Genomic DNA, 108,490 nt, shown 5'->3' on the forward strand with positions numbered 1-108,490 from the left:
TGTTCTGATGAGGTGATTCAGGTGTGTTTGATTAGGGAGAGGTTGAAAATGTGTACTGTTGGTGTGCCTTCAGGAACAGGGTTGGGAAACACTGGTTTAAAAGACATTTAACAGGTGTCCAAACATAGACGTCTTGGCTAAAACACAGCTAAATTTGACTGAAAATATCATATATTTTTAACAACAGCCTAAAATTAGACTAGTCATTAACTCTTGTGTATTGTTCACATTTACCACCCTTTCGTTATGTTGGTGGCTGTTTTTGCCCCATTGACTTCCATTATAAAGACATTTTTTGCTTGCAAAGTCGTGAAAGTATATAATCAAGCATTCCTAATTGTTGGTGGTTTTATCTGCTGGGAACTTGTCATTTTTACTATGAATAATATGTCAGAATAATATTTGGCTTGACCATATGTTTAGTTTAATATCCAAAATGCATTATGATAGCTAAACCATGTGATTCCGCCACTAAATGTATAATAACTGAAGCACTCGCTCCTCTCACCAACGATCTCCAGGTCCACAGCCACCTGTGCCAGCAGATGAGGAAGGTAAACTGTGCAGATGTAAGTTCCTGAGTGTCTGACTTGAGATTCCTCCAGGATCAGAGAAACGTTGCCTGTTTGATAGAGGCCTGTGATGTCCATTTCAGCTCCGCTCTCTGACGTCTCTGCAAAGCGATCATTCTTGCCGTCGTAAGCGAGCACCAGCCGTCCTTCACCCCTGAACTGATAACGCCACTCGATGGAGAATCCAGAGCCGTGAAGAGGAGAAGACGGATCAACCCAGAACCCACAGTCCAGCAGAACCGGCTCTCCCAGTCTACAGCGAACCACTGGAGTTTTGCTGGACACACTGAGGATCACTTTGAGGAAGAGAGAGAAAAACAGAAGTGAGCATGGTGTTATTATGTACTGTTTAAGTAATACAGTATATTATTGACATGTAACATTATGCAAATACATATATTACTCTGTATCTGTATTATACAGACATATAACATCCACCGCCGGTCAAAAGTTTGTGTCAATAAGATATTTTACAGTTTAAAATGAAGCCAAATCTGCTCACAACAATGACAAATTATTAATATGTTACTATAAATGACTTATAATTTTTTAATGTTGATAACATTATTTCCTGCTTCATACATTACTTTTTTTAGGATTTTTAGATGAAAAGAAAATTAGAATGAAAAGAATTTATAATACATTTATATGTTTACTTTATAAATGTCTTAACATTTCCTTTTGAAAGATTTACTGGGGTACTTTAAATGGTGTTATATAACACTCTCCACAAAAATAATAATATTTATGTCTTGATCATCAAAGCATAATGAAGCTTTGATCCCACTTATTGATCCAAAACTTTTGACCATTGGTGCTCCTAATTAGTTTTTTTCCCCCCACAATATAAGAAACTGAACTGTTTACCTTTCGGGTCTTTAGAAGCTAAAGGCGCTCTCATAATATTGGACAGTGTCAGCTGTTCATCAAGGCCTTGTGCCGCCACTGAAAACCAATCAGCTTGCAGGTAGACTGGACTCTGGGCGGAGTCAGTGAGAGCAGAAGCCCATCTGACCATAGAGGCGTGAGGCATGAAGGGGTTAATCTCACATTTGGGTTTATTTACTGAGCCTTTAGGAGGATTCAGAGCAGCACTGCAGAATGTGCCTGCTGGATCTGGAGGAGGACAGAGCAGTAAAGTTTAGTTATCATCCAATATAGTATTTGTTGTTTTACATTTTAGCACATTGTCATTACACTTACACATGACATGACTGTAGTTTTGGATCTAGTTGGTGCAGAAAATGGATGAAATACAATTTTAAAATAGCTAGATAGCACAAACTATATAATACAAGCATCACAATCAGATTAAAAATAAAAAATATTTATTTAATTTAGGTACACCTTACTCAAATCTTCTTTTACTTAAGGGAGTACTTGGTGAATTATTATTATTAAACACTGAACAAGTCAACACACACGTCTTTAAATGGTCATGATCACTGACCAGTCACATAGTAGACTCTGGATGAGCTGATGTCTGCAGGAGGATGCAGTTCAGTCTTTATTTCTTCACTGAAGGCTTCAGTTCTGATGAACATAAGAGATTTCTCTTGACTCATTGGGGTTGATAAACCTCCTCCATGACCAGGCTTCTCTTGTACAAACCAGCACTCCAGAACCGGACATGCACCACAAACTGCAAGAGAAACAAATAGGGTCCGTGATCATACAAAGACTGAATGTATTAAATAGTTCAATCCGTGCAAAACTTACCACCAAAACACAATGTAAATACGATGATTGATATCTTGTATATGGTCGAAAATCCAGACATCGTTGCTCTGCAGGTTAAACTTATATCTATGTGTGACTGCGCTGTTTGGGGGTTTCCAAAACAGTAGAGCTTTCACAACGGTTTCACTTTCACAACGTGTCTATAAAACATACGCAGTATTTGGGGCGCATGCGCATTAACTGCTGCTTGTTTAGCGTTAAAAATCCAGATTCATTTTAAGTTTAGAAAATTGTCGTGTGACAGATTTTTCACGTAACATCATTTAAACATATAGTAACAAATAACACGGAATATATCTCATACTATATGTCTCCAATACATGTATGTTTTTCTAGTAGCTGTTTCCACTGGGTGGCGCTCAACAAAAGTCCAAATGCGTCTATGGATATGAAGCAGGATTTTTTTTGCCTTATGATCACGTTGTTTCAAGGAACAGAGTGCAGCTCAGGACACAGGTGAGCTAACCATGTTAAAAACAAATGGCAGATTTTTACAAAACAGTTACAAAGGGTAAAGTAAACAGACATAATTTAGCTTATTTTCAATGCTGTACTTGACTCAAGATCTCATCATATTTGCAGATAACATGTTTGATTAATTGATTGTTTACCAAGAATACGAATGAGAGAAAGAGTATAATTGTGTATAGTGTTGTAAGTGGTATAGCTCGGTGGTATACATCTGTTATAAGAAAATGGTGAACCCATATGCTTATTTTAATAAGTGGTTACTTCATATGGCTTCTGCAATTATACTGTTGCTTTCTATTCTAGCTTATTTGCTTTTTGAGACTAAGTCGCTTATAGTAGTCAGTGTTACTTTATGGTATATTTTACTGTATATATTAATCAGTTTTATCAACACATTCAGTTGTTGTATATTACTAATGTAGATAATTCTGTTGTTTGAATAAACATTTTTTTTTAGTTTTAATGCTCTCGACACAGAGGTGAAAACCGACAAGCTATTGACAATTTGTACAATGTAGGTATTTAAAAAAAAATAAAAATCTTACTAACCTAACTTGTGTATATATATATATATATATATATATATATATATATATATATATATATATATATATATATATATATATATATATATACACTTACATGTAAAAGCATCTCATGATGCATTTTATTAACTATTATGATATATATATATATATATATATATATATATATATATATATATATATATTTTATTTTTTTTTTTTTTTTTCATTAGTTCTCCATTGTGAATTTGTTAATAGAAGGCTGATAAAATGAAAAGTAGACTTAGTTTCTGAGGACCACACATCCTTATATTAATCCATTATTTTTACCTGTATTTTTCTCTTGTGTGGAATATCTATTTTTTCTAAAAACTTGTACAGTTCAAATAAAAAGCCCACACATACAATGTATATTGTGCACATATTCACACAAACACTAAGTAACTAAAATAGGCACACACACAATGGTTTTAATATAAGGCTGGATAGTGGGTTTACTTTTTGAGTAGTTTAACCAAGACTATTTAAACACATTGAAAAAACAAGGAAACGATTTTTTAAACTCAGTAATACAAGATGGCTGAAAAGACTGAAGACACAGGTCTGCATAATGTCTTTATGATCTTCATTCCTTTACTTTCTAAATCATCCTGGGTTTAGATTATTACCCAGGTGATTTCTGATGTAGCATCAACTCTGGATTTCTATTGGCCAGTATTTACCTGTCTGTTTCATTGAAGGCGGGGTTTCTCTATCTGCTCTGGAAAGAGGAAGTTTACTCTTCGGGATTTGTGAATGAAAGAAGATGGCTGACAGAATTACACAAATGCAAAAAATGGAGTACATACTGCTGCTGGTTGTCTGTCTACCTTATGTTGATGGTGGTGAGTTTGATTGTTTCTTTAAAAAGTAGATGTTTAAAATAAAGTATTCATCACTTTTATAAAAAAAAAAAATCCAATAACTTGGAGACAGATTAACCATTTCATGCACGGTGTCCAGTACAGACATATACTTTAAATGTTTTGAATCAATTACATTTATAACCCAGCCTCCAATGTGCCGAATTTTACAATTATTCATTTGTACAGTTCAGTTGTTGTCTGCAATTGTATGTTTCTCACTTTGTTGTTTTGAGATATTGCCTCATGCATTCAAAATGGCGGACGGAGAAAAGAATGCAAAAAGGGACCTTATGAGTACCTCATGCCACCAAGATTAACATTAGCCTATACTGTACCTATACATAGATTCTGCTTACTTTTTAGTTTTTTGTTTAAATTCTGATATTAATTAATGATTGAATGCTTTTTTGATCCATGCCTGTAGTTCAAACTGGCACCCATGTTTTTTGATAGACCATCTGCTGGTCTTATGGTTATTTGTATGAATGTTTGTATGTTTTCCTAATTGCTGGACGCTCTTGGTTCATCACCCTTAATCTGGCTTACAAATATCGCAGTCAAGTGAGCTGCCAAATGAGAACAACCAGTCAAAGTTAGGTGTAGACCTGTATTTTAATGTACTTCTGTTTGAGGAATTTTGTACAGAAGCAAGGGGCAGCCAAAAACATTTTCAAGCCAATTACATTTGACAAAAATTGTATAACAATTTCTTTTTCAGGATGACATTGACTGCCAAAATGCATCACTGATCATTATTTCATGTCAACTATGGCAGAATTTTTAAGCAATAGCAGTAGAAAAAAACAGATGTGTTTTGCAGACTTCATTTTTTTGCCTTGTAAATTGGCATAAATGTCATGTCTACATTTAAGAAATTATCAATATCAATGAAAAAAGCATGCATTTGATCAGTGTTATAAATTATTTCGGCAGACTTTTGCAAAACTCTGCAATAAAATATATTTCAGTGTTATATATTTTCATATTTATAAAAAAAATACATTTTTGATTTTAATTTATATTTAATTTATATTTAACTTAACCAATAACTGCTGAAATATATGTCTTTGTAAGGTTTTTGGCTGCCCCTTGCTTCTGTACGCAATTCCTTAAACAGAGGTGCATTAAAATACAGGAGGCAGCTACAGCTAGCTTGACTGGTTGTTCTCATATGGCGGCTCACTTAACTGCAGTTTATAAATAAGTTTCTTAAATAAGTATGATTTCTGCTTGCTTAGTCTTTTAAGTGTTTATACTCTGTCTGTTCATTAACATTTATCAACATTTTCCTAGCTCGTTTATTGGGAACCAAACATGGGTTAACTATTTATTTTGCACTTTAGTCAGTTGTGGCGGTTTTATATGAAAAGTGTATTTATTTGAAAATGCAATAAAAGGGTAAAAAAATAAAAAAGTTATTTTAAGAAGACAGTGCCAGGTTTATCAATGTATTATATATTCAAATGTTATGCATACACACACACACACACACAAACATATATAGTCTGTATTTTGTTCATCATGATAATTAAAAATAATTGTTTATTGTTTTAGCAACGCACACCTGGAATGCCTATTACACTGCAACAACTGGATTGAGTCAGTTTCCAGAGTTTGTGGCACAGAATCTCATTGATGGTCAGTTGATGGGGTACTTTGACAGCAAGACCAACTGCTTTAAGAGCCAATTTCAGTGGATGGAAGATAAACTTGGGACAGCATATGATGAGCAACAAACTAACATTCTACAGCGCCATACTGCAAAATTCAAGAACAACATTAAAGTTGCAATAGAGCGCTTCAATCAAACACAAGGTATAACTGTTTTAATCCTCTTAGTTCTTGTCTTTAAAAGTTTTCTAATTGTTGTAATATATAAAACAGTAGCAGTCATATTAAAATAATAAGTGTGTTGTAAATGCTAAGTTAGTTATACAGGATTTGTCTTTTTTTCTGGTCAAGACAAGTAGCTAATTTTACAACAAGTCAGATACATGTCCAGTATTAAAAGTTAGACAAACCACAATTTGCAAAATGTCCCCCCATGTGTAATAATAAAAGACAAGGATAAAGACAAAACACAAGAGGACATGAATTGAAAGGAAAATATTAAGAAAGAAAAGTTTTTTCAAGGACGTGTTTAAATCATGTATGTGTAATTTTGTCAGTCAGTGTTAAGTTAATTGTTTAGCTGTGCCTTTACTGAATGAGCACTGTGCTGTGGCCGACAAATTGCAATGTGACTGCGTAATTTCTTTTTTAAAATTATTTTAAAACCAGTTTGACACATTTTAATATGTTTATATGTTTTTATTGTTGTTGTTTTTATTTTCTTTTTTCATTTATTCTTGTTTATGTAGAGCGCTTTAAATTATTATTGTATATGAAATGTGGCGTATAAATAAACTCGCCTTGCCTTAATTTCTCAATTAACTATACAGTTGAGCAGCAGATCCCACTTCTCAGCTAAAAACTAATTTAACTTTAATTAACAAAATATTAATTTATATAACTTTTAGAAGAAATATTGATCAGATAATATGTTTAATTAATTGTAAATAATAAATCTAAATGATGTATGTTCAGTTAAATTGTCATTTTATTAAAGAAAGTATCACTATTGTTTTTCAGTATTTCTTTCTTCAGAAAGAAAGATAAAAACTTGTTTCTCTCTGGAGCTCCACAGCTAGTGGCTATTATTTTTTTTTCAGCTTTTACAGAAGACTCAAGGCAGCATAAGCATTTATGATGATCAACCTTGCCCTAAGATCAAATTGTTATCTTCTTAATGCATATCTTTTACGACCAGTCAGATTAATTTGTCAAATAGGCCTGCAGTTTTCTGATTTTTTTCAGGACTAAAAAGATTTTAACACAGATAAATTAGATCTGTCGCTGTTTTTTAGGTGTGCACACATTACAGGAAATTTACGGTTGTGAGTGGGATGATCAGACTGGAAATTTAAATGCATTCAGACAGTATGGATATAATGGAGAGGATTTCCTGACTCTGGATTTTATGGAGATGAGATGGATTACTCCAGTGCAGCAAGCAATGATCACCACACAGAAGTGGAACAATGACAGAGGCTTCATTGAAAGTGACATGAATTACTTCAGGTCTGAGTGCATTGAGTGGCTGCAGAAGTACTTGGAGTATGGAAAGAGCAGCCTGATGAAAACAGGTGCATCAAATTATATGCACAATTTCAATGTGCAGGTTTTCATATTCATGTAAGCCATTATTAAATTTTAGTTCTCTCTCCAGTCTCTCCTCAGGTGTCTGTGCTGCAGAAATATTATTTCTCTCCAGTTGTGTGTCATGCTACAGGCTTTTACCCCAGTGGAATAAAGATCTCCTGGCAGAAAAATGGACAAGATCATGATGAGGATGTGGAGCTTGGTGAACTTCTGCCCAATGCAGATGGAACCTTCCAGAAGCGCAGCACTCTCAATGTTAAACCTGAAGAGTGGAAGAACAGCAAGTTCAGCTGTGTGGTGGAGCATCAGGGGGAAAGAATTCTGACTGAAGACGAAATCAGAACTAACAATCGTAAGTAACGTGCAGTCTGACACAGAGGGATCCATTTGCAGTACATTTATTAAACAGTTTAATAACAGGCACACAATACACACTAGTGTGCAAACTCGCATCAAACCAAGTAATACTGGGTCGATAGGCTGGTGGCTGGCTGTCAAGGAGTGTGTTAGCAGGCATGGGTCAGAGGCAGGTGGCGTGGATCAAAGGCGAGGTACAAGGCAGGGTTCGAGGCAGGCGGCTTGGGTCACAGTCGAGGTACAAGGCAGGGTTCAGGGCAGGCAAGGCAAGGTTAATAAACAGTCCAGGTAATAACAGGGAGATCGGGCCAGGAGATGAACGCTCAGTAATGTCAGCAAGGCAGAACAAGACTTCGCACTGGAGTGAGTGTTTGGGCTGCTTATATGTGTGTGTGTGTGGATCATCAGTATGATGTGCTGCAGGTGTGTTGCAATCAGTGTTTGAGCATGACGTAATACTTAGAAGTCCGATGATGACCTCTGCTGGCCAGCGAGGGGGATGACTGGGCCCGAGTCGGTGACAGTTATATTGAGTGCCTATAGATCATGACACTACAAAATGTAAATATATACCATTTTATGTAAAGTTATGCTTAATATTTATCATGTATTATTATGTCAGAGACAACATTCTATAAGATTAGACAAATGGCATCACACTCAGAGTTTAGATTTTTAGTATTTGCTGAATTCTACAGGTTTCTATCATAGTCAAGCTCTTAGTAATCTGCGGTTTTTTTTCTAATCAGCTTCTGCTACCATTGGCATCATCATTGGCATTGTACTTTCTGCTGTCCTACTGCTGTTTATTGCTGTTGCTGGGTTCGTGGTGTATTGGAAAAAGAAAGGTGAGAAGAAATATTGTCATTGCTGTTGTGAATATATTGTGTTACACATGTGTGTGCTGCTACAATGTGTGAAGTTACTGAACTAAAAATTCACCTTTTTTTTTTTTGTTTAAAGGCTTTAAACCTGTTCCTGCAAATCGTAAGTTTTTTTTAACAATACCTTTTTAATATAAATGCATCAGTAACAGTAATGCATCTGCCCTCTGTCCCAATGTGGCTAATATTAGTACACTTATACAGTAAAGTTCCATTAGTTAATCCCATTAGTAAACATAAACAATTAAAACTCCCTAAAATATTTATTATTTTTAGTGAATGTTAATTTCATCATTTACTAATACAGGAATACAGTCAAAGGTACAAAATATAGTGTGAATACTGTATGTGAGCAAACACTGAACAGTTTTATTTTCATGAGCTGACCTTAAATAAGATGTAAACATGCACTGATAATTGTTAGTTAACGCTAACATAACTAGAGACAACTAATGGGATCTTATCGTAAAGAGTTATCAAACATTTATATATACAAATCTGTAAAAGAAATGTTTTGATCATGTTAAATAAAATAGAAAATCAAATTAGCTTTTATTTAAATATCCCCTTATAAAATATTAGTATGTGATATGTGGAGGACCAGCGGTGGCACTAAAAAAAATTGAATAAGTTACCAATTGAATAACTCAAACATTAATGTCTAGAATTCATAAATTAGTGACATAAAGGTTGACTTAAACAGTAAATTATAGACTTGCACTGCTCTAGGTGGAGCATCAGTATACTTTTGTCTGCTCTAAACATTTTTTTATTTTGCAGCTTCTGACTCAGTTGCTGAAAAAACCAAGAGTCAAACATGCAAGTTTCTTTTTTTTCCCTAAAATCTTCCAAAATTTCCTAAAAAATCTTGAGCAGTGTATTCTTAATTTTTTTTTGTAAAATGTCTATTTTCTATGCAGCTGTGAACTCTGACAATGACTCTGGCTGTGGCAGTGGATCAGACAGTGTTTCACACAAAAGCTCAGACAGTACATCAGACATCAGCTCTGTTTGCTCCGACAACAGCTCTGACAGCACCACAGCTTTATTACGTAAGTGTCTTATATTTATTTATTAAAATAAAAATTTAATTACTAAAAATTCACCTCTTTTTTGTTTAAAGGGTTTAAACTTGTTCCTGCAAAGTGTATGTTTCTTACAATACCTTTTTAAAATAAATGCATCAGCAAACAGGTCGGATCTGCCCTCTGTCTCAATGTGGCTAATATTAGTACACTTAAACAGTAAAGTTCCATTAGATAATCCCATTAGTGAACATTATCGTTCTCTAGTTATTATATATTTATATATTCAAATCTTTAAAAGAAATGTTTTGATCTTGTAAAATAAAATAGAAAATCAAATTATTCAAATAACCCCTTATAAAATATTAGTATGTGATGTGTGGAGGACTAGCGGTGGCACTAAAAAAAGATTGAATAAGTTACCAATTGAATAACTGAAACATTAATGACTAAAATTCATAAATTAGTGACATAAAGGTTGACTTAAACAGTAAATTATAGACTTGCACTACTTTAGGTGGAGTATAAGTGTACTTTTGTCTTGAGCAGTGTATTCTGGATTTTTTTTGTAATGTGTCCTTTTTCTATTCAGCTGAGAACTCTGACAAGAACTCTGGCTGTGATAGTGGATCAGACAGTGTTTCACACAAAAGCTCAGACAGTACATCAGACATCAGCTCTGTTTGCTCCGACAACAGCTCTGACAGCACCACAGCTTTATTTTGTAAGTGTCTTATATTTATTTATTTATATAACCAACTTCCTAGTCGCAAATGAATGAAGTCGCATAATGATGTATTTTTTTGTTCTTACAGGAAACAGACAAAAATATGACAAAGAAAACTGAACCTGATAATGTTCTGACACTTGCATGCAGGTTTTGATAAATTTGGACATAGTTTAAGGTAGGGGAGAGCGGGGCACAAAGTAACACTTTTTGGTTTTGGTCAAATAATGAACAAAGTAATGGGGTTAGATAAACTTTATTTTTTACCAACAACACACAAGCCTCTCCTACAAATAAGCACTGACATTTTGATCGCCGGACTTATGGTTTCTGTGCACAATTATCAAATGTGCCAGGAGTAAAAATGTTACTATTTACCCCACATGCGGGGCAAGTTGTAACAGACAGAGAGTTAGTTGTAACACATGCTTACGAAAGCAGATTTCACACAATTAATTAAATTTCTGTTTACTGTAAATTGTAGCTATATTTTCTCAGTAATTGGCTCATTTCTTTTTAATTTTAGCATAAGACAGTATGTTCATTTATGTATTTGTTTAGTGGAAACATATTTGAATCTATTTACATTAATTTCCATTAATTATTATTATATTATGCATTTATTTGCATTATTAGCTATAAAATATATTTTTTTCTATTAAAAAATAATTTTTATTTAAGAAGTTCTCAATATTCTAAAGATATTTAGCTTGTTTAATTGGTGTCCAACAGTGTGAGGCTTAAATAAAACACCCTGTTACAACTAACCCTGCTGCATCATGTTTTCCTTAAAACTGGCTAGCAGTCACTGTGCATTTTTTTTTTACATCTTTCAAAATGGTTTTATCTTTTAGCCTGGAAGACAATGATCACAACAATATAAGATTTTTCGTTCATACTTTCACACATTTTTAAAAAAAATATATATATTGTCTATAATTAAAAATACTTTTACGCTGCTGAAATGGTTTCTCCTGTGTTTCTCATCCAAATTTCGCCAAACTTTTTAATAATTGGCAGAAAGACGTCTGCTAACACTGTGGTGTAAACCTCGTAAGCATGCCATGGTTAACCCTGAGAAAATACCATAAAACTCCGTATTACATTTAACCCCTCGTTACTTTGTGCCCCATTCACAAGTGTAAGTTTTTCCGTTTATTTATGGTAGTGTATTGCATTATGGGACTTTGATCTCCACTCTGGCAACTTTTGTTGAAAATTTAACTCTACAGTTAAGCAAAGTGACTTTTATTGAGATTTTAGTAGTTTCAAATAATAAAATGTATGAGCAATAATATATAGGAAAATAAGTCTAAAATAGCAGAAGCTGTACTGGCAGCTTTTACTGTGTATGCTAAAAAATGCAGGGTTCCATACAATTCCTTCATGTTGTCCCAACGCAAATCTATTAAATTAAAATAATAATTTGTGGATTAAACATAAAAAATCAAGTTGCCCCCCAGAAAAACTTAAGAAATGTGTTTCAACAAATTTTAAATAAGTAGTTTGTTTTTAATGCGTAGTTTAAATAATTAGTATCACTTTATACTTTTAAAAATATTATCAACATTTTTTCGAACATTTTTTAAGGTTAAAAGTTGTTGGTGAAAAGACCAAGGTCCCATAATGCAATTCATACATTCATTTTCCTTTTGGCTTAGTCCCTTTATTAATCAGGGGTTACCACAACGGAATGAACTGCCAACTTATCCAGCATATATTTTACGCAGCGGATGCCCTTCCAGCTGCAACCTATCACTGGGAAACATCCATACACTCCCATTCACACACATACACAACGGCCAAATTAGCTTACCCAATTCACCTATTCTACATGTCTTTAGACTGTGGGGGAAACCCACGCAAACACAGGGAGAACATGCAAACTTCACAATTTCAAATTAACTATGAGAAAAAAATAATATGAATCACAAAATACAGAAAGCTGCTAATTTACCTTTACATTGTATATTGGCCTGTATTTAGCCAAGTGATTTCATGAGTAAAAAAAAACACAAAGTACTAAAAGGATGTCATGACTTAATCAATAATGTATCAGGTGGAGGGCATGAAAATGTCACTTATTTTCTGAGGTATTTTTAATCACTTTTTTCATGGTGTTGATTGTGCCTTTATTAAAGCTATTGTTTTTTACAGAAATGCAGTCAAATTTTGGCAAGTGTTCATACGAAGATACTTAATGTGTAAAGTGTAAAGATTCATAAACAAAACTGTCAAGTTTTGTTCTATATGTGGTTTATGAATGTGAGTGTGTGCGTGTCTGTTTGGTTTAAAGCTGACCTATTATGCACTTTTTTTTTTACAAGATGTAAATAAGTCTCTGATGTTCCTAGTGTGAATGTGAAGTTTCAGCTTAAAATACCCCACTAATAATGTTTTATAACACTGAATCTGCCGCTTTTAGGCATTGATTTAGAGCAGGGGTGGCCAATCCTGTTCCTGGAGATCTACCCTCCTGCAGATTTCAGTTGCAACCCTTATCAAACACACCTGTCTGTAATTATCAAGAGGATTTCAGTGTCACGGTCGGTGAGGGAAAAAAAAGGAGTGCAGACCCAATTGCAGAAAAATGAAGGAATATTTATTATAAACTACAAATAAAAATAAAAGGCAAAACAAAACTACCCCGAAGGGGAAAACATTAATAAAAAGGCAAAAACAAACTTGACAGGGCTGGCAGGACAAAACAGGACTGGAGACAACAAGACAGAGTAATATCGACGACGAACTGACAAAGGACTGAAAACATGAGGGGGATTATAAAGCAAAAAAGTAAATTGAAACACAGGTGAACACAATTAACTAAATATGGGTTAACAAGGAGGGTGGGACTAGACAATAGACGGGAGAGCGCATGACACAGAGAGACAATACAAGCCATGCGCTCACATAACACAACACTGAAGCACACGACAAAAGCACGTGACCAATGTAAACACCGAGCCATGTGCTTTGACAAAAGACGCAAGACACGAGCACACGATGAATGAAAACACTCACCATGCGCTCACATATGCAGCATGCATGCTTCATCCCAGCGCCGACCAAAACCGAAACCAACAAGACTGAGACGCTGGGAATGAAACACCATGCTGCTGACAGACGAAAACACAAACACGAGTACAAGAGCGCACGCGTCTGAGGGACGCAGAGCGCGCGCGCGGCCGCGTCAAGCAGGAGCGCGCACACTCTACGTACACCCACGACGGCGCGCGCTCACACAGAGACAGAAACAGGACCAGACATGAGAAGTGTCAGAGCTCTGCCACCAAAACAAGAATTTTCAAGACCAAAGTGGCAGAACCCTGACATTCAGGTCCTAATTAATTGGTTCAGGTGGGGTTTGATCAGGGTAGGAGCTAAACTGTACAGGAAGGTAGATCTCCAGGAACAGGATTGAGCACCCCTGATTTAGATTGTGCCCTTTTAGTGACTGTCGCTTTAAATTTAAATGAGATTGTGCTCTTTGGGCAAAGCTAAAAATGCTTATGTGTCAGCATAGCAGCAGATTTAAAACAGCTGCTTCTCACTCAGGACTTTTTTTATGCTTTTTATGGGAATCGCCACGAATGGGCGGGGGTTTCCCTCTTTGATAACATGTACAACGGGAAAATGTTAATTAAAGTGTTTCTGCACACTGCTTTTTAATCAAATGTGATTCTAAAAAATAGAATTAGTTAATTTTTACCATTAGAGGCTGAATATATTCACACACTGTTACCACACAACTGTGTTTAAACCGCTTACAAAAGAGTTTTTGCATAATAGTTCCCCTTTAATTAGTGTAAAAGCATAAGTTTGTGTCCTGAATGTACTTTTTTCAGTTTAATTAAAGGAGGGATTGTGTTATACTCGGAGTGCCTTGATATACTGCGGATTTAAGAATGTTAAATGTTTATGTTGCAAATTTCTGTTAATGAAGCAAGATGACTGTATATTACATAAGCTGTAAGTTTCTCTGGTGCAAATATATATTTATGTTTTAAACTCTTTCACTTGAAAATTTCCCCCTCTCTCTTATCCGTTCTCTACCTTCTAGATTGATGATGTATATGAGAATTGTTATTAGTGTGTTTGGACTCATATCTTAAGCTTTCAGTTATCTGGCCTCAGTAATGATTCCTGGGCTAGTCTTTTGTTGGTATGGAATTTGTATTTGTTTGTGGAATGCACTTACCTGTACTATATGTTAATAAAATAACCTCCATGTTTACCTGTGTGATGAAATTCACCTGCCTTGTGCCAAAGAAGGAAGCTACCTACATTACTTTCCTGTTCTTATGTTTACCTTCTCTAAGGCTTTTATTTTGTTACACACATTCTGTTTTGCCATGTATGTGCTCTTAAAAATAAGGCGGTATCACTTTACTTGAGAGGATGTTCATAAGACTGTCATGAACCCTTTATAATCATGACATGACACGAACGAGTGAGATTTTATGCATGCTTATGACAACTGTTAAGTGTCATTTGCTCAGTTATGACATTTTATATGCAAAGATGACATTGTTTGTTATGACAAATTGAAATTAAACTTATCATAAATCTGTCATTAACATGATTGCCATGAGGAATTATAATTAATTTTCTTTCGGCTTTATCTGTGATTTATTATGGATTGCCACAGCGAAATGGACCACCAGCATTATAATTGTCATGAATATTTTTCTGATTAAGATTTCAGTGGAACAAACTGTATTTGTCATTAAAAGTGTCATTACTCTGTCAAATGTTTAATAGCATAATTATTTAATGACATTTTAATGACAAATTTAGCTTGTATAGTGGAGATCAAAAAATATTAATGATGGTGTTAAAAAACTCAAGACGTATTTATAATGGCTTCATGAAAATCATGTTTATGACAGATTTATGACAAGTTTTGTTTTCGAAGTAATGTCAGGTTGTCATGACAAAGACAGGTTGTGATGTATTTGTTTATGCCAGGTTGTCATACCAAACAGTGTCATCTTTGCATTTAAAACGACTTAGCGAATGACACTTAATGACAGTGGTTATAAGCATGCATAAAATCCATAGACTGTGAAATAAAATCCCATTCACATTCATAACGTCATGTCATGATTATAAAAGTTTAATGGCAGTCTTATAAACACCTGTTTAAGTAAAGTGTTACCAATATATCTTCTTTATTGGCGTTAATGATTACACAAAGAGATTTTCATCTATTATCTATTTCATCTATTAGTGGGTGTCCTTCCAGCCCCAATCCATCACTGGGAAACACCCATACACTCTCATTCACACATACACATACACTACGAACAATTTAGCTTATACCAAATTCACTTATACTGTCTTTGGACTGTGGGGGTAACCGGAGCTCCCGGAGAAAACCCATGCCAACACAGGGAGAACATGCAAACTCAATACACCAACTGACTCAGCCGGGGCTCGAACCAGCGACCTTCTTGCTGTGAGGCGACAGCGATACCCACTGCGCCATCGTGTCGCCAATGTAAACTATTGTATATCTTAATTTTTTGAGAACAATTGTTTCTTTATAATGTGTTAATTTGCTATTAGATTGCTTAAAGTCAAGGGATTGTACATCTACAATCTGGTTCGTGATCAGAGCCAATTCACACATATCTGACCCATTTTCTACAGAATATTTGCTGGTTTTGTAAAAAAAAACCCTTATCAACCTTTTTATCTTGTAAAAGTCAGATGCATCATAGGGCAACTACAGTCATGGTCCAAAATTAAAAACTTCATCCCACCTTGTTAGAGTTGTAATATAGTGTTTTATCTGTATTTTCAGTTATCCAAACAAATAACAATTAAAATAATACTAATTCCTTAATATATTTTATTCTGTAAAAGCAATGTACTGTAAACTTATGAAATTAGAATAATACTTGATTCTATATGAGGTTTTACTTTACACTATGTTTAGGAATTTACAACTTTTTTTTCTTCTTCAGAAAACCAAACAAAATCAGAATCTGTTTATAGAGCCACTTGGGCTCCAACTCCTCCTCCTATAAGCTGTTTTGATGCCCCACCCCTAACACCAACCCCCAGTGACATCACTTGTAGAAGCTCAAGTGGCTCTGCAGTGAGTACCACTTGACTCTTTTTGGTTCATTGCGAAAGGTTGGAGGGACAGGTTAGGCTTAGTTATTGATTATTTCAATAACTTCAGCACTTTTAAAACACGTCTTCATAAATATTGCTATTTAAGGGTTGTACAACTTAAATTTAAAGTCCAGTTCTTTCAAGCACCTTGTCAAACTCATTTACCCAATTCAACCATGCACTGTAAAAAATTTGACCTTAAATTCACAGTAAATTACTGGCTTATAATTGCATTACTTTCACAGTAAATTATTGTGAGGTAGTTCACAGTAATTTACTGTGGTTTTGTCACATTAAATTATTGTGAAATTACAACCATATATTGTAACTTTACAGTAGATAATAAAGTCTGTTACTGTGATTTCACAGTATTATCTTGTAGAATTAACTATATTTTACTGTGAATTTGCAAAACGATTACTGTGATTTAGCAGTATGTTGTAGTTTAAATACCTGATTTAACTGTAAAGTTACAATTATATCCCGGATTACTTTAATTTAACAGTTTGGTGCTGTAAAATTTCAAAGCAATTTTAGGTCACACAAAAATGAAAATTCTATCTTGATTTACTCACCCTCAGGTTGTTCCAGCTCTGTTAAAAATGTTTTTTTGTTAAACACAGGAATAAAAATATCAAATAATCCTCTTTGTGTCCAAACAACCTGAGGATGCGTAAATGACGACAGAATCTTCATTTTTGGGTGATCTGAGAAGACTCTAAAATCAAAATAAAAACAAACACACATACATTTTACAGATTTATTTAACAGCTTAATGACATCTGTGTAAACATTTCAGAAAACTTTCAAAAGGTGAAGGTGAAGCCTCAAAAAATACTATAAGAACATATTCATAAAAAAAATCTGACATCATATGTAGCATACATATAAAAAGCAGTGCTTCAGAGTGCGCTCTCTCTGTCTCTCATTATATATATATATATATATATATATATATATATATATATATATATATATATATATATATATATATATATATATATATATACATACATACATGAGAGAGAGAGACAAAACTTCTTGCTAAATTAGGCAGTCGTCTATTCAAGGTCAATCATTTTCCTGATAATTTTACACACTTGCTGGTTGATGCGTCTTCTCTGCTTCTTTGACTTCGTCTGTCTCCCATCTCCAAACTGGTGCCCAAAAAGCACCTATAAGCAAAAGGGCAGACAAACAGTTAGCTTCATACAACACTACTGGGACACTACTGCTGCACTACAGAGCCAAATTACTGTTAGCCAAATTACTGACAATACTGTAGCTCAGTCAAACTGCAATTATTTAAACAAAAACATCTGAAAAGCATTTCCATCACAAACACACAATCAAGAACAGTCCAACAACAAATAGTGGCTTTAATGACCTTGGCAGAGCATTTTAAAACAGTTGATTTGATTTACATCTTCTGTTTACAGACTATAATCTAATGCTGGGTTCACACTTATTGCAAAGTTAACACATGCATCACAGCACTTGCTCTTGAATACTAGCAGTATGTTTCTTGCATCAAGCTAATTTTTTATGATTTAAATATTAGGAAAATTTTGCAAAAAAAACTTGATTGAAGTGATACAGCACTTGTGTTGTATTCATTTCAATCAAGTTTTTTGCAAATATTCCAAATATTTTTCAACGTTTTTTGAGTTTCACTTAATTTGTGCTGCCCAGTAAAAATTTCCCACTATTTATGCATTTGCAATGACTTGTATGTAATCCACTCACCTGAATAGGTAACTTCACATATGGTATAAGAGCCCCATCCTTTTAAAGACAGCTTCCCCTCTGGTCTCCAGCACAGACAAACAATTTGTGTCTGCAACACGGCCCTTTATAACAAGGGGACAAGGGGAGTCATGACTTGTGCTCCTATACATTCCTTGTTTAACCCCCCCCCAAAAACAAGCCCTGTTACAATATTTATTGTAGACATTACCTTAAATTCCAGAGTGCAAAAGGCAACTTCAGCATACTTCAGTTTCAGACCAGATTCAAAGTCAGTTGTGAAATCCAGGTGAGGTCCCATGACCACTCGACCCTCCAAGGAATAAGACTAAAAGGGGGAAAGAAGGACTAAATTAGAGGTGTTTGTGAATAATTAAATTTGTTTGTAGAAACAAAGTTGACATTCCATGCTCTGCCTATTAAAAACCAAGCAAACAAACACACATGCCCAGTAAAATTGCTAATAAAAATAAAAACTATAGTTTAAAAAAATCTTTGTCTAATATTTACTACTACTGGAGGTACTGGTGGAACTTCTGGAAGAAGAAAAAGAGTTTGTACAAGAAACTGCTCACAACAAATCTGTGAAAAACCTGACATTTAAAAAATCTAATAAAAATGAGGAAGGTTCAACATTACCTTTAATAATCAAGCGAGGGTTGATTGGTAGCATCAGTGTTTCAACATCAGTGGCTGTAAAAAAATTTGAATATAATAAGAGTAGAATAAGACTCAACCTAACACACGCACACACTCTATATATATATATATATATATATATATATATATATATATATAGGTTTAGATTGTGATAATGAATTTAGGTTATATTTGTGTGCTCAGAATTTACTCACCTCACACTTTAGCTATTATCAGGTACACCTGAACACCAAAAAATAAAATCTACAGTTAGTGACAATATACAATTAGTTCTCATTAGTAAATGTTAGCACTGCATTAACACCAGTGAGAAATATACAATATGTACTGTGTTAGTGTTAGTTTAAAAGAATACAACTGAATTGTATTATAAGCCTCATTTAATAAAACAGTTAAGACTTGTTTCATAATGAGTTTAGTTTATTTAACTAACTTAACGTTAACGTTACAGTGAACAAAATTAACATACATGATGGTCACTAACCGTAACGTTAACTTAAGTGAAGGTCAGAGCTTACCTTAACGTTATAGTCATTTCACCTTTACTTCAGTCTTGTACTGAAACAGAAAATGCAGTTAACAAGAAGTTAATTAAAGAAAATTTCCTTTCTTTTTTCAGGGACTAACGTTAACGTTATGCTAATACCTCAGAAAACACTATCTGGCGTCGTTAATTTCTTGCTTTAAAAAAAGGCGCGCTTAAACCCTGTCCGTGCGAGTAACGTACAACTAAAGTACTCGGTAAATTCCTGTTAAATGACATGCACTATACAGAAATACACATACAGCAATCATTTAACGGACAAAAGTCATATTTTAACACTTACCGAGGATGAATCCGTTGGGTGAAAAGACGACGGCGTTGTCTGTGGTGATGGCGCTTGTTTGCGGTCGAGTCGAGTCAGTTCTGTTCAATGAATCGGCTCCTTTAAGTGAACAGTAAAGAGTCGAATTCGGCTCCTTTAAGTGAACAGTAAAGAGTCGAATTCGCCTGAAAACGATTCCGTTTTGTATAATATTGTAAGACGCAAACATATAATTCATTAATATTTCATCATATTGCTTGGTTCGTGTACTGCTTGTACACGAATTGCTTGTTGATCACTTCGAGCTCATGAACACGTCTGATAAAATATCTGAATCTGATTCAATGTCACACGAGTCCTGAACCGAAGCAGTGCAAGAGTAATATATTGATTGAAATATAAAGTTAATTATTTTCTTAGCCATTCAAAATATTACATATCTCTGACTTTAACAATAAGAATAAAGTTCGTTTGGAGTGTATTGAGAATTATTATTTTTTCCTCCCAGGATTCATTTCGCACCAAGCTGCATCAAGCTGTAATGGTGGATGAGAAGGCACATAATATTATAAATATTGCTTGTAATATGTAATGAAATAAAGTTTTAACACTTTTTCATGCGAGAATGTAGTTCTTCAAAACTCAAATCTGTGACTGTTAGTAAAGATTGTGTGTAATTTTAAGTGTGTTTTGCCGGTAGCGGAGATCTATGACCTCCAGGCGGTAACGGCGCTCTTTACTCATGTATCCGCCGAGAGGCGCCTGTCTTCAGGCTAGACATTGGGACAATTGCCCCGTCTTCGATGGCTCTATATGCGTCCGAAAATGAAGTTTTAACTGTTTTTCATGCTAGAATGTAGTTGTTTAAAACTCTAATCTGTGGTTTATTTATATAGATAAAAAAATAATAATTTATATATATATATTTAATTCTGAGATTAGTGACCTCCAGGCGATGTCAGGTGCCCAATACTCATGAAACCGTCTAAAGCAGACATTTACCCTGACATTGAAATAATTGTTGGCTGTTTAACAGTCTTTGGTTTCATTAATTAATTACTTTTTATTCCAGTTTATTATGTTTTGCCTAAGCACACAGTTATGTTCATTAAATATTATTTCCTATTCTATGTTAACTGTATAAAATTAAATAAAGGTGCAGTACAATCAAAAAGATGTTGGTAACCAAATCGTTTTTGGGGCTATAACATTCTGTTATTATCTGTTAAAAGTTCATTTGTATTAATTTCTACGTTGAGTTTAAAAAAGGTTTGAATTTCTATAACTAACGTGCAAAAGATATAGCCCTTTTCACAGTAATTTGCTGTAATCATGCTACCTGCCGTAATTTCACAATAAAATTATGAATACAACATATTACTGTGAATTTTTCAGTTAAATACTGTGAAGGGATACTAATGTAATTTACTGTGAAAAATTACAGTAACTTGTTGTGAAAACCTGGAAATTTTTTACAGTGTGTGAATGTTTCTTTACCAAAAAACAATGTAAAAGCTATTGGTTGACTGACATGATTCAAACACATTTAACAATAATTCTAGACCCTATACATGCTATTTGCTTGTATGCAGGTCGGTTAAAATAAATTAATAAATAATCTAATAATAAATAAATAAATCTCATAAATAAAATAAAATAATCTAAAAACACAAACAAACCAAACCAGATAAAAAACAATCATTGATATTTGTTTTTATCATTTCATGACGATCATATCACATGAAATCATGTTTTATTCAACATTTTTGTAGGTGAATGAAACATTTGCAGCTGTACATGTTCAATACTGTTTACTTTTATATCTGCTTCAGGCCCTGCTATTGAAAATCACTTCAATAACACTTTGTCAAGGTTTTATGAGTATCAGAAGAAACAACACACAGAGTTCTCTTTACACTGTCAGTTTCAACGTTTTCATGTTTACAGAGCACATCACAGAATTAATATTTCAATGGCCTTAAAACAAAGAAGTGCCAAATGATATAAAAAGTAGATACAACATCAATATATTAAATTTTATACCAATTATAATTTTACAATATAATTTTAATACCAAATGTGAACACCCAAACACAGAAGCAGGTCATAAACACACAAACAAACAATTTATTCAGTTTTATTTTAAACTTTTTTGCAATATAGAAAAAAAGCATGTTAATTGTTGTCATACCATGCATGGTAACTATAGTTTATGTGTATTATTTTTAGCAAAACTATGTTTATGCAAATCAATACTTAATTAATACATAACTATATTTTACTATAATAACACTCTTTTTATTATTCTCTGCTACTTTTTATTATTTTCACCCACCACAACAAGACAATAAAGTCATTTGTGAAGGCTTCTATCAAGAAGGGGAACATTGTCTGCCATTATGAATGGTCAACTGCTTGTCTTTCTCTATAAATTATTTAAACAGAAAAAAAAAAACATTATAAAGACAAGTCAATCAGTGCTCCCACATTATATAATTTTGTATAAGGCACAAAAGTTCATCAACAAACAGCAGTCCCTCTTTGGAAGCTATTGGCTGTACTAGTAGCCTACGTTAAAAACAATATGCGAACCAAAAAAATCATACTTTTCTAACACTCGTCAAGTAAATTTAAATTTCAATATAGTATCTACTCGAGTAGTAGGTGAACTCAGCCATTGTCCTGTTGTAGAATAATTAAATCAAGATTTATATACATTCTTGCTTTAAATATTATTGCACAGTTATTTAAGACTTTTTTTGGCTTCACTTATTCATGTATAGTTTTTGCCATCTCACCTATTTACTTGCTAAATTTGAAATAAAATAGTTTTGCTTTTAAAAAAATAAAAGATTAAATATTAAGCTTGTTGTTTCTTTCTTTCTTTCTTTTTTTTTTAAATTAGAATATGCAAAAAGGTACACAAATTGGGATCATATATACAATTACATAAAAAAATCAAGCAACAAAAAACAACAAAAATATAGTCAGGTACTGGCAGGTGTGTGTGTGTGTGTGTGTAAAGGTAACTTGGTGGACAGGTCAGAATACATACATAAAGGACAATAAAAGATAGTAAATGAAACAAGCATCATAGATATAAATAAAACATATAACAATAAACCAGTCAGTGGTAAGGAGTGACAACAATGCTTATAATGTATGATAGTAATAATGACAGTAAAAAGAAAGAAAGGACAACAGCTTGTTTTTGACACCCATGTAATACTATCGCCTACAGGACACCCTACACACAAACATTCTTCACCCAGCTGCTTACTTTGTGAGTTTAGACTGCACTCTTGTGGGAAAACAGAGGTATACAGTTGAAGTCACTATTATTAGCTCTCCTGAATTATTAGCCCCGTTTTTTTTTCAACCAATTTCTGTTTAACGAAGAGAAGATTTCTTCAACACATTTCTAAACATAAGTTTTATTAAATCATTTCTAATAACTGATTTATTTAGTTTTTGTCCTGATGACAGTACATAATATTTGACTAGATATTTTTCAAGACACTTCTATACAGCTTAAAGTGACATTTAAAGGTTAAACTAGGTTAACTAGGCAGAATAGGGTAATTAGACAAGTTAACGATGGTTTGTTCTGTAGACTATCAAAAAATATATAGCTTAAAGGAGCAATAATTTGACCTTAAAATGGCTTTAAAAAAATTAAAACTGCTTTTATTCCAACCAAAATAAAACAAATAGGACTTTTTCCAGAAGAAAAAATATTATTAGACATACGGTGAAAATTTCCTTGCTCTTTTAAACATAATTTGGTAAATATTTAAAAAAAGAAAAAAAAAAATTCTAAGGGGGGCTAATAATTCTGACTTCAACTGTATGTTTAGGGTTAATGGACAATTTTCAGAATTTATATATATATATATATATATATATATATATATATACGTGTATTCATGTATCCAATGAAGGGCAATTCTATGAGTAAACATTTTTTTTGCTGATGCCAGAGGTTTGAAAGTATGTAATTCTTTTTTTAAATAATGATGTTCATACTTTTTACATTTTAAAGTAGCCTAATGGGCTGGTGAGGAAAATAAACTGTCCATATTAGACAACAAATATGCCAATAAAATAAACGCTACATATCTCAATTTTTTGTAAATGTTAGCGAGCTAGCTTAAGAGGATGCGGAAAGTACTCCAAAATCTGAGATCACAGCCTTTCACTTTTCCCACATTTTGTTATATTACAGCTCTATTCCAAAATAAATAAAATGTATGATTTTTTTTCTTTAGAATTCAAAACAATACCCTATAAAGACAGTGTGAAAAGTTGTTTGAAATCTTTGCATATTTATATTTAACAAGAGAAACTAAGAAGCAATTAGCACCAATTACAGACTAAAGTCCAAGTATGATAATACAAATTTGACAAACCTACATTCTGGTCAGTTTCTCTCATTCTTTTTTGTAAAACCAATCAAGGTCCATCAGACTGAAACAAAAGTGTTGTTGCATAGCTATTTTCAAATCTCTCCAGAGATGCTCAATCGGGTTCGGGTCTGAGCTCAGGCTGGACCACTCAGGGAAATCCATACAGTCGACCCATTGCCGCATGTTTGTTATCTTGGCTTTGCTAAGGGTTGTTGTCTTGTTAAAATGTGAACTGTCACCCCAGTCTGAGGTCCAGAGAGCAATGGAGCAGGTTTTCATTATTGATCATTCATTGTTAAATTCATCTTTCCCTTGATCCAATGTGTCCTAATATGTATTTTTACTGTTGGATCTTATATTATATCCAATTAACTGAATTTACATGCATTAAACATCTCAAGGATGATAGGTGGAAACAAATGACAATTTTTTTTTCTTGTTTAACAATTATGCAAGCTTCTTTCACATTGTTTGTAATATATTGTGGAGAAAACATAATTTTCAAAAGATGTTCTTCCAAAACTATTGATTTTGTTATAGAAATAAAAAAAATTATGAATACTTTTTTCCAAAAACATTTATTTCTGCTACAGAAATTAAAAGACAGAATATGTTCTTACAAAAAATATAGATTGACACAGAAAAAATATATATAAATATTCATTTTTTGAATATGTTCTTCCAGAAATATTAATTTTGCTACAGGTATAAAAGTCTGAGTATGTTCTTGAAAAATACAGATTTTCTTACAGTAAAAATACTTCTGTAATATGTATTTTAGCACAGAAAAGTATTTAGCTAAAATTGTATTTATTTTTAGCACAAAATCTAAAATGGGCAATGTTTCTCTAAGGACTGAGAGTCACTATAGTCAGGTAAAGATCATAGAGATTCAGAACAGTGAAAATATTTAAAGCTTAAAACAAATTATTACTGTAAACAACTGAATTTCAGCACAATTTTTATTAGTTTGGTTCATTTCATGTAGCAAAAAATCTCAGACAGTTTTGTCCTAAAAGTAAACAGTGGCAGTAGGAGTGTAGTATTTTTTAAATAACATGACTGTATGTTTAAATATTTTTATTTTCTAATTCTGTACATCCAGCATCAACATATGTCCATATAAAACACTCACAAACACTCCCCAAAAAAAAAAAAAAGATTTCTGCTGCTTGTTCAAACTCCTTATTTAAAATTAGTTGAAACAACACAATTCTTGAGATTCTTTTGAGACAACTCAATTGTTTTATCTTTAATCCACTTAAAAGTGTTAAGTTAATGAATGCAACATGAATGACTGTGGAACCCTGCATTTTTACAGTGAAGAGTAATCATGCCAAACACAAATACAGCAGTCTAAAATTCTTAAAGTCAAGCTAAAACTATTATTTACAAACATTTTTACTGCATATTGTTTAGCCCCTCAAGAATGATTAAAAACAGCTTCACAATGAGACGAGATGTAAAACCCCAGATCCAGGATTATTTCTCTTTCTAGAGATCAAACAGAAACACACACAATAAACAGACAGACAGTTGAAACTAAAATCTTTGTCAATGAAACAGTGAAAGTGCCTTTTAGAGCTTGCGAGAATATATACTGACCTTATCGTTTAATTCAGCATCTGCATGAAAGAGAAATGAATTAATAACTGCATTCAAATTGATGCGTTTGTATGTTTAATAAAGTCATTTTTTTAATCACACACCGCATCTAGTGTGAGTTTACTGACTTCCTTAAAACTCACCAGAGCTGAATGTCCAGGAGAAAAACTTGATCATGCCATAAAGAAGAAGAGCAACAGCGACCATCGCCATCGAGTCCTCAATAGATGGAGCTCCCACACCTTAAACCAACAACAACAACAAAAAAAACATAAGTAAAATAAACACATAACTATAATAGAATATATAAAATAAATGCAAAAAGAAAAAGAAATAATCTAAAATAAATACTTACACAAGCATATGAACATTCTCCATTATTAGTGTTGGGGTAAAATTATTTGCGATTAATCACATCCACAATAAAAGTCTGTTCTGGCTGTTGTTAATTAAAGTGTGTGTACTTTGTACATGTATTATGTTAAAAGATTAAATAGTCAATATTTTTATGTTGCTTAAAATTATTTGAATAAGTTAATCAGGTTTCAACTACATATTTTGTAGTTATACAAAGTTTAACTTGATATTTTTAGTCAGTTTGATTGATTAAAGTTAAGATGACTAGAAAAATTTATTTGATTCAACTAAAAACTTTAAGGAAGCAAGACATTTTTTTAACCGTGTAAACGCAAGCATATATTTGAGAAGATGTTTATTTACATTTAGATATTAAAAATATATCTATATGATAAATAAGAATTTCTGTGTGACAAAATTGAGTTAAATTTAGAATACAAATTACACATGATGGCTGATAATTTTAACTGTAGAGTATCTCACCGATGACATTGAGTGCAGCAGAGGCTCGTCGTGTTCCTCCGTCATGTTTGGCCACACAGCTGATCTCTCCGCCCCGAGCGAGTCTCAGTTTAGTGGAGTCCAGCTCCAGACGGCTGCTCTGACTGAAGGTGCCATCAGACGCCCTTCTGTGACCCACTACACTGCCCTGACCCAGAGAGAGGGCCTTCCCATCAGCCCCGATGAACTCCCAGCCCAGATCCAGAGTGTGAGGAGCAAAACCAGACGCCTCACACTGAACCGACAGCACCTGTCCCGGGACCAGCAGAGGAAGAGGAGAGGGGAGGATGGAGAGAGATGGAGGCTCTGGAGCGAGAGGAGAGAGAAAGAGGTTATTACTGTAGATATGACTGTAGATTAATATAATAAATACAGAAGAGAAGCGTGGATGGAGTGAGATTGAGGCTCTGGAGAAAGGAGAAAGACAGAAGTTATTACTGTAGATTAAAACGAAGATTAATATAATAAATACAGATAAAAACAGCAGAGGAAAAGTAGAAAATGTTTAAATCTGGAAGTTCCTAGTAAAAGTGCTTGATAATCTGGTTCAGGTGTGTCTCATTGGGGTTAGAACTAAACTCTGCTGGAGAGTTTAGACCCTCCAGGACCAAGTTCGGGCACCTCTGATATAGAGCAATTTCCCAATCCTGTTCCAGGAGGCACACCAACAGTACATATTTTTGGAAGTCTCCCTTATCTGACCCATTAACCTCAGGTTTTAGAGTCTCTCTAATGTTCTGATGAGGTGATTCAGATGCGTTTGATAAGGGAGAGGTTGAAAATGTGTACTGCTGGTGTGCCTTCAGGAACAGGGTTGGGTAACACTGGTTTAAAAGACATTTAACAGGTGTCCAAACATAGACGTCTTGGCTAAATCTGACTGAAAATATTATAGATATTTAACAATAGCCCAAAATTAGACTAGTCATTAACTCTTCTGCATTGTTCAAATTTACTACCATTTTGTTATGTTGGTGGCTGTTTTTGCCCCATTGACTTCCATTATAATTACATAAGTTGTTTGCAAAGTCATGACAGTATATAATCATGCATTCTTGATTGTTGGTGGTTTCCCTGATGGGAATTTGTCATTTGTACTATGAATAATATGATGTCTGAATAATATTTGGCTTGAATATAGTTTAATATACAAAATGCATTATGATGGCTAAACTATATGATTCTGCCACCAAATGTATAATAACTGAAGCACTCGCTTCTCTCACCAACGATCTCCAGGTCCACAGCAACCTGTGCCAGCAAATGAGGAAGGTAAACTGTGCAGATGTAAGTTCCCGAGTGTCTGACTTGAGATTCCTCCAGGATCAGAGAAGCGTTGCCTGTTTGATAGAGGCCTGTGATGTCCATTTCAGCTCCGCTCTCTGACGTCTCTGCAAAGCGATCGTTCTTGCCATCGTAAGCGAGCACCAGCCGTCCTTCACCCCTGAACTGATAACGCCACTCGATGGAGAATCCAGAGCCGTGAAGAGGAGAAGACGGATCAATCCAGAAGCCACAATCCAGCAGAACCGGCTCTCCCAGTCTACAGCGAACCACTGGAGTTTTGCTGGACACACTGAGGATCACTTTGAGGTAGAGAGAGAAAAACAGAAGTGAGCACAGTGTTACTATTTACTGTTTTAGTAATGCAGTATATTATTGACATGTAACATTATGCAAATACATATATTACTCTGTATCTGTATTATACAGATATATACCATCCACCGCCGGTCAAAAGTTTGGGTCAATAGGATATTTTAATGTTTTAACAAAAGGCCAAATCTGCTCACAACGATGACAAATTATTGTTTATAAATTATTAAAAATTACTTTTACTTTTTAATGTTGATAACATTATTTCCTGCTTCATACATTACATTTTTTGGATTTTTAGGTGAAAAGAAAGTTTGAATGAAAACAATTTATAATACATTTCTATATGTTTAAATTATAAATGTATTTACTTTTCGTTTTGAAAAGATTTACTGTGGTACTTTAAATGGTGTTGTATAACACTCTCCACAAAAATATGAAGCCCAACACAGAAAAAAAAATCAATTAAAACCAGTAATATATATATATATATATATATATTCCAAAACTTTTGACCATTGGTGTTCATAATTAGTATTTATATAAGAAACTGAACTGTTCACCTTTGGGTTCTTTAGAAGCTGAAGGCGCTCTCATAATATTGGACAGTGTCAGCTGCTCATCAAGGCCTTGTGCCGCCACTGAAAACCAATCAGCTTGCAGGTAGACTGGACTTTGGGCGGAGTCAGTGAGAGCAGAAGCCCATCTGACCATGGAGGCGTGAGGCATGAAGGGGTTAATCTCACATTTGGGTTTATTTACTGAGCCTTTAGGAGGATTCAGAGCAGCACTGCAGAATGTGCCTGCTGGATCTGGAGGAGGACAGAGCAATAAAGTTTAGTTATTATCTAAAATAGTATTTGTTGTTTCACATTTTAGCAAGTTGTCATTACTCTTTGTCATTTGTGACTGTAGTTTTGGATCCGGTTGGTGCAGAAAATGGACACAAACACATTTTAAAAATTGCGAGATAGCTGAAACTATACAAGTTGTACAATCATTAGAGTAAACCTAAAAGTATTTATTTAATTTAAGTACACATTACCCAAATCTTCATTTACTTAAGGATTTACTTGGTCTGAACAAGTCAACACACACGTCTTCGAATGGTGATGATCACTGACCAGTCACATAGTAAACTCTGGATGAGCTGATGTCTGCAGGAGGATGCAGTTCAGTCTTTATTTCTTCACTGTAGGCTTCAGTTCTGATGAACATGAGAGATTTCTCTTGACTCATTGGTGTTGATAAACCTCCTCCATGACCAGGCTTCTCCTGTACAAACCAGCACTCTAGAACCGGACATGCAGAACCACAAACTGCAAGAGAAACAAATAGGGTCCGTGATCATACAAATGACTGAAGTTCTAAAACAGTATAGTGACAAAGCGCCGCAAAACTTACCACCAAAACACAGTGTAAATGCGAAGACCGATATCTTGTATATGGTCGATATTTCAGACATCGTTGCTGTGTAGGTTAAAATGAAATGATACCTGTGTATGAACTCTCGAATGCCCTGTTTGGCGTGAAAAAGAACCATTTGGGGGTTTTCCCACAACAGTGGCTTTTCACTAAGGTTTCACTTTCACAACACTCGCTATGCGTCTTGCGCATGCGCATTAACTACTGATACTAGGAGGGTTTTAGTGTTGATATATATATATATATATATACACACACACACACACACACACACACACACACACACACACACACATATATATATATATATATATATATATATATATATATATACACACACATACATACATATATATATATAGCATTTTGATTGAAACAGCTCTCGTGTGAATTCTTTCAGATGTAACATCATTTAAAAATCTAGTAACAACTAGAATAGCTAGGCTTCTAAATGCAATTTCTCCAACACATGGTGGAGTAGGGGGCCTATTTAATTTTTTCGGGTGGTGGTTTCCACTGGGTGGCGCTCTGAACCAACAATAGTTTAAATGCGAATGAATATCAAGCAGGAGGCTTTTTGTCATAATATCACGTGATTAAAGTGCAGTTCAGGACACAGGGAAATACCATCTCTCTTATTGTTTCTCCCGTGGGTAACAGTGCCCAAGCCTGTATAGTCAGTGATGTTTTATTTAATTATTTGAATATCGTTATTTTTTAGGTGGTGTGAAAACCTTAATTGGTAGTGTAAACTAAATTAGTGAAAAAAGAAACATAGATAGGTTTTCTCAATAAATAAATCCAGAATTTTACCTGATTCGCATCATTTGCAATAAAATGCATCATTTGCATCTGCACCATTTCCATTTGTAAAATGCATCATTGATCTGCATCATTTGCAGATAAAATGTCTGTTTATTTATCTGTGTTTTACAAGAGCGCTGAGAATGAAAAAACTGGGATTATTTTGTGCAGTAACTTTGTCATTTATTCATTCATTTATTTTCTTGTTAGCTTAGTCCCTTTATTAATCCGGGGTCGCCACAGCGCAATGAACCGCCAACTTATCCAGCACATGTTTTACGCAGCGGATGCCCTTTCAGCTGCAACCCATCACTGGGAAACATCCATACACACTTATTCACACTCATACACTACTGACAATTTACCATGTCTTTGGACTGTGGGGGAAACCAGGGTGCCCGGAGGAAACCCACGCAAACGCAGTGAGAACATGCAAACTCCACACAGAAACACCAACTGACTAAGCCGAGGCACAAACCAGCGACCTTCATGCTGTGAGGCGACAGTACTGCGCAACCGTGTCGCTACTTTGTCATTTAATGTTATTAAATTCATTTATTTTATTATCCTCTGTACTCTACAGACCAAAACTAAGAAAATAAAACTAATTCATTTCATTTTAATTTAAAGGGGTTGTTCAACCAAAAATAAAATATAATCTCTGTTTACTCACCCTCAAGTGTTTCCAATCCTTTATGAGTTTCCTTTTTTTCTGTTCAACACCCAAGAAGATATTTTAAAGAAAGCTGAAAACCTAACTAATGGAAAAAACAGATACTAAGAAAATGGCTACTAGTTTCCATATATATATATATATCTTCTTGGGTGTTCAACAGAAGAAATAAGTATTTTTAGATAAATCACTTGTATTAAGAAATTCATTGTTTGTGTATTACAGACAACATAGATAAATTTGCCATCGAAGGAACAAATTTAATAGTTTTTCTTAGATTTTACAGTTGTCCATGTAGGGGTGAAAAACAAATAAGCAATTGATAGGCTACAGCATGTAAATAATATATTATACTAATATGCACGAGATGCTGATTTACAGTATAGGTCTATAGACGATGAAATGCTGCTTTTTTGTCAGTTGTCTACTGTGAAGTTTGAATAGGTATTACTGGGCTGGTGGTGTAAATGAAACGTAGAGTTTACATAAGAAAAAGCTGACAATAACTGAAATGCACATACAGTGGTTTTGGAGTAAAATAAAGTAAAAGCTGATTTGATGGTGATTTGCGTTTTATATTATAACCAACACTGTTAACCAATTGAAATTCAATCCAATTAAAGATGTTAAAATCAAAGGACTGAATAAAAAGGCAAAACAAAGACTAAAAACAATTCTAAAACAGACAGCGTATTTAGGTAACAATTCTTTCACTTTCGTAGTCAAACTGGGTTTAGACGATTACCCTGGTAATTTCTGACGTTGCATCAGCTCTGGATTTTTACTGGCCAGTATTTACTTGTCCGCCGGATTGAAGGCGGGGTTGGCGGTTCATATTTCTCTGTCTGATCTGGAAAGAGGACAATCGCACTTGGGGATTTGTAAAGCAGAGAAGTAGTTCTTCTGAATCTCGTAAAAAACAGAAAAAATGCAGTCGCTAATAGGTCTGCTGCTAGTCGTCTGTCTACAGTATGCTAGTGGTGGTGAGTCTGGCTGTCTCTTTTTAATGTGGATGTTTGAAATTGAGAATTTATAAAGTATGTAAGAAAATCGCAAAAGTCAGTAAATATGGGCGTTAATATACATATGCGAAATTAATTATGCCTACCAATGAAAGTGTAAACTTTAATGTTGATTTTAATTAATTGGGAACCATAGGCTAGTCGTTCTTTTGGTTGCTAAAAAGCATTGACGGCATTGAAATTTAACAACAATGTTGGATAAATAAACAACAACAATAAAAAGGTTAACAAGGTTACTGGCAGACTGGTTTTGCAGAACTTAACAGGTTGACTATTAAAAAAATATTTATTTTAGAAGGGGAACAAAGGGTACTTATGTGCTGTTCTGTATTGTACTACTGTGTGCATTCGGTTACATGTCAGTTTATCAGAAACGATGTTATGCAATTCATGTTATACCCATTAGATGGCAGTAAAACAAAGGCTAACCGTAATTTTTACTATTCATTGACATTTATTTTTTTCTCATTTCAAATAAGTTATATATTTTCATATATTTATCATAAATGTATATATATATATATATATATATATATATATATATATATATATATATATATATATTACTATCAGACTACTGATTATGACTGAATTATTATCTATATAATTTATATCACTACAGTGTATAACCGACTAATATTCTGACTGTAGGACTACATTATTTCACAAACCAGTTACATAAAATGTGTATGGATAAATAATATAATTTGTAGCCTGTATGATTTTTAACATTTATCTATAATTAGAATATACTTGGTGCACTAAGTATTTGGCTTTCTTATAAAAATATGACCAAGTCAAAATATGTTGACTGCTTTAACAGAAGCATATATATTTCAACATATAAATATTTGCTAAAACTGTTTTTTAGTGTATTTTGTTATTTGTATGTTATAAGGTTCACCATGATAAGCTTAAAAAAATTCCTTATTGTTTCAGCAACCCACAGCTGGAAAGCCTATTACACTGGAACAACTGGGTTGACTGAGTTTCCAGAGTTTGTGGCACTGAATCTCATAGATGATCAGTTGATGGGGTACTTCGACAGCAAGACCAACCGCTTTAAGAGCCAATTCCAGTGGATGGAAGATAATCTCGGGAAAGAATATGATGAGCAACAAACTAACATTCTACTGGGCTATCCTGAAGTATTCAAGAACAACATTAAAGTTGTGATGGAGCGCTTCAACCAAACACAAGGTAAAAAATTAATAGGTAACAAATAATAGTAAAACACCAGTAAATAACATTTAAAAATATTGTGTGCTACATGTTAAAAAAATAGTCAGATCTTTTTTTTTCTATCAAGCACATTTAAAAAATAGACATTTTAAACAAATAAGATAAAAGTCACATGCTAAAGTTAGGCTAAAGACATAAATAACCAAGATGTCCCCCACTAGCCAAGGAATAAAGATAGCATTAAAATGTGATCACAGTTGTAAAAGACCCATTACACTATTAACTCAAGTCTATTGTAACAAGAATACATGACCTGAACGAGACTGAAACAAAGATTGAGAAAGAGATGTTTCCTCAAGATCTTTAGTTTTCACTTTTAATGGAAGTTGCTGATCTAATATGTTATTGATGGTCTTTAGTCCCCTTTCATTCTCCAGACGCCCTTTCAGTCTTAATTAGATCAAGTAGATGTCACGATTTTTATTTGTCATTTTGTCAGCCAGTGTGAATTTCTCTGTCCAGTCGTGCCCATTGTAGACATGGGTTAAAAAAAAACTGCTATAGACAGAAGATAATTAAACACTGAATGGAATTATTGTACATCCGAGCAGCAGATTCCACTTCTCATCTGATTAACCGTTCACTATAATAATAACATATAGATTAATATAATAATCTAATATATTTTTATGATTAAAAATGAATTACAAATACAAGTGATCTGGAGAAACGATTAAAGTCCTACAAGCATCATAAGAAGATGAAGAAATGAAGGCAGTCTGAAGATTACAGTGCAAATGTCTTATTCAAGCGCAGAGCAGAGAAATTTGATATATGACTATATATGAACATATTTGTAAAACTGTAGCCAATATATTTGAACGTAGTATATACAGTTGAAGTCAGAATTATTAGCCCATCTGGATATTCTTTTTCAAAAATTCTGTTTAACGGAAAGAAAACATTTTCAACATTTATAAACACAATGGTTTTAATAACTTATTCCTAATATATTATAGATAATTTTCAAGATACTACTATTCAGTTAAAAGTGCAATTTAAAGGCTTAACTAGGCTAATTAAGCAACAATTCATTGTATAACGGTGTTTTGTTCTATAGACAATCGAAACAAATATTGCTTAAGAGGGTTAATAAAATCGACCTTAAAAGAGTTTAAAAAAATAATAATAAAATAAAAACAAATAAGACTTTCTCCAGAAGAAAAAATATTACAGGAAATAATGTGAAAAATTACTGAATTTGTTAAAACATCATTTGGGAAATATTTGAAAAAGAAAAAAAAATTCACAGGAGGGCTAACCACTTAGACTTCAACCATTTTAACTTCAACTGTATGTAGCCTATTTGTTATTCCAATAGTTGTAAAAAGTACGTAAGCGGTCATTTTTGTGATATACGCTGCATATATGACTTATATATGTATTTTAAATATGTGAAATCTAAACATGAACTTGTGTCATTTCTGTCATTTGCATTTATTCCATATCTCATATTTCTATATGGACTGTGATTATAATGAAAGTGCTTCATTATAAGCACTTCTGTGCTTTATTGTACGCTCTAATACTCATTTACTTGATGAATTTATATATAAAATAATACAAAAGGGCAGAAAACAAAGGAACAGAAAAATAAAAATACACATCTAAGTTAAACAACAAAGAAATGAATCAAAAATCATTTGAATAAAGTTAAATATGCTTGAAAGGCTGGGAAAAAATTGCGGAAAATTCTACAAATGTATAAATAAATAAAACAATCTGTCAAAGACTTACACAGACATGCAGAAAAGCCGTCCGTGCATTCAGCTCTTCTTATTTACAACCTGTTCTTTATATTTAAGGGTTTTTCCAGCTGTTTTGTGTCTCAGTCTGCAGAGTCAGCTGCTTATATAAACCTTTTATTTTTAAAGATTAACCCACAAAGTTTTGGAAAAGTCATGGAAATCAGTTTAACAAAAATCTGTTTACTTAAATATGGTTCAGTTGTCTTTACTTCTTTTCTGTCCATGGCCAAACACAAACTCTCACATTATTAGTGCTGTCTGACCATTATCTAAACATAGATATAAAGATTCATTTAAACTATGTATATAGTCGCATGTTTTATGATATGCTGAAGATGAAGGTGCATTGTTTTTCTTATGATTTACTAGGTATACATAGACATTACATGAAACATTAGGTCATTTACATTTACTTGAAAGTCCTGAAAAACTTCTGGAAAAGATATTTAGTATTAAAAATGTGTATGAACCCTGCTCATAGATATATAGACCTTTTTCATAAAACGCAAAATTACCTGTTATGCTTTGTGTTCAGGTGTAAGGAGGATGCCTTGAACTTCCGGTCGGCAGCTTTATATGTATAAATAGTCACGTTTGGACAGCTTTGAAATGATAGTTTAATCTGTTTCACGAGCTTTTAACGTTTTGAACTAACACTGCTGTTGATCAGCGCCACCTCCTGGACTGATTATTTAAAAATGACTTCTGATGGAAATAAAAAACAAACGCTGTGTCATGTAGCCTTACACAATCCTGTGCCATTTAAATGGAGCATCGTCATCGCTAAAGTGATCATTCTTTTTGAATATATAACTAACCCAAACAAACGTTAATTGCCCAATATGTTTGACATATTGACCTATCGTGCAATACTTAGAGATGAACTTAATAACTTGTAGTGTTGCAGTATTTATTTACAAATTCACAAATAATGTTAAAGCCCTTTACAATGACATTTGTCTGTGTCAAAGTTTATAATTGGGGATTTACCTAATAGGACATTTAAAAGTATATATATAATAGGACATTTATATTTTTAACATCAAATGATAGAATCTAAATAACCTTGAGAATGGTGTGTGTTTTAAAGTGTTTATGGCTATCAGCATTATTTTTCTGTTATATAATCTTTATATAGTCAGTGTCAACAAATCATCTCAGAATGACAACAAAATATCGCTGATCACAACAAGATCTGTGACAATATATCACACAACAAAATTCCTTATCATGACTAGGCATGGGCCGGTATAAGATTCTGATGGTATTATAACCTTGGATAAAAATATCACGGTTTCACGGTATCATGGTATTGTGATTACCAGATATTGATGCTCAAACGATAAATTGTGCAGCCCTAATCAAGAGCACCAGGAGTTTTCTCGGTGGTGCAGATATTTGTTTCAATTACGAAAATCATAATTTTCACGGCCATTGCCGACAAAAAGTGTGTATTTATGTGCAGGCGAATATATTATCCTTGAATTTATCAGTCCTGAAACAGCCCAACTTTCACTCCTAATTGAGGGAGGTCGTTTGTGTCGATTCGTTTGTGACTGAATCTCTGTTATGAACGATTCATGTGAGCCATCGATAAACCTACATCTTGATGTGCATACTATCCACCTTTCTGTTCTCAATAGTATATACATTTATTATATTCAATCATTTAGGGCGGAAAGTATGCACATTGAGAAGCAAGCACTGTTATGTCATTAGCCATGCTTATTAAGTTACTTCAAAAATGAACGTTCACTTAGTCGACAATAATTATAATTAATTCTGGCACCAGCGTCTTGTTGTCGTATTTCATTTACTATTTAGCTGGTTTTCTTCAACAAAACTAGCTTCAAGTTAACATGAAATGAAACCGTGTTGCTATAGTTAGCTCACATTGCTAGTTTTAGTGGTGAACAGTTCATCTGTGCATGTCGTTATGAAAAATAGTTCACGGTTGTAATCTAAAATTGAAATCTGAAAATGCACTTCCTGTTTGTTTTCAGTTAAATTCTCACAGAAGTATTGGGCGTGGCTAACTTACTTAACCACGCCTCTGCAGCGATCAGCTTTGACAACAAACAGAAATTGTGTGGAGGAAACATCTGTTAGGTTGTAATAACTCCACCCAAACCCTTTTCTCAGTCTTTTGTAATGAAATGTCTGCTTTACTACATCCAATCAGCTCGCAGTAGAAACAACAAGCCACGCCCACTGTTTTCTCATTTAATATTTAGTTTCTCTAGGAGCTGCATCACAATACGAATAAATAAAAACAGTCGCAGTTTCCGCTTCATGCAGATTTAAGCTTAGTATTTACTGCAAGTTGATGCCACTTTACCTTATGCTAAAGCAGTAAATGACTGTAATAAGATCAATAAGGTTACTTGTTGATAACATAATTTTGTAACATAAATTCATAAAAAAAATATATTTGACCTATGAACGTTATGCCTTTAGTGTATATATCTATGAGGAAAACTGCACAAACTGGGACTCGAACTCGGGACTCCTGAATCTCATTGGCTTAATAATATCTGCACTGACCAATAGACTATCAGCACAGACTGTACAGACTCTGACTCTCTTCATTATCCACACTGTAATCCCGAATAAGTTGACAAAACTCTAAAAATTTGAGGTAATCAGTTACGTCAAATTTTTTAAGTTATGTAATTATCTATTTTAAGTAAACAGAAACATTAAGTTTTGAGTTTGTTGTACTCATGCAAGACACTTCACCTAACTTAAAATACCCAAGTTACTCAGCTTATACGTTTTAATTGCAGTTAACTTAATTGTTTTAATTTTTCCAAACTTTAAATACTTAGTCACCCAGCTCATACATTTTAATACCAATTAGGCTTGGGCGGTATCCAAATTTTGATACCGTCAAACCGCCTCCATATTTTACCCCGGTATCCGGTATTACCGGCGTAATAAAAAAAAAATTATGACGTAAGGCTCAGACAGCGTCACCAAACTGTTGGCTTAAGCCTAAACCATTCAGAAACTGAATACATTCTATGCGACCTTAGGCTCGCGGTCAGAGAGAGAGAGAGAGAGAGAGAGCGCAAAGCGACGCACAGCACCTCTCTCTCTCTCTCCCTTTTACACATACACATACACACACACACACACACACACACCTCTCCCGCGATTTATTCAGAAATTTACTCCCACACCGTAAGAAATCTGGCCGGCTCCCGCGGTACTGCAGCGGGAATGCAGAGCAGTAATCGGGCAATAAAAATTATACCCGATAGGTCCCGAGTCCGACAGGTACAGTTTGATTGACAGCTTTATACTGCCCAAACCCGTTCACAGCCTACATTAAAATGTGCTCATGCACACAGCTCTAATGCATTTTTTTCAAGAATGAGTCATTTATATGTTTTAACATCATTTATTCGTAACAAGCGTAGACTATAGGCCACTTGAAAGTTGAAACAAAGAAATAAAATAAGTCCTACAGCTGTAACATCGTAACATCGCAGCACTCTATAGGTCTAGTTACATGCACTTAGCCTTTAAATTAGCCTACACACCAATGAAAAGTAATCTTGCTTAACAAATCAAATTAAAATAAACTCTAAATGATGACGGGTATTTTGGCGATAACGAAATTAAGATAAAGGCTCTGCAAGATGTGTTTCTCCACTTCTCTTCACAATCTGGCATTAAGGCGGCGGTGAAGCTGAATAATAAAAGAATAATGCCACCATTAGTCTGTATACTCTGTCTACATTATGATTATATGGTTTCATTAATATTTATTTATAATTGAAAAACCCTTTACTCACCAAGATTAGGCTACGTGTGTTTGTGGAGGAACATTATTAAATCCACTGGCTTTAGCGCAGTTTTGCGCTCACGGGGTCCAGCAGCTGAACACCGTTTCACTGCTACTGCTACAGGCCGAGATGCAGAGTTCTGATCCGGCTGATTTTTTGTTCATCTTCTACCAGTCAGGAACATGCATTTAATTTTCCATGACAACAGTTTCACTTTAGCGAATGGCCTCTACTTTTTACCTGTCAGCTTGCGGTTTAGGGCTCTACCGTAATACGCAGTGTATGAGCGACCGCGACATACCTGCGGCTGGAATAACCGTTCCTTATGAGCTAGTGACTGACTTGACCGCCGTCAAAATTCTCTTTTTTTACTACTACGTCATCATTTGTTTTACCTTTGCAGGGATGGATTTTAATGCAGGGATTTGGATTTTTTCGGGTCTCGCCGGGTTCGGGCAAAGATCTTTAGCTCTAATGCAGGCCTCTCGTTCATATTAACCACGTCTCCCTTCTGTTCAGTCGAAACTGCCAAACTGCAGGACACTTTGAAGCGCGACTAGTCACGTCTCCTCTCCCCCTCCCTCTCCCCCTTCTCTCCCTCCCTCTCCCCCTTCTTTCTCTCTCTCCTCCACACTGTCCCGTGATGACAACCACACATAGGTTTTTGTAGGCATTAAATAAAGGATATTTCATATTTTATGATGGTATAACGGTATTGAAACTGACACCGTTGCTATTTTTAGATCCCGCGGTATACCATAATACCGTAATACCGCCCAAGCCTAATACCAATTAACTTAATTGCTTTAATTTCTTTCAACTTTAAATACTTAAATCACCCAGCTCATACATTTTAATAGCAATTAACTTATTTTTAATTATTTATCTCACCTTTACATACTTAGTCACCCAGCTCATACATTTTGATAGCATTTTTTAAAATTAACTTCTCCATCGTCAGTTTCACAAATAAAATTAGCCATTATTTTAATCTTTAAACCCCATAAATCTGTGAAAATAAATCTGTAATTTGAAACACACAGAAAATACCATTTTAGACATTTATTTTTAAAGAAAAAATGTCCAACAGTACTTACAAATTTGTCTCCTATGCAATTACAAATGTCTTAAAATGATAAAAACTATTAGACATAAAGAGATTGAAAATGAACACTATTCTGAAATAATAAAAATTACCCACAATGTAAATATGATATCAGACATAAGAGCCTCAAGAAAAAACAACTATAAGTTTGATAAAATTTAATAATACATTAATAAGTGTAAAACTTAGTCTTAAGGCATTCGTTAAAAAAATAATAAGTGCACATTCTGTGAAGTGACTCGTTTAGTGTAAACTACACAGAAACTGTACATATCGTTGAAGTCAGAATCATTCGCCCCCCTTTATTTTTTCCCCCAATTTCTGTTTAACGGAGAGCAGTTTATATATATATATATATATATATATATATATATATATATATATATATATATATATATATATATATATATATTCAGTCTTGGTTGAACTATGATTCTGTCATTTACTTATTCCAAACCTGTTTGAGTTTCTTTCTTCTGTTGAACACTTAAAAGGTTATTTTTGACCAAAAAAAAAAAAAAAAAAATTCAAATTATATTTTAATGTATACTTTAACACGTGACCCCAAACATACCTGCTCATCATAAACCTTTAAAAGATTAGCCAGGGTATCTGCTGTCTTGCCAGTTTTGGATGCTGTTTGCCTTAAAATTGTCATCAAATGAAATAGGTGGTGGTCCAGTTGTGCAAAGAATTTGTGGGGAAAATTCTCATTTGTAACATGTTGGTACTCTGCAAACAGCAAAAAGAAACAAGAGAGAATTTCATAAAACAAACCCACACCACAAAATATAAAATTTTTAGAAAAATGTATTAATATTATTATTATGTTTCATTAACTTATTTATTTTTTACCTCAGATGAAAATCAGGTGTTGATCAGATGTTGAAAGCAGGATCTTCATGTTGTAAACTAAACTCAAGGTCTAGTTGAAGTTTCACTTTCCTTGCTGCAAAAATATCATTGATAAATACACTGTAATATTTATTTTATCTGGATATGCCAGGCATAGTAGTACAAAATAAATATTTTACCCACCTTTCACATGCCTCCATTTAAGAACCTATCTGTAGTCAGCAACACCTGACCTTCAATTCTGTATGTACACAAAGTCACAGTGTCATTTAGCTGAGTGTGGAAGTAGTACAATTGCATGATGTCTAACGTTAACCTCAAAAACGGTTAGCAATAGAGCTGATTATCATGTTAGTTGCTTTGATTCGATAAACACAGATTTAATTTAAACAGTATTGAAATTTCTAAAACTGAATAGGACGACAAAGAAATTTAAGGCCTGATTTTAAAAGCTAGAAATAACAAAACTTACCTTATTGTCTAATGATGTAAAAATATATAGACTAAAATATTTATATTTTTAAGATATAAATATATTTTACGCTACAAAATTTGCACATCAGAAAACTATGTGTTGTTTACCAAGTCTTGAATATTTTGTTTTGTTATTATTTTATTTAATAACATAATTTTGTATGAATGTGTTATAGATATGCATACTTTGTTTTTTAGGCTGTTTATATTCTCTCCAGAGTAAACATTTTAAAAAATAGATTAAAAAAAAAAAAAAAACTTTTATCATACCTTTAAAATATATTTGACCTAAATGACATTTAAACTCATTTAACTGATCGCATTAATCAGGTAATCATTGATATGCAGAGATGTCGTCTTAAGCGCGAGGAAATATTAAGTGTTGATCAGTGCTGGTGATTGAGGTAAAGTTAGTGTTATATTTACACATTCAGACTTTCTCCTTAATAATATAATTTCAGAAAGGTAATTTTTGCATATTCTTAATGGTGAAATCATATTAGCAGCCAATGACTTTCAAAGTACAACATTGTTCAGTCAAAAAAAATTAGTGCATTTAGTGTAATATTGTTTTCATGTCATACTTGCATGTGATTTCAGAACGAATAGACAAAGTACCATGGTAAACAATTTATGGAGCGAGTCCTCATACATGGATCAGCAAGCAACAAGCTGCGTGTGACAGAGTTAAGTTTTGAGACTACGTTTTTGCGCGTCATCAGAAAATACAGTTTAGTGTTTAGGCGGAGATCATTTGAGTTATGATTAACGTTACGTTTCTTGCGCCTTTCGTTTCCGAAGTGCCTACAGATCGCGAAGATAATACCACATTCACATACTGGATGGAGTTCAGCGCAGCGCCATGACATGCGGTTGTGAGAGCGCGCGTCTCCATGACAACTTCAGCACAGGCTGAGAAAAGGCATACTCGCGCCAAGATTTAAATTTTTTTGAAAAATGTAATCTGCCGATTTCAAATATTTTTGTCTTTATCACACTCTGTTAAAACTCAGAGTTAACACATTACAACTAACGCTAACGTTGCACTGATTCTAACTTTTTAAACAGTAATGTTAACGTTAGTTAGCAACAAGTGAGGCTAAACATGTTTTCTGTAATGTACGACATGTAAACGCACCCTGATTAACTCTACATTACATTGAACTGTTACTGTGATTATATTAATTAAAACATACATTTAATATTTCTTGGATTTGTAAATATTTTACTTACTGTAGTGTGAAGCGAGGCCGATCCGCCATCTTGAAAAAAACGAATGAAGCATGAGCACGTACGTGAACCTGGATGACGTCAGACGCAAAATCACTGGGCTGACAGATTTTGAGTTAATGAAACTTTAAAGAGACATTTTGTATAAATTAAACCCAGCAGAATTGTTCACCTTACTTGAAAGATTACATTTTTTCAAACTCAAAAATAAGAAAAAGTTCTAAATACTCATCAAGGTTAATTAAGATAAACAAATTTTAATGATTTAAGTTAATAGAACTCAATTCAATTAATTAGTTACAGCATTAGGGTTTACAGTGCACAAATAATGTCAATCTGTCTTTATTCTCAACACAGAACTAATCACACTCAACATCCTCACACACTTCACATAAAAACACAAGCAGGAACACAAACACATTCAACATAACACAAATCACATTAAAAAACAACACAATTCACTCTTTACTCAAATCCCAGCTTTTCATATCAGCACAAATCACATTGAACACACATTTATCCTGACTCCAGGTTTCCTGAAACGTCTTTTAAATGTGAGAAACAAAAATGTTTTATTTACGGGAATTAGGGCTGCACAATATATCGTTTCAGCATAGATATTGCAATGTTGTCATTTGCAATAGTCACATCGCGAGCATACGCAATGTTGAGTCTGGATTATAACTGATCATTTTGCAAGTGTTTCTTGAGGCCTGTGACTGTGTGAGGATTTTAAAAGCAAAGAAATGTAACCGTTTGTAACTTGTTACCTTTTGTAACAAATTAACGGTTCATTTTTTTGAATTGTTTATAAAATAAAGACTATGCAGTATTAATTTGCACTTGATTATTCAATTACTGTATACCTGAATACAGTTCGACTCCTCAGGAAAACAGTATAACACTGTTTATTTAATTTGTACCTTTTTGTTTATTGTATTTATCTATGCTTGTAGATTGTTTATTACATGTTATAGACTCCCCTACAGAATCATCCAAACCAATCTAAAATTAGGATTATTTCCAAGTAGTTATTCAACTCCTCTTGTATTCATATCTCAATATACATCGCAGAATAAAAATATATTGCAATGTTAGATTTTTTTCAATATCGTGCAGCCCTAATGCGAACAAATCTTCAATTATGATTTGATTTTGTTTATTTATTATCTATTAAATCTCATTTAATTCTCTTTGTGGTTTTCCTGCTTTTAAAACACACAAAACTCCTAACTAAATTCCTATAAATCATCTCTAAAATACATTGACTTGAAACATCCTAATAAGAAATAATCTCTGCTTTGGTTTTTATTGAATATATTCTACATTTGCAGCAAATCCCAATTTATCATCAATAAAATATTGAAATCTTCCAACATCCTCTATTTGATGTATATCACAAGCTTCAAACTGTTTAACACAGAAATAATAAAAACACTGAACATGATCTTTAAAAATATAAAATTATTACTGAAATAATAAAAACACTGAATATGATCTTTAAAAATATAAATTTATTACTGAAATAATAAATACTCTGAATATGATCTTTAAAAATGTAAAATAATTACTGAAATAATAAAAACTCTGAATATAATCTTTAAAAATGTTAATTTATTACTGAAATAATAAAAACTCTGAATATGATCTTAAAAATATTAATTTATTACTGAAATAATAAAAACACTAAATATAATCTTTAAAAATATTAATTTATTACTGAAATAATAAAAACTCTGAATATGATCTTAAAATGTTAATTTATTGCTGAAATAATAAAAACACTGAATATAATCTTTAAAAATATAAAATTATTACTGACATAATAAAAACACTAAATATAATCTTTAAAAATATTAATTGATTACTGAAATAATAAAAACTCTGAATATGATCTTAAAAATATTAATTTATTACTGAAATAATAAAAACTCTGAATATGATCTTAAAATGTTAATTTATTACTGAAATAATAAAAACACTGAATATAATCTTTAAAAATATAAAATTTTACTGACATAATAAAAACACTAAATATAATCTTTAAAAATATTAATTTATTACAGAAATAATAAAAACTCTGAATATGATCTTTAAAAATTTCACTTAAATATAAAATGTCCTGTGTCCAAACATCCAAAAATATGTGTTTAACTATTAAAATTACGAATATGAATGTAAGTTCAAATATATATTAGCTACAATCTTACATATGTGCTCATATATGTCCGTGTTTATGTGAATATATAATTATATCTCATATATTTGAACATATGTACGTATTTGTAGTTCCAATAGTTAAAAAACGTGTAAATATGTTTTATTTATTTAAATGAACTAATTATTAAAATGTAAAAAAGGTATGTGTGTTTTCTGCTTTAGACGTTTTAGAGATCAAACTCATCCTTTCTTTCAAATGTTGCATGATCATTTATTTTAAATAATAGTTATATACTTTTAAGTCCTCTAAAACATATTTTTCAAACGTATATTTAAAAATAAATCCAACAAAAGCTGCAAAACATGTGTTTTTGTAGCAGGTATATTTATGTAATTATATTTTAAACATATATATTTTAACAAATATTTAAAGTGATCATTTTATAATAAAAAGCATGCATATATTTACTGTATGACTATATACTAAACAACAACACTATAAAACATGTTTTGCTTGATATGAAAGCACACCGCACTGCAACATCTCTATCTGAATCAAAGTACAACTAATTATAACAGAACGATCATCATAATGTGTGTCGTTTAAAACCAGCCAAACACATCCCTGATTTAAACACACAAGCCTCAAATACACACGACACACTAACAGTTCACAGATCAGTTATAATGCACTGTAATCCCGAATAAGTTGACAAAACTCAAAAAATTTGAGGTAATCAGTTACGTCAAATTTTTTAAGTTATGTAATTATCTATTTTAAGTAAACAGAAACATTAAGTTTTGAGTTTGTTGTACTCATGCAAGACACTTCACCTAACTTAAAATACCCAAGTTACTCAGCTTATACGTTTTAATTGCAATTAACTTAATTGTTTTAATTTTTCCAAACTTTAAATACTTAAGTCACCCAGCTCATACATTTTAATACCAATTAACTTAATTGTTTTAATTTTTCCAAACTTTAAATACTTAAGTCACCCAGCTCATACATTTTAATACCAATTAACTTAATTGTTTTAATTTTTCCAAACTTTAAATACTTAGTCACCCAGCTCATACATTTTAATACCAATTAACTTAATTGCTTTAATTTCTTTCAACTTTAAATACTTAAATCAACCAGCTCATACATTTTGATAGCATTTTTTAAAATTAACTTCTCCATCGTCAGTTTCACAAATAAAATAAGGCATTCGTTAAAAAAATAATAAGTGCACATTCTGTGAAGTGACTCGTTTAGTGTAAACTACACAGAAACTGTATATATATATATATATATATATATATATATATATATATATATATATATATATATATATCGTTGAAGTCAGAATTATTCGCCCCCATTTATTTTTTCCCCCAATTTCTGTTTGACGGAGAGCATATATATATATATATATATATATATATATATATATATATATATATATATATATATATATATATATATATATATATATATATATTCAGTCTTGGTTGAACTATGATTCTGTCATTTACTTATTCCAAACCTGTTTAAGTTTCTTTCTTCTGTTGAACACTTAAAAGGTTATTTTTGACCAAAAAAGCTGAGACCTGTAACCACCGATTTCCACAGTATTTGTTTTCCTATTAGAAAGTCAGTGGTTACAGGTTGTCAGCTTTACTTAACTTTTGTGTTCAACAGAAGCAAGAAATTCAAGCAGGTTTGGGACAAGTGAAGAGTTAGTAAATGACAGAATTTTACATTTGGACAAACTATCCCTATATATAATAAAATGCACCCTTACGAATTAAAGGTAAATAAATGTTTTGAAGTTACTACCCCAGAGACAGTCTTTATTAAGTAAAAAAAAAAAACAATCAACTCATTCTTTAAGGTTTCCATGCTACGAGACTTTTTATTTTCCATCATCCATGCCAAGCAAAACTTTTTGCACAAGTTCAAAGTCCTTTACTATATATTATGTGAAGAACATACATTAATCCATACAAGACAAGAAAGGTCTGGAAGTGTGCTGTGGGTGGTGTCCAATTCATTCTTCAGGACAACAGAGACCCTCAGTGAATGCAGGGCCAATAAAGCATCTTCAGTCAGCAGGATTATCAATCTAAAAATATAATTCAAGGATATTAATGTAAGGACAGTATCAAAATGACTGAGCCAATATTATATGATTCATCAACTATCCGTGATTACAAATATGTTAAGTAAAAGTTTTCAAAACTTTCATCTTTTTATTAAACATGCCTAATTGTGAAAAGAATGAATGAAGTCTTACCAGGGTGTTCCTAAAGAATCTTAAGTCACGCTCACGCAGCAAGACCAAAAGACCTCTGATAAGAGTAGTCCGTCATGAACTTACATCATGCAGTTCCTGGAAATCAAGTATAATAAATGATGAATAAATGATTTTAAATCAATTAAAAAAAAAAAAAAAAAAATTCAAATTATATTTTAATGTATACTTTAACACGTGACCCCAAACATACCTGCTCATCATAAGCCTTTAAAAGATTAGCCAGGGTATCTGCTGTCTTGCCAGTTTTGGATGCTGTTTGCCTTGAAATTGTCATCAAATGAAATAGGTGGTGGTCCAGTTGTGCAAAGAATTTGTGGGGAAAATTCTCATTTGTAACATGTTGGTACTCTGCAAACAGCAAAAAGAAACAAGAGAGAATTTCATAAAACAAACCCACACCACAAAATATACAATTCTAGAAAAAAATTTATTAATATTATTATTATGTTTCATTTACTTATCTATTTTTTACCTCAGATAAAAAATCAGGTGTTGATCAGATGTTGAAAGCAGGATCTTCATGTTGTAAACTGAACTCAAGGTCTAGCTGAAGTTTCACTTTCCTTGTAGTTCCTATCTGTAGTCAGCAACACCCGACCTTCAATTCTGTAAGTACACAAAGTCACAGTGTCATTTAGCTGAGAGTGGAAGTAGTACAATTGCATGATATCTAACGTTAACCTCCAAAACGGTTAGCAATAGAGCTGATTATCATGTTAGTTGCTTTGATTTGATGAACACAGATTTAATTTAAACAGTATTGAAATTTCTAAAACTGAATAGGACGACAAAGAAATTTAAGGCCTGATTTTAAAAGCTAGAAATAACAAAACTTACCTTATTGTCTAATGATGTAAAAATATATAGACTAAAATATTTATATTTTTAAGATATAAATATATTTTAAGCTACAAAATTTGCACATCAGAAAACTATGTCTTGTTTACCACGTCTTGAATATTTTGTTTTGTTGTTATTTTATTTAATAACATAATTTTGTATTAATGTGTTATAGATATGCATACTTTGTTTTTTAGGCTGTTTATATTCTCTCCAGAGTAAACATTTTAAAAAATAGATTAAAAAAAAAAACTTTTATCATACCTTTAAAATACATTTGACCTAAATGACATTTAAACTCATTTAACTGATCGCATTAATCAGGTAATCATTGATATGCAGAGATGTCGTCTTAAGCGCGAGGAAATATTAAGTGTTGATCAGTGCTGGTGATTGAGGTAAAGTTAGTTTTATATTTACACATTCAGACTTTCTCCTTAATAATATAATTTCAGAAAGGTAATTTTTGCATATTCTTAATGGTGAAATCATATTAGCAGCCAATGACTTTCAAAGTACAACATTGTTCAGTCAAAAAAAATAGTGCATTTAGTGTAATATTGTTTTCATGTCATACTTGCATGTGATTTCAGAACGAATAGACAAAGTACCATGGTAAACAATTTATGGAGCGAGTCACAAGTTGTTACTAAATGAATGTATGAATATAAAACCAACTTTACCTCAATGTGGTAGTGTAAATTGAAGCTCTGCTCTGTACCTGCTTAGGTGAGGAGCGCAGCTTAAATGTTCTCCGTCAGGCTATCCTCATACATGGATCAGCAAGCAACAAGCTGCGTGTGACAGAGTTAAGTTTTGAGACTACGTTTTTGCGCGTCATCAGAAAATACCGTTAAGTGTTTAGGCGGAGATCATTTGAGTTATGATTAACGTTATGTTTCTTGCGCCTTTCGTTTCCGAAGTGCCTACAGATCGCGAAGATAATACCACATTCACACACTGGATGGAGTTCAGCGCAGCGCCATGACATGCGGTTGTGAGAGCGCACGTCTCCATGACAACTTCAGCACAGGCTGAGAAATGGCATTCTCGCGCCAAGATTTAAATTTTTTTGAAAAATGTAATCTGCCGATTTCAAATATTTTTGTCTTTATCACACTCTGTTAAAATTCAGAGTTAACACGTAACAACTAACGCTAACGTTGCACTGATTCTAACTTTTTAAACAGCAATGTTAACGTTAGTTAGCAACAAGTGAGGCTAAACATGTTTTCTGTAATGTACGACATGTAAACGCACCCGGATTAACTCTACATTACATTGAACTGTTACTGTGATTATATTAATTAAAACATACATTTAATATTTCTTGGATTTGTAAATATTTTACTTACTGTAGTGTGAAGCGAGGCCGATCCGCCATCTTGAAAAAAACGAATGAAGCATGAGCACGTACGTGAACCTGGATGACGTCAGACGCAAAATCACTGGGCTGACAGATTTTGAGTTAATGAAACTTTAAAGAGACATTTTGTATAAATTAAACCCAGCAGAATTGTTCACCTTACTTGAAAGATTACATTTTTTCAAACTCAAAAATAAGAAAAAGTTCTAAATACTCATCAAGGTTAATTAAGATAAACGAATTTTAATGATTTAAGTTAATAGTACTCAATTCAATTAATTAGTTACAGCATTAGGGTTTACAGTGTGGAGACGATGAAAATCACGACATCCAGCGTAAAAAACCAACAACAGCTCTGACTGATTCAGCCAGCGAGTGATTCAGTCAAACCCCTGATTCAGAGTGATTCAAAAGAGTCGTTTACACCGATCGATCGCTCAGCACTGCGTTTCCCAAAAGCATCATAAGCCAAAGTAGATGCTCAAAATGATCTTAATGTTAGCGTCTGTTCCCCAAAAATACACTAACTGAAGTAGCGCTCAAACATCATCACATCTACGAGCGCTCCGGAGGAATCATTAAAGCCCTACGAGCATCATGAGAAGATGAAGATATGAGGACGATCAGCAGAAGTGCAGTCCCATACAGAAATATGATATATATATGGCCACTTATGAACATATTTATAAAACTGTAGCTAATATATTTGAACATATTGAAATGATTGCTGTATGTGGGCAACTGGAGCTGATATAACCTAGCTAAACTGTTAAATTAATCTAAAACGGTTAGCAGGGTACTAGCATTCATGGTGCGCTTTACATTCTCTAGTGTGTCAGCAAGAAGAACACTGATGTCCCATACACCGCACGACTCTGAGCGTCTCTGTTGTCAGCAATCTAGCAGGAAACAGCTCTGTCAGTTAGCCTTTTTCATTCTGAGCTCAATACATGAACATCCCTTAACAGGACCGTACCCCTGGGGTGCTTCCTTTACACACCATTCTCATTGATGATGATGGCCAATATTTATTAAACCAAGGACACATTGGGCTTAAAACACAGAAGCCAACTCAAACATAAACACACATAACGTTTATAACAAGACAACCCATGTGTTTAACTAACATAACACATAAAATAACTCTTAACCATTTCCCATGATGCACCTGGCTATAGTGCTGTGAGCCAGGTCATTACAATAAACACACACATCCTGTATTTGTAATTCCAACAGTTTAGAAAGAAAGCATGTAAACGGACGGTTTTTAGATCAGTTATAATGGAGACGATGAAAATCACGACATCCAGTGTAAAAAACCAACAACAGCTCCGACCGATTCAGTCAGCGAGTGATTCAGTCAAACTCATGATTCAGAGTGATTCAAAAGAGTCGTTTATCAGTGAGTCAGATTACACCGTTCGCTCAGCGCTGCGTTTCCCAAAAGCATCATAAGCCAAAGTAGATGCTCAAAATGATCTTAATGTTAGCGTCTGTTCCCCAAAAATACAGGAACTGAAGTAGCGCTCAAACATCATCACATCTACGAGCGCTCCGGAGGAATCATTAAAGCCCTACGAGCATCATGAGAAGATGAAGATATGACGACGATCAGCAGAAGTGCAGTCCCATACAGAAATATGATATATATATGGCCACTTATGAACATATTTATAAAACTGTAGCTAATATATTAACACACACACACACACACACATGGCCTGGATTTGTAATTCCAATGGTTGAAAAAGAAAGTATGTAAACGGCCGTTATTTTTACATGAACTTGAAATATATGTTGAGTGTATGACTTATATTTATAAATGTGAAATTTAATTGTGTCTCATTTGCATATATTGCCGTATAGCAGATGTCTGTATCGGGTGTGATTATAATGAAAGCTTCTGTGCTTTATTGGAGACTTCATGACTTATTATGGGAATGAATTTATAAATGAAGTGATCATAAAAATGGGAGAAAACAAAATAGAAAAACACATCTGAGTTAAATGACTGAACAAAAAGAATAAATAAAAGAAGTTAAATAAATTGAGATCTGCTTGAAAGACTGAGGAAAAAAATAGGAAAATGGGATAAATTCTAAAAATGAATAAATACATACATAAAACAATCTGTTGGAGACTTACACAGACGTGCAGGAAAAGCATCCGCGTATTCAGCTTCTCTTATGTTCTGTATAGTCTGTTCTTTAATGATAATGTACGAATGAAATCAAAGCTAAGCATATTGATTTTTTTAGCTCACATTGTTAGTTTTGTGAACGATTCATCTGTGCAGGTCATTGGGAACAAAAATTACAGTTTGCCCTTGTAATCTTTAATTGAAATCTGAACATGCACTTCCTGTTTGTTTTCAGTTCAATTCTCAGATTATGTGGGTCTGAGGTATTGGGCGTGGCTAACATACTTAACCACGCCCCTCCAGCTGTCAGTTTTAAAGGCGCTATGATGACAACAAACTTAAATGGCAAGGAGGAGAAGGAGTGTGTTAGGATGTAATAACTCTCCCTTCTGAATGAAATGCCTACTTTACTACATCCAATCAGGTCTCAGTAGAAGAAACAAGCCACACCCACTGTTGTCTCCTTTTATTTTTCGTTTCTCTATGAACTGTGTCATAATATGAAAAAAATAAATGAATACGTTCGCAGCTTCTGGTTCATGCAGACTTAAAGGTATTTTCCAGCTGTTTTGTGTCTCATTCTGCATGCAGCTGCTTTATATTGAATTGTTTTTTGTTTAAATTTTGTTTGCCCTTTATTGACAGGACAGTAGCTAGACAGGAAGTGATATTAGAGAGAGAGAGAGAGAGGATATACAGGATCAGGAACACTCCACGATCCGGGACTCGAACTAGGCACGCCTGAATCTCGTTGGCTTAATAATATCTGCACTGACCAATAGACTATCAGCACAGACTGTACAGACTCTGACTCTCTTTATTATCCACAAATAATGTCAATCTGTCTGTATTTTCAGCACAGAATTAATCACACTCAACATCCTCACACACGTCACATAAAAACACAAGCAGTAACACAAACACATTCAACATCACACAAATCACATTAAAAACAACACAATTCAGCCTTTACTCACACTCAAACCCCAGTGTTGGAAGAGAAACACACATTTATCCTGACTCCAGGTTTCCTTAAACAACTTTTTGATGGCAGAAGCTGAAATGTTTTATTTAATGGCACAATCTTCAATAATAATTGATTTCTGTTTAATTCTCATTTGATAAATCTCATTCAATTCTCTTCGTGGTTCATCTACAATTACATTGCTGATTGTAGTGCTGGACACTAATAAAAACACTGAATATGATCTCCAAAAATGTTGATTTTATTACAGTTTTACAAATTGTGATGCTCAATTAAGTATTTTTGATTTCATTTCTACCTTCTAGTACCAAACTGTATTTATAAAATGTATTTGAGGCTTAAGGATCTAAAATATTCATTTTTAAAAGCAAAATATTCAAAAGAACATTCTAGATAAACAGAAATATATCTTATAAATAAATGTACAAATTATGAAGTTATAAAGGTTATAGCTGTGATGTCTTTCTGTAAATCGTGTAAATCATCAACCGCTATATGGTAAATAAAGCCCCTCCTACTAGTACAGGAGCCATTCATCGATCGCTATATGGCTAATATAGCCAAATATCAACATATATATAAAACTGTAGCTAATTTACTATTTGAACACACATGTAGACTTTATTTGTGCTTCCAATGGCTGAATGATAAATGTATATAAAGGCTATTTTACATACCATATACGTTTAACAACGTTTTTTTCTTTTTGTTTAACAACTAACTCCTTAGTAGCGGTATCGCCACCTACTACTGAAATCCACAAATTTGGCGATCGAGACCATCTATGCTACGATTGCCATTCATTAGACTCCGAACAGTTTAAGGGTTCCCATTTCAGTCATTGTTTCATTATTATATCGTAACAATCATTTTTTAACATCTATGCAGTTTTGGTACTCAAATTATGTAAAGAAATATAATTAGCTAAAACACTTATTCAATTAGTTAGTTTGTTTGTATTACTATATTTATTGCAACTACCACAAATTACCAGTACTTTATGGTTTAAAAAATATATATTACTATAAATTACTATAATATTTAATGTGGGAAAACAATAATAAAAAAAGTTCCCCATTCGCCTGTCTCCATCGCCATATTTGTGAAATAGGAATACACTTTTGTCATTTGTGTACACTAGGGTTGGTCCGATAGACGATGCCATCGTCCATCACCGATGACCAAAAGACAACACGATGCTGAGCTGGCATTGCCGATCCTCTGCCCCAACCCCGTCACAAACCCACTCGCGAAAAATACACACTTAGGCCCTGTTTACACTAATATGTCTTAGTGTTAAAATGGCATTTTAGAACAAAAATTATCCACACTATGTTTTACCTAGCATTTCTGAACAGCTCTCCATCTGCTGAAAACCCACATCACGTGACCAAACACACAAACAGACACAGCGACACACACACAACGCCACACACTACCATGTGCTGCTCTGAGCTCGTCTGAGATATTCCTCTGGATCGTGTCTCACTATAGTTGTTAAACGTGATATTTAGACATCTAAAGTCTCCTGGAAGTTCCACAATTGTTTATTCATATTTTTCCGAACTTGAAAATGAAAAGGACTCACATAACTGTAGACCTAAGCGCAATATTAAACTAGGGTGTATAAACTCAGAGATTAGAAAAAGCTAAGAATACAAACAAGAACCACAGAAAATACTTAATAGGAGTGTTAGATTAATTGTATTACACTACTTTGGCATTGCAAGACATGAAATTATTGTCCATTTTCGCCTTCAGTACTCCCAGTTGTGTTGGGGTTGTGTCTAGCAGACACGCTTCGTTGAGGGGGAACTGGAATACCAGAAGGGAACAGAAATGACTGCTTCACCGGGACTCGAACTTGGGACGCTTGAATCTCATTGGCTCAATAATCTCTGCACTGACCAATAGACTATCAGCACAGACTATACAGACTCTGACTCTATTATCCACAAATAATGTCAATCTGTCTTTACTTTCACCACTGAATTAATTATGCTCAACATCCTCACAATACATATAAAAACACAAGCAGCAAAACAAACACATTCAACATCACACAAATCACATGTGTGAACAAATATTAAATGACCAATGGTAATGGTAGTTTTCAGAAATACTCAGGAGGGGATAATGCCAAAACAACAAACAAAAGATCTAACTGATTGAGGAAGCAACTTTCTAAACTCTCAAAATAAATAAAATAAAAATAAAAATGAATCTTACCTTGCTTCCTCTCTATCAGAAACAGGAGAAAAATAAATGTATCAAACAAAAAGTGGCATCCATCTCCGTACTGCTTCAAAAAGTTAAAAACAAAACCAAAAATATAAAGTAGAAATAACAAAGGGAATTTAAAGTAAAATTTTCACTGTATTGTTCTCTAACAATAAGATTTTTTACATTACAACAAGTTTCATAATATTATTTAGCACAAAAGCTAGTCTGGGGCAGGAGAACCAAGTGAGAGCTGCCTTAACCAACTAGTGTTTGGCACGGTCTCTCTTTGTTCTCTTCTGCTACATGGCCCAGCTCTTTTAATTACCAATAGGTGAGACAAGATAGAAAGAGAGAGTGCGAGAGAGAGAGAATTTTTTCATTAATACCTGGGTATAGTCAATAATAATAATAATACACTAATAATAATAATAATAATAATAATATTTAATGTTAAAACGCACATCTCACTTAACCAAACTCAAAAGACAGCAAAAGAATTAAAGCATCTCTAAAATACAGACTTACAAGAAAGTGTTGAAACTTCTTAATATGAAATAATCTTGACTTTGCTTTTTATTAAATATATGTTTTACATTTAAAGCAGTTTTTTCAATTTATTATCAATGATATACTAAAATCTTCCAGCATCCTCTTGTTTGATGTCCATCAAGTGCTTCAAAGCCTTCAAAAAAGTTTAGTTTAATTCATTATTCATTATATTCATCTCCTTAGTTTTACTCAAATTATTCTTTATAAACTAATTTTACAGCAGTTTTGAAGCACATTTATGAAACTATAATACAGGATCTTTTCTTCTGTTACAGTTTTATCCAACTGGCTAATCAGAGTCGTTTCATTTGCATATTTAAATCAGTTAAACATGATTGCCAGATGCTTGCCTGGTGTTAATTGGTAATTTGAATGAGATGATGACTATTGGGTGGAGCGTTCAGGCATGTGACGGCATATATGGCCGCATTTCAGCACTCTGGAAAAAACAGCGACTTTCACACTTGCACACTTACAGAATGCTGTTATGAGTCGAGATATTTTATTAAGCCCGACCGTGTTTGTTTGCATGTGTTACTGTTCAGTTCATCCATCAAAGACGTCGCAGAAGAAATCCTGTTTTTTTGTGTTTTTGAGTAATTTCATAATAAATTCTTCTCATAAACTCATAGCTGAGCTGAAAATCATTTATTTGACTTAAAGTTCAGCACAGTTTCTGTTTCATCAAAACACAACAAACTGAACTCAATAGCAGAAAGCATTCAGAGCTTTTTCTGCTGAAAATCATTTTTTGTTTGAAACAGAGATTCAGATGAGCTAAAAACATGTTACGGGGCATCCTGTTAGATGACATTGAGTTTCTTTATTATCATCAAAGATGAAACATATATTGATTTTAAAAAAAAGAAATCACTGAATCACTGAAAATGATCGTCAAAATATTGATTTATTACAGAAATAGAACTTTTGAACTTTAATGATGTTTATATGTTATTTTAATACTACAAGGACACAAGATTTACATTTATTTATTTAGCAGACACATTTATCCAAAGAAACGCATACATAACAACATAAAGCAAGTCAAACACCGAGAACAGCACACACTGTCTGTTAAATGTGAAATTTAAGTAAGAAAGAAAATTTAGATTTAAGAAATTTTTAATTTAGATGAGACTCAAACACCTGAACAAAGAAACATGATTTAGGATCAATAATTTTGGATATCAATATTTATTTTTGAAAATATAATACAGTAAGAATTTATATTAAAAGAAATTTGAAATCGAGAGTGTGGTATATTATGTCTTGTTGTTTGTCTTTGCTCAGGTGTTCACACCTTCCAGTTCATGTACGGCTGTGAGATGGATGATGATGGCAACAAACAAGTACATTGGCAGATTGGCTATGATGGAGAGGACTTCATCAGTTTGGATAAAAAAACGCTCACCTGGACTGCTGCTAATTCTCAAGCTATGACTACCAAGGTTAAATGGGATTCCACTGGAGCAGAGGCAAATTACTGGAAAGGATATCTGGAGAATGAATGCATTGAGTGGGTGCAGAAGTATGTGGGCTATGGGAAGGACACTTTGGAGAGAAAAGGTATGAATATTATTCGCTTTTATTGACCACTAGATAGTAAGCACTCATCATAACATTATCTACCTTTTAAGCTGGAAACTAAAAAGTTTCTTTAAGGTTTTGAAAATATGCATCTTTAATTTCTTCCTGCAGTATTAATTTTCTTGTTAATGATATTAATATGAAAACACTATGTAGTCTTTTACCCAAAAAAAATTTTTATATGTTATAAAACAACTTATTTCTGTTCATGCTATTTTCTATACAGTACATCATCTGATCTAAGTCTACATCAAAAAAACAGCTACTAGTTAGAACTAAAGTGAAAATTCCTCTGCAGTATATATTACCACACAATAACACAGCAGATTAGCAAATTGAATGATCTTCCTATCACTATATTAGAATAGTCTAAAAGAAAGAGACTGTACTGTATATGAAACATGAAATCAAGGGATAAGATTCATAATTACATGTTTTTGATTGTGTGATAAGTCTACTGATGTGTACTGTACTTGAAACTACAATAGATAGTCAGAAGAAATATTTAGCAATTATTTAATTTGAGTTTGAAGGCTCTAATTTTGCCTGTCTCAGTTCATTACCTTAGTCATCTCTCTTTAATATTTGCTTTATTGGCATGAAAAATTTTACAAATGTATTGGCAAAGCAGTTATAAAGTTTACATAAAAATAAAAGAACATACATATACAATAAAAACACAGTAAACAGTAGTAGTAGTAGTTGTAAAAATATAAAAAAGATATCTACATGTAATAATTAAATAAAAAATATAAATAATATATCATTATTCAATATATCATATTATAATTCAATATATTATATCATTCATATCATATTATTTATTTATAACAATAAAGGTAATAATAGATCAGAATAAACTGTACATTTAACAATCAACATTTTAGGATGACAGTAATAAAAACAATAATAATCTGTATATTTACAATTATTTAATTAGAATTATCTAGGTGTGTGTGTGTTTGTGTGTGTTTGCAAGCACATCACTGATGTTTTTATTGGTCTGCTTTCTCTTTTTGTGACAGGCATTAATGTATTTGGCCGCTAGAAGGACAGAGTCTGTTTTTTCTCCTAGTAAATACTGAAGCTGTGTTTTATTGTCTAACTCAGTGAATTGTGGGTAAATGCTCTGTAGTTTGGGGTAGATTGTTTCTCTCATGTGCTGATATAATGTGCAGCAGGTGAGGAAGTGTTCCTCCATCTTCACCTCTGCTTGGGCACAGCGTGGGCAGATGCGGCTCTCTCTGGGTTGCCAGTTCTGTCTGTATCAGCCTGTCTCTCTCTCTCAGTCTCTCCTCAGGTGTCTCTGCTGCAGAAATCTTCTTCTTCTCCAGTCGTGTGTCATGTTACAGGCTTTTACCCCAGTGGTTTAAAGATCTCCTGGCAGAGAAACGGACAAGATCATGATGAGGATGTGGAGCTTGGTGAACTTATCCCAAATGAGGACGGAACCTACCAGAGAACGAGCACTCTGAATGTTAAACCTGAAGAGTGGAAGAAGGACAAGTTCAGCTGTGTGGTGGAGCATCAGAGCAAAACTATCAACAGTATTCTCACTGAAGACGAAATCAGAACTAACAATCGTAAGTGTGACTGTCTAGACAAATTTAACAACAAAAAATTACAAACACTAATGAAAATATTTTTTTTGTTCAGGCTTGTATTAGATATTAGATGATGTCAGAAAACTTTAGAGTATACTGATCACATCATGATCACAGATTACATTTTTGCCATTAGCTCCCAATTCTAGTTTTGCATTATATCAAGCTCTTTAATAATCTGCTGTTTTCTTTTGATTCAGCTACTGCCCCCCTTGGCATCATAATTGGCATTGTAGTCGCAGCTGTTCTGCTGGTAGCCATTGCTGTTGCTGGGTTTGTGGTCTATCGAAGACACAAAGGTGAGACATTATTTTTAGATTTTACCATCATCACATTACTGACTGGATTGCATTTTTGTCATATTTGTGTGCTGCACTGAGTGAAATCACCAAACTAAATGTTCATCTCTCTCATTGATTTTCAGGATTTAAGCCTGTTCCCCAAAACAGTAAGTTCCTCACAAATCTGTATGATAGTGTCTGCTAAAATATATTTTGCAACTTTCATAAAGTAGTGTTTTAAAAAAATCTATTAGCTTGAAACCGATTATTTGTCCTATAATATGTCTCTTTAGGAAGCTAAAACTAATACTAATAATTCTGCATAAGTAGTCATCTGTGTTAATTTAAACAGTTCTCAGAGAAGTCTGTGCTGTTGTTGTAATGCTAATTTTCTGTTTCAGCATCTGATGGGGGATCAGACAACTCATCTCGTACATAAAGATATAAGTGTGGTAATATTAATGTTACGTCTACACCCTGTCTGTGTATCTATTTCTATTTAGTTTTGTGTTTTCCTTGATTGTTGGATGTTTCCACCCCCTTGTCAAACTGTTTAGCTAATTGTTGCTTATGTATTTATACTCTCTTTCTTTACTCTTGTTGTCAGCAGTTGTTTGTTACCCTTGAGATGTCATAGGTGCTTTGCTTTTGTTCTCTTGTTTTTAGCTTGTTTTATGTTTAGTCCAAAGTATTTTTTAAACTGACTGTTTAAGGATACTTACCTTCTAATTTTTTTCACCGTTACACAGTACAGACTTAACAAATTTTTACTCATGAGTGTAATTATCAGTTATGTACAATACATTTTTTTTGTTCTGGCTTTTTAGGACCAGATGAATGCAAGAGATGAAGCTGAAGAAAAAAAGTGACATCCATCCTTCTCCTGCTGTCCATCTTGCATTGGAAGCTGCATAAACATGTAGAACATGTAGACAAATTTATCACGGATTAATCTTTTGGGATTCACTTTCTAAAAAGTTAATTTTCTTCACACTTTCTGTTCATCTTTAGTTTTGAGAAACATGGCAATGATTACCAAACCAAAATTACAGATATATATTTTTATTTTGAGACTATGAAGAATGCAAGATTGCAAATTATTGATTTGGATGATTTGTAAAAACCTTTTTCATGTGTTTTAAAGAGATTTTCTTGGGGTAAAAGGGGGAAAAGCTGCTTACATGTAATTGAAAATGCTGTATTGTGCTTACCTGCTTCAACATTTAAATAATTTTAAAATGATATATTGATCACATTTAGTAGACCTTTTCCATCAGTTACATCAGATGACATGATGTATTTGCTTTTTTATTTCTTGTAGAGGTTAATAGGTTTATTCTTCTTGCTGTTTGTTTCCTTCATTTTTGTTTCAAATGTTTTGAGGTGAAATGCTGTACTGCATAATAATAGATTATTTTTAAACAATTGTAAATATTGAACTAAACTTAAATGTGTGAACAGTATAACACAAAATAGAATTGTTTCTTGTGGTTTGAGGTATCTACGTTTAAATTAAGTCAGGCTTACATAAATATTTGTTTATAAGGGTTAACTTGTCATGTGCTTTTGATTCTTTTAAAATAAATAAACCTCACAAAAGAGCATGTTGTGAATGTCTTTCACTCTTCTAACAAAAAAAATTCAGATTTTACAATAAATTTTAAATTAATTTCTGCTCCAAATGGAGAATATTCTAGAAATACAGAACTATGATGTTTGACATTACGACTCTTTCACAAAGTTATGTAAAAAATATTATATCTGAATCTAAATTACTTTATTCACCATTGCTTTATAGATCAGCAGTGAAATGGAGGGATGTGCTGACATTTATCACCAGGAAGAAAGAGTTATTTTTAGTTATGTTGTATGATAAAATATGAAATTTAATATATATATATATATATATATATATATATATATATATATATATATATATATATATATATATATATAACATAAGTGCTTTAAAAAACTTTGTCATTCTTCATGTCATGATTAATTGAAATATACTAATAACATTTGGTCCCCTGTTAAAGATAGTTATTGAGTTTACTAATAAAGTGAACAAAATACAAAAATAAGAAAAAATATTATTTTATAAAACACAAAATTGTTGATTTGTTTATGAAAATGTAAAAAATGTAGAAGGTCTTCTCCAGGGGTTACATATTAGGAGCAGACTTAAAATTAGAGAGTAGAAAAATTTGTTAGACTAGAACATGGCAAGTCCTCACAAATGTATGTGTGTGTGTGTTTCTGGTATTCATGATGTTGTAGGGACCAAATGTGTCCAAAATATAATAATACCAGTCATTTTTGAGGGGCCAAAATTTTGGGGACATGGTTCTTTGGTTTCCGTTAAGAAAATTGCTTATTAGTAGTCATCCATATAACAGTGTTCTGAAAATGTAAAAACACAGAAGGTTTTCTGAGAGATTTTATGGGTTAGGAAAAGAGGACAGAATATACAGTGTGTTTAGTGAGTCAAGTATATTGAATAATACATAAGGAACTGATGTTTTCATGCATTAAATGTAGCATTATAACTTATAATTTTTGTCATTTATATTAAAAAATATACTTCATAACAAATAGATTTTCAAGACAAAATGTAAAAAATACGTGGCACGGGTTTATATAAATTTTCATTCATTAATTTTCTTTCTGCTTAGTCTCTTTATTCATCAGGGGTCGCCACAGCAGAATGAACCGCCAACTTTTCCAGCGTATGTTTAACAGCGCATGCCCTTCCAGCTGAGACCCAGTACTGGGAAACATCCATACACATTCAGTCACACATACTCTTATACATCACGGAAAATTTTGTTTATTCAATTCACCTATAGTGCATGTCTTTGGACTGTGGGGGAAAGCAGAGCATCCAGAAGAAACCCACGCCAACACAGAAAAAACATACAAACTCCACACAGAAACGCCAACTGACCCAACTGGTTCTCAAACCAGTGACCTTGATGTGAGGTGACAGTGCTAACCACTGAGCAACCATGTCGGCCTTTATAAATTTTGCCAAGCACTAAAACAAATGGCAATTCTTTGGCAATTCACTGCTAAAAATATTTAGAAGTTATTAATATTTATGGTGGGTGGCTCAGTGGTTAGAACTGGCATTCCTTTGTGGAGTTTGCATGTTCTCCCCATATTGCCGTGGGTTTCCTCCGGGTGCTCCGGTTTCCCCCACAATCCCAAAGACATGCGCTATAGGGTAATTGGATTAGCTAAATTGGCCGTAATGTATGAGTGTGTGTGTAGTGCAAGAGCATATAGATGCTTCCCAGTACTGTTGCGGCTGGAAGGGTATCTGCTGCATAAAATACATGCCAGAATAGTTGACAGTTTATTCTGCTGTGGCAACCCCTGATAAATAAGGGTCTAAGCCGAAGGAAAATGAATGGATGATTGAAAGAATGAATAATATTTATAAAGTTATCTAAAGTTATTTTTACAGCAAGATGAAAAGAGCTCTCCACAAAAGAAGACTGCTAAACTAACCGGCTTTATTGGCTAATTGACAACATTTGAGTTAATTGGAGGCACAACTGTAGAACAGTATTTAAAGAAAACCTCAAACACACTGCTTCCTTTTGTGACAACATGGTAAAATCAACAAGCCAGAATCAACAAAAAAAAAAAGCCAGATTACAATTTGCTAAATTACAATATTAATTTTTGGAGACATGTCCTGTGGTCTGATGGAACTAAGATTGAACTGTTTGGCCATAATGACAAGCCTAGGAACACCATCCCAACTGTGAAGTATGGGGGCGGCAGCAGCATGTTGTGGGGCGGTTTTGCTGCAGGAGGGACTGGTCCACTTCACAACACAGATGGCATCATGAAGAAAGAACATTATGTAGAAATACTGAAGCAACATCTTAAGACATCATCCAGGAAATTAAAACTTGGCCACAAACGGGTCTTCCAAACAGACCATGACCCTAAGCAAACTGCCAAATTAGTTAAAATGTGCTTTAAGGACAACAGAGTGAATGTTTTGGAGTGGCCATCACAAAGCCTTGAACTCAATTCTATAGAAAATTTGTGGGCAGAGTTGAAAAAGCTTGTGCGAGCAAGACAGCTAACTTCCTGTCAGGAGGAATGGGCCAAAATTCCTTCAAACTATTGTGAGAATCTTGTGGAAGGATAGCCAAAACATTTGACCAAAGTTCTACAATTTAAAAGCAAAGCTAAAAAACTACCAAGGAAATGTATGTCAACATTTGACTGTCTAGAAATTACTAAAAAAATTCTACAAAAACAAATTCTCTCATTATTCTGGCATTTAGCAAATCATTTAGGTAATCCTAACGGACATAAAATAGTAAACGTTTAGTATGATTTACCATCAGACATTTTTTAAAAAATGGTTTTGTTCCTTTTGTTTAGAGTGTATGCAAACTTCTGGTTTCAACTGTACATATTTGGTTCTTACAGATTGTTTCTCTTATTATAGTCTGGAGTAAAATTTCTTAAAATAAAATTTACTCTGCTGAGGGCGAGGCAGTGGCGCAGTAGGTAGTGCTGTCGTGTCACAGCAAGAAGGTTGCTGGTTCGAACCTCGGCTCAGTTGGCATTTCTGTGTGGAGTTTGCATGTTCTCCCTGCCTTCGCGTGGGTTTCCTCCGGGTGCTCCGGTTTCCCCCACAGTCCAAAGACATGCTGCAAGTGAATTGGGTTTGCTAAATTGTCTGTTGTGTACGAGTGTGTGTGTGTGTGTGTGTGTGTGTGTTTGTGTGTGTGTGTGTGTGTGTGTTTATGTTTCCTAGAGAAGGGTTGCGGCTGAAAGGGCATCCGCTGCGTAAAAACTTGCTGGATAAGTTGGCGGTTCATTCCGATGTGGCGACCCCGGATTAATAAAGGGACTAAGCTGACAAGAAAATGAATGAATGAATTTACTATGCTTTAAAGCAAAAAGTTCTTTGCTAGCAATTTTATTATTTTGATATAATTCTAGAAAATTTTATCTAAAACAAAGGCTGTTAACTTAAATCCTAACATACAAATAGCCCAAATTAATACTACTCACCATTAGAAATACTATTTATTTGTTCATTTTCCTTTGGCTTAGTCCCTTTATTCATCAGGGGTCGCCACAGCGGAATAAACCACCAACTTATCCAGCATATGGTTTCCAGCTGCAACTCAGTACTGGGAAACACCCATACACACACACACACACACTCACACATACATTACGGCCAATATAGTTTATTCAATTCATGTATAACTCATGTGTTTGGACTGTGAGGGAAACTCGAGCACCTGGAGGAAACCCACGCCAACATGCAACATGCAATCTCCACACAGAAATGCCAACTGACCCAGCCGGGACTCAAACCAGCAACCTTCTTGCTGTGAGGCGACAGTGCTAATCATTGAGCCACCGTGTTGCTCTAACACTATTTATATAAGAAATATATTTTCATCATTTGAAAAGACATAATATAATTGTTTCAATTAAAGGGCGTAGGTGTCACAGTGGGTAGCACAATCGCACCACAGAAAGGTCACTGGTTCAAGTCTTGGTTGGGTCAGATGGCATTTTTGTGTGGAGTTTGCATGTTCTTCCTGTGTTCGCGTGGGCTTTCTCCAGGTTTCCACCACAAGTCCAAAGACATGTGGTACAGGTAAATTGGTTAGGCTAAATTGTTCATAGTGTAAATGAGTGTGTATGAATGTTTCTCAGTGATGGGTTGCAGCTGGAAGGGCATCCGCTGTGTAAAACATATGCTGTATAGGTTGGTGGTTCATTCCGCTGTGGTTACCCCAGATTAATAAAGGGACTAAGCCGAAAAGAAAATGAATGAATGAAACTTGATTTTATGAATTCAATTTCTTTAAATTCATGTTTGATCCATGTTATTGAGGTTCTATCTTTATGTATTGTAATTTTGACTAGTTGACCACTACATTCATGTAAAAACTATTCTATAAGCTATACTTTAATTATCTAAATCTCCTAGCTCTCTTTTGTACTGTAAAATATAATGGTAAAGAAATTTTATTGTATTAATGCCGGAAAATCTGTTTTTAAAATCAATTCCTCAGAATCTAACATTCAAAATTATACAGCATATTCTATGTTTTCTTAAAATGTACAATTAGGTTACAACTATGCTGCATAAGTATAAGTATGCATGCTGCATAAGTAAACAATAAATTAAAAGTAATTAAAAAACAATAAAATCATATATAATTTTGAAATAAAATACAATTTAAACATTCAAAGGTGATTCAAATTCTAAAATTATTATTTCAATCTGGTATAAACATTACATAAAATAATATTCAAACATTTTAAAGAATGCACCAGAAATTTTGATTTGAGAACAGTTTAATTTTGTACTGTGCCAGATTTAATATTAAAACAGTGAGATTTGCATGAACATGAGATCCGATATGTTCAGAACATCCCCTTCTTGTAGCGGTGGATCAGCTCTGACACGTCCTCCTTACACACCTTGATCCAGCCGTCCTCCTGCATGTGGTACACTAGAAGAAGAAGACACTTCTGAGTCATTAACAATTTAGACTATATAGACTGATAATAAATGAGAATTAAGACCTTGAATACAAAGTCAAAAATTAAAACAATACTGAGGTCGAATGAAGTGAACATACAATAATTATCACCCATCAACAAACAGATATCACTAAACATCACTAGCATTTATGTATTATTACAGAACGTTTCTATCTCAGATTTATTGGCAGTTTGTATTAGACTTACAGTTGACGACACCACCAGAATAGGCGTCTCTATGTGTGGCGTGAGCGATGCCACGACGGCCCAGTTCATACGCCTCCTCCACAGTCATATCCTCACGATAACCACTGTCCACCACACCATACGCATAACTGTTCCCACAGCCGGTGGAAAACATCCGACCAGACAGACGAGTGCCATTGTCGTCCACATAGTACAGGCCTGGACCCTGTGTGAGGAAAGAGATGTGAACATGCCAGAGACCATAAATACTGCTGGGTTGTGAGTTGGTTAAAAAAATAATGACATTTCAAAAGGAAAATCAATCAAATTTTTTCAATTGCGTTGACATAACTGTTAAGTCGTAACAAGTTCAAGTAAATTGTGGATGCAACAGTTCACTTGTAGTGTACATTTTTAAACCATGGGCTGTGCTACTGAAGAAAGTATGAAGAAAGTATGCATTTAATTTTGAATATTTTATTACCATTCTGAAATAATTGAACTTGCAGCTTGCAATTTAATTAACATAAATAACAGAATTGTGTGTCAGGTAGTTCTTTGTCTCTAGATCGTGTATAAGTCTTGTCATGATCATAAAACATAAAAACACATATTACCTGTTTGTCCCATCCGCAGATCATGCTCCCCATAGACAGGCCCATGCCTCTGTATCCCAGCATCATGTTGGAGAGCAGTTTGGAGGCTGCAGACACTGAGATCCTCTGCTTGTTGCGTAGTTTATAAAGTCTGTTTTTAAAACACAAAAATATTAATATATAATAAACATATAGGAGTCAAGATAATGATCTTCCTCCCTTGTGTAAATGCATAATTGCTGGGGCACTGTGATCAATAATTACTTTGTCCCAAGAGTATCTACAATTGGAAGTGACAGAGATTCCCATCAAAGTTCCCGTCATCTCATTCAAACTCAAACAAAATGATCATCTTTTATAATGAACAAAGTGAAATTTAAGTGTTTATTCAATTAATAGTTCATATCAAAACACTGGTCAACATATTGACAGAACACTATACAGATAGAATGACATGATCCTCAAACATTGTGTCTGGTCACATTATATGCAGAAACCAATGAGGATTTGATGTCAGCTGACATTTGTAGTTTACGTTGCCATGTATGCTGTAGTCAGTGTACACATGCTGATCAATGTATAGATTTATCCTTACATAAACAAGCATACACTTTAATTTGTTCATCATAATGAATAACCAGTGCTTTCACCACCCTCAAAGACACTACTAAAGTGAGACCCTTCACCCACAATTGATTACCAGGCAACAAAGAAATATGGCTGCCCATTGCTCCAGGTGTGTGTAAATGTGTGTCTGTGAGCGCACTTGGATGATTTAATGCAGAGCACCAGTTTCTGAAAGTGGGACACTATAAATGTTATTTTTATATTCCAATGTTATTTGTAAACCGATGGACTTTCATTATTAATCAATAAAAACAATTGATGAAAATGTATTTAAAACTTCCCATTAAGCCTTGACCAGGAAAGCCAGGGTGGGTTTGGCACCCATCCTACTGTCCTAATCAGGACTAAGTGAGAAATAAAACAGCTGAAAGACAAACCAATACCAAATAAAAATAAAGAGATCTGTATACTTAAAGAAATCTGTATACTTATGCACACTGTACATTTATTTTAAGATAGAGAAAACTATAAGAATATGTTTCAAAGGGTTGGAAAATAATTCATGGGTAATAGTACACTATAAGATTCAGATACACTACTAACCAGTAATTTGACCAAATAATTGAAAACCAGACAGGGCAGCAGACACAGAATCAGACAATTATAAATAATATATATTAAGATTATATTATAGAAGGTCGCTGGTTTGAGCCTTGGCTGGGTCAAGTGGATAAGTTGGTGGTTCATTCCACTGTGGCGACCCCTAATTAATAAAGGGACTAAGACAAGAGAAAAAAAAAAAAATATATATATATATATATATACACATGACGATGCAGTGGCGCAGTAGGTAGTGCTGTCGCCTCACAGCAAGAAGGTCGATGGTTTGAACCACGGCTCAGTTGGCATTTCTGTGTGGAGTTTGCATGTTCTCTCTGCATTCGCGTTAGATTCCTCTGGGTGCTCCGGTTTCCCCTACAGTCCAAAGACATACGGTACAGGTGAATTGGGTAGGCTAAATTGTCTGTAGTGTATGAGTGTGTGTGTCTGTGTGGATGTTCCCCAGAGATAATGGGACTAAGCCGACAAGAAAATGAAATAAAATATATTCACGCCACCCATAGACTTTCACATTCACACACACACACACACACACACACACACACACACACACACACACACACACACACACACACACACACACACACACACCACGGCCAATTTAGCTTACCCAATTCACCTATAGAGCATGTCTTTGGACTGTGGGGGAAACCAAAGCACCGGGAGGAAATCCAAGTGAACACGGTGAGAACATGCAAACTCCACACAGAAATGCCAACAGACCCAGCCGGGATTCGAACCAGCAACCTTTTTGCTGTAAGTGCTGACCACTGAGCCACCATACCACTTATATAGTATATATTATTAATTAATTTTCTTTTCAGATAAGTCACTTTATTAATCTGGGGTCGCCACAGTGGAATGAACCGACAACTTTTCCAGCACATTTTTTACACAGCGGATGCTTATTCAGCTGCAACCCAGTACTGGGAAACATCCATACACACTCATTCACACATACACCATGGACAATTTTATCTTACCCAATTTACCTATACTGCAAGTCTTTGGCCTTGTGGGGGAAACCGGACCACCAAGAGGAAACCCACGCCAACACGGGGAGAACATGCAAACTCCACACAGAAATGTCAACTGACCCAGCCGGGGCTCGAACCAGCAACCTTGCTGTGAGGCATGCAACACTGCGCCATCATGCATCCATAGTATATATCATATAATTAAAAATGTTTTATACCTAAAGATGTTTGCATTACCAGAACTGGATCAAAGTGATTAGTAGAAATTTCTTTAACTCTTTAAAGTTTTGTTAAGCTTCAGCCACATTAGACTGAATACATTTTCTAGCACTATTGAACACAAACACAAACTGGTAATTTCATCCTGTGAGCAGATGCTCATCCCCTTCTGAAGCATGCTGAGACAGACCTGCACTCTTTAGCCAGGAGTCTCTCCCAGTACTGACAGTCTGCAGCGCTGCCCGACATGGTGCCCAGCAGGTAAGGGTTGATCTCAATCACTTTATTGGCCTCCTTTGATGCTGAAACACATCATGATAAAGCATAGACACATGATTTAATGAAGTTTACCAATACTGCTTTAATATGAAATGTCATGGCTGAGCTGTAAAACAACCCTGTTTTATAACATATGAATGTGTTTGTAGTTTTGATAACTGATTGCTTACCAATATATTTTCCAGCTGAAGCTCTGGAGTCTACAGCCACAATGACTCCATGACGGAATTTGAATGCCAGTGTTGTGGTGCCATGATTCAGATCTATGCAAACGCCATCTTCACAACTACACGATTTGAGAAACTTGGAGGGCTGATGGAAACACAGAATAATAATGTTTAATTAAGGAAAACTTGCTTATTTATAAGTTTAAATTATATTTAGGCTACTGTTGAGACTCTGCCCCCTATATTTCAATAAGCAGAATTATCTGGGAGATACATAGCAAACCATGACTTTTAAAAATGCATTTTGATTAACACTTACCTGTTTTACACCTTCTTAAACAATACTAAAATTGAGTTTGTGTATCAAATATTGATTTTTATGAGTAATTGTTGTTTAATCTTGTTTCTTCAAACACGACATATTTCATCTTTATCACTTCGGTCTTGCTAATATTTGCTAGGATTAAGTATTAGATTTTTTATCATAAAAACACTTACGTCAACTCCAACAGGTACCGCGAATTCCTGACATTTGGTCCCAAAACTGTAGTGATTCGAGCGGTCGAGAAGCGTTTGTTTAAAGCCAAACTGTGAGGCGGAATTATATTTATATCCACTTACGTCCAAAAGAGCCATCCTGTATGTTACGCACAGCTAATGGCAGTAATTAAAACACTAAAAGCGAAGTAACCAAAGTGTATTAGGCTATTTTACATGAAGGAAATACGATCCATGCACGGAAGACAACGATTTCGAAACCGAAAGATTCAGAGAAGCTTAATTTGGTTTCGATAACGACCAGAAAGTATCTTTAAAAACAAACTAAAAGCATAATCTATATCTTTGAATAACAGGTGTACATAAATGTTGTCTTTTAGGTTATTAAATGTTGTTTAAGAGTATCTACAAACAACATGATAACTTAGTGATTGTCTGAGGGAAAACTCTGCAGATGGGTTGACCAATGGGAGTGAGGGAGTCTCTCTCGTCGTCTTCAGTCTCTATGTAGATTTAACTGATGTAGGTTAAACCAGGTGAAAAAGATGCGGAAGCATAACATTTTTCACAAGATATGCGTGTAAACAAGCCTAAATTAACTTAAAATACTGGCTATCAGACTTTGTTATTACTAGATGTCTTAAAGGCACTGACTGGCCTTTTTCTTTGCTAGATAAAAGTACAAAAATGTACTTTTACAAAGGCCTAGATTTAGGATATCACTTGCCTAATGTGTACCATATAGGAATTAATCTATTTAATAAGCCTGAATCTATGTAAGCAGTCATGTGAAAGTATAGGACAATCTCTTGAAATTCATGGTTTTCCATATGAGGAAATAAATAAACGAGTGAAAAAGAAATATTATTATTTTATTATAACATAATCAATTATTTTCCCAGTGTTGGGTTGCAACTGGAAGGGCATCCGCTGTGTAAAACATATGCTGGATAAGTTGGCGGTTCATTCTGCTGAGGAGACCCCAGATTAATAAAGGGACTAAGCGGAAAAAAAATTAATGAGTAATCGTATATTAATGTGTTATTACTTGTGTAATAAAATATTTTTTTAAAGAGTAAACACATTTATTTTTAACAGCAAGTTAATCCCAAGACCAAACGGTGTAAAGCACACTGAACTGCCAGACAAAACTTCCCCACAAACTCTAAAGACCTCAGTTAACATTTAAATTATCATGCTCAAGATCAGTACATTTAGAAAAGATGGGAAAACTATGGTATGTTTAAAAAGGTTGTGAAAAGAAATTTCTTTTCTATAAAAAATAAAAACATGGCAGCAGTTTCAGTTTGCAAAGTGTCATTTGAACAAACCATAAGATTATAGAACAATATTTTTACAGATGAGACCACAGTGGAGATATTTGGCCATAATCTTGTGTTGTTAAATTTATGAAAACTGCATTATAAAATACCTACACATATTTACACAACTCAGTTTTGCATAATACATTTTACAGATGTATTTTTACTTTTTCATTACTGTTCTGAAATAATATTAGGCTTTATTCAATTATTTAGGAATGTCAAATAAGCATTAGCATCAACAATGCAGACCATGTTCCTGGAGTGTTTTTTTAAGCAATAAAAAGGCTTTGCAGTGTATATACTGTAAAATGTAATGGTTTATTGATAATTATCTGCACAGGTCTACCAGTGATGGAATTAAGAACACAAACAACAAACATAATGGCATCATCTGTTTGTCAGCAGTTGAGTTGAAAGGATCCCTCTTCCTCATTCCAGACATCATGGTGTATGACTCGGATCAACTTGATGCAGATGTTTCCATCATCTGAACAGTCTCCTGCACCAAGTCCAGCTCGAGCTTATTCACGGTTTTAGTTAAAATTGGTGTTGTACCTGATTTATATTTATACTTGGCTTGTCTGTAACACAATGATAGAAAGGAATCAATAAATTACCAACGTCAAACATCAAACTAAATATCATCAACTTTTAAATATATGCAGTTAATGCATGTGAGTTGTATAGTACAATGTGTGACCAGAAAAATAAATAAAAAGATGACAAGGTTTTCTACCTCTTGTAGTTATAAGGGGACTCTTTGTGAGGTCTGATATAGTCCACCCCCTCTTTTGTAATGACACACAGGTCAATGTTGTTTCCAGATCCCAGGTCACACATGATGCCAGCTTGGATGGCATCACTTACCAGAGCCTTCGCCTGCTCCAGCTAAAGACAAGAATGACATTTAGTGCACATCCATGAAATAAAAAGGGTAATATTTCAAGGTTCTTAAGTAAAAAATGATATAAAATTAAAGTAGGAAGAGTAATGCAAGCATAATTTGATTGGCAAATTTGAATTGCCAATAACACCAGGAAAGTGACAAACGCAACCTCACTCATTTGTCATGGCCCAGAGCCTAATGGGATTATATTAGAAATCTTACAAGTAGATAAATCCAACTTACATCCATGTTTACTTTAAATCTGTCCTCCAGTATGCCCATGGCAGCCAGATCACCAGATCCTAAAAACAGGAGAAACACAGATGCATGAGTTCCCTTGAGCAGTTGTTTGTAAAATCAATCTAAACAAGTTTTCATATTCAAGATATAGCTAGTGTTGAGTGTTTAATAAGGGTTTATCAGACAACAGTTGCATCTTGCGTACCCATGGCCAGATATGGCACCTTGTCCATGCTCCCATAAGGACCAACTGTGTACAAGTGACTGCCAGTGCAATCAACGCCTCCTAAAATTAGATTAGCTCCAATCATACCATGATACCTGAGAAAGGAGTACAAAAAATGTACAGTATTGTTTTATATGATTAATGATGTCACCAATGAGAAACTTAGATGTATTTTATAGTACAGAAATAAAAAAACACACTTATATACACAACATGGCTCTTTTCATTTGGACTAGTTAACCTCTGGTCATCCTAAACTCCAGATAAATGAAACTTTGGCTACCTCCCTTCACATTTCACATTGCTCATGACTAGTGCCATACAGAATCTGCTGACATTTTTTTGCTATTTCTGCCCATAATTTTGTACACAATCTGCAAATTTATGTGAAATGATGTTGAGAGTATAGTAACTAAATCTTATAACATGACATAAAAAATATTTAACTTTTTAATTTTTAAGGCTTACAATGCAAATCTAATTAGAACCACTTGTTTGGTAAACAAAGTAAGTTTAATTTAAAATATCCGCTAAAAGACAGAAACTTACTTTACAAACTGTATTGCACATAAATCATATAAACATTTGCATATTATTCAATATTATTACTGAAATTAATATAAAACTTAATAAATATGTATTTAAACACCTACATATGTAAAAAAAAAATAAAAAAAAAACTAAACATGAATTAAATGATGTGCTCAGAACCTGTGGAAATCTGCAGATTTCCGTCTGTACAGATTCCTTGTGGGCCTACTCACAACATAAACGGAGCAGTTTATCTTGGATTTTACACTGGTTTTCACATTGTGTGTTCAACAATGCTATAAGAACAGCCTTTTTGCATAATTAATATGTCAGTGTGATGGATTGGATGAAAGCAGTATTCAACCTGCTAACATTTTACATGTAATTTATTTTTTTTTAAATAGAGCGGTTTCTTCTTCGATTCAGCAGACATGTTCTCAATCGTGATTCAGTGTTTTCCACTAAAATTTATATTTTAATTCATAAAGATAAGGATATCCATATTTATTTAATCAAAATCATAAGCCACAGTCTTCACAATTCACAAGAAATCTAAACTGATATTATTTATTTTTTAGTAAACCTAATAAAAAAATGTGTTTGTCTTTAATCAAACTCTGAAAGTGTGCTTCCACTCTGGTATGGCTTTTACTTCCCTGACAGTGTCAATTTGACAGCAAAGATAAATAATAAACTTATCTATTCAATATATAGTTTAAAATGCATATGTTGCAAAATTGAAGTCAAGTCACTGTAATGTGCGATTAACAGGTTCCAGGTTCTCATAACCTTAGGTACGAAAACAGTGCTAACCCTGCTTCTATAAGTGGTGTTAAGGACAATATCTTGAGATTAAACACAGTGTGAATAAGTCTGTGCACGTGGTTACAGGTGAACACACACCTGAAGAGCATGTCTTGTATTATGTTTACTGCCATAACGACTCTTGGGTTCCTGCCGCTGTTCATCGAGAAAATGGTGAGGTTTGATGACAGCATATCTGTTGTCTTCTCCGTGTCCGCAGCTGTTCCCGCTCCACAACAACTAAGAACAGAATTTTTATTATTATTTATTCAATAAGTTATCTACAAACATTTAAAATTCAACTTGTTATACTCTTTTATAACTACTGTAATTGATCTTTAATCCTTACTATATGTTAGGTGCAATGTAGTGAATCTTGGCACACATTTTATCAGCAACTACTTCATCAGAGGTGGCTCTTGTGTCTGCTCCCAGAACGACACCATCCTAAAGACACACACACACACACACACACACACACACACACACACACACACACACACAGTTACTGCTTGTAATATTTGTTTATTAATACAACTTATTATGTGTTTGGTTTTTAGTTACCTTAAATACCACTCCAGCAATGGTTGTGCCTGTTTTTAAGGCTTTTGGTGGCTTGATTTTCCCCTCTTCTGCACCATTTTCCAGTACAATATTTCTAAGAGGAGGAGATATAAGAGGTTGAATAAAGCAGGAGATAATGTAAAAACTTTTAAATAACATAACGTAGCCATAAAGACGAATACTGCATAAAACACGCAGTACGTTTTGTGAGGAAAAATATTTGAAAGTCAGAAAATGGTTTCGCTTTTGTTCCGGCTACCAACATTAAATCACCAACAATACTGGGTGCGTTTACTACATTTTATACACAAAATTATCATGACATAACAGCATCAAGCCTACTTATGTCTTACCTTGTGGCGTTTTCGAAGTTAAAGCCACATAAAGAGGGCTCGAGGACGTGAGACGTAAGTGCCATGTCCAGAATCTGATCGGGAAATGTTAAATGTTGTTGAAATGTAATGCGCCTTGCGACCACACGGTTTGCTGTTTCAGACTGAAGAGCGTGGCTTTCCAGTCGAGCGACGCGTACGGGAAGCCTTTATCCACAATTTTGTATGTCGAATTTGCAATAATAATGGACAGACATCATCCATACTCTCAAGTTAATGGGGTCAGCACTGGTGTAAGTATGCTATTTATGACTAAAATCCTCTGCAGCGTGTTGTTTGGGAACCTGACGCAAAAAAGAAAAATACGCGTCGGTGACCAGACAGGTGATGTTTGTCTTATCAAACGAAACATTATGATTAGATACATGTTTAAATTATTTTACAGTGTGTTTTTGGGGATTGGTTTAGGTGTTTAACGTAGCTAAAAGTTACTTTCACTTTCATAGTTAAAGGCTAAATATGGTACCATTCATTAGGATTTGAAATAACTTTAAGGAGGGATCAATAGTTATTTACTCTTGCATAAATTCTGAGATTATTATGCACAAATAAAGTAATAGTAAAGCTGTAGGTAAAAAAAAGTCAGCCTCTTCACTTTAATTCGTTTTCCTTTGACAATAGATGTCTCTAAATCTCATCTAAGCACATTCATTGAAATAGTTTCTTAATCCTGTCTTAAAATAAGCATTTATTAATCCTGAACATTTTTATTAGTCATTGTATACACTTACTGGCCACTTTATTAGATACACTTGTCCAACTTCTTATTAAACGCAAACTTCTTATGAGCCAATAACATGGCAGCAACTCAATGACTTTAGGCATATAGACTTGGTCAAGATGAACTTCTGCAGTTCAAACCAAGCATCAGAAAGAGGTAGAAAGATGATTAAAGTGACTTTGAAGGTGGCATGGTTGTTTGTGCCAAATGGGCTGGTCTGAGTATTTCAGAAACTGCTGATCTACTGGGTTTTTTACACACAACCATCTCTAGGGTTTACAGAGAATGGTCAAAAAAAGAGAAAATCTCCAGTGAGCGGCAGTTCTGTGGGCGCAAATGCCTTGTTGATGCCAGAGGTCAGAGGAGAATGGCCAGACTGGTTCCAGCAAATAGAAAGGCAGGAGTAACTCAAATAATCACTCGTTACAACTGAGGTATGCAGAAGAGCATCTTTGAACACACAACACGTCCAACCTTGAGGCGGATGGGCTACAGCAGCAGAAGACCACATTGGGTGCCAGTCCTGTCAGCTAAGAACAGGAAACTGAGGCTACAATTCACACAGGCTCACCAAAACTGGACAACAGAAGATTGGAAAAACCTTGCCAGGTCTGATGAGTCTCAATTTCTGCTGAAACATTCGGATGGTTGGGTCAGAATTTGGCGTCAACAACATGAAAGCATGGATTTATCCAGCCTTGTATCAATGGTTCAGGCTGGTGGTGGTGTAATGGTGTGGGGGATTTTTTCTTGGCACACTTTGGGCCCATTATTACCAATTGAGCATTGTGTCAACGCCACAGCCTACCAAAGTATTGTTGCTGACCATGTCCATCCCTTTATGACCACAGTTTCCATCTTCTGATGTCTACTTCCAGCTAGATAACGCGCCATGTCATAAAGCGTGAATAATCTCAGACTGGTTTCTTGAACATGACAATGAGTTCGCTGTGCTCAAATGGCCTTCACAGTCACCAAATCTCAATCCAATAGAGCACCTTCGGTATGTGGTGAAATGGGAGATTTGCATCATGGATGTTCAGCCGGCAAATCTGCAGCAACTGTGTGATGCTATCATGTCAATATTGACCAAAATCTCAGAGGAATATTTCCAGAAACTTGCTGTATCTATGCCATGGAGGATTAAGGCATTTCTAAAGGCAATAGTGGGTCCAACCCGGTACTAGTAAGGTGTACCTAATGAAGTGGCCAGTGAGTGTAATTGCAATGCTAAGTTTTTATAGCATGAAGTACAGTAAGAGCTAGGGATTTATGTGAACAATTATTTATTTAGATGTGTTCATATTGAATAATAAATCTGTTCATTTTTATAATAATTATTTTTTATTATTGTAGCATATAAACCACAGTATAATAAATATTCTGTATACAATTATAAAAGTACTAAGTGTATCTGTTAATTAACTCTTTTTAAATTAACTATTTACTTGTTAGACCACCATTCTTGCAGTCAAGTTCAATGGCGGAGTCATCATTGGGTCTGACTCCAGAGCTTCCATGGGAGAGTAAGTATTATTCAAATAATAGTTCACCACCCTCATAGTAACCCACACAATTAGAATAAAAAAACCTAAACATAACCTTTACCTATAGGTCTTATGTGTCATCCAAAACCATCAACAAGCTCATTCAGGTGCACGATCGAATATTCTGCTGCATAGCTGGATCACTGGCTGATGCACAAGCTGTGACCAAAATGGCCAAATTCCAGCTGTCTTTTCACAGGTAATTTAATTTTTTTACTTTATATCCTAAAGTATTTTAATAACAAGTAAAAATAGGAGCCATCTGCAATTGTAAATTCTCTCTTTCTTTAGTATTCAGATGGAATCTCCTCCTTTGGTTAAAGCTGCAGCATCCATTATGCGGGAACTTTGCTATAGCAATAAGGAAGAGCTGCGGGCAGGCTTCATCACAGCAGGCTGGGACAGAAAAAAAGGACCACAGGTGATGCTTTACAAAAATACACAATCACGATAAAGGTGTTGTTAGCAATTTTGGATCCATTGAAAGAATATGAGGGTAGGCCCACCACCATTCTACATCCAACATACAAGCCAACCTAACCATTAAAAATCTTTGACTGCGGTTTATTAATTCTGACCTGTTACTTTTACATTTGACCACTTTAGTATTTAGTCAGAGGCTGTAGTGAGCCTGAAAAATACAGTACAGTAATCACTGTGGCTGCATCCGAAACTGCCTACTACTCAGTAGGTACTACATTTGAATTTAAACTTACTACTCGACCGTTAGAAAAGTATGTTCTATACAGTATGAATGTGAAAAGTATGAAGTACTACATCCCCCATTATGACATAGTCACGTGACGTACCTGCGGAATTTGCGTCACTTTACTCACATTCATGAATTCGCTCGCGGGGCATCATGGGATAGCGCAGCATGCATGGGATGCGCACTCCAGAATCTCGCCGGAAGTAGTAAGTCATCCGGGTACTTCTCGCATACTGTTTTTAGAATTCTAGGAATTCGGACATGCTACTCGGCTCACATACTGATTTTAGCGTACTATATAGAATAGAAGTATGCGGTTTCGTACGCAGCAAGAGTCTATTTTGCAATCTAATATTTCATGTAATCTACTTAATCTGTGATAACACAAACCCGTTAATACTCTGCTTTCTACTTTTCCCTGACTGTAAGCAGCAAATTTCACTGATTGATCAATAGCACTTCCAGGTCCAACACACCTAATGACTCTACGCAGGACAGGACGCAACTATGAAGTGAATAGATAGGGATAATTTTGACAGAAATTTAGTTTTATTTATAACTCTTTGTTATAACTCATTTACACTTTATATTGCATTACTACTAACACTGTTACTAACTAATGAAACCAATTTCGATGTAGGACCCTAGAATCATCTTGACTTCTAATGAAGAATATAATTACAGACATTGCATTTTAGCTTTAAAATGTGTTGGCTGGAATGGAAAAACTGTGGTGCGTAATACAATGAGAACATAAACCAAAACAAAGCCTATTGTTGTTCATCATAACTAAATTGTTCTATTTTTATGCAGATGATTAACATTCTCTTTTGTTAATATTTTGCACAGATATACGTAGTGTCTTTGGGAGGAATGCTTCTCAGTCAGCCTTTCACCATCGGTGGATCTGGCAGCACGTACATCTATGGTTATGTGGATGCCAAATTCAAACCTGACATGACTTTAGAAGAGGCTACACAGTTTTCCACAAATGGTGCATAAAATTTCTATATACATGGTTGACATTTATATGTTCTCTAAATATGCGTTTACTAAATATGCAACTGCTAATGGTTTATGCTTGTATCTTCGCAGCTTTGGCTCTGGCTATGGGTCGGGACAATGTCAGTGGTGGTGTTGTTCATCTGGTTGTGATCACTGAAGCTGGAGTCAAGCATATAGTTGTTCCAGGGGATGAACTGCCAAAGTTCCATGATGAATAATAGAGCAGAACAAATTGGACACTTTTACAAATATCACTACTTTGTGATTAGCTGTGTGCAGATTTTTGCCTGGGTTTATTTTCCCCACACTTTGTCATTCATAATAAATACATTTAAGTCGTATGTTGTTCAGTGTGATTTCCCTTCTTACATTAAATGCATAGGATGTTTATCTTCATTAATTTTCTTTTCGGCTTAATCCCTTTATTAATCAGGGGTCGCCACAGCAGAATGAACCGCCAACCTATCCAGCATATGTTTTGTGGAAAACACTCATAAACTTTTGCATTCACACACATACACTATGGCCAATTCACCTATAGCATGGGGGAAACTGGAGCACCAGGAGGGAACCCACGCCAACATGGGGAGAACATGCAAACTACACACAGAAATGCCAACTGACCCAGCCGGGGCTCGAATCAGCGACCTTCTTGCTGTAATGCGATCGTGTCACCACTGCACCACCGTGACATCTTAGAATATTTAATGTAGTTACAGAAAGAATTGCATAAACTGAACTACATCATGTCTTTCAGTCTTACATCAACTATGAATCTAAAAACTGATTTTGTATACAGCTTAACAGATTTTTTTCCAATCAAGTACTGTGCGTTACATGTGGTCTTTTCTATATTTATATTCAATTTGTGTAGTTATTAAACTCCTAAATTGTATGTGATATTTACAATGATTCCAGTTCTGAAAACAAATAATGTCTAAATAAATTTTAAGGGTGTAAAATAAAACAAAAGTTTATATTTTGACAAACCTCTTCCCAGCATGAATAATATTGCATACTTCATCATGTGTTTTTTCCACTAATTATTTTTTCAATTGTACAAAAGTGTGCATTTGTATTGATACATTTTCCATTGATTTACTTTTTTTTATATATGTTTATTAAATTACTGTGCAGCCAATACAATATGAACAAGAAATGTGAAAAAAGTACATAGGGTCCAGGGGAATTAATCAATTATAGGCTAAATTATATTATATAGACCAACAGTGAACGCATATAAAAATACATCAATTAAACTGGCATTGAAGTTTTCCAAGTGTTTTGACGTTGGCTAGCCGCTAGGCTAATTTAACATAGGCAGAATTCAGTGTGTTAGCTGCGACTGATAGGAAGTAACTTCTTTCACTTTCTGTTATTGACATAAAATGGAGGAATAATGTAGGCAAAAGCTTAAGGAGATCAAAACAAAGTCTCGTTTGGCAGTTTGATTCATTTTCATTCGCTGTTTGGAGCTTCGTTTGAGGTGTGCAGAGCTATTGAGTTTCGCGTCTCTTCTGGTGTTAAGACTCAGAGCAGGCAGGTTTGCACAGACAGGTAGCTGCTTTCCATCCGCTCAAAATGTCGGAGGAATTATTTCCAGAACCGGGATGGTTGTCTGAAGAAGTCAAAACCGGGGTGAGTTTCAGCCTCGTGCTCGTTTATTTCCAGCTATATGAACATAAACTCTAATTTAAGCCGACTGAGTGCCAAATATAAGTAAGTTAACGTTGTTTGAGAAATGATTGTAAGATGCATCTGAAAGCTATAATCTAATAACATTAAGCGCCAAGTAAGGTTGTTTTTGACGTGAATGCGATTCTGTGATTTTCATCTTCATTTTAGACGACCATCATCGCTGTAACCTTTGACGGTGGTGTTGTTATCGGCTCGGATTCACGTGTGTCGGCGGGGTAAGAGAACCTTGTGCGATAGTTAATGTGAAGGTTTAGCACATTACATTTTATTCTTAAATAATCAGGCCATGCAAATCCTTCCAATGCAAGTCTAAAACGCCAGAATAACAGAGGCTTTAGGGTTTTTTTAAATTTAAAATTGCATTGATATTACATTACTTTATTCACTTTATTTTCAGTCATATAGTCATTAATTCAGTGAATGTTTGAAATAGGATTTACCAATTATATTAAAATACTGTTTCTCTGGATATTGTTCTTAGGGAGTCAGTGGTGAATCGTGTGATGAACAAGCTCTCCCCCCTCCATGACAAGATCTACTGTGCTCTCTCTGGATCAGCAGCGGACGCTCAAACTATTGCTGAGATAGTTAACTACCAACTGGATGTGCACAGGTATTTATCACTAGTAATTTCTTTCTGTCAGTAAAATTAGGCCTTGTACTCAATAATCGACACAATGACAACAGCAATATTGTCATAGACATCTTATAAATGTGCCAAATAATGTGTCTTGACAGTATTGAGGTGGAAGATGACCCCCTCGTATGCTCTGCTGCTACTCTGGTGAAGAATATTTCATACAAATATAAAGAGGAGCTGTCAGCACATCTCATTGTTGCAGGCTGGGACAAGAAAGGAGGTGGACAGGTTAGATCAGTTTTGGTTTTATGGTCTGAGATATCAGATCATATGTACTGAATTATATTATAAATAATATATTTGAATATGTGGTAATTGCTTCTTCATTTCGAACAGGTCTACGCAACATTGAGTGGTTTGCTCACCAAGCAGCCTTTTGCTATTGGTGGCTCTGGGAGTTTTTACATTAATGGGTTTGTTGATGCAGAGTATAAAAAGAACATGACAAAGAGGGAATGCCAGGAGTTTGTAGTGAATGGTAAGTTTGTCTATATAATACAAACCAGTGATTTGTTATTTAGAAAAGAGATGTATGTATTCAGAACAATCCAAGGTGTCTAGTGTGAAAATTGTGATGCTTTTACATGTGAACTGTAATCTCTTCTTTCACCAGCTCTCACTCTGGCGATGGGCCGGGATGGCTCCAGTGGAGGTGTTGCGTATGTTGTTACTATTGACAAAGATGGAACAGAAGAGAAGTGCGTTTTAGGAAATGAATTGCCCAAATTTTTTGATGAATGAAAAAAGTGAATTTGATTTAAAATGAAGAACAATGTACAAATACCAACATTTCTATCAGGATATTGTACTGCATGACATTGCAGTTAAAGTAGTTTTTCTGCTATTACAACATAAAGACACACATTCTTATGTGAAGAGCTGTGTTCACTTTGTCTTAAAGTTTGATAATAAACTATTATAGAAAATTACATGGTTTAAGTTGTTTCATTGTGAAAAATATTTTTGACAAACATTATACTGTAGCAATAATGCATTATACTCATGGACCTGTCAAAATATAGAAGACCTCTGTGTAGCTATTCATTGTATTTTATTAAATTCAAGTTTAACTGTATAGCGCTTCTCACAATAATTGTTCCAAAAGCAGCTTTACAAAATCTTATTATATTACAATCAAAATCAGGTAAAGTTCAGATGTGAAAAGGGTGGACTGTAGCTGTAGCATATATGCAATCAATCTACACACTTGTAAAATGTACTTTTTCAAAAAGGTGATATCTATATACGTCTAGTGGTCACTTTATTAGGTACACTTATCCAACTGCTCGTTAATGCAAATTTCTAATCAGCCAATCACATGGCAGCAACTCAATTTACTTAGGCATGTAGACTTGGTCTGGACGATCTGCTGCAGTTCAAACTGAGCACCAGAATGGGGAGGAAAGATGAATTAAGTGACTTTGAACGTATCATGGTTGGCGCCAGACAGGCTGGTCTGACTATTTCAGAAACTGCTGATCTACTGGGGTTTTCACGCACAACCATCTATAGGATTTACAGAGAAGGGTCTGAAAAAGAGAAAACATCCAGTGAGTGGCAGTTCTTTGGGCGCAAATGTCTTGATGCCTGAGGTCAGAGAAGAATAGCCAGACTGGTTCCAGGTGATAGAAAGGCAACAGTAACTCAAATAACCACTCGGTACAACTTAGATATGCAGAAGAGCATCTCTGAATGCACAAAACATCCAACCTTGATGTGGATAGGCTACAATAGCAGAAGACTACACCGGGCGCCTCTCCTGTCAGCTAGGAACAGGAAAAAGGCTGCTATTCGCACAGGCTCACCAAAATTTGACAATAGAAGATTGGAAAAACATTGCCTGGTGAGTCTTGATTTCTGCTGCGACTCGCATCATGGATGTGCAACCGACAAATTTGTAGCAACTGTATGATGCTATCATATCAATATGGACCAAAATCTCTACTATGTTGAATCTATGCCATGAAGTATTGAGGCAGTTCTGAAGAAAAATAGGGTCCAACCTGGTACTAGTAAGGTGTACCTAATGAAGTGGCCAGTGAGTGTACATTACTCATCAGTTGCTAGGCAGAAATTAACAAGGCATGTTTCTTGTTATGGGTGCTCTGAAAAGGGAAACATTCGATGCCTGTACACTTACAATAACATACAGTCACTTAAATAATCATTGTTTTTCAGTGCAGAAAGTCAATCTCATTCCTATAAATAAAAATGATGTTATAGAAACGAAGAAATATTTCCAACAGAAGTCGATGTTACTCTTTTTGTGTGTCAAAGTAATGATCAATCTACAGGTTATTTGGTGTTATAACATGTCCCTAAGTTTGCATTACTTGAGTTTTTACTCCGTTTAAAAGTAAATCGGGTATAAATGGCAAGAGCTCCTGCTGAGACAACGTAACGGTTGTTTTTGTCCCTGCTGACAGGGTAGCCTACCATTTGTGTTTAAAGTGCAATTTGTAGACTACAACACACCACCTAGTATTAATAAACCACTCTCACGAGTTAGTAACGACAGCAACAACATTTAAAGCATTATCTTTTAAAATGTTTTTTTTTTTTTTGGAAAAACGATACTTTCCCGGTCTTCCTTATTTATATCCATTTGCTCAGTTTGAACGTAATTTCACATGTATAAAATGCTATGGCATTAATTTGATTTAGAAAATTGGTCAACATAACAAAGCTCTCCATCGAAATCCAAACGCAAAGCGCTGCTGTGTGTGCTGTAGCCTATAAAGCAGGAAAATCCCTTACCCTGAGAAACTGAAAGTGAAAGTAAGGTCATTTCAGTGTCCTGAAATGCCCTGGCGCTGCGTAACGAAAACACACACCAGCAATCTGTAGGACGGGGCAAAACGAAGAAAATAATAACCGAAGAAGGTCGTTTATTTGGAGATATATTTTTTCCAATAGCGTTTCGGTGTTACCACGGCAACCAGTTTACGCACGCACCATGCGGAAGGTTTTGGTGTTCGCGTGTATGTTATGTTTTGACATCTTAATAGTTTTGATACTGGACCTCGCAGAAACTTTGCTCAAGTCTCCAACAAGCAGTTTGGACTATAATCTGTTTCGCCAATGGGCTGAATCTGGATTGCGATGCACGCTGCTGTACGCGGGGTCTACTTTATCTAAAGATGCGGCAGATCCTTTGATAAGAAGATGGATTACTGTCCACTGTTTTATCGGTTCGGTATACGAAACCGGACGCTTAGCGATGTTTAACAACTACCGTCTTGATAAATTCACTGTGTGGCTTGTCGGTACAGTTGCTGCGGCTTTAGCGTGTCTCTTTTGGGAGATAACACTGCCTGACACAAATGAAGGGAGTAACGGTAAAGAGCGCAAACAGAAGGCTCGAGTCCTCTTCATCCGGGTCATCCGTTTATACAGGCCAGATTATATATTATTATTTGGAGCTTTTGTGTTTCTGGCCCTAGCTGTGCTATGTGAGTATTAGCTTTATGTTCAACACTAAAACTATCATATAAACCTGCTTTTAAAGCTCTTGTTATGTTTTCCAGGTGAAATGTTCATCCCACTTTACACAGGAGAGGTGATTGACATCTTGGGTTCCCATTACCAGTGGGATAACTTTAGATCAGCTATCATTTTCATGGGATTATTCTCATTAGGAAGGTTGGTATTAAAAAATATATGTATTACAAAAACCCTATATAATATCTAAAGTAATGCTGTTTTTTGTTACTCTCAGCTCTTTCAGTGCAGGTTGTCGCGGAGGCCTGTTCATGTGTGCAATCAATAGCTTCACTTGCAGAGTCAAGGTGCAACTGTTTGGATCTCTGATCAGGCAGGACATTGGCTTCTTTGAGACCATCAAGACAGGTAAATATACACCAACTGCACGTGCATATATACACCAGTTCTCTTGTTGCACACTTCAATAAGAAGCATTGTAATTTTCATTTTATTTCTACTTAATCTGTCTTTCAGGTGATATCACATCTAGACTGTCTACAGACACTACTCTGATGGGCCGGGCTGTAGCCCTGAATGTCAACGTTCTTCTGCGGACACTTGTAAAGACATTAGGAATGCTGTATCTGATGGTGAGCCTCTCCTGGAAGCTTACACTACTGATGCTGATGGAGACGCCACTGACAGGCTTACTGCAGAACATATATGACACACACTATCAGGTAACGTGCAGATAAAAACGTGAAGGATGATGGAAAATTATTTATGCACATATGAGTATACCCTATATTTATTTATTTATTTATTTATTTATTTATTTATTTATTTATTTATTTATGCATTCTTTAGAAGCTCTCAAAAGAAGTTCAGGACTCCATGGCACAAGCTAATGATGCTGCTGGGGAGGCAGTTTCAGGGATCAGGACAGTAAAGAGTTTCAAGACAGAACTTGGTGAAGCCCATCGCTATGATGGCCGTTTGATGGAAACTCACAATCTAAAGACCCGACGGGACACAGTCAGGGCGATTTACCTGCTAATTAGGAGGGTCAGTATTTGTTTATTTTCTCTGAAGGAAACTTTTGATATTATATTGCTTTGATATTGATTATATCTTCTTGATATTTGGGATGTTTGCAGATGACAGAATTGGGAATGAAGGTGGCCATGCTTTACTATGGGAGACTGTTCATCCAGTATGGACAGATGAGCACTGGGAATCTGGTTTCTTTCATTCTGTATCAGCAAGACCTTGGAGACAACATTAGAGTAAGTCTGGTTACTTTAAAAAAAGGTTGCTTAATAAAAGGGTCAAGTAAAGTTGAATGACCCTATTCACAGCATTAACAAAACCATTTTCAGCATGATAAAAATGTGTCCATCTCTATTCCCAGACTTTGATCTACATCTTTGGAGACATGCTGAATTCAGTAGGGGCTGCTGGTAAGGTGTTTGAGTACCAGGACCGAAAGTCTGAAGTCAGTATTGATGGAAATCTGATGCCAAAAGATCTGAAAGGACACGTCAAGTTTCAGAATCTCACCTTCTCGTATCCCAGAAGACCCGACCACAATGTGTTAAAGGTAGTGTTTACTGACGAATCACATTACTTGATGCATGTCAAATATTAAAATGCAATTCACATTAAAAGGGGCAGTTCACCCAAAAATGAAAATACTGTCATCAATTTCTCACCCTTAACTTGTTTAAAACCTGTTTGAGTTTCTTTCTTCTGTTGAACACAAAAAAATGATGTATGCAAAATTCTGGTTGCTGGGAATTTTCCATAATAATAGCTTTTTTGTGTTTAACAGAAGAAAGAAACGCATAAATGTTTAAAACTGTATGAGGGCGAGTGAATAGTAATTATGTTTAAAAATATATTCTTTTTTTAAGAGTATGGCAGTTTAAGTTTAAGTTTTTTTAAGAGCCCAGTGGCATTTTGATTGCACATTCCATTAGTAAGAGGAGAGTGTAACGGTTTAATTAGCAGAGTGACGGCACAGTTTTGCTTAATTTTGCAATTCACACAACAAATTGTTGGTGCATGTCTTGCTGGCTCATCATTGACCAAGACAGCAAGTCTTTGTGATGTATCAAGATCTACGGTATCCAGACTAATATTAGCAAACTACCAAGAAGGACGAACCACATCCAACAGGAGTAACTCTGGATGCAAGAGGATTGTATAAAAAAAAAAAAACTACAGCTGCCCAATTCATTGCAGAATTAAATGTGCACCGCAACTCTCTTGTTTCCACCAAAATGTTGGGTCAATTTACATGGCCGAGCTGCTATAGTCAAACCTTTGTTCACTCATGCTAATGCCAAACATAGGTTTCAAAGGTGCCAGCAGCGAAAATATTGGGCTATGGACAATATAAAACATGTATTGTTCTCTGATGAGTCCACCTTTGCTTACTTTCCCCCATCTGGGAGAGTTACAGTGTGGAGAAGCCCCAAAAAGCGTATGACCCAGACTGTTACATGCCCAAAGGGAAGGAGGTGGATCAGTGACGGTTAGGGTTGCAATATCATTGCATTCCCTTGGCCCAATTTTTGTGCTAGATGGGCGCGTCACAGCCAAAGACTACCGAACCATTCTGGAGGACCATGTAAACCCAATGGTTCAAACATTGTATCCTAAATGTTGTGTATCGGGATAATCATGCACCAATACACACAACAAGACTGATGACAGAGTGGTCAAATGAACATAAAAGTGAAGCTGAAAATCTCCCATGGCCTGCACAGTCACCAGATCCATATAAAATTGAGCCACTTTGAGGTGCTTTATAGGAGTGAGTCAAAAAAAGTTTTCCTCCACCAGCATCACATCGTGACCTGGCCACTATTCTGCATGAAAAATGGTTGAAAATCCCTCTGCCCACAGTGCAGGACTTGGATCTGTCATTGCCAAGACAATGATGCTGTATTGGCCATAGGTCAATCCACACCATACGGATCAATTATTGTGGTCTAAAACCAGGCGTTTCAGTTTCATTGTCCAACCCCTATATATATTTATATATATATATATATATATATATATATATATATATATATATATATATATATATATATATATATATATATATATATATATATATATATATATATATATATATATCATGAACTATACATAATCTGTTTAATATATAACGTTTTAAGATAATAATTTTGAATAACTTACCATAACCATTCACATTTCCAGGACTTCTCTCTGGAGTTGAAGCCGGGTCAGATGACGGCTCTGGTGGGAATGTCCGGTGGAGGGAAGAGCACCTGTGTGAGTCTGCTGGAGAGATTCTACCAGCCGCAGCAGGGAACCATTCTGTTAGATGGAAAACCACTGCAGGACTACCAACACAAATATCTGCACAGCAAGGTGACTAATATGAAAATATGCCACTACTGTAATGTAATGTAAATGTAATGTGTGTATTTATATAGTGCTTTTATTGTGTATGGCCATACACCCAAAACTACACCCAAAAGACTACTGCACTGTAAATCATTCACTATCTATAAGTCTACTTTAAAAATACATATATATATATACCAATCAATTAATGGATCTGCAAATAAATCTCTCTCAGGTAGCGATGGTGGGTCAGGAGCCTGTCCTTTTCTCTGGTACAGTACGAGACAACATTGGCTATGGTCTCCAAGGCTGCTCAATGGAAAGAGTGAAGGAGGCTGCAAGCAAAGCCAATGCCCATGCCTTCATCTCCAAACTGGAAAAGGGATATGACACAGGTAATTTAAATTAATGCATTATTCATTGAAAAATTTTGTCTTCACTCATCAAGAATCTTGTTTTTTAAAAATCCAGAGTATAGTTTCTCATAAGAGTGGCGCAGTAGTTCAGTTTACAGTGTTAGCACTGTCATCACACAACAAGAAGGTCACTGGTTCGAGCCCCGGCTGGGTCAGTTGGCATTTCTGTGTGGAGTTTGCATGTTCTCCCTGTGTTCGCATGAGTTTCCTCCGGGCGCACCTTATAGGTGAAATGGGTAAAACAAAAATTGGCTGTAGTGGATGAGTGTGTGTGTGAAAGGGAGAGTGTATGGGGGTTTCCCTGTACTGGGTTGCAGCTGGAAGGGCATCCATTAGGTAAAAACATATGGAATAGTTGGTAGTTCATTCCACTGTGGTGACCCCCGATAAATAAGGGACTAAGGAAATGGAAAGGAAATTTCCCCAAATAAATCCCCTCATCATATCCTACACAATGCAGTTTATTACAGCATCAGGTTTAGTCCTAAAATGCGCAGTTCCTTTTGCAGTTGGGTCTGTTTAGGTTCAGATCTTTTTTTCACGACAAACCAACCACTCCAGTGTTTGTTTAAAAAAAGTACTCAGACCACCTCTTCAAACAGGTGTGCTAGTTTGGTCTACTTTTGATGCATACATCAGTATACCTGCCCAAACAAACTAAAAGAAAACTCTATAGTGCGAAATAAGCAAATTAAACGGCGAAGGTGTGAACGCAACTTAAAGTCATTTTACAGGGTTCCCACTCTTTCATGGACACCAAAGTCTTTTAACGACTTTTAAAATCACTAATCATTTTAAATCAAGCACCTTAATTCACACCCCCAGCACATATATAGCGCCATGAAAGTCCTCCCTGTACTTAACATTTCACTTACACTTAATATTTACATTAAAATGTCATATTAAGGATGATGTTTTGAATGTGTCATTTTGAAAAATGTTATAAAGATTCAGAAATATTGATAAAATGCATTATCTGTCATAGTTCATGTACAAGACTTAAATGTAAGATTTTTAAATTAGGAATTTCTCAGTTTATTTGTTTAGTTTTAGGAAGCACAGTACAATTTTTGAAATGGGAAGTTTATTTATTAACTAATTTCTAGAGGATCACATGCTCATGATTGTTCTTAGCTGCTCCCACATCCGCTCATGATTCTCCAATCAGAAAATTCCTAACACACTATAAATTAACAGAGTTTTCTTATCTCAATATCTTTGTCTTAAAGAACTCCCCTCTCGCCCTGCAAACGAGAGGGAGCCCAAGGCTCAAGGATCTCATAAGCTCATGGCTCTCTCCAGGGACAGCATATCAAACAAGCTTTATTATCAATCATCAGCTAAGTCTGAACTCTTGAAAAGACCATAAACATTAAATTCAAGGACTTTCAAGGACCTATGTTTGTTTTTAAGTACTTCACAGGCCTTAAATTTAAGTACTTTTAAGAAGCATGGGAACACTGATTCTAGAATTCCTGATATGGTTTCTGGATGGTTTTCTACTCTGTTTTTGTAGTCACTCATTTATTATTTGTCAAAAAATTTTTTGATTTTTCCTCTACAGTACTAAAATCTGGTTTTGTTTTGTCAGATGTTGGAGAGCGTGGTAATCTACTCTCAGGAGGTGAAAAGCAGCGCATCGCAATTGCCAGAGCTCTGATCAGAGAACCTCAGGTGCTCATACTGGATGAAGTGACCAGCTCTTTGGACACTGAAAGTGAACAAATGGTAAACTACAGCTTTTCAGTATAATCACATTGACATATGCCTTTACATAGACCTTGAGCTGGGAATCAAACTCAGGTCGCCGTAAGCACCTCAGTGCCATCCCTAGTAGCAAAGAATTCTGGCCCAGAATTGGCATAAAGTTGGCACAGCAGGCATTCATCCGGCACTGGCATACAGCATGTGGGCCAAACATGGCCCGGGTTTGGCAGAGGTGGCACCGTCTTTAAGGCGGCACACAAGATTTGGGCCAGATGAAAAACGTAGTATTTGGCCCAGATTTAAAAATTTGATAAGTGGGCCATGTGAGTTTGGCCAGTCTTGACCCACATTTAAAATACACTAAAATCATTTTTGAGTAAAGAAAAAAAATTCTACCAATCAGGTCACTTTGAGAAAAAGCGTGCCCATAGTGTGCCTAAAGCGCATCACTCCATGGGTTTATCAATTTCATTGCAATCGTGACACACCAACCTATCTGGCCCAGTTCAGGCCCAGTTATGAGTTATTAACTTGGCTGAGACTTGGCCCAGATATGGTCCATGTTTGGCCCTTGTCTGGAAGCCAGATTTGGTCCAGTCATGTACCGTAATTCACTGCGGCATGTGGGCCAAGCAAAACCTGATTGTGTGGACCAGAGCTGGTCCAGAGAAATTTTGCTATGTGGGATGTTACAACACACTAACCACTAGGCTATTGGCACTGACTGATATTTTTATTTATTTATTATTTCACAGGTTCAACAGGCCTTGTCCTGCTGCCCCACGCAGACACTGCTAGTGATTGCTCATAGGCTGAAAACCATTGAGAGGGCGGATCAGATTGTTGTGATTGACAGTGGGGAGCTGGTGGAGAAGGGCACACATGAGGAACTGATGGAAAAGAAGGGAAGCTACTATAAGCTGAGAGAGAGGCTCTTTAGTGATGATAAAACAACAAAACAAGAGAAAGAGAAATCTGATACCGTAAAAACGCAGTAGGCCATGCTGAAATGCTGTAAATAGCAACATACAAGAGGGCAGTGGAGGTTGAAGTATAACAAAATGCCACTTCAGTAAAATTGTAAAGTAGTTATTTTCTGTTTGAATTGAGTGAAAGGACAAAAGTACTTGTTTATTATTGTTGTATTTAGGAGTAAGCAATGTTTATTTTACAAGAAAATGTTTTATACAATATAAAACAGTTTTCAGAGAGCAAAACGTTATATATATATATATATATATATATATATATATATATATATATATATATATATATATATATATATATATATATATATATATATATATATATATATATGCTGTGTGCTTCAGTGACGAGGAAGTTTAAATGCAACTGAATTAGAAAAAAAATATTAATTTATGAAATAAATTATTTCATTATCCAGATATCAACTCTGTGCTATATCATATAGCTAACTTGACACCCTTTTGGCATACATACAGTAGTTGGAGAAGGCAATGGATATTTAAAAAAAAAACATTTATAAGTATGGGAAATGTATGCAGTTGTACATTCAGTGTAGGTAAATGTTTCCCCTAGATAAAATACTCTAATAAAGTATTTTCACTTGAAGAATGTAGTTACATTTCCCAGAGATGGGTTGCGGCTGGAAGGGCATCCACTTTATAAAAATGTGCTGGATAAGTTGGCGGTTCATTCCGCTGTGGCGACCCGGATTAATAAAGGGTCTAAGCAGACAAGAAAATGAATGTTTTAGTTACATTAGTGAAATAAAAGTACTTCATTACTGTCCACTACTGCAAATGGGGATTGTGATACTCTTAATATTTAATTATTTTTCACTTTTCAGTTCTCTGTATTGTTTTTTTTTACAACAAAACATCAAAAAAGTACCACTTTAAACCCGTTTGAGGTTGTAATTTGAGAATATTGTGAAACATTAATAAATATTGGATTGCTACAAATCTGTTTGTGACTGATTTTAATAATTAACTATTATCATGTTTTAGATTGAAGTTTCATCATTACTTTGTCATGAATGTCTGTTCTGTCAGAATTTGGCCCTTATGTGAGCTAATTTGTCAAATTCTTGATAGCATGCCCTCATAAATTGTGAAAATAACTGATTGAAGAAGACATTAAGACAATTTTAATTTTTTACTTTTCAAATGTACAAATTCTGATTAAGGAAATGAGCTGGCCAGTTTGTTATTGACCTACAGGCGACTAATATGTTTTTAGTTGGTCTTTAATAAGTTTTAACGGATTACTTGGTTTTCTTCAATGATCCATGATAATCAATTTGCATTTTAAAAAGAAGTGTTTTTTCATTTTTCCTTATTCAAAACTTTTGATCTCATAACATTATTTATAAAACTAAAAACCTATAGTTTAAATCCACATTTCTAAACAAATACTTCGGGGAAAAAAGTATAGTAATTTTTTTGTTGCATCAAAAAGTTCTGTTATGGTCACCATCCGACAAGCTAATGCAGCAAAGATTAGTGCTTAAAATGTCACTGAAATGCAAGATTTGAACCTTATAATTTAATAGAAATTGAGGAGAACAATTGCAAAAAGCTCCACTTTTTGAGAAAAAACAACATCATGTTCAAAAACTACTACTACACAGGCTACAGGCCTGTATGGAACTGTTTTGAATCAGTTAAAAAGGGAATACTATTCAGAGGCAGTAAAAATGAAATGCTTGCAGAACAAATGTGGTGGTGCACAGTTGGTTTATGAAATCACGTGATTTCTTTGAAACGCCAAAGCTGCCAGTCTGGTTTGCTGGCTCTCTGCCTGGCAGCAAATGCTTTCTTTTCTTTTTTTACTAATCTGCTTTGAATACATTCTGTTGATGCAAATCACACACCACACATACACACAAAAATATAGGTAAATGTTAGTTATTAAAACATGTTTGTCAAAAAACATCTTTATAATGTTAAAATAATTTTAAATAACATGATATATGAATGTTTTGTGCATCATTTTAACTTAAAGTAACTCTAAAGATCCTTTACTTTTAGAAAGACTTCTTAAAAAAAATATTTATTGCCATCACTAAACCTAACTATGCCCATAAAACTATCATGACCTTTACTTAAAAATCACAAATATATGCACATTGGTATAAATCTAAATGCTAAAATCTAGATGCAAACAAAATGTTAGATTTCGATGAGGACAAACTGTTTTTATACAAGCTGCTTTTTAGCTTTGACACATTTTATTTTGGTCTGTGGAGCCACCAAACAAGTTGACCCAGTTTCACCGTAAAAGTTTCTGTTGTGGTTTTACTTATACAACATTATGTTTGGCTTGGTGTGTGGCTGTTCCTTTATCATGCTGTTTGTCCCAGCCAACAAGACAAGCGAGAATCTGACATCCATGTAATAACACTACCAGTGGTTTTCTCTTTCTGATATCTTTCTGTATCGGTTTTTATACACTTATGAAAACATGCTCCTTGCTGTAATGGAAAGTGATTTACTTTAAATTAGCTTTGAGTTAGCATGTCCAGTTTTCACCAGCTTTATTGTGAAAGGTCATTGGAAAGAGATTGGCTATGAATGAGTTAAATGTTTGCAGAATCATAGATGCCAGTGAAGGTGCACAATTGGTAACCATGTGACTTTCAGGAAATGCCCAGGTTGTCAGCAGGGTTTATCTAGCCGAGCGCTTATTGGCAGCGCCATTTTGTGATTGACGGACATTTTGTGATCTGGAATGATGAATTGAGGCGATTATGAAAGGATCCCAGTGGAAAACGATAGTAAAAAAAGATTAGTTCGGAGAGTGATAGTGTGGATAATATGCACTTATTCGTTCCTTTCTTGGGCTGAGATTTCTGCTAGTGATTCTAAACCCAAATTCTAAATCTAAATCTATAGTACTTTTAAGAAATTATTTACAATTAAAATATAGGAGGATTTTTTCCTTTAGCCCCTTGTTTGTTGCCTTGATCTTATTTTGCTCTAGATATTATCTATTATCTAGATATGATCTTATTGTGCTGCGATATTTATAGATCATCTTTGGGTTGAGACATTGTCTTGCTGGAAAGTCCCTATTGTTCTTGTTTGCTGCTAGTGATCAGTTCATCTTAATGTCAGGTTATGCCATGATTGCAAAGTTTTATCACCCCCTATCGGAAAATATACAGCCGGAAAGAGATGGTACGGTGATATTATAGCCACCATTACATGATAATGCCTAAACGAAACTGCCATTGGATTACACAGTGAATAACTGTTTCAGATATACATGCATATTACATATCTCTCTAATGCAGCAGCTATTCATCTTTATTTCTCTTCCTCAGAAAGTATTTTTTTACTTTGAACAGTTTTGAAATTGTTGTAAAGTAACCTAACATCTGGATTGAATTTATAAATGAAAGCTGACTTAAGTGAACTGTAACCGAAATTTCAAAACATAAAATGGACGATTGGAGAGTTATAAAATCTTATAAAATTCCTGGCAGGTTTTAGGTACTTTCTTAGTTTGACCACAAACATCCTACATGAAAAAAACATTATATACTTTTAGATCAAGCCATGTAAAGAAATAAATTATTTAGTTTCTCTTTTACAAGGGAGTTGTTCAAAGAGTTTTGTTCCAGTGCCTTTTGATAGAGTGTAAGCCTTTGACTAACAGGAAATGCATTGCTTTGGCAAAGATTTTAATAATGTATGCCCAAAACAGGAAATAAACATTGCTACTCTCAGAAAAATAATACGATCCATATAGAAATCTGTCATATGGAAATGCTTTCAAATGACTAATATGATGTAAAGGTTCATATTTTAATGTCATTTATGCAACACATATAACTAAATATTACAAACATTGACGTTTACATATTTATATATATATATATATATATATATATATATATATATATATATATATATATATATATATATATATATATATATATATATATATATATATACCAGGTTGTGGTAAATACGCACCAGGATGAGCCTCCTTTTGCCTTCAGAACTGCCCTAATCATTCATGGCATAGATTCAACAAGGTACTGGAAATATTCCTCAGAGATTTTACTCCATTTTGACATGATAGCATCATAGAGTTTCTGCAGATTTGTCGGCTGAACATCTATAATGCAAATCTCTCGTTCCACCACATCCCAAAGGTGCTCTATTACATTGAGTTCTGGTGACTGTGGAAGCCATTTGAGCACAGTGAACTCATTGTCATGTTTAAAAAACCAGTCTGAGATGATTCGTGCTTTATGACATGGAGCGTTATGTTGCTGGAAGTAGCCATCAGAAGATGGGTACACTGTGGTCATAAAGGGATGGACATGGTCAGGAATAATATTTAGGTAGGCTATGGCATTAACACGATGCTCAATTGGTACTAATGGGCCCCAAGTGTGACAAGAAAATATCCCCCACACCATTACACCACAACCACCAGCCTGAACCATTTGTCGCATTTCCACTATCTCGCCTAAAGCGAGCGAGCTGGGCGGGCCAAGGCCAGTCACGTTTCCACTGTCACTTTCGGGACATGATCGGGCCAAAGCGGGGCTTTCTCGCTGAGAAAAAGCCCTGATCGGGCCTGCCTTTTTGGCCCGCCAAATACCTTGTGCCAAAGAGGGCCAGCTGGGGCTTCGGAGCAGAGTAAAAGGAGAGGCGGACTTTGCACGAGTCTGGTAAAGATGGCAGGCTATATTTTTACTTGATCTTATGTACTGAAACACTTAACACTTTCCTTTACTTAAGTTCACCGAATAATATGCAACAGTCCTCAAATAAAGAGGAATTGCCTATTAAGTGTCATATATCCTATTGGAAAAAAATAATATGTTTTCGGTCTCTCCGGAGCATTTGGGCTGAATGGTTGATGACGTCTATCAAAATTCTCTTACTGGAGAATTTCTGTGGTTTTATATTATGGATGGGTGCACTCACTGCGCTGGGTCATCCCTTTGTTAGTGGCGAGTCCACTCGATGCACGATGCCAACAGTTGGTTAGTGAGTGAACAAATATAATGAATGGAAACACATAGGCCTGTGCATATAGACATAATGTACTGCTGTACAGTAATGTGTCATTTGTTTGTTTCTGTTGTCTTCATTTCATTCGTTTCGTGATGATGTGATGGTGTGCTTTATCTGCCTGCTTCCTGCTGAAGTTTGGCAGGTTGTGTGACGTTTGATTCGTGGGACGTTCTGGGGGCGGGGTTTGCGTGATGCGCTGCGAGCTACTAGCCCGACAGTGGAAACGTGACATGATTTCAGCTTCACTACTTTGGTGAAGTAGTGAAGTAGTACTTACTTCACTACTTCACTACTTATTAGGCCCGGCCCGGCCTAATAAAAGCCCTGGCTCGCACTGGCCCGACAGTGGAAATGCGGCTATTGATACAAGACAGGTTGGATCCATGCTTTCATGTTGTTGTTGCCAAATTCTGACCCTACCATCAGAATGTCGCAGCAGAAATAGAGGATCATCAGACCTGGCAAGGTTTTTCCAATATTCAATTGTCCAATTTTGGTGAGCCTGTGTGAATTGTAGCCTCAGTTTCCTGTTCTTAGGTGACAGGTGTGGCACCCGGTATGGTCTTCTGCTGATGTAGCCCATCTGCCTCAAGGTTCAATGTGTTGTGCATGTAGAGGTGCTCTTCTGCATACCTCGGTTGTAACGAGCGGTTATTTGAGTTACTCCTGCCTTTCTATAAGCTGGAACCAGTCTGGCAATTCTCATCTGATCTCTGGCATCAACAAGGCATTTGTGCCAACAGAACTGCCGCTCACTGAAAATTTTTTATTTTTCTGAAATACTCAGACCAGCCCGTCTGGCACCAACAACCATACCACGTTCAAAGTCACTTAAATCACCTTTCTTCCCCAATCTGATGCTCGGTTTGAACTGCAGCAGATGCACCCTGTGTAAAAAGGTGTTTGAAACGTCTTTGTGTGATGTTGTACCTATGATGTGTACCAAAATATCCTGAAGGAGAATGCCTGGCCATCTGTTAATGACTGCAAACTGAGTAAGCAAACAGCTGCATGACCACATCTGAATGGTTGAAGAAAAACAAAATAAAGACTTTGGATTGGCTTAGTCAAAATCCAGAACTGAATCCAATTGAGATGCTGTGGGATGACCTCAAAATGCGGCTCATGCTCAAAACCCTCTAATGTGGCTGAATTACAAAAATTCTGCAAAGTCTGTAAAACTCCTCCACAGGGCAGTAACAGACTCATTACAAGTTATCGAAAATGTTTGATTGCAGTTGTTGCTACTAAGGGTGGCCCAATCAGTTATTAGATTTAGGGGTCAAACACTTTTTCACACAGAGCTATGTAGTTTTGTGTTTTGTTTTCTCCTAATAATAAAAACGTGATTTCAAAATTGCATGGTGTATTTATGTGTTATTTTGTGACTAATGTTTTAAATAAATTGATGATCAGAAACATTAAAGTGTGAAAAACATGCAAAAAAAATTAAAAATAAATCAGTTGCAACATTGCATATATGACATATATTTTATATATATGTGAAATTCAAATATATTATGTGTCACATGTAACTGCATTGCCAAACATCAGATTTCTGTATGTAAAGATATAAATAATTCATTTTCTTTTTGGCTTAGTCCCTTTATTAATCAGGGGTCGCCACAGCAGAATGAACCACCAACTTATCCAGCACTTGTTTTACGCAGCAGATGCCCTTCCAGGCACAATCCAAAACTAGGAAACACCCATCCACACATACTTCGGCCAATTTAGCTAATACAATTCCCCTATACATGTTTTTGGACTGTGGGGAAACTGGAACACCTGGAACCCACATGAACACAAAGAGAACATGCAAACTCCACTCAGAAATGCCAACTGACCCGAGATATATCCAGCTGCAGGCCCGCAGAACCACACACATTTGAGGCACACACAATCTAGGACACACAATCTAGGCAAACCATATATGGTAACTAACTCTTTAGTTATATTAGTTATATATATTTAGTAACATTTAATTATGTAAATAAAAATAATTGGTTAAAGACACTTATGACTTTATTCATGTGTCCATACACACAAAGAAAACATAATAGACCGTCTAATTGTTGGATTAAGTGTAATAAACTAATTCAAGTTCTTAATATTATCATACTTGGTTAAAATCACTTTGTTGTAAAGTAAAAAGCAAACAATAATATGTCACTTTAAAATAAATTAGCCTACTATAGTTAACCATTTAAACAATATATTTATAAACTGATTATCTTAACTGATTATAATTATAACTTTATATATAAACTACTATATTTTACTAAACTGTCACTGTTAAAGCTGTATATATATATATATGTATATATATATATATATATGTATGTATGTATGTATGTATGTATGTGTATATATATATATATATATATATATATATATATATATATATATATATATATATATATATATATATATATATATGTATGTATGTATGTATGTATGTATGTATGTATGTATGTATGTATGTATGTATGTATGTGTGTATGTATGTGTGTATATACACTTATGATTTTTTATTAATAGTTAAATTGTTCCTATTTGTTTCCTATTACTGTAGTATTAAATTACTACAGTATTAAATGTGGGAAATCATTAATTAAAAGGTTATTAGAAAATTAAGCTAATAAACACTATTAAATCACTTGAGTAAAATATTAATATAGTGTTATAAATTTGTTACATGTAAAAAGATTTTTATTACATATAATGTATTATTGCCTATATAACTTGTTATTATTTCCTTCATCATAAATTAATCCATTATATAAATCAAACCTGTCCAAATGAGATCATTCAGCAAGGCCAGCAAACGAGTATCTGCCATATTATTGTCAGATAATAATGACTGATCAGCTATAATGACTGATTAAAAACTGTTCAGTCTATTATATTGAATGACGATCGGAAACACTGCTCCCCATTCGGCCGTCTCAATCGCAATATTTGTGAAATAAAGTAAAGTAAACACTATTGTTTATTGTGCACAATATTTATTAATCATATATATCAAAATATATCGGTGACGATGTCCAAAAAGACGTTATAACTTTAACATCTGCCACAACCATATATAGTTTGCCTAGATTGTGTGTCCTAGATTGTGTGTGCCTAAAACGTGTGTGGTTCTGCGGGCCTGCAGCTGGATATTATTGACTGACCCAGCTGGCGCTTAAACCAGCAACCTTTCTTGCTATGAGGCAATCGTGCTACCCACTGTGCCTCCCTGACGTCCCAGATATAAATGATGTCCCTAAAAAGGTTTTAAGGATTGGTTTTAGCTAACTTTCTTGTTTTATCTGTAAAAATAAACAGATTTCTCTGACCTCTTTAAAACTGACCTTGTTTCATATCACTTAATCAAAGCCAACACTGCTCAATAAAATGAAAGTTTCATTGTTTTATGACTCTTGTATAGAGATTCAAAACAGAAACAGATTGTAAATAGATTCAAATTGCTATCAGTCAGTATGTATATATGAGAATGTTTAATAAATTAATTACTTTCATTCATTCATTTTCCTTCGGCTTAGTTCCGTATTTATCAGGGGGTCATCACAGTGCAATGAACCACCAACTATTCCAGCATATGTTTTACACAGGGGATGCCCCTCCAGCAGTACTTGAAAAAAATATATATTTTTGCACAGGCAACTTTACTCTCAAAAAGTTTCAAAAGGAACAGTTTCAAAACATCAGAAAAGTTCTAATAAGCATTTTAGAAATATTAATACACACTCTTCATGAAAAAATAAGGTAAAAGATTTTCCTTTTCTTTCTGACCTACATCCGAATTTTATTTTAGGCAGTTTGGCGATTAGCTAAGCAATGAAATAATATAAAACACCATAAAATTACACACAGTTAGCATGTTTGATTTGCTCTTCGAATAGATTTTAGATTTATTGTGAAATATGTTTTTTTTTTTTCATTTATTGGTAATAGTTACACTTGAAATGAAACCTGTATCATATTTTGCAAGCAAATGTGAAGATGTTAACACTTCACAAAACAATTTACTATAACTAAAGGCAGAAAGTCTGTCTTTTTTCCACCTAGCAAAGGAATACTGTAAAATAAATGAAGGGCAAATACAAAAACCCACAGTACGAAAAAAAGAGCATGACTGGATATTAAGGAATTAAGAGTTAAAGGAATTTTGCATGCCAGTGAAGGTGCAGAATTGTTTTTTTAAAACCATGTGACTTACATAAAATACCCAGGTTACCAGAGCCCTCATTGGCAGCACCATTTTGTGACTGCCGGACATTTTGTGATGGGATATAATAGTGTGCCAGTTCAGGTGACGGTGAGACGATCACCGTGAAAATAACTTCTCTGCAAGGAGAGAGTGTGGACATACACATCCGGATGTTCAGCACTTTTTCAATGCTTGCCGTTTTAAAACCATGCTATTATTTAAAAGCTGCCTATAATACAAACTAGTATTCATTTTTTCTTTTAGGGGGGATTTTTGTGTTGCAACCTAAATTAATTTCCCCTAAAAGTTAAGAGTGCTGCTGTATTTTATAGATCATCTTTGGGTTGAGACATTGTCTTCCTGGAAAGTCCCTATTGTTCTTGTTTTGGTAGTGCAGGTCTGTTTAGTTTATACTGTCTGGTTAAGCCACAACTTTGATGTTATGTTTTATCACCCCCTATTGGAAAATATACAGCTGGCAAGAAATGGTGCAGTGATATCATGGCCACCATTACACGGTACTGCTATAAATAAATGATTAAATATCACAGTGAATAACTGTCTCGGACTTAAATGCATATCACATATTTCTCAAGTGCATTATTGGTTGCCTCATTTATTTATTTATTTTTTCTCACTTGAAAAGAAAATGCATTATGTTGAACATTTCTGAGTGTAGTAAAACATAAATTCATAAATCAAAAGGAAACTTATTTTCTTAAAAATATATTTTGGCTTTCAATTAAATATTTTAAATTGTAGCTGAACGTTCAGGACTCAAGATGCATGGTGGAAGAGTGATGAGATATTGTAAAATACCTGCAGGTTTTTAGGTGCTTTTTTAGGTTTGCCACAAGCATGCTACAGAAAAAAAAAGAAAATACTACAACCGAAACAAATGATACAAAAGCTCACTCTAAGTGTGTCTGACATCCTTTTTTTTGCCTCCACGAGTCCTGACAAAGCACTCGTTTCTCGTGTTTTCTGTTGGTTTGATTGTATAACCACGCCACCACTGGTTGAATATCACATGCCAAGCCTGATGACAACATTCTGGAAAGTACCGAGCCAAAACCCTTTCGCTTTCTTTTCTGTTATGGCGATGCCACGCCAGGGCCAAGCTTACAGTGCAGAGACTGTGGGGGAGGGAAAACTGACTGACCAAAAATAGATGAACTGCTCCAGTGCAAAACCTATGGACTTTAAACACTAGAGTTATTTTGAATCCAATCAATGATAATTAACTTTTACTGCCACTGAAACAGTCCATATCATGAAATTTTAACATGATATTAAAGCAGACCGGGAAACTTGGGGAAATTCTCCTCATTTTTAGCATGCCTGTTTAAAAGAGGTGTGTTCATCATACAAAAGCTTCTCCAATGAGTCATTATAAATAACAACATGATTCATTTCCAAAAATTATATGTGATAATGAAACCAAGTAAAACAGTGGGCTGGGTTTTAGCAACAGTACTGACTGTTAATACAACAGAGAATTTACATAATCTAACCTACATTACAAGCAAAACAAAATCAACCTATCATGCTAACAATACACTCTCAGAAATAAAGGTACAAAATCTGTCACTGGGGTGGTACCTTTTCCAATAGGTAAATATTTGTTCCTAACAATTCTTTAAAAGGTACATATTAATACATAAAAATTACAAATGTGTATCTTACAGTAACTTAAAGGTACAAAAGTCAACCCTAAATATACAAAAGTGAACCTTAAAGGTATAAAAGTGTACCCTAAAAATACTATTGTCCACCAGTATGGTATAAAAGTGTACCCTAAAAGTACTAATGTCCATCAGTACGGTACAAAAGTCTAGCCTAAAGGTAAAGAGTGTACCTTTGGAAAAGGTACCACCCCAGTGACAGATTTTGTACCTTTATTTCTGACAGTGTCTAATAAATAATTATAATGAAAATATATATCCACATGAAAATTACTTGTTATTTATTAATTTTCTTTTCGGCTTAGTCCCTTTTTTAATCCGGGGTCGCCACAGTGGAATGAGCCGTCAACTTATCCAGCACATGTTTTACGCAGCTGCAACCCATCTCTGGGAAACATAAACACTCATACACTACAGACAATTCAGCCTACCCAATTCACATGTACTGCATGAATACAGTATAATACAGTTTACTATAGAAGTTCAAAGCTACAACTAAACATTGTAGTATTTAGAATAAATTACTAGTGTTTATTTTTTGTGGTTTTCTACAGAACCCTCAGGGTGATTTACCTCGACATACAGAATTATTAGCCCCCTTGAATTATTAGACCTGTTTATTGTTCCCCCTAATTTCTGTTTAACGGATAGAAGATTTTTTTCAATACATTACTTAACATAATAGCTTTAATAACTCATTTCTAATCACTGATTTATTTTATCTTTGCCATGATGACAGTAAATAATATTTTACTAGATATTTTTCAAGACACTTTTATACAGCGTAGTGACCCACATAGCAAAATTTATCTGGCCCAGCTCTGGCCCACACAATCAGGTTTTGCTTGGCCCACATGCCACAGTGAATTACGGTACATGACTGGACCAAATCTGGCTTCCAGACAAGGGCCCAACAAAGACCATATCTGGGCCAAGTCTCAGCCAAGTTAATAACTCATAACTGGGCCTGAACTGGGCCAGATAGGTTGGTGTGGCACAATTGCAATGAAATTGATAAACCCATGGAGTGATGCGCTTTAGGCACACTATGGGCACGCTTTTTCTCAAAGTGACCTGATTGGTAGATTTTTTTTTCTTTACTCAAAAATTATTTTAGTGTATATTAAATGTGGGTCAAGACTGGCCAAACTCACATGGCCCACTTATCAAATTTTTAAATCTGGGCCAAATACTACGTTTTACATCTGGCCCAAATCTTGTGTGCCACCTTAAAAACGGTGCCACCTCTGCCAAACCCGGGCCATGTTTGGCCCACATGCTGTATGCCAGTGCCGGATGAATGCCTGCTGTGCCAGCTTTTTGGCAAATCTCGGCCAGAATTCTTTGCTACTAGAGGACATTTAAAAGGCTTAACTACGTTAATTAGACTGGTTAGGGTATTTAGGCAAGTTATTGTATTATGATGGTTTGTTCTGTAGACTATCAAAAAAATATAGCTTAAAGGGACAAGTAATTTTGACCTTAAAATGATTCCTAAAAAATTAAAAACTGCTTTTATTCTAGCCGAAATATAACAAATAAGATTTCTCCAGAAGAAAAAATATTATCAGACATACTGTGAAAATTTCCTTGCTCTGTTAAACATCATTTGGGAAATAATTAAAAAAGAAAAAATAATTCAAAAGGGGCAAATAATTCTGACTTTAACTGTACATCAAAATCTATTATGCTCAATAAACAAAACAATTATATACAATAGCAAATTATAAACAAGGCAATAATATTTACTGAAAATGCTAAAATTCCTCATAATAAATAGCAATAAATGCAAAAAAATGTTAAGCAGTGAGTAGCCTATGCTTGAGCAGGTCACATAAGGCCTTGTGCCAAATTGGTTGGGTTAATAGACAGATAATCCCCCAAAGTTTCCAAAGGGGAAATTAAGGGGTGTGTAGCTTCATGGTTACATTAACATAAATATGGTAAACATCGGCATTTGCTATGGGAAGTCCCTTATTCAGTAACAGCTCTTCAGTCTTTGGCTGATAAAGAGCTCCCTCATAAGACTAACGTTAGATTACTCCTGACCTACTAACAGAGTTTACTTTTGACAACGAGACAGATTATATAGATTATATTATACATATATGGTTTAGATTCACTTTTCTTTTATATTCATTTCACATAATTATGTACAGTCTTTATACTGTGCTAGAAGACAGTCATTCAAAAATGTCCTTTATACAGTTGCCTACCTGTATTGTTTTTGTGTTGTCGTTATACATTAAGACTTTTCCAAACATGATCCTTCCTCGTTCTCATGGCAACTTCTTACGAATGACGCGCCCAATCAAAAATAATTTAACAAATTTAAGGCGCCAAATTTGCCATGTCACCTGAAAGCTAATACTGCACAGACAGTAGCGCCATCTTGTGAACACTTATAAACAATGTCTTTACAAAAGGCACGAGATATCAAAGCCAAATGAAAGGTCAGTTTGTGTAAGTTATATTAACAGTTATATGTATCTTGTAAATAAACAGATGTATTATTATTATTGTTAATATTTTATTGTAGTCTAAATGTCTTTTTTAAAGGTTTGTCTGTGAATCTTGCTGCAAATATGGTTTGAGGTGTTTGTTTTGTGGGTTGTGTGAAAAAAAGAAACAAATACCTCAGTTGTGGTTTTGTTGAACTTACCTGGTGTAACTCTTGGTTGGAGGTCACAACGTGCGTGGCTTTATGTTTGTTTTTCAAGAATTTAATCCTGGGTGATTCTTTATCTAACTTGCACTCTTAACATACCATAATATACATTACAAGTTTATAAATATGTAGGCAAATACCACAGGGAGGGGGTTCCATAAAATTACACTAAATGATAATATCCTTTTTTTTTATTTATTTTTTTACTTTTACTATTTATTTCACTAAGAATTTTGGGGTGACACCTGACTCATTTGTAGTCAAACGAAATCAAAATAAGGCTATTTTTGTTTTCCTGAAGTAAAAAAATCTCCATACTGTAATATATTTTTGTTCAATGATATTTTAGAATAATACAATAGGGTTTCAGCACTACGTGAAGGCTTGAACCCTTAACTGCAACATTTATGACCCATATAGCAGTAATTTTTAAAGAAAATGTCATCATAGTGCCATCTGCAGGCATTAAAAATGTGTGCAATGTCATGTAGCTACACTATAAAAAAAATTACTGCTGCTTGTTCAAACTGCCTGTTTAAAATGAGCTGAAACAACACATTTTTTGTTATTTCTTTGGCTAGTTCATTTGTTTTATGTTTAGTCAACTTAAATTTGTAAACCATTAAGTTAACGTAAGCATTTTGTGTTGGGACAACATGAAGGAATTGTGTTGGTCCAACTACCTTATTAGAGGATTTGTCATTTTCAGCATGCTTTGCATGGGATTAAATTAAGAGAGGGAAATGTTGACAATAAAGATAATCGTAGGTGTTTAAAGTTAATAGAAAGACTTGTTAAAGTTTAATCTTCACTTTAGTTTGAAGATTTAAAAGAGTTTCGTGTAATGCTTTGAGTTTTAAAGTTACCACCTCGCAGAAGCATCTGGTTGTTGGCAGCTTAATTAGCAAAACTGCAGTTTGTTGCTTTGCTCATTGAGCAATAGCTGTCCTAAATTAATTCGGAGATCAGTCTCAGTCAACTGTATATGTAACTCATGAAATATGCTTAAAATGGCTCTTTTAGTTCATTTAGGACAACTTTAAATAAAACTAAGAAATGTACGACACACAATAGGCACATATGATATTACCAGACCTTTGAGTTTAAGTTAAACTAAAATACTTAAACTTTTATTTCAAAAAATCATGTTGGACCAATTGCATTTAATTGTGTCATTTTTTTTTTTTTTTTTTGGTGCTTCGCAAATTGGTTGATTGGAAATCCTGTACTCAATTAAATTGAGTTTATCCAATTATATTTCAGTGTACGTGTATAGCTCTCTATATAAACAGCCTTGAGATAGATTTTGTTTTTACCTAGACATTAAAAAAAACTTTGTTCAATTAGGATCAGGTTTTGTATTTTCATTACAACCATACATTACAATTCTGTTAAACAATGAACACATGACAAGCATTTAACTCAGTATTTTGTAATTTAAAAAAATCAAACAAATGAAGGAATATCCATTATAAATACTACAAAACACTGTAAACGAACATCACCAAGAGACATGCCAATGAATTTACATATTCAGATCACCTGCTTTTCTTGTGTTGAAAAGCTCTGTAGTGGATGAGTGCTGAGGCAGCATAATATATCATTTCAGCATCGACATCGCAGTATGTGCATCCAAAATAGTCACATTGCAGGATCTGCAATGTTTAACCAGTTTGGTAGATAACCAAAAGTCACATTTGAAAACACTCATGATTTGTGGAGTCATTGTGTGTTTTGCGGCCTGTGACCCTGTGAGCATTTCAAGTCAATTTAAAGTATTCAGACATAACACATCTCTAACTTTAGGAAAGATTATTTGTTTGTGTGTATATATGATGAAAACTATAAAGTGTTACTTTACATTTGATTATTAAATTTGTGTATCTGAATATTGCAAGACTTCCAGAAAATCACTAATCACATTGCATTTTATTTAAACAGTATTGCTGCTTTCCTATATATATATATATATATATATATATATTTGTATGTTTGTGATTGGTTTTATGTATTTTATGTAGATGCACTCCCTTATGAATTTATTCTCCCTTAAAAAATATGAGTCCTTTTCAAACAGATCTATTCATTTCATCTGGTGATATTATACTCAAAATGGTAATATATATGGTAAAAAATTTAAATATCGCAATGACAGCTTTTTCCAATATTGTGTAGCCCTAATAAGCACTCTCCTTCTGCAAACTGGAAATGTGCCATAGACCTACTGTCTGTCACCAACTTACCTACAGGAAAGATCAACCCCTTGTCCATCCCGAAAAAAAACTGTGGATGAGTATATGCCTGACGCTGTCCACCAAGATTTCCTCCAGCCACCAACATCACCTGCTGCTTGAATCTTCCTCTTTGTGGGGAAAAGGCTTGTGGTCTGAGACCCTGTATTGATTACTGCACAGGTTCTAATTTTCCAAACTCTCAAGTTCCTTTACTCTCTTCCAATGATCCCTGTGACACTCAAGAAAGTTTGTGTAGCTCACTTCTTCGTCATGTTGGATCTGTGAAATGTGTGCAGCCTTTCTCCAATATGTGGAATTGGTTAATGGAGGATGGCATTTATCAGCCCTGTCAGCCATTACAAATCCTAGGTTATAATGTATGGGCTGGCCAACTCAAACTTCATCTTCCATGAACAAGTTGTTCTGGGGTTCCTCCACAAACTTGACATTGTTTAAAAACACAACATTTTTATACCCTGTTAAGCATGTGCCAGCTATCAAAATTCATGTGGCACAAATCCAGCCCACATACCACATGGAATGATGGCATTTGGCCGGTCCGCTCCTGTTTGCCAGATCTGGGCCCCGATTAAGCCATAGCAATATCACATATCAGCCAGAATTCAACCAAATGAACCAAAACTGACCCTATTCTGTGCCACAGCTTGCTTTTATTCTGGCCCAGATCCGGCCCACACCAGACACTTACATCTGGACCACATACTGAATGGAATGATGGCTCTAGGGTGGTCCACTCCTGTTTGTCAGATCTGGGCCACAAATGAGCCAAAGCAATAATACCACATATTAGCCACAATTCAACCAAATGAACCAGAACTGACCCTATTTTGGGCCATAATTTCCTTTTATTCTGGCCCAGATCTGGCCTACACCTGACACCTTACCTTGGGTGTGACAATATCCAAAAATCCCAGCATGCATTGCAGTATTACTACATTATATAGTCTACTGATGCTGCAGTTTTCATTATTTGCTGTTGATTCTGCTGTGTATGTGGACGTTATTGATTTTGTCACTTTTAGTATGTAGTATGTATAGTACTTTTTGTGATGTTAATGAGTTCATTTTGTTAATTGTCACCGTTGTTGACGTTCATACTTCATACTCATCTTCTCTGGGCCACTGTAGGCTAACGGTTATGTAAACCAGAGTTTACTGTGCCGAATGTTTGGCAGAAATGGCCCACATATGTTTTAAGATAACTGGGCCACATTTGCCATAATTTCTTTGGGCCGCTTTAGGCTCACAGTCACATTACCCAGAGCTAACTGTGTCATGTAGTTGCCAAAAGTTGCCCACATTTGTTTTAGGATAACTGGGCCACATTTGCCATATCTTCTGTGGGCCACTATAGGCTCAAATTCACAATAGCCATAGCTTACTGTGCTGAAACTTTACCAAAAGTGGCCCACATATATTTTAAGATAACTGGGCCACATTTGCCATATCTTCTCTGGGCCACTATAGGCTAACGACTGCATTAGCCAGAGTTTACTGTGCCGAGTATTTGCCAAACGTGGCTCACGTATGTTTTCAAATAACTGGGCTTCATTAGGCTCACAGCCGCAATAGCCAGAGCTTACTGTACCAAATATTTGCCAAAAGTGGCACACATATGTCTTAAGATAATTGGGCCACATTTGCACTTACACGTGTGGCAACTTTAGTTTATACCCAGATTACCCTTAAATGACCATGCTACATTTTTGCCAACTGTGGCCCACATTTGTCCTCCATAATTTGGGCCAATTTATGATTTTCCACATGGGCCAAATTAGAGAACATGCAAACTCCACACAGAAATGCCAACTGACCAAGCCGAGTCTTGCAGATATAAATAATTTTTAATATAAGTCATATAAAGTGCACTTCATTAAATCTTAAAATATGCTAATATCATACTGTTATAGTTAAAAAATATATAGTCTGTGCTAACAACATGGTGCCAAATGCAATGTTATAGCCCATTGTGAACATTTTGAACTCCTGAAAGAAAGGAGTTAGAGGTAGATGCAGTCTGGAGAAATGGCATACTAGAAAGAAACAGAGAAAAAGAAACGATTTCTTTACCTTTTCTCCATAATGTACACTAGATGTCGCTGCTGTACAAATAGAAAGTCATCAGGGTTTTTTTTTCTAGCTCAGTTGAATTTTATTTATTTATT

At 34.7% G+C, this 108,490-nt stretch overlaps 9 protein-coding genes and 2 long non-coding RNA genes across 30 annotated transcripts in view; 5 read left to right on the forward strand and 6 right to left on the reverse strand.

The window, feature by feature from the left end:
• Positions 1-2,461, reverse strand: part of tapbp.1 (TAP binding protein (tapasin), tandem duplicate 1) — a 4,659-nt gene extending 2,198 nt beyond the window's left edge. The window contains exons 1-4 of one of the 2 annotated variants that reach the window (XR_012394458.1): positions 2,292-2,428; positions 2,023-2,214; positions 1,440-1,688; positions 68-868 (exon numbers count right to left, since the gene is read on the reverse strand). Coding sequence is in view for 1 of the 2 variants with exons in the window: in NM_130974.3 (NP_571049.2) it covers positions 509-868; positions 1,440-1,688; positions 2,023-2,214; positions 2,292-2,352 (862 nt within the window). In the remaining variant the exon portion in view is untranslated. Of the gene's footprint in view, positions 1-67; positions 869-1,439; positions 1,689-2,022; positions 2,215-2,291 lie in introns of both variants that reach the window. The other variant, NM_130974.3, reaches the window with a different exon arrangement.
• Positions 2,462-2,702: 241 nt separating this feature from the next.
• Positions 2,703-14,638, forward strand: mhc1uka (major histocompatibility complex class I UKA). 4 transcript variants are annotated; one of them, XR_012394734.1, is made up of 12 exons: positions 2,703-2,768; positions 4,048-4,191; positions 5,767-6,027; positions 7,119-7,397; positions 7,481-7,765; positions 8,520-8,618; positions 8,734-8,757; positions 9,435-9,473; positions 9,575-9,706; positions 10,272-10,403; positions 10,495-12,850; positions 13,816-14,638. XR_012394734.1 is itself a non-coding variant. In XM_073931125.1 (11 exons), coding segments are annotated over exons 2-11 (1,332 nt in total). In that variant the 5' UTR covers positions 2,703-2,768; positions 4,048-4,112; the 3' UTR covers positions 12,566-14,638. The 4 variants fall into 4 exon arrangements, 2 of the variants coding, with proteins under 2 accessions (XP_073787226.1, NP_001410321.2); XR_012394733.1 differs by having other exon boundaries at positions 13,822-14,638; XM_073931125.1 differs by having other exon boundaries at positions 12,564-14,638.
• Positions 14,639-25,090: 10,452 nt separating this feature from the next.
• On the reverse strand, positions 25,091-29,805 carry tapbp.2 (TAP binding protein (tapasin), tandem duplicate 2). 2 transcript variants are annotated; one of them, NM_001130611.1, is made up of 8 exons: positions 29,611-29,771; positions 29,331-29,525; positions 28,770-29,018; positions 27,837-28,196; positions 26,593-26,916; positions 25,896-25,994; positions 25,753-25,772; positions 25,604-25,641 (listed from the first exon to the last, which is right to left on the reverse strand). In NM_001130611.1, exons 1-8 carry the CDS (start codon positions 29,747-29,749, stop codon positions 25,630-25,632), a joined length of 1,398 nt encoding a protein of 465 aa, NP_001124083.1. In that variant the 5' UTR covers positions 29,750-29,771; the 3' UTR covers positions 25,604-25,629. The 2 variants fall into 2 exon arrangements, with proteins under 2 accessions (XP_073786500.1, NP_001124083.1); XM_073930399.1 differs by lacking the exon at positions 25,753-25,772 and having other exon boundaries at positions 25,091-25,641; positions 25,877-25,994; positions 29,611-29,805.
• A 2,158-nt stretch (positions 29,806-31,963) lies between these two features.
• mhc1uba (major histocompatibility complex class I UBA) lies at positions 31,964-60,214 on the forward strand. The gene is given in 8 exon segments (NM_131471.1): positions 31,964-32,091; positions 33,070-33,330; positions 56,432-56,707; positions 58,018-58,311; positions 58,533-58,631; positions 58,757-58,780; positions 59,015-59,065; positions 59,441-60,214. Coding segments are annotated over 7 exon segments (1,047 nt in total). The 5' UTR covers positions 31,964-32,036; the 3' UTR covers positions 59,053-59,065; positions 59,441-60,214.
• LOC137488467 (uncharacterized) lies at positions 40,619-42,623 on the reverse strand. Its single transcript, XR_011007506.2, has 4 exons — positions 42,579-42,623; positions 41,055-41,112; positions 40,872-40,965; positions 40,619-40,748 (listed from the first exon to the last, which is right to left on the reverse strand). It is a non-coding gene; the product is annotated as an uncharacterized lncRNA (long non-coding RNA).
• LOC137488466 (uncharacterized) lies at positions 46,611-49,278 on the reverse strand. Of its 2 annotated transcripts, XR_011007503.2 has the most exons (6): positions 49,234-49,278; positions 48,600-48,672; positions 47,511-47,644; positions 47,229-47,386; positions 47,018-47,113; positions 46,611-46,846 (listed from the first exon to the last, which is right to left on the reverse strand). It is a non-coding gene; the product is annotated as an uncharacterized lncRNA (long non-coding RNA). The 2 variants fall into 2 exon arrangements; XR_011007505.2 differs by lacking the exon at positions 48,600-48,672.
• Positions 60,215-64,949: 4,735 nt separating the features above from the next.
• psmb8a (proteasome 20S subunit beta 8A) lies at positions 64,950-83,499 on the reverse strand. 2 transcript variants are annotated; one of them, XM_073930555.1, is made up of 7 exons: positions 83,312-83,499; positions 81,139-81,224; positions 68,772-68,913; positions 68,513-68,624; positions 65,960-66,089; positions 65,364-65,568; positions 64,950-65,125 (listed from the first exon to the last, which is right to left on the reverse strand). In XM_073930555.1, the coding sequence occupies exons 1-7, from the start codon at positions 83,340-83,342 to the stop codon at positions 65,037-65,039; spliced, it is 795 nt and encodes a 264-aa protein (XP_073786656.1). In that variant the 5' UTR covers positions 83,343-83,499; the 3' UTR covers positions 64,950-65,036. The 2 variants fall into 2 exon arrangements, with proteins under 2 accessions (XP_073786656.1, NP_571467.3); NM_131392.3 differs by lacking the exons at positions 81,139-81,224; positions 83,312-83,499 and adding an exon at positions 69,267-69,690.
• Positions 64,950-103,823, reverse strand: psmb13a (proteasome 20S subunit beta 13a). 12 transcript variants are annotated; one of them, XM_073931094.1, is made up of 11 exons: positions 103,619-103,823; positions 87,557-87,731; positions 87,188-87,370; positions 81,139-81,224; positions 73,843-73,936; positions 73,628-73,725; positions 73,378-73,518; positions 71,923-72,038; positions 71,721-71,779; positions 71,328-71,479; positions 70,893-71,172 (listed from the first exon to the last, which is right to left on the reverse strand). In XM_073931094.1, exons 6-11 carry the CDS (start codon positions 73,663-73,665, stop codon positions 71,052-71,054), a joined length of 627 nt encoding a protein of 208 aa, XP_073787195.1. In that variant the 5' UTR covers positions 73,666-73,725; positions 73,843-73,936; positions 81,139-81,224; positions 87,188-87,370; positions 87,557-87,731; positions 103,619-103,823; the 3' UTR covers positions 70,893-71,051. The 12 variants fall into 12 exon arrangements, with proteins under 12 accessions (XP_073787203.1, XP_073787204.1, XP_073787205.1 ...); XM_073931095.1 differs by having other exon boundaries at positions 87,188-87,328; positions 103,619-103,812; XM_073931098.1 differs by having other exon boundaries at positions 87,188-87,303; positions 103,619-103,702.
• Positions 74,348-78,561, forward strand: psmb12 (proteasome 20S subunit beta 12). The gene is made up of 6 exons (NM_131676.2): positions 74,348-74,467; positions 76,411-76,481; positions 76,570-76,701; positions 76,794-76,923; positions 78,061-78,205; positions 78,307-78,561. The coding sequence occupies exons 1-6, from the start codon at positions 74,420-74,422 to the stop codon at positions 78,432-78,434; spliced, it is 654 nt and encodes a 217-aa protein (NP_571751.1). The 5' UTR covers positions 74,348-74,419; the 3' UTR covers positions 78,435-78,561.
• On the forward strand, positions 79,544-81,483 carry psmb9a (proteasome 20S subunit beta 9a). Of its 2 annotated transcripts, NM_131391.2 has the most exons (6): positions 79,544-79,854; positions 80,062-80,129; positions 80,396-80,527; positions 80,653-80,782; positions 80,891-81,032; positions 81,168-81,483. In NM_131391.2, exons 1-6 carry the CDS (start codon positions 79,798-79,800, stop codon positions 81,293-81,295), a joined length of 657 nt encoding a protein of 218 aa, NP_571466.1. In that variant the 5' UTR covers positions 79,544-79,797; the 3' UTR covers positions 81,296-81,483. The 2 variants fall into 2 exon arrangements, with proteins under 2 accessions (NP_571466.1, XP_073786654.1); XM_073930553.1 differs by lacking the exon at positions 81,168-81,483 and having other exon boundaries at positions 79,591-79,854; positions 80,653-80,775; positions 80,883-81,026.
• tap2a (transporter associated with antigen processing, subunit type a) lies at positions 83,511-90,479 on the forward strand. Its single transcript, NM_001006594.1, is given in 11 exon segments — positions 83,511-84,006; positions 84,082-84,196; positions 84,273-84,403; positions 84,512-84,717; positions 84,845-85,042; positions 85,135-85,263; positions 85,389-85,577; positions 87,209-87,382; positions 87,594-87,753; positions 89,366-89,502; positions 90,237-90,479. Coding segments are annotated over 11 exon segments (2,178 nt in total).
• Positions 103,824-108,490: the final 4,667 nt, after the last annotated feature.

The sequence above is a fragment of the Danio rerio genome, chromosome 19, assembly GCF_049306965.1.
Source record: "Danio rerio strain Tuebingen ecotype United States chromosome 19, GRCz12tu, whole genome shotgun sequence".
Classification (NCBI taxonomy): domain Eukaryota; kingdom Metazoa; phylum Chordata; class Actinopteri; order Cypriniformes; family Danionidae; genus Danio; species Danio rerio.

Excerpts from the sequence above, each read along its gene's own strand:
- mhc1uka (XM_073931125.1), top strand. The coding sequence starts at position 4,113 with ATGGCTGACAGAATTACACAAATGCAAAAAATGGAGTACATACTGCTG. Across the intron at positions 6,028-7,118 it reads GCGCTTCAATCAAACACAAG|GTGTGCACACATTACAGGAA; the intron begins GTATAACTGTTT and ends GCTGTTTTTTAG. Across the intron at positions 9,474-9,574 it reads AAAAACCAAGAGTCAAACAT|CTGTGAACTCTGACAATGAC; the intron begins GCAAGTTTCTTT and ends TTTTCTATGCAG.
- tapbp.2 (NM_001130611.1), bottom strand. The coding sequence starts at position 29,749 with ATGGTTCTTTTTCACGCCAAACAGGGCATTCGAGAGTTCATACACAGG. Across the intron at positions 25,995-26,592 it reads TGCTGCACTCAATGTCATCG|GTGTGGGAGCTCCATCTATT; the intron begins GTGAGATACTCT and ends TGTTGGTTTAAG. Across the intron at positions 25,773-25,895 it reads CTCCTGGACATTCAGCTCTG|ATGCTGAATTAAACGATAAG; the intron begins GTGAGTTTTAAG and ends TCTTTCATGCAG.
- psmb8a (NM_131392.3), bottom strand. The coding sequence starts at position 69,404 with ATGGCTCTTTTGGACGTAAGTGGATATAAATATAATTCCGCCTCACAG. Across the intron at positions 68,914-69,266 it reads CGGTACCTGTTGGAGTTGAC|CCCTCCAAGTTTCTCAAATC; the intron begins GTAAGTGTTTTT and ends TGTTTCCATCAG. Across the intron at positions 65,126-65,363 it reads TTCTGGTGGTGTCGTCAACT|TGTACCACATGCAGGAGGAC; the intron begins GTAAGTCTAATA and ends TTCTTCTTCTAG.
- psmb13a (NM_131677.2), bottom strand. The coding sequence starts at position 74,260 with ATGGCACTTACGTCTCACGTCCTCGAGCCCTCTTTATGTGGCTTTAAC. Across the intron at positions 73,937-74,195 it reads AACTTCGAAAACGCCACAAG|AAATATTGTACTGGAAAATG; the intron begins GTAAGACATAAG and ends TCCTCCTCTTAG. Across the intron at positions 71,480-71,720 it reads GATTTAAAGTAAACATGGAT|CTGGAGCAGGCGAAGGCTCT; the intron begins GTAAGTTGGATT and ends TCTTGTCTTTAG.
- psmb12 (NM_131676.2), top strand. The coding sequence starts at position 74,420 with ATGGACAGACATCATCCATACTCTCAAGTTAATGGGGTCAGCACTGGT. Across the intron at positions 76,482-76,569 it reads TCCAGAGCTTCCATGGGAGA|GTCTTATGTGTCATCCAAAA; the intron begins GTAAGTATTATT and ends CTTTACCTATAG. Across the intron at positions 78,206-78,306 it reads TACACAGTTTTCCACAAATG|CTTTGGCTCTGGCTATGGGT; the intron begins GTGCATAAAATT and ends GTATCTTCGCAG.
- psmb9a (NM_131391.2), top strand. The coding sequence starts at position 79,798 with ATGTCGGAGGAATTATTTCCAGAACCGGGATGGTTGTCTGAAGAAGTC. Across the intron at positions 79,855-80,061 it reads CTGAAGAAGTCAAAACCGGG|ACGACCATCATCGCTGTAAC; the intron begins GTGAGTTTCAGC and ends TCTTCATTTTAG. Across the intron at positions 80,783-80,890 it reads ACAAGAAAGGAGGTGGACAG|GTCTACGCAACATTGAGTGG; the intron begins GTTAGATCAGTT and ends CATTTCGAACAG.